The sequence below is a fragment of the Lepidochelys kempii genome, chromosome 2, assembly GCF_965140285.1.
Source record: "Lepidochelys kempii isolate rLepKem1 chromosome 2, rLepKem1.hap1, whole genome shotgun sequence".
NCBI classification, from domain to species: domain Eukaryota; kingdom Metazoa; phylum Chordata; order Testudines; family Cheloniidae; genus Lepidochelys; species Lepidochelys kempii.
Genome location: NC_136381.1, coordinates 271,061,764 through 271,177,554, shown reverse-complemented (window position 1 = coordinate 271,177,554; position 115,791 = coordinate 271,061,764). Strand labels below are relative to the sequence as shown.

General features: G+C 52.6%; 3 protein-coding genes across 10 annotated transcripts; all 3 read left to right on the top strand.

Annotated features, from left to right (window-relative positions):
* The first annotated feature begins 668 nt into the window (after positions 1–668).
* Positions 669–8,183, top strand: LOC140905783 (uncharacterized). The gene is made up of 4 exons (XM_073329255.2): positions 669–797; positions 2,992–3,118; positions 3,733–3,846; positions 4,569–8,183. The coding sequence occupies exons 1-4, from the start codon at positions 774–776 to the stop codon at positions 5,564–5,566; spliced, it is 1,263 nt and encodes a 420-aa protein (XP_073185356.1). The 5' UTR covers positions 669–773; the 3' UTR covers positions 5,567–8,183.
* A 21,019-nt stretch (positions 8,184–29,202) lies between these two features.
* Positions 29,203–53,895, top strand: LOC140905767 (uncharacterized). Of its 4 annotated transcripts, XM_073329215.2 has the most exons (8): positions 29,760–29,829; positions 33,489–33,589; positions 35,123–35,236; positions 35,605–35,718; positions 36,367–36,480; positions 38,528–38,629; positions 39,096–39,203; positions 47,247–53,895. In XM_073329215.2, the coding sequence occupies exons 3-8, from the start codon at positions 35,140–35,142 to the stop codon at positions 48,629–48,631; spliced, it is 1,920 nt and encodes a 639-aa protein (XP_073185316.2). In that variant the 5' UTR covers positions 29,760–29,829; positions 33,489–33,589; positions 35,123–35,139; the 3' UTR covers positions 48,632–53,895. The 4 variants fall into 4 exon arrangements, with proteins under 4 accessions (XP_073185315.2, XP_073185314.2, XP_073185313.2 ...); XM_073329214.2 differs by lacking the exons at positions 29,760–29,829; positions 33,489–33,589 and adding an exon at positions 29,203–29,323; XM_073329213.2 differs by lacking the exon at positions 33,489–33,589 and having other exon boundaries at positions 29,678–29,829; positions 47,250–53,895.
* Positions 53,896–63,936: 10,041 nt separating this feature from the next.
* Positions 63,937–111,213, top strand: LOC140905759 (stonustoxin subunit alpha-like). 5 transcript variants are annotated; one of them, XM_078851267.1, is made up of 6 exons: positions 63,937–64,209; positions 83,308–83,394; positions 89,049–89,414; positions 95,401–95,532; positions 106,067–108,121; positions 110,115–111,213. In XM_078851267.1, exons 4-6 carry the CDS (start codon positions 95,436–95,438, stop codon positions 110,642–110,644), a joined length of 2,682 nt encoding a protein of 893 aa, XP_078707393.1. In that variant the 5' UTR covers positions 63,937–64,209; positions 83,308–83,394; positions 89,049–89,414; positions 95,401–95,435; the 3' UTR covers positions 110,645–111,213. The 5 variants fall into 5 exon arrangements, with proteins under 5 accessions (XP_078707393.1, XP_078707391.1, XP_078707390.1 ...); XM_078851265.1 differs by having other exon boundaries at positions 63,937–64,437; positions 89,069–89,414; XM_078851264.1 differs by having other exon boundaries at positions 63,937–64,437.
* The last annotated feature ends 4,578 nt before the right edge of the window (positions 111,214–115,791 follow it).

The window sequence follows — 115,791 nt, the reverse complement described above, 5'->3', positions numbered from 1 at the left end:
GGGCTCTGGCCCCCTGAGCCCTGCAGGGCCGGTGGTGCCTGGGGGTAAGGGCGGGTCTGTCCCTGGGGAGCCCTGTGGGGCCAGGCCAGCTAAGGGAGGGGAGCCGGCTCTGTCACTGGCGAGCCCTGCAGGTCTGGGCTGGCTAAGGGAGGGGATCCTGGGGAGCCCTGTGGGGCTAGACTGGCTAAGGGAGGGGGAGCTGGGGTCTGTTCCAGGGAGCCCCGTGGGGCTGGGCTGGCTAAGGGAGGGGGAGCTGGGGTCTGTCACTGGCAAGCCCTGCGGGGCGGGGCAGGGCTGGCTAAGGGAGGGGAGCCCAGGGAGCCCTGCGGGGCTGGACCGGCTAAGGGAGGGAGGACCCTGGGGAGCCCCGTGGGGCCGGCCCGGCTGAGGGCGGGGGGGACCCGGGGTCTTTGCACCCGCAGCAGGTTCGGTGGCCGGGGTCCCGGCTTGTGCCCAAAGCCCCCGGCCAGGGCCGAGTTTGGGGACCCCGGACCGGGCCGGGGAAGAGCCGAGCCCCGCTGCAGCCGCGGGCCGGGTGGAGGGAACCGGCTCGTCGGCAGCGAGTCCCTGGCCGGGCCCGGGCTGCTCCTCCCCAGCGCTGGGCCGGGCGGTGTGAGCGGCTCCTCCCCCGTCCCCGCCCGCCTTCTTCCGGCCCCGGCCCCGGCCCCGGCCCCGGCCCCGGCCTAGCCCGGCGGAGGAAGCGCGGCGGTGCCGCGGGAGGCTCCGGCGAGCCCAGCCGAGCGGCGCGCAGAGCCCCGGGCCGCGCAGGGGGCATGGCCGCTGGGAGCGCTGCTCAGGTAGGCTCGGTTCCGCGCGGCTCGGCTCGGCTCGGTTCCGCGCGGCTCGGCTCGGTTCCGCTCGGCTCGGCTCCGTTCGGCTCGGCTCGGCTCGGGCAGCGCCGGTGGGCTCGGGGCGCCTGCTGGCGGGGGGCTCCCCTGCGGCACCTTCCCCTCCCCGCCCGGCTGCGGGGCCGGGGCCAGCGGCCGGGGACCGTTAGATCATCTAGTCCGAGCTCGGGTGCATCCCCTGGACACATCCCGGCGGGCCCGGCACAGCCAGTGCCCCCAGGGGCCGGGGCCAGGCTCCTGCCCTGTGCGTTTGGCTGCCCCCAGCGCCCGTTTCCAGTGCCGGGGGCCGGGGCCGGCGCCTGGGAGCCGCATCTCTGAGCCTCTGCCGGGTGAGCGCAGCGGGACTCCCGGAAATCGCCCCCCGCGCAGGCTCCCAGCCCTTGAAGGCTGGGCCAGGCTCTGGAGCTGCTGGAGGGGCAGGAAACGGTGCTGCAGACAGGGAGCCCCCCGGCATAGCCCCAGCCCTGGGCTACGGCCGCAGAAGGGGACGGTCCGTCAGGGCAGGAACGGGCCCAGCTCCGGCGACGGACCCGTTCTTCCATCCCCCCGGGGCGGGCTGGGGCGCGCAGGGGGTGTGGTGGCCTTTTCGCCCCCGACAGAGGTAGTCCCGTCAACCTGCCTTTTAAGGGTAGAGCCTCTGGGTGCCCAGCTGCTGGAGTCCCCTGGGGCCTCCAGGGTCGGGACATCCAGCCCTGCTCCCAGAACCCCCTGGACGTGGCGGCCACGGTCGGTTCGGATTGCGCATCGTGGAAAGCTCGGCACATGGCGCTGCACGACTCGTCACGGATAACGAAGGGATCCCACTGGCCGAGTTCGGAACGGCCCGAGTTCTCGGGGCTCTGCCTCTTCCCGGGGACCCGCGAATGTTCTTAAAACCGAGTTGTTGTGGCCGCTGCGTCTTTAGGATGCACAAAGGGGGTTTGGACGTTGTCATTCTGCTTGTTTGTGTATTGGAAGGAGGGGCTGGTCTCCCTGGGAGCCTCTGGCTGACCGGAGAGCGCCCTGAATGACTGTCCGTGTGGGGTGAGCGTAGTGTAATCAACCAGACAGACCTGCTAGACGGGGCATGAGCGGTGCCCTGCAAGTGAAGCCCGGCTAACGAAGGGGGGCAGTGACTGTTTAAAATGCGACGGAGTCTGTTTCTTTGTGGTGGCACCTGTTTAACTCCAATGCCCGAGGAAGACTGGAGAGAAAAGCTCTCTGAGCTAAAGTTTGGCTCGTCACCACCTGCCCTTCCAGGAGAGGCCACGTTTCTCAGTCCGCCCAAAGATCAAGGAAGAGGAGACTTGATATTCCTGATGTAGCTGTAAGGTAAAAAACAAGCAGACTCCCACCACAGTCCTGTTCTGTTCTGGTCTCTCTGGCCGTTATGCATCATGAGAAAGGGCGGAAGTCCAATGTTTTCGGCTTTGCAGATCACCTTTAAGTTTAGCCCAAGCGAGCCTGCTGCAAACTGGCTCCCCTGGGATCTCTCCCTCCTCTGCAGCTGCATGTTCTCATCGAGACACCAGCCGGGTGGGTCTGCGGGCTGGCTGGGTAGGTCTGAGTGCCAGCTGGGTAGATCAGGGGCTACTCTCAGCCTGGCACAGACCAGGGCTGGATGCGGTAATTGGCAGTATTATGGTGACACCCTAATGACCCTAGATCAGGGTCCCATTGTGGTGGGCTCTGGATATACCCAGAGTCAGAGACAGCCCCTGCCCTGTGGTGCTTACAGGCAAATCTAAATAACACAGATAAAGGTAGGGAGGAGGTAAGTGTTAACCTCCCATCTGGCCACTGGAGATACTAAGTGATGTATCCAGGGTCACACAGGGAGTCTGTGGCAGAACCAGGAACTGCCCCAGGTCCCCTGAGCGCCGGCCCACCACTGTGCCCACTACACCAGTCTTCCTGAGCAGTCACCCCACCCCGCATAGGACAAGCTCGGGACACCCCCAGGCTTGAAGCCACGTGGGACTGGTCAGCAGAAGATCAGAGACAAAACCTGTCTCGGGCAAGGTAAAGGAAGGTGACCCAACCGGCCATGGGGCCCTAGGCTGGGCGGTGAGTGGGGCAGCTTGGAGGATGTGACCATGAGGAAGGTGGATAAAGATGCCACTGAATCAGTAGGTCCTGAATGGGGACCCTTCTTGTGTTTCAGGCCCTGGTGTCATTTGAGGACGTGGCGGTCTATTTCTCCCCAGAGGAGTGGGGGGTGTTAGCTGAATGGCAGCAGGAGCTGTACCGGGTGGTGATGATGGAGAATTACGAGCTCATCGCCTCGCTGGGTAAGACTCAGGCCCTGTTAGAGTCTGTGAAAGGCCCTGGCCGGTGCCAAAGTGGGAATGGGATGAAATCCACCCTGAGGGAGACCCTCTAGCCCACAGGAGCCAGCTGGAGCTCGCACCTCTCGGGCAGCGAGCGAGCTCTGTGCATGGTCCAGACACGGCCCAGTCCCATGGTAGCCCTTTTCAAGGGAACATTTGAAATGCTGCAGGGCATCCAAATGTCTCTTCAGAAGAGCCTGGGAAACTGGCTGAACTGTTCTGCCTGGGAGCATGTCCCCTCCACGGGGCCCAGGGGCTGCAGGTACCTGCCCATCCCTCAGCAGCTGCCTCTCCCAGCAGGGATGAGGAATTCCAGCCTGCTCCAGGTACCGGTGGGCTGCACCTCGCAGGGGCGGTGCCCGTCCACACACTGCTGTTACGTATGGACGCAGCCCTGCGGGAGCTGGGCTCACCCCAGGCAGTAGCCCCCCATGTGTCCCTGCCCCAAGAGGTTTGCAGTCGGAATGAAGAGCCCCTGTGACAGCATCTCCCACTCACATCCGACGCGTTTGCAAATCACCTCTTTCTGCGGCGGACACAGGAAACCCAGACTGTGGGTCTCTCCCCGTGCCCAGGTTCTGCAGGCCCCAAACCGGAAATGATCTGTAAAATGGAGCGAGGGGAAGAGCCACACGCTGCAGCTCCCCAGGGGGAGAGGGACAGAGGAATCCTGGATGCCCCCAGCACAGGTGAGCGGCACCGATTCCCCTTCCCAGCAAACTGCTCAGAGACAAAAGAGCAGAAACTTGGTGCGACGTTCAGTCCCTGTCCCAGGTGGAGATGAGCAGAGGGGGACTCAGGCCCTGCGCTGGCTGATCAGTATCCCCAAGAGACGTTCATGCAGCAGTGGCCTGGGCGCGGCCCCTCTGCTAGGGCCAAGACGGGGCTGGGGGTAGAACTGCTTGTGCCAGCTCTCTGCTCCTCACGGCGGCTGTCTGCCCGCTCTGCGCTGCTAAGGGGCATCCCAGCCTCCAGCCCCCGATCTCCCTGGGCTCCTTGCTCTGCAATGAGATCCGCGGCAAGGCCGTTCCTGCAGGGAGATAGGGCACATGGTGCGGGAGCTCATCGGTCTACCATTCGTTCCTCCCGCCCTGCGGGCCAGTCCCGGTCGTGTTCCCGCCCGACGGGGAGTGTGCCGTGCCCTAGCACACGCACGCTAGCCTTGCCCAGGATCTCTGCCCGCATTGGCTGCACAGCGGGCACCGGCAGAGACACGGTGTCTCTATGGCCCGGCCCCTCCCAGCCTCACTCCACAGCGCGCCGCGGGGGCAGAGGTGTGGCTCGAGGCGCTGGGTGGGCCCGGGGCTGGTGGGAATGGGCAAAGGTGTGTGGCTCTGTGGCACCAGCAGAGCATCCGGCCTCCCCCAGCCCCTTCCCAGCGTGTAACTGCTTGGCTTGGTCTGTCCAACAGCTGGCTGGGGCAGGTGTGTCAAGGAGGAGCGGTCGGCGGAGGGCTGCAACGAGCAGTGGGCGGCGCCCACCTCGCTGGCCGGGGGAGCCGAGGGGTTTGTGCTGGAATATCCTGCCCTGTGGTGCGAGGTGAAGCCGAGGGAGCTGGCCGGAGACGCCCCCCAGCAGTCCCCGGAGTGGGAGGGAAGGGACGGCGCGTTCCTGAGCGGCCCGTTGGCCATGATCCACCCAGCGAGCGAGGGCCCCCTCATCTGCTGCGAGTGCGGGAAGAGCTTTGATGACGAGGCCTCGCTGAGCGCCCACCAGCGCCTGCACCCGGGCGCCGGGCCCCACGAGTGCCGGGCCTGCGGGAAGAGCTTCCGCCACCGCCGCAACCTGCTGACCCACAAGAAGCGGCGGGGCACGAGCCGGCACGCGTGCACCGAGTGCGGGAAGGGCTTCTGCCTCAAGGGCGACCTGCTGCGGCACCGGGCGGGGCACGCGGGCGAGGGCGGCCACGCCTGCAGCCTGTGCGGGGAGAGCTTCCGCCACCGGAGGAACCTGCTGGCCCACAGGAAGGAGCACGCCGGGGACACGCCCCACCGGTGCCCCGAGTGCGGGCAGAGCTTCGGCGACCCGGCCAGCCTGGCCCAGCACGAGGCGGCGCACCGCGAGGAGAGGCCCTTCGTGTGCGCCCGCTGCGAGCGCAGCTTCAGCTGGAAGGAGAGCCTGCTGATCCACCAGCGGAGCCACCCGCAGGAGCGCTCCCACAAGTGCGCCGACTGCGGCCGCAGCTTCAGCCGCAACGGCAACCTCCTCATGCACCAGCGGGTGCACACCGGGGAGCGGCCCTACGCCTGCCCCGAGTGCGACCGCGCCTTCTGCAACAAGGCCAACCTCATGGCCCACCGGAAGCTGCACCGGCGGTTCAAGCCGTACGCCTGCGCCCACTGCGGGAGGAGCTTCAGCTTCAAGACCAAGCTGCTCCTCCATCAGAGGGACCACGGGGACGAGCAGTAGCCCCCTGCCGCTCTGGCTGCTGGAGGCTGCAGCCGGGCCTGGCAGGCTGCCTGGCTCTGGTGTTGCTAAGGACCGGGGCTGAAACTCCCCCCGGGCAGAGGGCTGGGGCGAGGCCTAGGTGTTGCCTCAGCCTGGGGGTCCCCTGGGCCATGGAGCAAGACCCCTGCCTTTGCGGGGAAGCTCTGCTGTCTTGCAGAGGCCTGGTTAGGTCACTCTGGGGGGGTTCTGCCCTTGCTAAGGGTAGGGGGTGAAATTCACCCCAGGGCTGAGGGCTGGCGCGCATGCGGGACTCAAGCGGTGCCAAGGCCTTGCCAGCCAGCCCTCTCCCCGGGGGAATTTCACTGGTCGTCAGTATACTGCCGTGTGTCCTCATTGTAAGGCACCAGACTCGCCCTGGGCCTGGCTGCCCTGAGAGCTACATCCCCCTCCTCAAATGGCAGTTCCCCGGCCCGCCAATGGGCGTCCTGAGCCCCCCATAGTTACCTAACCCACCCATAGGCAGTGGTGGTCTTAGAGAGTCATAGCAGCGAAGGCCAGAAGAGATTGTTCTGACCATCCGGTCGGGCCTCCTGCTTCACCCAGGGCAGAGAATCTCACGCTGGGTCTCCTGCAGCCCCCTAAGAAGGACCATTGGGCAGTTTCTGAGAGAGGTCAGGGCACTAGCCGAAGCCTTGGGTTCATGTCCCTGCTCTGCTACAGATTTCTGTGTGGCCTTGTGCATGTCTCTTAGCCGCTCAGGGCCTCGCTGTCCCAGCCGTACAATGGTGATACCAGCCTGTCCTGCCCACGGGGGGTGGGGTGGGGATAAATGCAGTCATGCTTGTGAGACGCCTAGATACCACGGTGATGGTAGCCAGATAAATGGATGGATTGTCTGGTTGGCCCCCGGCATAGCCCGGGCTGTAGAAGTTCCCACGGTTGAGCGTGAGGCTCCTCTAGCTGCTGTTCCCAGTGTGACTGGTTTTTCCCATAGAGACGGTCCTGTGGGGCATTTCCCAGTGCGCTGGCTGCACTGGGCGGGACGCCCGCCCTGCTTGTTTCACCACAGCATCGAAGGGGTGCCCTGTACCTTGGTCCCTTCACATTATAACTGCGCCAGGATTTTGGAAATGCTCCGCAGCTCCAGAGCTGCGCAGGGCTGCCCCCCATCGCAGCAGAGGGGGGTGTGGGGAGGGTTCCCCGTGGGGCAGTGGGGAGAGACAGTGAAGTCTGTGCAGAGTTCAGGGCAGATATAATCCCTCCAGGCCGGGCTGCAGCGAGGTGACCCATGTTCCTAGTGCCCACCCTCCTCCAGGGAGAAACTGCACAGCATTGTGTGTGTCCTGACTGTGCGCCCCCCGAATGTGCAGAAGCAGCCATCTGCCTTCCAGACTCCCCCCCCCGGGGACGGCCCAGCGATGGGGACCAGCACTGCAAGTCAGGCGGAAATTGCTAGGGCAGTTCCCATTCTGCGGGGAGCCCATTCCTGGCAGGCTGCCATTTCTGCTGAGCAGCAGCGCAGTGAGTACCGAATCTGGGCCACCTCCATGGTGCTGGGGACACAAATTCCTCTTTCTTTCAATGGACAGAATGTCTTGGGGACCTCGTGTAAATCTGGCTGCAGACAGACCATTACCTGGGGATTTGCAGGTCCTGCCGAAAATAGAGAGTTATTCCTTGCTTGGGGCTCTCCGCAAAATGCTATCTGCAAACCCTCCCCTGGCTTGTCCATTCTGGTCTTGTCATGTCAGCCTAAGGAGATACTTCCCACAATGCACAGTCAACCTGTGGAACTCCTTGCCAAGGGATGTTGTAAACGCCAAGACTATAACGGTTCAAAAAAAGAACTAGACCAGTTCCTGGAGGATTGGTCTATCAATGGCTATTAGCCAAGATGGTCAGGGACGCAGCACCATGCTCCGAGTGTCCCTAAACCTCCATCTGTCAGCAGTTGGGAGTGGACGCCAAGGGATGGATCACTTAATAAACCGCCCTGTTCTGTTCATTCCCTCTGAAGCACCTGGCATCGGCCACTGTTGGAAGACAGGATCCTGGGCTAGATGGACCATTGGTCTGACCCGGCATGGCCGTTTTGATGTCATCCCCTGTCCCTTCTGACCCATCGATGATGCCAGCTTTGACTGCCTACTTGTCTGCTTCTCTGCTGTTCTCGCCTTGGCCTCCTACACGACTGCGACCCCCTCCCTGGACTGATCTCTGAGACCACTCCCATCCCGCCTCCCCCCCCTGCATGTCCCTCCTCCAGGCCGGGTCATGTCTCCAGGACCTTGGCCAGCTAACAGTGGTGAGGGGGCGGGGGCAGTTGGGTATAGTCGATGTGTATTTATTCAGTTCCCCACCCTTCGTATGTTTACATGGTGCCCTGAGCTGTCAGCTCCTTGGAGCTGGGCCTGCGGCTCCCTGTCCATGTAGGTGATGCCTGGCAGGCTGTGGGCCCTGCAGTAACCCAGATACTGCATTATAACAACTGCAGGGGCTCTGGCCACATGTCCTGGCCAGAGCTGAGCCTGTCGGGCTGGTGGCAAGGGGTACATCTCCACGGGCCCAGTGTTGGTACGGTGGCTATTTCCTGTTACTGGGTGAGCTCAGGGTAAGGAATAAAGATATCGTGAGTCAGGATCAGGTGTTGTACAGGTGATATCGGATTATTGGTTTCAAGATTCTTGGTTTCAAGAGCTCAAGTCAAACCATCAGTGATGAACTTTTCCTGGGAAACTCACTCAGCAGCTTCCTTCCACCTGCCCTTTATGTCAGACCTCTTATTCCCCTGGGGATGTTTAATTCATTAGGAATTGGCCCCTCTGCTTCGCAGGTTAACGGCAACCCTCTCCGGGTGCTAGAACTCCCTTCTGGAGAGCCCCCGACTCCTGCCTGAGACCTAGGGTGACTATGCTTCCCTCTGCTGAACACGGGACACCCGGTAAAATTACTCGTATTCAAGCGAGTTCAATGGCAATCGATCAGAACTATGCAGAACAAACGTTCACATTACCATCAAGTTGACTGAGCCCGTTAAAATTTACCTTCTTCTCTTTAAGGCTTTAGGGTTCACACGGGAGGGGTGCCCCCCCACACACACACAGAGGGAGAAGTGACACATACACTCCCGTACACCTCTCTCACAGGGTGCGCGGGAGATGTGTGACCAACCAACCCGACCATCCCTGCCTGGTGCTCTCTGCCCTCCATGCCTGCCTGCCTCTCCTGGTTCCTGACACTGTATCTTCCCAAGGCAAGGTGTGTGTGTGGGGGGACAACACACAGGGTCACATGCCCCTCTCCCCCCACCCCCTCCATTTCTGCCAGGGTTCACACCAGAATGTGGCCAGCAGCAGCGTTTTGGGGAGGGAAGGGATGGGAGCTGCCTACAGCTGTGGGGGGGGGTGAGGGGGGGGAAAGGGATGACCAGGCCCATGTCTTTGGAGAGCTCATCTCTTCTCCCCCCGCCTTCCTGCCCCACACAGTGTCAAAAGGCAGCTAGCACCTGCAGGCTGCTGCTGGCCACGGACATAACCCAGTGCCTCCTGTCCCCTGGCTACAGCGCGGGCAGGAAGGGGTTAAGCCCTAAGGAACCTGGCCAGGTGGCTCAGCAGGGGAGGGTGCCTAGGGGACGGGGCGGCCCCATGCTCCCTGGGGGCAGGACCTAGGCTGGAGGCCTGGGGGGTGAAGATGATGCTAAGCCCCTATCTGTTGTGGAGCCTGCAGGTTCGGTGTGTGAACAGGCTGGAAATTGCCCCCTCCCCCCGAGCTTAGCTGCAGGGCGGGGAGGCTTCCCCATGCCAGCGCTGTGCGGGGCTTTGGCACATGCAGGATTCGGCTCCTCCTGGCCAGTGCCCCGGGCTGGAGGGTCTTGGGCGATCCTGGGGTGCCGGCCCAGCCAGAGGCAGTGGGGAAAGGAAGGAGCCTGCCGGCCAGGTTGTGATGAGCTGAGCTCTCCACTGGGGCTGGGAATGGGACATGCCCTGCTGGGGCGGGGGGGGGGGGATATGGAGGAGCAGTGGGATTGAGGGTGTGTGTGAAGGGGCAAAGCAGGGAGAGGACGGTGAGGGGGGAGCACGTAAAGGGCCGATGGGTGGGCAGCAGAGGCGACGCGTAACTGGCTGCTGCCTGGCGCCTGCCCGCACTCACCACCCACCGCAGCTCACAGCCAGTGCCAGCTGGAAACGGGCCGGGGGCGGGGTCCTACTGGCCGAGAGCCGGCACGCGGCGGGGGGGAGCGGCTGGCCCCTCATGCTGCAGCTTGGCCCCGCCACCAGCCTGGCACACCCACCCCCCTTGTCGGCCACGGGACTCCCCACTCACTCCTGGTGGGTGGCAGCTGGGGAGCAGGGTCCCGGCCAGCAGCAGGACCTGCCAGTACTGATCGGGGGAGACAGAAAATACGGGACAATTTGCCTGTTTTTAAGAAAAAGTCGGGACCCCTGCAGGAGGGCTTAAATACGGGACTGTCCCTTTAAAACCGGGACGTCTGGTCACCCTGCTGACAGCTGCTGCTGGTCCAACTCCTCTCTGTGGCTCACTGAGGAGCCGGGTGGGGGGCTGACTGCATCTCGCGGCTGAGAGGCCAGCTGCCCCACCATCCCCGGGTGGCTGGATTCCCTCCGGCGTCCTGCCGCGGAGCTGGCTGCTCCCCAGCCCTGGTGCTCTTCGGCAGGACAGGCCCCCTTGGGCCAGAGGAATCTCGGGGCCGCTCAGATTCCCTGGGAAGCAGAGCCAGCGCCTGGCTGTCGGTGCCTTTCTAGCGCTGCCCTTCTGAGGAGCCAGCGGGTTACAGCGAGAGAGAAAGAGGCTTCAGGACGCCTGGCTGCTGAGCCGTGTCCCCAGGGCAACGCAGAGCCGCTCGGGGGGCGTTAGAGCGAGTTGTCTCTGCACGCCGCAGGGCTCTCGGCGGAGACTTGGTAAGAGCCAGAAAACCAGATCTCCAGCCCTGGCCAGAACGCAAGTGCTACTAGTCAGTGCAACCCCCCCCCGGCATCAACGCAACGGTGAGACGGGCCCGGATTCGCGCAGGGAATTTCAGACGCACGCCGCCCTTCGCGTCCGGCTCGGACGTCTGCCCTGTGTTGGGGCTGTGCAGGATCCTACGCTGCAGGACGGGGGAGCAGCAGGCTGAGCCCAGAGCAGATCAGCAGGGAGGGAAGGCTGCAGAGGGCCTGCCAGGCAGGGACAGGGCAGGAAGCTTGCGTCTGATTTCAGGGCCTGAAGGGGCCATTACGAATGATCGTCGGACCTGCATGGCACAGGCCCCAGAACCTCACCCAGCAATACCCGTGCATCGAGGCCAGCAGCTCGGGGTTGAGCTAGTGGTTAGAAAGCAAGTCAGGTTTTGTCTACACAGCGTTTAGCGACACGGCCAGGCAGTGTAAACGCTGTTGGTTGGCGATACTTCCACCCCCTACGAGCAGGGTTCGTGTTGGCCACAGGAGAGCGCTCCTGCTGACAACCAGCTGGTCACTGCCACTTGCCGCGGCAAAACTTTTGTCTTTCGGGGGGAGCAGGGGGAACATTTTAAAGCACCTGTTAAGGTTCAGTTGGCAGTGTAGACAAAGCCTAATAAGTCTCTACTGAAAGGCTCCAAGCGATGGGGACTCCAGCACACCCCTACCCATGCTGGGCCAATGACTAGCTGCCCTGGCTATTAAACGTTTGCATCTTATTGCCCGTTGGAATTCAGTGATTCCAGCGGAGAGACGCAGCGAGGGCGTGATACGGGCAGAGCGGCTGGCTGGGGGATGAGCTCGCTGCTGTGTTTCCGTGCTCGAAGCTGTGTTCTCTTGCCATACAGGGCTTGCCAGGCCAGCACCATCAGAGCCAACTGCCAAGTGGAAACGTTCGCAGCCCCAGGAGGGCCCCATGCTGTGGACCAGTGGTCTGATGATCCATTTCTCAACTGTCAGTTCTTCTTCCACCACTGGTGGCTAAGGAAACAGCCAGTTCTGCTGGGTGGCTGGCCAGGTGTGAATCAGTTGGCACATAACCCTCCAGAGACTAACGCTACGCTAGTGATTTCCTGTTCTCTAGAGGGGCTGGTTGTGATCAGTTCCCACTCACGGCTTACAGAGCTCAGGGAGGTCTCCGTAGTTAGACACGTTGGGAAATTATTCATCAGCTTTCAAATAGCAGCCGCCCCAGTCAGCATGAAAACCTCGGAAGGGAGGAGAGAGCTGAGCCTTGAGCTGGCATCAGTGTCCCGGGTACCACAAACCACTGGCAGCTCTTCTTGCCACGAGCAGTGGCCCAGGCTTGCTCCCGCCCGGCAGAGTCCACGTGTAACACAATTCTCCGGGGATGGTTGTCCCTGGTAAATGGTGGAGCTTTATAAAGTCACTCTGGAAGCAGACTGAAAAACACTGGGGCTTACTCTGCTGCCCCGTCTCACTGGGTAGCACCTTGCAGCCCGACTAGCCCCAAAGCGCCAGCGACGAGCAGGAATTGGGCAACACAATGGTACGTGGCCATAGCAGGATGTAAGACCTAAGGCCTTGTCATACAGGTCTGGTCTGAGGCAGGCCCCACTCACAGAGTCTGGCAAGAACAGGGCGGACATTGCAGAAACACACATTGCTAAGAAGTCACCGAGTACTTACGCAAACACATCCCAAAACAACAACAAAAGTAAAAACTGAAGAATCTTGCACTTAATGGCCATGGTAGTCATATGGCTGAAACAAAATGCCACAATGCTGGCCAGTATAGCCGGGATGTGGTCGTTGGGCAGTTCGCCAGCTGCCTGCGCCGGGCCGGGGTGGCACACAGAGGGGACACCCGCACGCAGCCCAACACCTAACCACAGGGACCTGGGGCAATGGCCTACCAAGCGCCCAGTGCAGGCGGGGCCTCATGTGCATCTGCCTGGCTCCGTCAGAGGCCATGTGGATGGGCCGCTGAGGCTGGGGGTAAAGGTCAGCCCGAAACCGGCCAGGTGCGTGGTACTTGCTCTGCCAAGAGGGAGCGGAGGGCTCTGGAGCGGGCTGCGGCGTGCGCTCGGCGGAGCCTTTGGGGCAGCACGACGCTCCCACACTCACCCCTCGCTACGTAACTTAAAGCTGCTTTGGAGCCGCTCTGGCCCCGCTGGGGAGAGCCTGCTGGCGGGCTTGGGCTCCTGTGGCCACCTTGACTTTCCCTTGCATGTGCCCAGCTGCTGTGCGGGTCCGCAGAGGCCACTTATCTTCACTGAAACCAAATTAGACTGAGAACCGAGGCACGCACTGCGCCCAGGGAGGGCGAGGACCCATGGGTGCACACTGCCAAGGGACGTGGGGGATTCTCCGGCTCGTGGCTGCCCGTCTGGGAGGTGCCTTCGCCAGCACACGTTACTGGGCTCCGTACAGGTGACCCTGGCCTGGGCTGGACAGGCGGGCGGACGGGATGAGCTCATGGTCTCTTCTGGCTTTAATCTCAACCAATGACTGGCCGCTGCTTAGGGCAAATCACACTCCTTTCGCGAGGCAGTTGTGCACCTCACACCTTTTGCAGCAGCTTCACGCCCTAGGATGGGAGGAGCTGGTTCAAAGGTTACAAACGCTGCCTTCTCCTGCTGCGGCCTCATCCCCGCTCCAACTTCCCCCCCTTGTGATTTAGACATTTTTAAGATGGTTTAAATTGTTCCTGACCACCAGCATTCCAAACCCAAATCCGGCGGGCAGCAGAGGGTGATGCGGGGCCGCTGGGCAGCGGGCAAGGAGAAGGGGCCCGCCCTGAGAGCTGGTGGTTCTCAGGGTGGCTGGAGGGTTCGTGACCATGAGCACCGGAGCAGGGCCGACATGAAGTTGGAGCCTTGGTCTGTCAAGACTTTCTTGGGGGACCCCACTCGGCTGAAAATGGTCAGGAGCGCATCGGCCACGGTGTCTGCTTCAATGGAAGCTAAGGGCACTGCCTCGGGGTAGCGGGTGGCGAAATCTACCACCACCAGAATGAAAAGGAGGACTTGTGGCACCTTAGAGACTAACCAATTTATTAGAGCATAAGCTTTCGTGAGCTACAGCTCACTTCTTCAGATGCATATCGATATGCATCTGAAGAAGTGAGCTGTAGCTCACGAAAGCTTATGCTCTAATAAATTGGTTAGTCTCTAAGGTGCCACAAGTCCTCCTTTTCTTTTTGCGAATACAGACTAACACGGCTGTTACTCTGACACCACCAGAATGTATTTCTTCCCTGACCGAGTCATCTTGCTGAGAGGCCCCACGATGTCCATAGCCACCTTCTGGAAAGTCTCCTCTATGTTGGGCAAAGGTCTCAAAGCCGCTTTCCCCTTGTCCCGGGCCTTCCCCACCCTCTGACAGGGGTCGCAGGATCGGCAATACTGCTGGACCGTGGTAAAGACCCCGGGCTAGTAAAAGTTCTGTAGCAACCTCTGCCGGGTGCGCCGGATTCCCTGGTGCCCTGCGAGGGGGATGTCATGGGCCAGGTACAGTAGCTTGCAGCGATACTTCTGGGGGACCACCAGCTGCCTCCTGATCCCACAGGACTCCACTTCCCCTGAGGGAGCCCATTCTCGGTACAGGAACCCCTTCTCCCACAGGAACCTCTCCTGGCAGCCTCTCCTCATGGTCCGTCCCACACTGAGGTCGGCCAGGTCCCTGAGCTTCCGCAAGGAGGGATCTTTCCTCAACTCGGCCTGGAACTCAGCGGCTGGGGCAGGGATGGGGACCTGTTCCCTCTCGCTGGCCAGGTCTGAGGCCTCCGCCTCTCTGAGCCGTGCCCCTCGGCGCTCCCTCCCCACCAGGGTAGGGTCCTGGACCTCCGGTGTGGTACCCTCCCCAAGGTCAGGGTGCAGTGCCCCTCGCCGGCTCTAGCTACGGGTCACAACCAGGGCGGTCTGGGGCTTGCTTGGCCAGTCCTCTAGGTCTCCCCCCATCAAAACTTCAGTGGGCAAATGGTGGTGTACCCCCACATCCTTGGGGCCCTCCTTGGCCCCCCATTTCAGGTGTACCCTTGCCACGGGCATCTTAAATGGGGTCCCGCCCACCCCTGTCAGGGTCAGGTATGTGTTGGGCATCACCCGATGTGGGGCCACCACCTCGGGCCAGGCCAGCGTCACCTCCGCGCCCGTATCCCAGTATCCACTGACCTTCCTCCCATCCACCTCCGGGGGAACAAGGCACTCTCTCCGGAGGGACAGCCCCGCGCCCACCCTGTAAACCGAGCACCCTGAGTCCAGAGCCTCCAGCCCTCTGGCGGAGCTGGCCTGGGGTACTCTTCCCTCCTGTGCAAGTGGTAAACTGGTAGCCCCCCTTTCTTGGGTCGTCTGCCCCTCATCCAGCTGGGTCCCTACCCAGTTAACCCTGGGTAGGTTGGGTCTGTTCAGTCTGTCCCTGAGCCCGGGGCACTGGGTCCGTACGTGGCCTCTCTGGCCACAGTGATAGCAGCTCAGGTCACGTTGGTCCCCTCGAGCGGGTCGGAGGGGCCCGACGCCAGGCGTTCCCCTTGGGAGGGGGTTCTCCCTATTTCCCCGCTGGGAGGCCCCATGGTGACTCTCTCTGCATCGGGGGGGGGCCTGTTCTTTTGGGACTCCTCCCGGCTACCCCGTGACCGACTGTTCACAAACTCGTCGGCCAGCTGCCCTGCGTGCTGGGGGTTCTCGAGCTGTTTGTCCACCAACCACAGCCTCAGGTCGGACGGGCACTGATCATACAGTTGCTCCAGTACGATTAGGTCCAGCAGGTCCTCTTTAGCTCGGGCCCCAGCTGTCCACTTGCGGGCATACCCCTGCATCCGGTTGACCAGTTGTAGGTAGGTGACCTCAGGCGTTTTACGCTGACTCCGGAACCTTCTCCGGTACATCTCGGGGATCAGCCCAAACTCACGGAGCAGGGCCTGTTTGAACAGTTCATAGTCCCCTGCCTCCGGCCCTGTCATTCGGCTGTACACCTCCACGGCTTTGGGGTCCAGTAAGGGGGTGAGGAACTGGAGCCTGTCTGCAGGGTCAACCCTGTGCATCTCGCAGGCATTCTCAAAGGCCGTCAGGAAGCTATCTATGTCCTCCCCCTCCTTACGCTGGGCCAGGAAGCACTTATCAAAGCTCCTTGTAGTCTTGGGTCCCCCCTCACGCACCGCAGCCGGGGCCCCACTGCTCCTCAGCCTGGCCAGCTCCAGTTCGTGCTGTCTTTGTTTCTCCTTCTCCTGACGTTCCCTCTCCTTCTCCTGACGCTCACGTTGACATTGTTTCTCCTCCTCCTGCTCATGTTGACGTTGTTTTTCATGATCCTCCAGCTCCCCCATTTTCATCTCCCTCTCCCATTCCAGCCGCATTGGCTCCAGGGATGCGGAGCTCCACCAGGAGGATCCCCTGCTGGCTGCTGGGGTCAGGGTGACCTCGGTATTCGCTGGGCTTCCCCCAACCCCTCCCCCAGGCCTAGGTAGGAAGGGTCTCGGGATGTCCTGGGCAGCAGTCTGACCCCTCCCAGCCCGGTCAGGCCCCAGGGCCCCCGCTGTGTCCGCCGGGCGGCTTCCCTCAGGGACAGGGATCGGGTCATCCAAGCGATCCCTCTCCTCCAGCTGGGCAATCAGCTGTTCCTTGGTGGACCTCCTGATGCGCAGCCCCCTCTGCCTGCACAGCTCCACCAGGTCGCTCTTAAGGTGTTTAGTGTACATCTCCCTGCTGGCCACTCGCAGGCCGGGCAGCTTTCCACGGTATCCAGGAAAAACCCCTCGTGTGCCAGTCCTTCTTGAGGTCACCACCTCTTTGCCAGGGTTGAGCTGCAGACTCCTCCGCCCCTGGGACCGCTCGTTGCAATGCCCCGGGGGATCCTGTTACTGCAAAATCCTTCTCTCTGGTCACACACTTCCAGGGGTTAACCGCCCCCTGAAACCGTCTCTCTCTGAATCTTCAGCACGCCTGGTCCCCGTCAATCCCCCTTCGTTTTACTGTTCCCCAGTCACTTACTGCAGGAAGCGCCGTTCACGGGGTGCAGTACATCCCACCGCTGCCACCAGTTGTCACGGAGTGTGGGGGAGTCCAGGCCCTGCACCCCTCTTCCTGGGATTCACTGAGACTCTCAGCCAGCCAGTAAAACAGAAGGTTTATTGGACAACAGGAACACAGCCCCCAACAGAGCTTGTGGGTACAACCAGAACCCCTCAATCACGTCCTTCTGGGGGAGCAGGGAGCTTAGACCCCAGCCCTGGGGTTCCCTGTGTTCCTCCACCCAGCCCCAAAATGAAACTAACCCCCCTGCCCCCATCAGGCTCCCTCCTGCAGCCTGTCTTCACATTCCCGGGCAGAGGTGTCACCTCCCCCTCCCCCTCCTGGCTCAGGTGACAGGTTCTCAGGTCTCCCATCCCCAGGGCACATTCCCAGGTCAACACTCCCCCCTCCCTGCTGCGTCACATCCTCACACCTGGCTCACAGGCAGCGGAGGGAGGTGATCTCGCTGAGTCCGACCGGCCCTGTCCCAGGCGCTCTGTGGGACTGTGGGCAGACGGGGCGGCCCCGCGGCCCGGAGAGGCAGAGACATACACTGTGCAGCCTGAGGGAGCGGCCTGCGATGGCTCACGTCGGCCAGCCCATCGCTCCTTAGCGCCAATTCCCAGCGTGGGGAGCCGCCCAGCCTTTGGGACCCGGGTGCCTTGGCAGAACTGAAGGTGCACGTGGGTTTGTGGAGGAAGGGGATTCGTTTGTCACGTGCTTGGAAGATGCAAAGTGCTGAATCCGCGCGAAGTGTCCTTATGAAACAGCTGCGGGCCAGCCCAGTCCGGCCATGTGTTTTTAATGGCCCCTGCTCCCTAGCATCTAGGCACCATGCGCTCAACTCAGAACCCTGAGGAAGGGCCGCGTCCTCCATCCCTGCAGCCACACAGCCCCGAGAGGGGGCACAAGACAGCTCGTCCCTGAGCAGAGAGACCGCGAAACTCCAGCTCCTTCTGCTCGCTGCCGGGCTGTCCCACCAAACACGCAGCCCAGCTCCCCAGCGTCTCGCTCGGCACCTACAAGGGCCGCTGCGAGGTCAGCCCCTGGGGTGCGGCGTGGAGAGAGGTCACCTCTCGTGGCCTGACTTGAAGGGATGCTGAGCACCCGTCGCTCCCAGGGGCTGCAACGGGTGGTGGGTGCTCTGCACGTCTGAAAGTCAGGACTGCAACATCAGCATGGTGTTGTCCACAGCAGGGCTCTCTGTCTGTCTGTCTGTCTGTGGAAACGAGGCGAAATCGACCAACAGGGGGACTGGGTCCACCTGGTCTCTGCAGACGAGCACCAACGGCATGAGGCCGACCTGGGCAAGGCTCGAGAGTCGTTACGCTTGGCACAGGGTTAACAGAGGAGCCAGGATGCAAACTCCCTCCTGGGTATTTTGCTTTTGCTCTCTCTCTCACATGCACCCCCAATCTCTCTCCCCCTCTGTCTCACACCCCCACTCTCTCCCTCTCTCTCTCTCACATGCACCCCACTCTCTCCCCCTCTCTCTCTCACACGCACCCCCACTCTCTCCCCCTCTCTCTCTCACGCACCCCCACTCTCTCCCCCTCTCTCTCACACACCCCCACTCTTTCTTTCTCTCCCTCTCTGACACGCACCCCCCCCCTCACATGCACCCCCCACTCTCTCTTTATATCTATCTCTCTCTCACATGCACCCCCACTCTCTCCCCCTCTCTCTCACACACCCCCACTCTCTCTCCCTCTCTCTCTCACATGCACCCCCCACTCTCTCTCCCCTCTCTCTCACACACCCCCACTCTCTCCCCCCCTCTCTCTCACATGCACCCCCACTCTCTCCCCCTCTCTCTCACACACGCACCCCCCACTCTCTCCCACTCTCTCTCACACACCCCACTCTCTCCCCCTCTCTCTCACATGCACCCCACTCTCTCTTTATATCTCTCTCTCTCTCACCCACACCCATTCTCTCTCTCTCCCTCGCTCTCTCACACACCCCTACTCTCTCTCTCTCACACCCCCCCACACTCTCTCTCTCTCTCTCTCAGACACACACACGTGCTCTCTCTTTCTCTCTCTCTCTCTAATGCCTGAGACAACGACTTTTTAAACTGAATTTTGCCCCAGATGTAAAGAGGAGTCTGCCAGGCTCCGGATCAATGGTTCATCCAGACACACCCAGTGGGCCAGCCTTAGGCTGACCAGATGCCCGATTTTACAGGGACCGTCCCGATATTCGGGACATTGTCTTATGTAGGTGCCTATTACCCCCCACCCTGCCCCAATCCTATCGGGCACCCGAGCCAGGCTGCATGACGCGTGTGACCTGCAGAGGCTCACGGCGTCCCATAGCATACGTGGAAGTTCGTTGCCTGTCTGGCCATGTAAGTTCAGCATGATTGGGACGTTCAGAGGGGATGCCACCAGCTGACCTAACAAATGTTTTTCGTGCTGGCAACAGAGTAGAAATCCCCGACCAGGCGTAAGTGACCCTGCGCCAATTCCAGAGGGTGGCGCGTGTGATCGGGTTGCCAGCTGGTGGGTGGCCGGAGCAGACCTTCCACCTGTCCCGCTTTGACGCTCAACCCTCCCGCCCCCATTAACGGGCAGTTGGCTCCCGCCCCCCGCCACTCCCTCTTCCCCCCGACTGAGAGCCCCCCCAACTGAGGGTTGTTGCGACCTGGTGCGGGGGCTGCAGTGCCGGATTTGGCCAAGACGTTCCTCCATCTCCGGCGGGGTGGACGGGCCAAACCTGAGTGGCGCTGCACCCCACTTTAGCCCCTTTAAATGGTGGGAGGGATGCTGTAGCGGAGAGGGGAAAACTCCCCATTAGTGATGGTTACCAGAGGTTCGTCCCACCCGGCTGGGGGGCCAGGAGCATGTTGGGAAGTGGCTCTGTTCCTTGGGGGGCCGTCGTGATTTATCTGCGGCTGACAGCACTTGCTGTAACTCTTGCCGCTGGAGCCGGCGTGTCCTGGCCCCGTCGTGTGACGTGGGGATGCACGAACGTGCCCCTGCCTGGCGTCAAGGCTGGTGCGTGTCACACTCTTGTGCCAGTGGCTGTCCCCGTCCCCTCTCACATGACGCTGCCGCTTGCTTTGCTTTCGCTCAGCCCCGCACGCACCGGGGCCGTACGGAGGCCGCTCCGGCTGGAGGGGTTTTCCATGGAACAAGGCGGGAGGCTAGCTCTCTTCCCAGGCTGCCCCCTGGCCCCCCTGCTGCCTCCGGAGCCGTCTGCTGCTCCCATCCAGCAGGACGTGGGCCTCTGGCACTTCCCCAGCTCTCCCCTGGGTGTCACGGCAGTGCCGGGCGCTCAGCCCACCGGGCTCTCAGCCTCTTCCCTACTGGGGGGCTCTCTGGCGCGAGGCCTGCTCTGGCTCCCCGGTCAGCCTCCTGGGGGTCCCGCTTTGGCCAGCTGCTGGGTGAGGCAGGGCTGGGCTCTGAGTCTCTCCCCTTTCCCTGCCAGCCCGTTTGTGTCTCTGACCCCTCCATGCCTCCTCTCACAGGAACAAAGGACTGAAAGGGCCCCTGCCTCGGGAGGCCACTGCAGCATCCCCTCCTGTTCAGGGTCCCCCATACAGCCAGCTAGGTTTCTTGCCCCCGCTACTCCCAGAGCCTTTCATGCTTTGTGTGTACATAATAAGATCTTCTACACTTTCCACTGAATGCATCCGATGAAGTGAGCTGTAGCTCACGAAAGCTCATGCTCAAATAAATTGGTTAGTCTCTAAGGTGCCACAAGTCCTCCTTTTCTTTTTGCGAATACAGACTAACACGGCTGTTACTCTGAAAGCTCCCCTGATTGATGGTTAGAAACCTTCTTCTCATTTCCAGCCTGAACTCACCCCTATTTATTCTGGTGCTAGCCTCCTCTTGGAGCGTCATCAGCTTTTCTCCAAGCCAAGCTCCCAGTCTCCTCGCGGTCTCTCTACGCCCCCAGCCCGTCTCTGCAGCTGTCCCAGTTTGGATTCCTCTTTTCTGAACACGGGTGACCAGAAAAGCATGCAGCACTGTCAAGGTTCCTTCCCCACACTGAACTCTAGGGTACAGATGTGGGGACCTGCATGAGAGACCCCCTATGCTTATTCTTACCAGCTTAGGTTAAAACTTCCCCAAGGTACAGACTTTGCCTTTTCCTTGAACCCTATGCTACCACCACCAAGCGTGTTAAACAAAGACCAGGGAAAGAGACCACTTGGAGACGTCTTCCCCCAAAATATCCCCCCAAGCCCTACACCCTCTTTCCTGGAGAAGCCTTGATAAGAATCCTCACCAATTGGTACAGGTGAACACAGACCCAAACCCTTGGATCTTAAGAACAATGAAAAAGCAAGCAGGTTCTTAAAAGAAGAATTTTAATTAAAGAAAAGGTAAAAGAATCACCCCTGTAAAATCAGGATGGTAAATACCTTACAGGGTAATCCTATTCAAAACATAGAGAATCCCTCTAGGCAAAACCTTAAGTTACAAAAAGACACAAAAACAGGACTATACATTCCCTCCAGCACAGCTTATTTTACCAGCCATTAAACAAAAGGAAATCTAATGCATTTCTAGCTAGATGACTTACTAACTTAACAGGAGCTGTAAGGCTGCATTCCTGATCTGTTCCCAGCAAAAGCATCACACAGACAGACCAACCCTTTGTTCTCCCCCCGCCACTCCAGATTTGAAAGTATCTTGTCCCCTGATTGGTCATTTTGGGTCAGGTGCCAGCGAGGTTCTCCTAGCTTCTTAAGCCTTTACAGGTGAAAGGGTTTTGCCTCTGGCCAGGAGGGATTTTATAGCCCTGTATACGGACAGGTGGTGACCCTTCCCTTTCTGTCTAGGACAAGCCCTCACCAGTGCCTTGTAGAATGGCAGTTACACTTCTCCATCTCTACGGGAACTGCCAGGCCTGATGCATCCTAGGATCGCCTTTGCCGTTTGGACAGCTACATCACACTGGTGGCTCAGAGTCATCCTGGGATGGACTGATAGACAGAGCCACAGGTTCATCGATCACGAGGCCAGAAGGATCCATTGTGATCATCTCGTCTGAATTCCTGTATAGCTCAGACCAAGGAGCTACCTCAAAGTAATTCCTAGAGCAGAGCTTTTAGGAAAACATCCAGTCTTGATTTGAAAACCGTCAGAGATGGAGAATCCACCAGGACCCTTGGTAAATTCTTCCTGTGGTTAATTACCCTCACTGATAAAAAGGTACGCCTTATTTCCAGTCTGACTGTAATCAAGTCACCCGTAGCCTTCTCTTTCTTAAGCTAAATAGACTGAGCTCCTTGAGTCTATCACGATAACCATTCTTGTGGCTCTTCTCTGAACCATCTTCAATTTATCAACATCCAGGTCTTTCTTCTCCCCTGTTGTTTGCAAGTGATGAACCCCCAGCTTGTAGCAGAAATTTTTATTAGTCCTCCTAAGTGCATGAATTTGCACTTTGTACTTTTTAAATTTCATCCCGTTTCCGGAACTCCAGTCCCCAGGGTCACCCAGTTCTTTCTGGGTGATATTCTGATCCTCCTCCGCGGTGACGATGCCTCGCAGCTCTGTGTCGTCAGCACATTTCATTAGCACGCTCCTGCTTTGTGCCAAGGTCATTAATGAAAATATTAAATAAGAGCTCCCCCAGTCAGAGAGACAGGGAAGGAGAAGATGAGAGCAGGCGATGGGAAGGGATGGAGAAGGACCATAGATGCCATGGCAGGAGCTATTGGGACTTAAAAAAACGCACATCGCTTTTCTCCTGGCAGGTTGCCTTTAAAACTGCGTTAAGCTAGAATGGGTTGCGGTGTGAACAGTGCACAGACTAGGCCAACACATCCCAGATCCACCGTGGAAGAGGATCCTCTCAGAGATCTGCAGAGCATTCGTCTGTACCTGGGACCCGATCCTGCCATCGGATCCATGCGCTGTCCACACTGAGCCCTTCAACCCTGTGGCTGAGGCAGATTTTAAGCAAGTGCTCAGCTAGGTCAGGAGGAGGGCTGGAGTTTAGCAAAAGACTCTAAAGAAGGAGAGAGAGAGGAGGGGAGACGACACGTAAAGGGGAGACTTGGCGAGTGGGTTTCAAATGTGCATTAATCTGGTGAATCACTTTTGATCACGAATAGCTCCTCTGGGGCCCTCGTTTTCCTATTTCTGCACGAGTTCTTACAGCCCCCCCCCCCGCAGCGTCTGAGCACTGGGTCTCTCTGTGAACCGCCTGGCACACCACTGGGACGACACAGGGACTGCCTAATAACTGTCCTGACGCCTCTGCTCTCCACCCATTACAGTTCACTGACTCCGGAGTCTATTTCTAGTAATGCCGCCAGACGGCATTACTCTGCACCGCCTCCCGTTCTTATATTCCTGGGCCCAGCCTCTCTCTTCTCCCCTGTGACAGTTCCCATCGCACGCTCGTCCTCCCCAAATCCCTGTCTCTCCAGCCCTCCATTCTCTGCATCATGACGGCATCACCCGCTCGCAGGTCTACGCCCCAGGACGTACGCTCGTCTTAGGGTTGACTATGGGTATTGCAGTAGCATCTGTCACCACGCAGGGCCACTGCACCCTGTATTTCCTCTCAGTGGTTCAGCAAGGGCACCCATTCTGAGACTTCCAGCCTCCTATCTGTCACCTGTCTTGGGTGGAGACTTGTGTCTCTCTCCCTCCTGCCTGCCGTATTCCAGTTCACTGAGCAGTTCCCTGCCCTCGCTGTCTTATTCCCAGCAACAGACAGTCTGCCAGGCGGGTCTCCTTGCTCTTCAGAGATTAGTCACAGTACAAGTGCCCAGGGTTAAGCAACCACACAGCCTTCTCTATGCAAACATTCATTCTTAGGTCAAAAGCATTACAGAGAAAGCATGTGACAAACAATAAAAGAACCTACACACATTCTAGTGAGCTTACCAGTGATCACACCCCTCACCCCAACAAGGGCTCTGGCAGGAGTATTCCTTCAACCCCCCTTTAGGGTCACAGGTTCATAGCAGCCCCAGCTCAGGACTAGCACCCAGATGAAAAGTTTAGTCCATCCTTTATGCTGTTCAGGGGTCTCTGATCTGGAGTTTCCAGGAGCAGGGGATCAGTGGACAATGGGTTTTTCTCAGCTTCAAGAGGACGGACTCAGAGATGGGTCATTCCCAACCCCCAGGATTTCCTAGGAAATCCACTTCCCACGTGTTGTCCCAAAAATCCTTTGACATTCCTGCCCCTTCCCAGAGATTCCACTAGTCAGTCTCCTACAGATGTTACATCCAATTCCCTAGTAACACAAACACGGTGACAGGTCAATGCCTTTGAGGCCCATCGAGTTGCACTTCGCTCAGTAATGTTGATCTGAATTCCAGGAGGTGCGCCCAGGATATCGCCACGTCTCTCATAGCTCCCGGTGAGGATGGGCCCCGCGCTAGCTGCTGTGCGAAGACATGGCAAGAGACAGCCCTAAAGCCACTCGAAGGCAAGATGAACCAGTGGGCGTAACAAGCAAACTGGGGAGAGGTGGGGAAAAGCCAGCGGTTACCCAGCCCAGCTAGGTGCAGAACTGGATTTTATAGAATTACGTAATATACCCAGGATAATGACGCGCTCAGTAACGTTGTTACCATTCCAAATCCCGGAGCAGCCTCCAGCAGCTACCGATGGTGAATGTGCTTGCAAACAAAAGCCAATCAAACCTTTATACCGCCCCGCGCAGCCCCGATTCACAGCCGTGCATGGTTTATGGCACATGGATTGCACCCGGCCTTTCTGAACATGTAGCCCTGAAAGGTTCAAGCTGCCAGACTATGCCCCCGGGCGGCAGAAGTCCCTGTCTCATCTACATCTAAACTTTCAAAACCAGTCACAGCATGAGAGCAGGGCGGTGAGATTCTGGTCTAACAGGTAGAATTGAGAATCCTGCAATAGCTTCCTTAAAGACAGCTGGCACCCTGCCCCTGAAAACCCCAGCCAGTGACAGAACCAGTTCTTTCCCATGGCTTCCACCAGCCAGGACAGAGCCGGACCCAGCATGCAGGTTTGAGCCCAGAGAGCCAGCACCTCTAGGAGCCTTTGTGCCAGTGACCAAAACACCAGCTGAGAAGACTTGGTGTTTGCACCCTGGCCCCGTCCCAGGGCAGGCTCTGTGTCTCTGCACATTATTCTACGACAGGGGTTCTCAACCCTTCTGGGCTCAGGACCCACCTGTAAATGTTTACGGCCCGTCGTGACCCAGTAAATAGTCTGGGGCTGGAGGCCCTGGGGCAAAGCCGTAACTAGGCATTTTAGTGCTTGGGCTGGGCAAGCATATTTGCGCCCCCAACCAGAGGAGACACGTGTGGGGGGTCACTTGCCCCTCAGATTTTTTGGCTGCATCTCCCCCACCTGAGACCGGCTGGGAGGCCTGCTGAGGTGAGTCCGGGGGTGGAGGTGATGTTCCCTCCCCGCGTGGGGCTGGCCTGAACCACCTGGCCTGAGCTACCTCTGCGGCTTTGCGCCCTGGGCAGCTGCCCTGCTCGCCCCGCCATGGTTACAGCCCTGCCCAAGGGCGGTTTCGGTCAGGTCCTGCCCCTACTCCGGTCACGCTGACGTCTGGGCCAGACCTGAGTGGAGCTGGGACCCAGAGGCTGCAGTGCCTGGAGAGGGAGGCGAGCCCAGCCAGGGCCATGGGTCCGGCTGTGCCACGTGGTCCTTGGAAACATTCTGGCGGTGACCCAATGTTGGGTCCAGGACTCAGGCTTGCACTAAGCAGAACCCAGTTCCTTGCAGCCTGCCCAGCACATGGGGTCAGTGTTACAGTCCCTGGCTGGAAGGGTCTTTCTGTCTGCAAATTGGATACTATTAATTTAGGCTTAAATAGAGACTGGGAGTGGCTAAGTCATTATGCAAGGTAGCCTGTTTCCTCTTGTTTTTTCCTACCCCCCCCCCCCCAGATGTTCTGGTTTAACTTGGATTTAAACCTGGAGAATGGTCAGTTTAGATGAGCTATTACCAGCAGGAGAGTGAGTTTGTGTGTGTATGGGGGTGGGGGGGATGTGAGAAAACCTTGATCTATGCAGGAAATAGCCCGACTTGATTATGTAAAGAGTTGTCACTTTGGATGGGCTAGCACCAGCAGGAGAGTGAATTTGTGTGGGGGGGTGGAGGGTGAGAAAACCTGGATTTGTGCTGGAAATGGCCCACCTGTTGATCACTTTAGATAAGCTATTACCAGCAGGACAGTGGGGTGGGAGGAGGTATTGGTTCATATTCTCTGTGTGTATATAAAGTCTGCTGCAGTTTCCACGGTAAACATCTGATGAAGTGAGCTGTAGCTCACGAAAGCTCATGCTCAAATAAATTGGTTAGTCTCTAAGGTGCCACAAGTACTCCTTTTCTTTTTGCGAATACAGACTAACACGGCTGTTCCTCTGAAACCTGTCATTATGCAAGGCACTGCATTTAGCCGTATGGAGTGGAAATCTATCAACTGCATGAAGAAACTTGTACAGATACAGACAGACATCATCTTCCTTTCCAAATGCAAACAGATGGACATCGTACCAAAAGGACTGAAGGTCAAAAATCCATTACAATCTACATACCACACAGACTATGCTGACAGCTTGTGCCTCACGCTCTCAAAGAAACTGCGGAATCACCTGATCAAGATCCTCTACAGCAAACAGGGAAAGATTAAGAATGAGCTCTCAAAAATGGATACTCTCATAAAGAACCAACCTTCCACACAAACTTCCTCGTGGCTGGATTTTACTAAAACTAGACAAGCCATTTACAACGCACACTTTGCTTCTCTACAAAAGAAAAAAGACACTAAACTTTCTAAACTACTACATGCTACAAGGGGCCACAGCAATGGTTCCCTCACCCCACCTAGCAATATTGTTAACCTATCCAACTATACTCTCAGCCCAGCAGAAGCAGCTGTTCTATCTCGGGGACTCTCCTTCTGCCCCTCCACCCCCACGAACATGATACAGTTCTGTGGTGACCTAGAATCCTATTTTCGACATCTCCGTCTCAAGGAATATTTCCAAAATACCTCTGAACAACATACTAATCCACAGAGGTCTCCCTGCCAACACTACAGAAAGAGGGATTCTAGATGGACTCCTCCTGAAGGTCGAAACAGCAGACTGGACTTCTACATAGAGTGCTTCCGCCGACGTGCACGGGCTGAAATTGTGGAAAAGCAGCATCACTTGCCCCATAACCTCAGCCATGCGGAACGCAATGCCATCCACAGCCTCAGAAACAACTCTGACATCATAATCAAAAAGGCTGACAAAGGAGGTGCTGTTGTCATCATGAATAGGTCGGAATATGAACAAGAGGCTGCTCGGCAGCTCTCCAACACGAGTTTCTACAAGCCATTACCCTATGATCCCACTGAGAGTTACCAAAAGCAACTACAGCATTTGCTCAAGAAACTTCCTGAAAAAGCACAAGATCAAATCCGCACAGACACACCCCTGGAACCCCGACCTGGGATATTCTATCTACTACCCAAGATCCATAAACCTGGAAATCCTGGGCGCCCCATCATCTCAGGCATTGGCACCCTGACAGCAGGATTGTCTGGCTATGTAGACTCCCTCCTCAGGCCCTACGCTACCAGCACTCCCAGCTACCTTCGAGACACCACTGACTTCCTGAGGAAACTTCAATCCATCGGTGATCTTCCTGATAACACCATCCTGGCCACTATGGATGTAGAAGCTCTTTACACCAATATTCCACATGAGGATGGACTACAAGCCGTCAAGAACACTATCCCCGATAATGTCACGGCTAACCTGGTGGCTGAACTTTGTGACTTTGTCCTTACCCATAACTATTTCACATTTGGGGACAATGTATACCTTCAGATCAGCGGCACTGCTATGGGTACCCGCATGGCCCCACAGTATGCCAACATTTTTATGGCTGATTTAGAACAACGCTTCCTCAGCTCTCGTCCCCTAAAGCCCCTACTCTACTTGCGCTATATTGATGACATCTTCATCATCTGGACCCATGGAAAAGAAGCCCTTGAGGAATTCCACCATGATTTCAACAATTTCCATCCCACCACCAACCTCAGCCTGGTCCAGTCCACACAAGAGATCCACTTCCTGGACACTACAGTGCTAATAAACAATGGCCACATAAACACCACCCTATACCGTAAACCTACTGACCGCTATTCCTACCTGCATGCCTCCAGCTTTCACCCTGACCACACCACACGATCCATCGTCTACAGCCAAGCTCTGCGATACAACCGCATTTGCTCCAACCCCTCAGACAGAGACAAACACCTACAAGATCTCTGTCAAGCTTTCTTACAACTACAATACCCACCTGCAGAAGTAAAGAAACAGATTGATAGAGCCAGAAGAGTTCCCAGAAGTTACCTACTACAGGACAGGCCTAACAAAGAAAATAACAGAACACCACTAGCCGTCACCTTCAGCCCCCAACTAAAACCCCTCCAACGCATTATTAAGGATCTACAACCTATCCTAAAGGATGACCCAACACTCTCACAAGTCTTGGGAGACAGGCCAGTCCTTGCCTACAGACAGCCCCGCAACCTGAAGCAAATACTCACCAACAACCACATACCACACAACAGAACCACTAACCCAGGAACTTATCCTTGCAACAAAGCCCGTTGCCAACTGTGCCCACATATCTATTCAGGGGACACCATCACAGGGCCTAATAACATCAGCCACACTATCAGAGGCTCGTTCACCTGCACATCCACCAATGTGATCTATGCCATCATGTGCCAGCAATGCCCCTCTGCCATGTACATTGGTCAAACTGGACAGTCTCTACGTAAAAGAATAAATGGACACAAATCAGATGTCAAGAATTATAACATTCATAAACCAGTCGGAGAACACTTCAATCTCTCTGGTCACGCAATCACATACATGAAGGTCGCTATCTTAAAACAAAAAAACTTCAAATCCAGACTCCAGCGAGAAACTGCTGAATTGGAATTCATTTGCAAATTGGATACTATTAATTTAGGCTTAAATAGAGACTGGGAGTGGCTAAGTCATTATGCAAGGTAGCCTGTTTCCTCTTGTTTTTTCCTACCCCCCCCCCCCCAGATGTTCTGGTTTAACTTGGATTTAAACCTGGAGAATGGTCAGTTTAGATGAGCTATTACCAGCAGGAGAGTGAGTTTGTGTGTGTATGGGGGTGGGGGGGATGTGAGAAAACCTTGATCTATGCAGGAAATAGCCCGACTTGATTATGTAAAGAGTTGTCACTTTGGATGGGCTAGCACCAGCAGGAGAGTGAATTTGTGTGGGGGGGTGGAGGGTGAGAAAACCTGGATTTGTGCTGGAAATGGCCCACCTGATGATCACTTTAGATAAGCTATTACCAGCAGGACAGTGGGGTGGGAGGAGGTATTGTTTCATGATTTCTGTGTGTATATAAAGTCTGCTGCAGTTTCCACGGTAAACATCTGATGAAGTGAGCTGTAGCTCACGAAAGCTCATGCTCAAATAAATTGGTTAGTCTCTAAGGTGCCACAAGTCCTCCTTTTCTTTCTGTCATTGGGATCCAAAAGCTAAAGATGACTGGATTGTTACCTCTTCCTTCCCTCTCCCTGGCCCTGCCCGCCTGTCTGGTTCATCCCCCTGGCCTCTGGTGCTCTAGGCTAGGGCAAGGCCTGTCTCTTTGCTCCTGTCTGTACAGCTCCTAGCACCGGGAGTCCGCAGGCATGCCTGGGGCCTCTGGGCACGGAACAGTACAAATTCGAACCACTGCTGACGCTGATTGTTCTGTGCCCGGGAAGGGGCCACTGAGTCATGTGCCCGAAAATCCAGCCAGCCCCAGGAGACGGGCGGGCCAGAGTGGGCCCTGGGCGCAGCGACCCTGCCCTGCCTTCCACCGGGCACCGCCTGTTCACACCAGGTTATTTCTGCACCAGCTAATCCGGTTTGGAGAGTCTGGGCTCAGCGGGGCGGGGGGGTGCAGAGGTCGGGGCCGGCTCGGCTGCCTCTCGGTCCCGCAGCGCAGGCCGGACACGGGAGATCCCGGGACCGGAGCGGGGTGCAGACTCCGGTGCCAAACCGGAGCCGGAGGCTCGGCGCCGCCCGCGGCTGCTGGGAGCTGTAGTTTTCCTCCCGGCCCCAGCCCGGGCGAACCCGTGTCCCCCGCGGCCGGGCTCACAGCGTCCCCGGCCCGGCGCTGCGCGGGGAACCCTGCGCCCTGGCCCCGCGCCCTGGCGAGGTGCGCGCGTCCTGCGCCCCCCTTGCGCGCCGGCCCCGCGCGTCTCTACGCGCGGACTACGGCTCCCAGGATGCAGCGGGCGCGGAGCCCTTTGTCTCTGCCCCCGGCGACGGCCGATCGGGCTGGGGAAGTTCCCGAGTCGGCGGCCATAGGGGAGCCGGGCGCAGCCGGGGCGCAGCGCGCCACGGGTGAGTGCAGCGGGCTGCCCGCTCCCTGCGCGGGGCGCGCCTCGGGGAGCCCGGCCGGGACCTGCCTGGGGGCTGCGCGCAGGGATCCGCGCTCCCGGGGGGGGCTGCCCAGGAGGCTGCGCGCAGGGATCCGCGCTCCCGGGGGGGGCTGCCCAGGAGGCTCCGCGCAGGGATCCGCGCTCCCGGGGGGGGGGGCTGCGCGCAGGGATCCGCGCTCCCGGGGGGGGCTGCTGCGCGCAGGGATCCGCGCTCCCGGGGGGGGGGCTGCTGCGCGCAGGGATCCGCTCTCCCGGGGGGGGGGCTGCTCGGGGATCCGTGGGGCGGAGTCAGCTCTCCCCCTAGCAAATGGGCCCCTCGCCTGCTCCCCCCGAGGCTTGCAAGTGCCGTGGGTTTGGCCGGGGGCGGGGGACCTGGATCCTCGCCGCCCGCGCCCCACCCCGGCCGCAGAGCCCTTCCTGGCGGGGGCACGTTTTGCTCCACTCGCCCCTGGCCCGCACGGGGCGTGCATGGGCTGGGCGGGGGCCAGGACAAGGCTCAGCCCGGGGCACAGTGGCTGGGCCGCGTGGGGGTCCCCCGGCTTCCCCCCGCCCCCAGCTGCTACCGGCGCTTCCCTTGTTCACCATCCCCGCGCCACCCGCCCGCATCCCCCGGGACCGCCCGCCAGGCGCCGGCTCCTTGGCCGGGTCCCCCAGGAAGGGATTTTTGGAGAGGGGGAAAAGGTGATTTGTGTTTAACTGTAGCTGAGAATGGGGGCAAACGGGGACGGGCCAGGAATCCTCCGCCGGTGGAAATCGGACCAACTCCATCCATGGCAGCCGGGCTCCCTGGATTGACACCAGCTGCGGATCTGGCCCTGGTCCTTCACTGGGCAGCCTGGGCCCTGATCCTGCAATTGGATCTGCTGGCGGGGATCCAGTTGCCGGATTGGGGCTTTATCCTCCCGCCCTGACCTCCCCTGTCGCCTCCAGGCACCCTAATCTGTCAGGTGGAGAGGGTAGAAGAGGAGACGGCAAGAAGGGCATGTGACAATAATAGTCTCTCTTGCACTGGAAATCCTTCCATGTCTGCTTCCCTGTCCTGCCGGGCTGTGGCCTGGCTCAGACCGGTCCAGCCCTGGCTCTGTTCCGCAGGCCAGTCATTGGTGTGAAGGAGATAAAGAAGGTTTGGGTCTAGATTTGACATAAGCCGTGAGGGATGATGATAAATGGAGGGGGGAGGCCATACTGCCAGCAGCCTCATGTGATCAAACATCATGAGTCAGGCTGCAAAGGATCATGGGACTGGCTTAAAAGCCCTGAGCATCTTTTAAACCTTGGGTTTGTTTGATTTGGTTCCTAGCCTTTATGGTGTCTTTGCTTCCCATTGTCGGGCTTTTCTCCACAATCCATGGAAGCGGGGATTCTCCCACAGTCTCTTGACTCTGGCAGCTGGGGCTTTAAACAAACACGGCAAAGATCACGAGGCTCGTGATGGACTCTCGAGAGGTGGCAGCCCTGGGGCCCTTAGGGGAGAGCACCGCAGAGAGAGGCCATGTGATGGCTGGGCAGGTGCCAAGCTGTGTGAGTGTTTACACTGGGGATTACAGCCACCTGCACCAGCCCAAACAAACACTACCCACTGCTGTTCGCACCAGTGCCGTTTGCCCGTCGTGTAGACGGTGACGTCTCCGACTTCGGCTCTCAGGGGTTGTCTCACACGGGGGTTTAAACAAGGCCGGAGACGACCGCCAAGTGTGCAAAACGTTCCCATGTCAGTGCTACCCTGTCCTCTTGCTCCCCTGCTCTGTTCGTCTGTTTCTGGCCCTACACTGGCCTCGCGTGGGGCTCCGTGGGGGCCCAGAGGTCGGCTGCTCCCAAGGGGTTGCGGTAGCGGGGTCCTAGGGAATGAGCCATCTGGTGCAGGGACCGGGTCCTTGTTTTGCAGAGCCCCCTGCACCAGACACTACGAAGTGAATAACAATGTCCTAATGGCCTGTGCTAACCGGTACTGACATGGTGCTGCAATGCCCCTTTTTCTTGAGATTTGTTTTTAAAAATGGAGGTGTTAAAATGTGGGGTGTGCCCAGGAGCAAGGCAGTGGTGGAGAGCAGCCATAGACCCTTTGGAGTCACAGAATCACAGAATTTAAAGCTGGAAGAGACAACCCGAGCGTCTGGTCTGATCTTTCGCATAGCACAGGCCAGCAGCGCCCCCCAGCACCCGCCCACTGACCCCAACGGCGAGATCAGACCAGAGCTTGGCAGCCCACAGGAGACTAGAGCACAGGAGGGTCGGAGGGACCGAGGGGCCCCAGTGCTTGTCAGGGAAAGGCTGAAGTGAGAGACACCCCAATAATCCTGGCAAGGGACCGGCACCCACAGGCTGCAGAAGACGGCAACGCGCCCCCTCCCCCCAGGTGACTGACAATCCGAGCAGGGGGGGAAATTCTTCCCCACCCCACACATGGCGATGAGTTAACCCCCGAAAATGTGGGCATGAACCAGCCAGCCCAGCACGTGAGAGCGAGAACGCTCGGGGTCCCCTTAGCGCCCTGGCCCACCCCCAACATCCCGTCTGTAGCCCTGGCCACCCCAGTGCTTCAGAGGAAGGAGATTAAAGAAAATGGAGGGGAAGGAACAACAACCAGGCAAACTCTGAATTCATAGATGCGCATCTCTCTCCATGCAAACGACACTGCAGCCGTGGCGTCCGTGGGGAGGGGGGTGAGCAGAATCCAGCCCTTACGTTGCAAGCTCCCGGGGCAGGACAGTCACTGGATCGATGTGTCTGCAAAGCTCCTAGCTCCCGCCTCTGGTGCCGTGTAAACACTCATCAGAAATAAGCAAAAGCTGGAGCTTTCCCGAGCGGTGAGCGGGGTGCAGATATGTCTGAGGACGTCACTGTCTGTTTTTCCCCAGAGGAGTGGGCAGAGTTAGCAGAATGGCAGCCGGAGCTTTACTGGACGGGAGGCAGGAGAGAGACAAGCTCGTGGTTTCGCTGGGTAGCGATAAGACTGGCTGGAATCTGTGAAATGCTCCACTTGGCTTCAGATCAGGACTAATTTTAACCTCCCAGTTAGAGTGTGTGTCCCTCACCTGCTGCATTTACCAGCTGGAGGCCTACTCCTGCCTCCCTGGTTTTGCTGGGAGAGTTGGGTGCGCCTGGAATTGAGGAGAAGGCCTGGCGAACCTGTGAGATTGGCCACCAAGAGCAACCGGCCTCCTATGAGAAAACAAACCAGCATGTGGTATAAACCAGGGTGCTCCGTTCCCCTCCAACCACAGGGCAAAATCCTGTCTTGACTTCCACCCCTGATTCCAACAAGCCTGCCAGGTGTGCGATGCTCAGCACAGAATTTGGCCCATCACCCCCTGGCTAGATTTCTCTGTCTTGTATTTTTTACTAGGCAGCTGTTCCGGTGCTCCTGTGTAATAAAAGCAGTGAAGCCAAGCCGGCACTGGGATGTGTGCACACCTTGGCTCTGTGTCTCTGGGAAGTGGCTGCCTCTTGTTTATGTTGGGTGGTAGGTTAAAGGCAGAAAGCTGCCCCCCCTCGACCCACCCCCGAGAGGCGGCTGGTGATATTCCAGGAGGACACCCCATGGAGAGACTTTACTGGGCATAGAAACGGTGCAAGGAAAATAAAAATTAAAACCCTTTTCCCACGTCATTTCTTCCCCAGGTTCAAATATGTGATATTGAAAATCTTGAGGCTGTTTTAGGGAGACCAGCCGTCTGAGGAGACGGGAGAAGAGCACACCGCTTTGGGGACCGTCTGTCTAGGTGCTGTTGTATCTGATGGCTTTCTGACATCTCCATTGCTAGCCATGAATCGAGGCTCTAGAAATCTGGCTTCATCCTGTTACTCACCACCCCTGTCCTGCTGGCCTCTCCCAATAAGAGTTATTGCCACGAGTCGGCAAGGGCGGTTATTGGGGCGCACGGATCTTACAGCTCCCGGTGCAGCCTGATGGGTGTATCGGTCTGCGAGCTCTAGGCCCTGTTCTCTTGGCTGACACCCGGGTTCTTCTCATGTTCCTTCCGCTTTGCTCACTGGCTGGCGCGAAGCAGTCAGAGCTCACCGGTGTCTGGCCCGGTGTCCGCAGCAGAGCGACGACACAGGGTGGCAGCCATTGGTTGGCCATAGTTCTGGCTTAGGCTGGCGGCGGGACCATAAGTGAAGGACAGGGACAGGCAGTACCGTGCCCTGCTGGGGGTGTCTCTGAGATTGACGGTGCACCTGGATTTATTTAACGTCTCTGTGAGGGACTGTAGGGGGAGGGTGAACGCGGCGTGGGCTACCTTCGCGGATGCTGAACTGGGAGGGGTTGGAAAACCAGCGAGAAATAACACAAAGGGGCCTTTGAGATGCAAGTGTGGGAAGGGACCAGTAGAGTGCAAGTGTTCCCGTGGGGCCGTGCGGACAAGGTCTCTGCAGGCAGATGGACAGTCAGCATCCCGTGCCCTGAGGAGCCAGTCTCCTCTGGAGGGATGACGCGGTGAGGAGTGGCTCACAAGGGCGTGTCAGGAGACAGGGAAATGCCCCAGGGAGTTGATCACTAACAAAGAGCTCGGGTGTTTCTGGTTTGTCTCCTGGCTCTCGTTCTGAATGCATGCATGGCACGGCCGGTGCCCCAGGGAGCTCGGCGGTGGGAATCGCTGGCTGTGTGCCGTGTGTTCGGGGAACTGTCTCGCTGGGTCAGGCCCGCGGGCCCTGTACTGCTGGCTCTGACTGTGGCCAGTCGTTTCAAAGGAAGGGGCAAGAACTCTGCAGGGGGCAGCGATGGGATAACCTGCCCTGGGGCAGTTCCCTCTGCCCCCATTAGCTAGAGGCTGGCTCCTGCCACGGAGAGGAGGAGGTCTGCAGCCCTCTCCAAATCCCTGCCCACGTCTGCAGCCCTGGCTGTTATAACTGGCTCTTCCTGACCTCCCTCTAAGTGGCCAGTTCCAGTGGGGGTGCTGGGATTTGAAGAGGGAGCTCGTGTGGTGCCGGGGAGGAGGGGGCAGGGGAAGGAACAGAACGGGGAGGGGGAAGGTAGTGACTAGAGAGGATTGAGCACAGCACAGGTTGTGGGTGTGGGCGGGGGAGAGACTGGAGAGCACACGGCCCTGGGTTACTGGGACCCCAATGGGTGGGGAGTTCGAATCCTCACACTGCAAATGTGCCCCTTGTCTTCACTGCCTGGCCTGAGCCTGTGGCCCGTGGAGGAAACGTGTCTCTGGTTAAAGGCAGATGCTGCCTGGGAATTGGGTTGTGGATCATGCCCTGGGTGACCCGGGGAGGCCCAGAGCGTGACTCGTCTTTCCCTTGGGCAGGCTCCGGGCGCATTGACATGGAAAGCCGGTCTCAGATGGAGCGAGGGGACAAGCTGCATGTGGGCGATCGCAGGGAAATGAGAGAGAGGGGAATGCCGGACACGTGCGGCACGGGTGAGTGGTGCTTTGAGCCCCCCAGGACTGCTCAGCAGGAAACCGGCCGGTCTTGCTTTACAGACTCCACGCTATGGAGAGTCCACCCGCCCCCGGGGAGGCTGTGCCAATGAACAGTCCATCCCCCGCCCCGCAGCGCTCACACGTTGCATCTTCTTTCCAGCTGGAATGTTTCTAACTTCAGCTTCCAGCCCCCGTGTGTTGTCCTGCCGGCTCCCACAGGACAGAGATCCTCTGCCCAGGCAGGTACTTGGAGAGCACGGTGGAGTCACCTCTGAACCTGCTCTGGGATGAGCTAAATAGGTTGAAAAGTATCTGCTAGCCTGTCGGTGCCCCGGGAACCAGACTGTGACTCTCGGTCCTTGCAGGTTCTGCTGACATCAGCCCCAAGGTGTTTATTAAAACGGAGCAGGAAGAGGAGCCGTGCGCGGGGGCGCCCCCAGAGCAGGGAGAGAGAGGAATTCGCCAGGCCCCCAGCACAGGTGAGTGCTGCTAAATTCCGCCTGGAGTTGGTCAGGCAAAGGGAGGCCAGGAAGAGCTAGGATCTCGGGGGAACCCTTATAAACTCCTACAGTCGGGCTGCCTGTGTCCTGCCAGCTGTTTCTGACCATGGAATGGCCCAAGACGGACTGAGCTGTACCAAAAGTTGATCAAAGCCGGGTGTGCTTGGAGCTGCAGGGTTGCTTCCAGCACCGTAGCCTTTGCCACAGAAGGGAAGCTGGGACTAACTGGGACTAGACGTGTTGACCAGACCTAGGGGCTCATCAAGCAGCAGCGTGGTCCCTGCGCTCATGTGCAGCCAGGACCCTTCTTCCCAGAGCAAGGCATGAGCCCCCCTTGAGGAGCACGGCCGTGGGACGTGGGCCCATCCCCAGGGAGTGGGTCTGAGCCCACAGCACAGGGATGCCTCGAGCAGCGGGTCTGGTGCGTTCTCTCTTGTCTGCCCTGGGCCAGGAAAGGATGGGCACAAAATATTTCACATGCAAGAGCCCCAAAGTCCCAGTCCAGGTTCCCCAGCCGGGGCCTGTTCAGTTCAGAGTCTCCAAGGGTTAGCTCAGCCCAGGACTGTCCCACGGACCCGGGACGTTATTCCTTCTTCCCTTCTCTCTCTGTTCCCCTCCCGGGCACAGGCTGGCCTGACGTGAAGCAGGAGATTGTGGTGAAAGTGGAGCCAGACGACGAGTCATATGTGGGGTATCCCCAGGGCCTGGGCGACCGAGACCTCCCTGGCTACCCCAGCACTGGTGAGTGATGCTAACCGCCCCAGGCCAGCTCAAGGAAGGGGGCTGGGGCGAGCCGGAAACTCAGAGGGGACCTGTGTGAACCCCTGGAGTCAGGCTCCTGGGGCAGGAGCCTTTGCTGGCCCTGGACACAGTGGATCCAGAAGCCGTGTGAGTCCCCCAGCCTTGTGAGCGTGGCTTCCCCTGCAGTGGGGGAGGGACAGACCCCTCCGCTTAGTAGCTGGGTCTGGCCGTGTGCGGGGCGTTCCCCAGGCAGACGGTGACTCGGGCGCCCCTGCAGTGTCCCAGCTAGCTCCTCCTGCTCCCCCCACGTTGTCAGCTGGGTGGAGGTATGCACAGGGGACATGCCCCCCCCCCCCCCCCCCCCCGAGCTCCCCTGCCGAGCCTCCTCAGCAGCTCCCCACGCGAGCTCCCCTCCTGTTCCTGTGGAGATGGGCTGCCGCAGGGATCGGCTCCCCTCCCGCGTGGATGGCTGTGCGTGGGTGTCTCCTTCCGGCTTCCCGGCTCCTGGCGGAGGTGTGCCCAGAGCCTCACACACAGGAGCGTGCGGGGCTGGACGCACGCCACAGCCGAGGGGCCCCATGCGTGGGGAGCAATGGATGCACAGAGCTGGGGGGGACTGGCCATGCGGGGCAGCGTGATTGGACCCAGCAAGTGTCTGTGCCCAGGGCCCTGCAGAATGTGTGGCCAGCCCCACTCAGCGTTCTGCTGCCCCACAGCCCAGGGCTCCGTATCGTCTGTGCCTCCCTCCCCGGCCGCTGTACACGTCGAATAGCTGGGAGAGGCAAGGGGACCCCCGGAGCCTTGTATGAGAGACCTCTGTGGGACCCAGAGCAGGGCCTTAACCACTCGCTGGTCCTGCCCCATGCTCCGGGGAACGAGCCAGCCCCTGGAGGGCAGCCTCCCCACAGGGGATGGTCGCAGCCCCAGTGGCCAGAAGCCAATGAAGACGACCACCAAGAGCAGCGTTTTATTGTCCTTACGCTGGAGATTGTCTGCTCCGTCCTCCAGGGCTGTCTCTGCGCCAGGGCCCACCCCGGCGAAAGGCTGATCAGGGCTGGCTGCGCCCGGCCCCCCTACACCCGCCCTGGAACAGGAGGTGCAGACACCTCCCAACCAGGCCAGGCCAGGCCCTGCCCTCCAGTGCTCACAGTCTGGATCCAGGGAGGAGCTGAGGAGACCAGCACGGGGAAGGGCTGCAGGGAGGGGATCAGGCGGTTAGGAGTTGGGCAATGTCTTCAGAGAAGGCTTAGAACCACAGGCACTTCCCCCTCTCGCAGTGTGGGTGAGCCAGCTCTGCCCGGGAGCCTAGTTAGCCCCGTCCCACTGGCCCTACCCCCCCCCCAGGGCGTGCAGGGTGGCCCCCACTGAGCCGGCTGGGCAATGGGGTCGGCCTGCCCCGGTGCTGAGGGCGGCTTTAGCTGGAGCCGGTCTGGCTCCCTGCATGGCAGCAATGGGCCAGCTGGGTGACTCTGCCTGGGGCAGCGGGCACAGTGGACTGCAGCCTGCGGCTGCCCGAATCAGTGCCGCTGGGCGTCTCTGGCCTCGCAATGGGAGGATGCCGAGGAGTCTCCTTGTGTCCCCACGGCGCGAGCGCGCTGGCCGGGCGTTGGGCCTGGGGCTGGCTCCTGCAGCGCAGCAGCAAACCGACGAGGGGGGCGTTGGGGGGCAGCAGGTCCCTGGGCGCCATGGGCACTGGCTGAATCCCTGCCAGGAAGTGACACGATGAACAGGTGGCCGCGTTTCCCCCACTGCCCTGCCCCACCCCGAGTGTAACTGGCCCCGGCAGGGTGGCCGGGGGTTAGGGGATCTGGGTTCTGTCTGGTGACAGGTCCCTTGGTGCTTCAGCTCCCTGCCGGCTAACCGGGGATAAGACCTCCCTGGCATGCCTGAGGGATGAATGCGCTGTGGGGAAGAGCTCCCTAGGAATGAACGCCGCTGACCACGGGAGAACAGCGCAGCGGGATCCGAACGCTGCCCTGGAGCTAGTCTCTCCCTCGCAGCCGTGCCGTGGGCGTAGGGAACGTGCAACGTGCTTTGCTTTCCGCAGGTATCAAAGCAGAGATCATCATCAAAACGGAGCCCGAGGACGACTCCTACGGCGAGTGTGGCCAGCATTACTGTGAAGGAGACGGTCCCGACGACCCCTTCTGTGAGTGGTGCTGGAATCCACCGGGACGGTCTCCGGGGGCAGGTGTGAGGGGAAGAGCTGGAAACTCAGGGACCCGCCTGTAGATTCCTCAAGGTGGGCCCCTGGCTGTGCCAGATCCTGGCACACACAGCTCGTGTCTGGCTTCCTGGTTCGCCTACAGGAGTCGCCAGAAGCTGGGGCACCCTACTGCCAGGGGTGCGTGTGAGGGATTGGGGGCAGACTGTAGTCAGTGGGAGGAGGACAGGACAGGGGGCCCTGTGGATATATTCACAGGCAGGGACAGGAGATCTGAGGCCTCTTGCTGTGTCTGCCACAGACTGCAGAATGACACACAGACAGACACACCGCAGCCAGCGTTCCCAGGGGCAATCAAAAGCCAATTTAAAGCTACTTTGCAAGGTCTCCCTCCCCAGCCCTGAGTGACCACAGGAAACACTGGGTGAGGCTTTTTCTTTCCTGTGAACAGGTGACGCAAACCCAGAGCTTATCGTGAAAGTGGAGCCAGACGATGAGTCAGCCATTGGGTATCCCCAGGGCCTGAGTGAAGGTGGAATTCCTGGCTACCCCAGCCCAGGTGAGCCATGCTGAGCCCCCTGGACAAGAGGGACAGGGAGAGCTGGAAACTCAGGGAGGCCCTGTATGAAATTAGTGAGCCAGGCTGGCTGTATTGTGCCGGCTCTTGCGGGGCTTTGGGGCGGAGCTCGGAGCTGGAGCGCGGAGCAGTGGAGCTGCAGGTTTTTGCCTGGAGCGGGAGCGGAGCCGGGGCACAGAAAATCTTGACTGCTCCACTGCTCCAGTTTGTTTTTTTCATTTTCACTCCAAAATGAGTGATATTTAGCAAGAAAGTCCTGAAGGTGCCAAAAAGTTTCAGATTGTAAAACAATTGATATTAACATCTCCGTTACCACTTTACGTAATATGTCACAGTTCTTCTCACGTCGGCCGAAATCAAGATTTAATGTACGGATACAAAATTACCAAGTTTTTTGGAGATAGTTATCAGACATCCGGCAACACTGCAGACTGCTCCCACCCTTGTGCCAAGGTTAGGCGAGTACGTACTCGCGTAGATTAGTGTGTGTTGATACTTCTTTTGTAAGGGTTGATCAACGAGACGCGCTGAGTGCTGCGATTACGGAAAAGTGTGACACGACGCAACATTTAAGATATCGCAAACAGGTATATTGCAAAAAAAATGTTTCTGTTTATTGATATATTTAGATATTGCAAGAGATGTTAACCACTTGAACTCATTTCTCACACGGGCTCCCATTACCGGTACATTTGTACGTGCTACCGTATCACTCTGGCGGACTTATTTTATATGTCATCTGTTCAACGGTCTTTTGGTAGCGTTTGTAATTTTAAATTTACTGAAAAAGTCGTGTGCAGCAGGCATATAAATATACAATAAACATTTTTGCATAAATTAGGAGTGAGTTTTGTGATATATCCAGAGTGATTGGAAAATGTCCAGCACAACTTCGGGGGTGAATCCTTAGGTCATTTTAAGAAAAAACATTTCTGTGAACATTTCTGTGCTAGTGTCCTAAAATTCTTCCTAAGGGAGCTATAGTCCCTTCAAGGAGGTGATGAAAAGTTAATTTCTGATTAATATCTCAAAAATGCTTTAATATAAAGTAATGAAATTATGTCTGTGTCTTAGTGTTAGTATGTGCTACCATATTACATTATCCAAAATCATTTAAACCATAGGTGTCCCGAACTGGCATTTGGTCATTTTTATTTCATATTTCAAGAAAGGCTTGTCATCGACTGCCCCTGGCTACGAGTGGTAATATTATGTTCCAGAATATGTTAATAATTTTTGGTTATTATTTATTATTACGTTGAAAATGTATGTTTCCAAAGTTGAAAAATAAGTAATAATAAAATTGTTTGTATCATTCTAAGCAGATTAACCGTTTGAGAAAACTGTTTAAAAATTTTAATTAAACAAAATAAATTGAGTACCGTTTCAATGCATGTTTTAGCATTAAATCATATTCCAGGTTCGTATCTGTTAAATAGTCGAAGATTTAATAAAATATTAAATAAAATTGGCCCAGTCCCCCCAGTTCATGATGCCTGTAGTTTAAATAATTTTATTTGAATGCTGTTGTATGATAGAATGCTGGAAATCCACTTTAACGGGAAAGCGGATTCAAATTGCAAGCACCGTCCTTTTAGTAAAGAGAGGAAATTTTTGGAAATGTTTTTCCTTCATCAGGCTGGAAACATTATACAAGATAGAACCTGTTATTTGCTCTCTCTTGTATAATCTATTCAGGCTGATGAAGCAAAAACATATTTCCAAAAATTTCCTCTCTTTACAAAAAGGACTGTGCTTTAAATTTGAATCCGCTTTCCTGTTAAAAGAAGAGGACGACTTGTGGCACCTCAGAGACTAACCAATTTATTTGAGCATAAGCTTTCGTGAGCTACAGCTCACTTCATCGGACGCTGTATTTTCCACAGTATGCATCCGATGAAGTGAACTGTAGCTCACGAAAGCTCATGCTCAAATAAATTGGTTAGTCTCTAAGGTGCCACAAGTACTCCTTTTCTTTTTGTGAATGCAGACTAACACGGCTACTACTCCGAAATCTGTTTCCCGTTAAAGTTTATTTTCAGCCTTGTAACATGTAGCCTCATTACTTCCCAGCAATGAATGTTGTAGAAGAACGATAGCACACACTAATGCTACGGCACGTACCACATTTCATGGCTATATCTGTATTAAAGTGTTTTTGAGATATTAATTAAAAACTTGGAAAATATTTCAAATATTTTTACCGCAAATTTCATAAGAAAAACTAACTTGCAATTTATAAATAAAAATTTTAATTAATTATGTATATTAAAAATACTTCATTAGAACTGCGAGAAACGTGTTAAAATATTAAAATATACTTTAATAATTTTGTGTAAAAAAGAAAATGCGATCATTTTTGTCCAGAAAATCCAAAATAAATTCAAAGTACCTTAAGTGGTTAAGATATCACAAGCAGGTACATTATAAAAAAGTGTAATGCTTTTGTTCATTGCTTTTCGAAGATCGTAACAAGAAACCTTTGGCTGCGGTAGCAGCCCAAGAAGATTTGGCCAGGGCTTCAACAAAAAAATCAAATCTGCCCCCCATGATTGATAGCCGATTTACGGAAAAGGTTCTCAACAACGTCTTTACTTTTGAATTTGAAAACCCCAAATCTGGGCTTTTGCGAAAAGCAAAGAAGAAATCAGCAACATGCAAGGTGGAAAAGGAAGTAAATGGCGAGCTCAAACCATGTAGCTTCAAGACAAGTGAGGCAAGTGCCGTGAAAAGTTTCAACCTTTGGCGGCATGTAAAACGTAACCATCCTGAAAACTATGCGGCTCTGGTTACAAAAAAGGACCAGGAAGATGAGGCAAAACAGAAAGCTGATGCGGCGAAACAACGTTCATCTGGCTCTTTGAAAACTCCTGGAGAAAAGATTTTTTCGGAGCTTCATCTGAAAAGAAACCCAAAATTGAGCAAACAAAACTTGACTCATATTTGAAGTCCTCAAAGGTTACAGTCGTCATGGATGCCAATACTTTCCATGAAGGGCTGATGGAAATGGTTTGCTTGAGTTCAACACTGCTCACTACCTTCAGGCTAAAGAACAAAGGATTCCAAAAAATTACAGATGAAATGGGTTGGCAGCTTGGCGTTTTGACGGGGCACGATGCGGTTCGTCGTTTAGTTGTCAGCACAGCTGAGTCTGGTCGCAAAGAGCTCAAGAAAGCTTTGGAGCAAAAATTGTGCTACCTGAAAATAGATGTGGCAACCCATGGAAACAGACATTTCCTTCCAATCAGTGCTCAGTACTATGAAGAAGGAAAAGATAAAGCTGTGGTAAAAACCTTGAACATAATCGACACTGAAGGGCATCACAATTCTTCGTACATGAAAAGTCAAGTAAAAGCTATTTTAGAAAAATTGGAGATCAGTGAAATGCAAGTGCTGAGCATCTGCGTTGACAATGCAGCAAACATGACGTGTGCCGTCAAAAATTTCAGCGAGGACAATGAAACCATCTCTACCTCTGAGACCAGGGATGTGGACAGAACTGAAGCTATTTTGCCTGATGAAGGCACTAAAGGAATGGATGAAATTGAACTCAACATGGATGCTGCTGCGCAATGGGTTAATGACCCTAGCCTCATACTTCCAACATGGCTTCATGAGGACGACTCAAAAGTCCAACTGATGAGGTGTGGTATTCACACTCTTCAGTTGGCAATCTGGGATGGACTGAACAAACAACATGCAAAGAAATTTCTGGCAAAAATTCGACAAGTTGTTGTCAAACTATGAACCCCAACTATTCAAAGTGTTCTGCTTGATCTACATGGGGTAACTCAATCATTGGATACTGTGACTCACTGGGGTTCAACATTTGCGATAATTGATCGGCTTCTCGTTTTTCAATCTTACTGTGAACAAGTGGCGGCTGCTGCTGGAACAAGAGAACTCAAGTTAACAAAAGCTGAATGGGACGAAGTGAAGAACCTGCGAGACCTCTTGGCAAAGCCAAACCAAACAACCGTGAACCTTCAAGCCGTCGATGTAACCTCAGGAGTTTTAATGAAGGAATGGCGAAAACTCTTGGAAGAAATTTGACTCTTGTCAAAATTCTTGGAAGAAAATGGTGGACAAATTGCAGAAGGAATTCTATCCTCCATGCAGAAACGCGAAGAGAAGCTTTTTGACAATATTCATTTCCTTGCTGGAGTTTATGTTGACCCATGGTATCAGATTCTTCTTACCTCAAGGGAAATACCGAAGGCAAAGGAAGGGCTCCTTGATATTGCTCGACGACTCGAAAAACAAAATCTGTTGCTACATTTGAACTCGGCGAAAGAGGTTGAAGAAAAAAAAAACAAAAGGGGTCCTCAACCGTCAAATTTGCGGTTTCGGAAAGTTCACATCCTTCAGAAATAGCAGGCTGTTCTCAAACGTCTGTCTCCACTCTGAACTTGTTCGAGCGTCCATCCCTGAGACGTCTTCAGCCATCACAGGGAAATGGAGATAATTCAAGCACCAATTCTTCAGAAGAAGACGCCTTCGAAAAGGAATTGGATAAACAAGAAAGACACCGGCGAGTTTCTGTGATTCATAATTGTAAGGAAGTGTTATTTGAGAGAAATGTTCGGGAAGATTGTGAGGCGATGGAGTCCATTGGTAGGCTGAAAGTGAAGTCTGTTTACACTCAAGCCAGTGTAGAGCGACTGTTTTCGGCTTTAAAGTTAATTTTAAATGATCTGCGGCAGACTGTGAAAGATGACTTGATTGCTGCAATAATTTTTTACAGAATGAATCATGAATCATTCTAGTTTATATCATTGTTGATGACATTTAAATTGTTTTAAAAGTCTGAATAAAAATGTTTTTTCAAAATGACAGTATGCACTTTTTTTATTTAGTTAAAAATTAATTTGAGTCAGAGCGCAGAGCGGTGCCGGAGCGGAGCTGGAGCAGAGCAATTCAAAAATTTGATTGCTCCAAATCCCTGGGCTCCTAGCACATGGACCCTGTGTAGCCACTGGGTGCAGTGGAGCCCAGAACTGCAAATCTCTCTGCCCTCGCGAGCGAGAGACGGTCCCTCTGCAAGGGGGCCGGAGGCTAAGCCCCAGTTAGCTGGGGACGCTAGCGTTAAGAGATTGCTTTTTAAGCGTCAGCCGACATTCTGTTCACTGCAGTGCTGTCTGGAGGCCTGAACTGCCCTGTCAAGGCAGGAGGCAGGTCTCCCGGAGCCGGGCCCTGGGACTGGTCTGTGCCTGCTGAGTGCTCTCTGACTCGCGACAAGAGAGATCTTGTGAACATTACCCGAGGGCCTCTGGCTGTGTGCACCTCTTTTGGCTGCGATGCTGACCCGGTGGGGGGAGCCGGCCTTGGCTGTGACCCACGAGAAGCCAAGAGAAATTCCTCCAGCCTCCGCTGCCTCGTGCGAGTGCGATGGCCTGGCCTCCAGCGGGGTTCCCGGGTCAGAGGGTGACAGGGCTGCCCTCCGCTGGCTCCCTGGCCTCCTTCCCAAGCTCGTAAAGCAGCGAGTCCTGCAAGCAGGATGTAAAGCCAGGGGAGACCTAGGTGCCGTTTTGTTGATAGCGGGGGGGGGGGGGGGGGAAGAGATTATTCTATTGCTTCACCAGCTCCTCGCAGCGTGAGCCAGTACGGCCCTTCCTGACTGGCAGCCTCAGGGGATCGAGAGGGTCCGTGCCGCACAAGCCAGCAAAGGTCCAAGCCTGCCCTGACCTTGCCCGGGCATCTTCGGCCTAGAAAGGAGCCTGGAAACATTAAAAATGGCAACACCTGGGTCTCCGATGTTTCTCTTTTGTCTTATTGACGCTTTGAGTCTTTCTAGCTGCCTCTGGCTTCGGTGGGGTGCTGGGTTGTGCGGCAGGGACGGGGACGGAAGTGAGGCCTCGGCGGCACTGGGGCTACGGCAGCAAAACGCGTCTCGCTCAGGAGTGTGGAAAAAACACCCCCCCCCGCCCCCCCCCCGAGCGACACAAGTCTCGCTGGCATACGTGCTAGTCTGCACCGTGCTGTGCTGGTGGGAGACGCTCTCCCGCTACCGCCCGCCACTGAGCTGCTTTCATTACGTCGACAGGCGAGCTCTCCGCCCCTCCCCGTGGGCGTCCCGCGGCCCCGCGAGCTCCCCCCTCCCTCCCCCCCCGGGTGTCCCGCGGCCCCGCGAGCTCCCCCCTCCCTCCCCCCCCGGGTGTCCCGCGGCCCCGCGAGCTCCCCCCTCCCTCCCCCCCCGGGTGTCCCGCGGCCCCGCGAGCTCCCCCCTCCCTCCCCCCCCCGGGTGTCCCGCGGCCCCGCGAGCTCTCCCCTCCCTTCCCCCCCCCCCCGGGTGTCCCGCAGCCCCGCGAGCTCCCCCCCCGGGTGTCCCGCGGCCCCGCGAGCTCTCCCCTCCCTCCCCCCCCCCGGGTGTCCCGCGGCCCCGCGAGCTCCCCCCCCCCCGGGTGTCCCGCGGCCCCGCGAGCTCTCCCCTCCCTCCCTCCCCCCCCCCGGGTGTCCCGCGGCCCCGCGAGCTCCCCCCTCCCTCCCTCCCCCCCCCCGGGTGTCCCGCGGCCCCGCGAGCTCCCCCCTCCCTCCCTCCCTCCCCCCCCCGGGTGTCCCGCGGCCCCGCGAGCTCCCCCCTCCCTCCCTCCCTCCCCCCCCCGGGTGTCCCGCGGCCCCGCGAGCTCCCCCCTCCCTCCCTCCCTCCCCCCCCCGGGTGTCCCGCGGCCCCGCGAGCTCCCCCCTCCCTCCCTCCCTCCCCCCCCCGGGTGTCCCGCGGCCCCGCGAGCTCCCCCCTCCCTCCCTCCCTCCCCCCCCCGGGTGTCCCGCGGCCCCGCGAGCTCCCCCCTCCCTCCCTCCCTCCCCCCCCCGGGTGTCCCGCGGCCCCGCGAGCTCCCCCCTCCCTCCCTCCCTCCCCCCCCCCGGGTGTCCCGCGGCCCCGCGAGCTCCCCCCTCCCTCCCTCCCTCCCCCCCCCGGGTGTCCCGCGGCCCCGCGAGCTCCCCCCTCCCTCCCTCCCTCCCCCCCCCGGGTGTCCCGCGGCCCCGCGAGCTCCCCCCTCCCTCCCTCCCTCCCCCCCCGGGTGTCCCGCGGCCCCGCGAGCTCCCCCCTCCCTCCCTCCCTCCCCCCCCCGGGTGTCCCGCGGCCCCGCGAGCTCCCCCCTCCCTCCCTCCCTCCCCCCCCCGGGTGTCCCGCGGCCCCGCGAGCTCCCCCCTCCCTCCCTCCCTCCCCCCCCCCGGGTGTCCCGCGGCCCCGCGAGCTCCCCCCTCCCTCCCTCCCTCCCTCCCCCCCCCGGGTGTCCCGCGGCCCCGCGAGCTCCCCCCTCCCTCCCTCCCTCCCCCCCCCCGGGTGTCCCGCGGCCCCGCGAGCTCCCCCCTCCCTCCCTCCCCCCCCGGGTGTCCCGCGGCCCCGCGAGCTCCCCCCTCCCTCCCTCCCCCCCCGGGTGTCCCGCGGCCCCCGCGAGCTCTCCCCTCCCTCCCCCCCCCGGGTGTCCCGCGGCCCCGCGAGCTCTCCCCCCCCCCGGGTGTCCCGCGGCCCCGCGAGCTCCCCTCCCCCCCCCCGTGGCCGTCCCGCGGCCCCGCGAGCGCGCTCACAGTTGTATCCGTGCTGCTGTACCGCAAGAAGCGTGTAGGTTCAGACACGGCCTAAGACGAATAAGAAAATTGCCCGTTGCTGCCTCTGTCCCACGGTGACGTTCTCATGGCTGTGGGAGGTGATGCCGGGCGGCGGTGACCCAGCCCAGCACGTCTCAGAAAGGTTGATTTTCCAAGGTACAAATGGGAGCGAGGTGCCCACCTGCCGCCGACAGTCAGTGCCGCTCGCTGCCACTTGTGTCTCTGGAAGTTACGGCTCTTGGGAACGCTGCCCAGCACCCATGGGACCTTCCGCCGGTGAGCAGTGCCTGGGGGCAGCTGCTTTCTCGGTCGGCGAGCTCAGAGGGTGCAAGGCATTAGAGCCTGCGTCTCTGTACAAACGGGGGTGCCACCGAGCGTCTCGGCCCTGGCACTTAGCTGTATTCTGCGTTCAACGCTGGGAATTCCCCCGTCCCCGGCACACGGAATAACATCTGGCCTCTCTCTTTTCCCCAGCAGGTGATGGGAGCAGGGGTGCCAGCGAGCAGAAGCACCCTGGGGAAGAGCCAGAGGACGTGAAACCAAACAGGGCTTTGCTGATGAGAGGCTTAGAGGCTGCTTCCCCAGGCTTGCTCAGGACAGAACCCAGCATTAATCACTGGAAAGTGAAACACGCCCAGGGAAACATCACAGCGCTCCAGAGACCCACAGTGACTGTGGAGGGGCCGCAGACAACCCCTGAGCCCAAGGGAAAGGTGCCAACGGCCCCGACAAGCAACCCCAGCCAGAAATCCCTTTCGGCCTCTGACCGCAGGGGGGCTGTGGCCGCCAGCACCGAGCCGGTGAAACGCCCGCGAGCCCACGCTGCCGAGCGGCCGTTCACGTGCACCGAGTGCGGAAAGAGCTTCCAGCACCGGGGAAACCTCATCACTCACCTGCGGGTGCACACGGGCGAGAAGCCCTTCACCTGCACCGAGTGCGGCAAGAGCTTCAGCCAGAAGGGCGACCTGATGCGGCACCAGCGCATCCACACGGGCGAGAAGCCCTTCGAATGCAACGTGTGTGGGAAGAGCTTCTGCTCCAAGCAGACCTTCATCCTGCACCAGCGCATCCACACCGGGGAGAAGCCCTTCTCCTGCACCGAGTGCGGCAAGTGCTTCAACCGCAAGGCCAACTTCATCACCCACCAGAAGATCCACCGCGGGGAGCGCCCCTTCGTCTGCGCCGAGTGCGGCAAGGGCTTCTGCGCCAAGAAGACCTTCATCCTGCACCAGAAGATCCACATCGGGGACCGGCCCTTTGGCTGCTCCGAGTGCGGCAAGAGCTTCAGCCGCAACGGGGATCTGACCCGGCACCAGCGCATCCACACCGGGGAGCGGCCCTTCGCCTGCGCCGACTGCGGCAAGTGCTTCAGCCACAACGGGGAGCTGATCAAGCACCAGCGCATCCACACCGGGGAGAAGCCCTTCACCTGCACCGAGTGCGGCAAGAGCTTCAACCGCAAGGGCACCCTTATCACCCACCAGCGCATCCACACCGGGGAGCGCCCCTTCGTCTGCGCCGAGTGCGGCAAGACCTTCAACCTGAAGACCACGCTGATGAAGCACAAGCGGATCCACACGGGGGAGCGGCCCTTCACCTGCGTGGAGTGTGGCAAGAGCTTCAAGTACAAGGGCAACCTGCGGACCCACCACCTCACCCACACGGTGGAGCGGGTCTACCCCTGCACCGAGTGTGGGAAGATCTTCAGCCACAAGAAGGAGCTGACGGTGCACCAGGCCGTCCACACGGAGGAGAGACTCTTGTCCTGCTACGGAGATGGGGAGTCGTTCAACCCCTTCCTCCAGATGCACCCGCTTCTGCTGTCTGTGCCCCAAGCCAAATGCCTCTGGAAGCCTTAACGCAGTGTACATAAGGAGGGAGTTAGAGACATGCTACGTCCCCTGAGCAGGAGCAGAGGAGGAGCAATGCTGTAATTTAGGATTTGGACATGCCGTGGTGCTGATGAAATAACAGGCTCCCTGGCACAAGGAGCTCCCAGGCTGAAGGCCTGCGCTGACGAACCAACCGTGCATCCCTAAGGAAAACACAACTGCACATTCCCTGCACAACGCAGCTCGAATTCCAATGAAAACAAGGGCCCGAGTCTTGCCCTGAAGGATGCCAACACTGTAGTACTAATCCCATTTGCTGGGTTGGACGTAACCCCCAGAGGTGCTAGAGAACGTCTGGCAGGAGGGACGGGAGATTTCTGGGAAGGGATCTGGCTTATGGAGCAGCGCTTGGAGGGCGTTGGGAATGACATGGCCCGGGTTGACCGATGTGGGGTCTTCATCTTACTACTGAAAGGAGCGGAGGGTGCTAGCAGGACTCTCCTGCCCGTTCCTGTGTGGAGCAAACACGGGAGCGTCGTGCTCATTGGGATAGTTCTGGCGAAGACCAGTGGTTTCTCAGGGCGGGGGGTGCTGTGCTGTGTGGTGTTGTTAGGTCAGGCCCCGTGGGTACTGGGGGGCGGGCGAGACTTTGCTACTGCGCTGTAGTTATGGCTTATGCCAGCAGCTCCTCAGTGGAGCTACTGGACAGACCTGACGGACAGCGCCTGTTCCAGCCGGGCCGGTGACAGTGTGGGAAATGAAAGAAAACCTCAGTCGAGTGTGGACTTGAGGACTCCAGGTGCAATGCCCTGGAGCAATAATTACTGTAGTGCTCTTTCCTCTCTGTTCTCTTACTGACTATTTACCCACCAGGAGTGTGCGCCGGGCTTCACAACTGTGTACGGCCTGATCCCTGACCTGAGAAGTGACCATCTCACTGAGACCACCTAGAGGTCTGACAGAGATTCACAGAGTCCTAGGGCTGGGAGGGACCTCAGGAGGTCGTCTAGTCCCGTCCCCTGCACTCCCAGCAGGACTAAGTATTATCTAGACCATCCCTGGCAGGTGTTTGTCCAACCTGCTCTTAAAACCCTCCAGTGACAGAGACTGGTTAGAGCTGGAAAAGACCGATTGGTCATTTTGCCCATTCCTAGCCAATGCAGGGTCGGGCTCTACTCTGTATTTTCTAGGAATATGTCCAGCCTGTTAACCCTCTCCAGCGATGGGTCGCCCCTCGCTCCCTTGTGAGGTCCGTGCACAGTCTAATAGACACTGACTACTTCTCATCTTGTGTGAAAGGGACTTGGGTTTAGTTGCTAGTTTGTAGTTAGGCAAAGGGTCATTTTAACGTTAAAATTTGTCGTTCTCCGTGTGGATAGCCTAGAATCCTAGTTGTTAGATTTGGAAAAGAACTAATAAGTCTTCTAATAAACTCTAGTACTTCTCCCTGGCACTGCACGCCTGTTCCCTCCAGTGCTTGGTCCGTCTAACTGTACGTGTCCCAAACTCTGGGGTGTCACCTCTCTGGGGGGGTGGTTCCACAGCCTGAAACGTCTCCCCCTTAGGAAGTTTTTTTCTGACATTCAGCTTTAATCCTTGATTTCGTCCAGTCATCCCCACCTTGAATTACTGTAAAATTCTCTCTCCCGTGCCCGCGCCCCCGTGTTTCCCCCGGATTGTTATTGGGTCCCGTCAGGTCACTGCTCAGTGAAGCTGGACCTACTTGTCTCTTTTGCTCATTCCTCACCAGTCAATCCCTTGTGCCCCCAGATCACATTGTGGCTGTTCTCTGAACGGGCCATCGGTATTTTTCCAGCTCTCCTGAGGAGCCCTGAACAGCATGCCGTCTCCAGTGGGGTTATCCCAAGGCAGAGAGATGGGGGCTGTCACCCCTTTGCTCCATTACACAAAGCCTCTGTGTATTGGCCTTTTCAGGTGCCAGGATGGACTGGAAGCTCCTGTCTAATCTGCTGCTGTCCACTGTCTTCCCCCAGGTCCCGATCAGTGTTTCCTGCTTCCTGGATTCTTTCCTTCCCACTGACTCTCTGCAGGGCAGATGCTGCTTCCCTAATAACATGCTCTTACTGCCTCTGCTAGGTGATTCGTGAAGAAATGGCATAAATCAGGAGCTCCCAGTAACACAGCCGTGGCACCCGCTGAGCACCTGCTCCCAGCTCCGTCCCGTGGCCTGTTGTTATTACTCTTGGCTAACACGTCTGCAGCTAGCGTTCAGTCCGTGGGATGGTCTCTGCTGACGCTGGGTCAGCCGGGACAGTACGTTTTGATGAGATGCTCTGTCAAGTGCTTTACTCACAACCAAGTGCGTCTTATCTCGCGCTTTCCCTCCACCCGCTAACTGTCCGAACAAGCAATCCGGGCACTGCCTTCTGCTGCTCCCTGCCCCAGGCACCTTCTGGGGGCGGGAACGAAGACACCCTGGCTCTCCCTGCTCCGGCCTGTGCTGTGCTTTTCCCACCGTGGCCGAGAGGGGCTCGGGGCTGGAGTGCTTGAGAAAACGGAGCGTCCGTGGGGTTGGTCTGCCAGGTTCCGGATGAAGAACTGACCGAGAACCACAGCAAGTAGGAGGGGATGGGATGTGGAGACAGAGTCCCCTGTTGGGTCCACTCTTCCCCCACCCCCAAACCCAAATCCCTCTGTTGTTAAAGGAGCCCGGGGGGCAGGCGCTATGCGAACATTTCACGATCCAGCCATTTCACATCAACTTGTGATTTACAGACACCGCGTGAAGGGCGTTGGTTTGGGCCAAGTGAGTGACTGGGGGAAAATGGCAGCCAAAGGGACTGGCCGGAGTCAGGGTGGAATGATTGGTGCGTTGGTCCAGGAGACCAAAATCCCCCATGGGGGAAAGGAGAACAAGGGGGATTTCTATAGGGCTGAAGTGGTGTCTAGGCCTGGTCTGGCTCTGTATCGGGTTGTGCTCACCACCCACGGTGCCTCCTACCGGTTGCTATGGGAATTCGCTCTGTCCAGCAGGGCACCCTCCTCTTGTAGTGTCTCACTCCCGTCACTGCTTCTCCACCGTCTCCGCTGTCTGGGACTCCCGAACTGTGGCGTCCTCTTCAGGGCACGGCCCTCCGGCTGTGCCCCAACTCCGTTGTCTCCCCGCTTCCAGGGAGCCCGCAGTCCTTTGCCCAGCTTCTCGCCGCAATGGACTAGAGCGCCTAGTCCAGCCCCTTGCTCAGGGGCAAACTGCAGTCCTTTGGCTGGCCACTTCCCTCAGCGGCCAGTGGGGCAAAAGGGGGCGCCCAGGCCTGCCCACTACTCTGGGCCCCAACCCACGGACCCTCTCGCTGGCAGCTGCTCATGGCCTCTCCTTCCCCTCTGCCGCTACCTGCTTTCCCTGGGCCACTTCTCCATAGCCCCAGCACCTACTCGGCCCCTGTGTCAAGGACGCGGTCTGGGAGCCAGCCGGGCTGGAGCTCCACTTGCTCCCCCGACCCTGCCCAGCACGGCTCTGTCGCACGCACTTCTCTCTACGGGCAGCCAGGCCCTCTCCCTCAAGCTCCAGGAGAGACTGAGCTCCTCGCTGCCCTGCAGCCCTTCTTATAGGACCCAGCCTGGCCCTGATTGGCTGCTTCTAAGCCTTCCTCTGGTTGGCTGGGTTCTGCACAGCCACTCCAAGGGCTGCTATTAACCCTTTGCCAGCCAGTGAGGGGCTGCTGCCCCGTCACAGGCTCCTCTGCACAGGGTGAATTTCACCCCTCACTAAATCATATTTTCAGGACCCTTCTTTTCTAGCGGGTGCTGAGAGCCGGGGTCCAATAGTTAAAGTCTCTGAAATAATTTGCTAGGAAGCAGCTTGTTCCCATCTCCCTTGTGAAAGGAATTTCCTCTGGTCCCAGCTCAGGGTACCCCACAAATGCCTTCAAAGTTATTCACCCAGCTAAACTGAGGACGAGTTAGCAAGGGGTGAAACTCCTCTTTGCAGATGCTGCCATCGCTAAAGGAGTTTTGGCTGCTAGAATCTCATCTGTGACTCAGAGTCTGAAGAGAGGTTGGATGATGATAAACCAGGCAGGAGCTGTGGGTCTGGACCTGCCAGATTTATAAAGGGAGTGGCTAGTTCTTTACTAATATGGTTATTTTGTTGCCTATTGACTCATTTATTTGTAACTTCCTTTTGGGCTGTTTGGACAGAATTCTTCACTGACCTCTTCTGCATGACCTTGCTAGCGATAGAAAGCAAATTAATCGGTGTGTGTGGTGTATATTCTGCAAATGTATTTGTATGTAAAATTACTCTTCTGCCATTGGTTATTGGTCTCCAATCCTGGGCTTTCTGGTGTCAAATGGGAAAATTCCCCTTGGCTCCAGTGGGGGTCAGGACAGGGCCCACTGATGGTATTTATTATTCTTATGCAAAAATCTTCCCCTCTGATGATTCTTATTGTGACAATAGGGTCACTGTGCTGAGAGGTTGTGTAGCCTAGAGCAGTGGTTCTCAAACTTATTTGATTGGGCCCACCTTCTTTGTGTCTGTGGTTCTTTGTGCCTCCCTCCCCACCGCCCCCCAAGTACATATATCGCTACCCAGCTCTGAAGCACAGAAGTAAGGGTGGCAATGTGGAAAGTGACTTTTCACAGCAGACTTAGCGTCCCAGTGCCACCCTTTCTTCTGCTGCCGCCCCCCTGGGGCTGACAGACGGAGGCCCACCACCTCCAGGTGAGGGATGGGGGTGGGGGAGAAGGAGAGCCCAAGTCCAGGCTGCTTCCTGGGGAGGGATTGGGGAGAGCCCGAGCCTGGGTGGCTCCACACTTCCCGGGCATGCACGGCCCTTCTGCACAAGCCCCAGCCACCTGGGGCTGTCAGCCCCAGCTCTTATTAAAAAAAACAAAAAAAAAGCTCACAGCTTGTGCCTCCCTTGGGCGGCCCACCCCATAGTTTGAGAACTGCTGCCTAGCCTTTGGGAACTCCTGGAATCCAGGGCTCCTGAGGTCTAATCCTGGCTCTGGACTTAAGCTCTCAGTCTCAGTTCCTCCATCTGTAAAATGGGGATAATAATACTTACCGCACCTACCTCACAGGGGTGTTGTGAGGGTAGCTAATCACCGGCTGTTTGAACAGTGCTTAGAAGAGACTGTAGAGCACGTGGCCAGAAGACTAAGTATTATTATTGCTGTGGCCTGGGGCCTGCTCTTCCCTGGGGACCGGATGTGTAAGAATTTCTCCAGAGACGCCCTTAGATTGCTGTAGAGCAAGGTCCATGTGTATTTATATTTTCATTCTTTTTCCTAATCTAGAAACTAATAAAAGGTTAGAAATGAAACAAGCCACCTCTCTGGTTTGGCGCTGTTTGTCCTGGGACCACGGTGCTGCTCGTTGCTCATGTTTCCATTGCTGGAGTGGAATCCCCCCGCCCCCCAGCGCTCGTTCTGTTGTGTTACTAGGTACAGAGGCAACATTGACAAGGCAGGAATTGTCGGCTCACTCGTTCCTCTTTGGGCAATTAGTGCTTCATTTGCATTCTTTCACCACCAAAGCAAGTCTCCTGCCTCGGCTCCTGTTAACTTCCCCTAGCACCCGGTAGCCCTTTTATAGAAGCTTTGTTCCCAGCATGCCTTTCTGGAGCTGGCAGTTCAAACTCCCCTGAGCCATAAATGCCCTTTTTCCAGCTAGTAGCCGTTGGCTCCGTCTTTCTCTCTCCCGGCTGGGAAGGAAGTACCTGTTGTGTTTGCCCTTCCTTAGGGCTGGATTTTTCACATGCTCACCACTCGTCGCTGGGGTCAGGTTTCCAAAAGCACTCGGCACCTAATCAAGGGGACAATTTTTCCGAAGTGCCCAGGACCCCGTTTCCGAGCTGTTTTGAAAATCCCGACCTCCCTGCTCTGGGATGGCTCATTCTCACATCCAGTCTTAAGATCTCTCCTGTTAATGATTTTTCAGAAACACGGGATTGCCGCTGCTGCAGTGATTCGTTGGCCGTGGTGCTAGGTTGTATGTTACTTAGGCTTGCTTTAGACCAGTGGTTCTCAAGCCGCGGGCCGCTTGTGGCCCAATCAGCACACAGCTGCGGCCCATGTGACATCCTCAGGGCCATACAGGTCGTGCGTATGTCGTGTGGCTGTGGCCCACATAACACAGAGAGAGCTGCACGTGCGGCCCACAGTGGTAATTAGGTTGAGAGCCATTGCTTTAGACCAGTGGCTCCAACCGTTCCAGACTACTGCACCCCTTCAGGAGTCTGGTTTGTCTTGTGCACCCCCAAGTTCCACCTCACTTAAAAACGACTTGCTCACAAAATCAGACATAAAAATACAAGAGTCACAGCCACACTGTTACTGAAATGTTGCTGGCTTTCTCATTTTTACCATATCATTATAAAATAAATCAACTGGAATATGAATATTGTACTTATAGGAGTGATCCCATAGCAGCTGTTTTTACAGGGTTGTCCTCCCTGCCCAAGCGTTTTGCATATCTTGTCTTTTCAAAGCAGCACAAAAGGGAAGAAGTGAGGCAGTCTCTCCGGAAGTAGTCATCATTAATTTCAACCTAGGTACTGATCTAGCGCCCCTCAGTGGGGCAGCCGGAGCCCTTGGTCACTGTGGGTAGGACCTTACTCCCCGGTCAGTCCCAGTGGGTCACTTGAAGCGTAAGGTGGTATTCAGTGTGCGGGTGGGCAGGCCTGGGACCCAGGCACAGCTGTGGGAGGTGAGGCCCTGAGGGTATTTCAGTCCTGTCTAAAGAACAGGAGGATTTGTGGCATCTTAGAGACTAACCAATTTATTTGAGCATGAGCTTTCGTGAGCTACAGCTCACTTCATCGGATGCATTCAGTGGAACATACAGTGGGGAGATTTTATGTACACAGAGAACATGAAACAATGGCTGTGACCACACAGACTGTAACGAGAGTGATCAGGTAAGGTGAGCTATTACCAGCAGGAGAGAAAAAAAACCTTTTGTAGTGATAATCAAGGTGGGCCATTTCCAGCAGTTGACAAGAACGTGTGAGGAACAGTGTGTGTGGGGGGGAATAAACATGGGGAAATAGTTTTACTTTGTGTAATGACCCATCCACTCCCAGTCTCTATTCAAGCCTAAGTTAATTGTATCCAGTTTGCAAATTAATTCCAATTCAGCAGTCTCTCCCTGGAGTCTGTTTTTGAAGTTTTTTTATTGAAGAAGAATTGCCACTTTTAGGTCTGTAATCGAGTGACCAGAGAGACCTAAAAGTGGCAATTCTTCAACAAAAAAACTTCAAAAACAGACTCCAGGGAGAGACTGCTGAATTGGAATTAATTTGCAAACTGGATACAATTAACTTAGGCTTGAATAGAGACTGGGAGTGGATGGGTCATTACACAAAGTAAAACTATTTCCCCATGTTTATTCCCCCCCACACACACTGTTCCTCACACGTTCTTGTCAACTGCTGGAAATGGCCCACCTTGATTATCACTACAAAAGGTTTTTTTTCTCTCCTGCTGGTAATAGCTCACCTCACCTGATCACTCTCGTTACAGTCTGTGTGGTCACAGCCATTGTTTCATGTTCTCTGTGTATATAAATCTCCCCACTGTATGTTCCACTGAATGCATCCGATGAAGTGAGCTGTAGCTCACGAAAGCTTATGCTCAAATCAATTGGTTAGTCTCTAAGGTGCCCCAAGTCCTCCTTTTCCTTTTTGCGGATACAGACTAACACAGCTGCTACTCGGAAACCTGTCAGTCCTGACTGTTTCTTTTCCCTTATTTCCCCTCAGCATGTGGGAAACGACCTTATTGCCTTACAGGACCCAGCAAGTTCCTCCTTACGTGCACCTTTGATAGCATCTCCTCTGACTTGTGACGTTGGTGTAGTGTGTTCCTGGTCTGGGGACGCAGGCGCCCGCAGGACCCCAGCTCTGACCCCGGTCTCTCGGCCGGCCGGGAGCCCCACGCAGCAGGGGTGGCTGGCTGGCAGGCAGCAGAGGGGGAGGAGGAAGCAGAGCATGCGTGGTGGGGGCAATAGCTTGCAGGGAGGGGATACCCCAGCGGCCTGTCCCCCAGCCAGTGTGAGCGGGGAATGAGTGCGGGTGGCTGGGGCAGTGAATACGGCCTTGCAAAGGGGCTGAGTTCGTATCCTACCCCCCCCCCCCCGCGGCAACCTGGATCGAATGTCCAAACTCCCTCCTCCCTGGAGCTTGGCTCGGCCAGGAGCTCAGCAGAGTCGCCCAGCAGGGGCCCTGGCCTGAGCCTGGCTGTGGATAGGGCTGCCCTGCAGCATGGTCCCTCTCCCTGCATAGGCTGGTTGGAGCTAACACGAGTCACCCGCCGGCACGAATCCGTGCGAATGACCCTGCATCTTTAGCCAGGGTTCTGGCCCCGAGCCTCAAGCCACCCAGCATTCTGCAGCGTGAACCAGTAGGGAAGGCAGTGGAGGGGGAATCAGGAGACCCCAGGTCTAGTCGGGGTTCTGCCACTGGCCTACTGAGTCACCCCTCCTCCCCCCACTCTGTGCCTCAGTTTCCCCTCCATCCTTTGTCTATTTAGACCCTAAGCCCTTTGGAGCAGGGGCTGTCACTGACTGTGTAGTTATGCAGCACCTAGCCCCAGGGGGCCCTGCCTTCAGCTGGGGTCTGTACCTGCTACCGTAACACAAATAAAAAAACCACCCCCCAAATTCCTGACGTTTGGCACGTTCCTCTCAGAGGCCTCCCGCCAGGCAGCGCAGCCCTGGGCTGTTGTACTCAGGTGTGTGCAGTGCTGGTCTCAGTGCATCAGAGACGGGGGTGGGGAGGGAACAGCTTTTAGTGGCGAGAGACCAGCTTTCGAGCCGCACAGCCTTCTTCAGGTGCAACGGTTCCAGGACCTGCCCGGGCCCAGCATCCTCCACCGGCGGCTGCAATTCACTGCCATCGCCTCCCTACCCCGCCGCGCTCGTGGGGGCAGGCCCAGGGTCCCCCAGCGTGCAGGGATGGCAGGATCGTGGCTCAGCAGCTCTCCAGCCCTTCCACTCTGCAAACCACTTCGATTCCTGCTGCAGCGTGTTGGGGGAGAGAGCTGGCGAGAGCTTCCTCAAAGCGTCACCGGGGGGCCTTCCTGGAGCGTTTCATTTCAAGGGACATCCCCAATGCAGCTGCATTTCAGGCCTCCAGCCCCCGGAGTGCAATGCCAGGCCAAGGGCCCAGCCATCTTTACCTGGCTGACCAGTTCCTGGGAGTTGGAAGCCGTAGGAGAGACGTTACCCCAGCCACAAACGCTAACAGGGTCTGTCTTCCACCTACCAGTCGAACTCCCTGCTCTGGCTGCCTGGGGCTCCGGGGGGCATCTCCTAGGAAGAATCCGCCAGCCCTGCACACGCCAATATACTCTCCCCCGTGATTTCCACAGTGCCATAAGCGGATCCAGCACTGGGCAGGGCAAGGCTAGGTCTGCGCCCAGAAGGGCTTGTGGAGAGAAATCACAACACGCAGAGAAGGGAGCAGTCCCTGGCGTTTGGCTAGACGGTCGCAGGCCGCCAGAAATGGTGCCGCACCATTGACGGTGCAGATGAAGTGAGACTTCCTGCTGGGCCAGCCTGATTCTGGGCCGTCGAGTTCGATAGGGGCAGGAAGTGGCTTGTGTAGAATGGGAGGATGCTGGGGCTGACAGGCCGATTGCTGCAACTGGTATTAGCTGGGGTTTGTAAAGGGATTTTGTTAATCGCAGCGGCCGACACAGTAAGTCATTTATCAGAGCAGGACCAGATCAAGGAAATCAGGATTGCTCTGAGCGCATTTCAACATCGAAACCCCTGGCCCTGGGCCAACCTGTCAGCTGACTGCTGGGACGGCCAGGCCCTGAACTGGGGCTGGGTGGCTCTTGTATGCTAACGGATTGGGAGCTTCTAGATTGAATCACGCAGATGCTGTAGATAGTCTTAAAACACGTTTCCACAGGCCACTGATGTAACCCTGCACTCACCACCACAGCCTGCAGCTTCGCCCTTTGTAGCTACCTGCCCTCGCTAGTCAAAACCAGAACCAGGAGTGACTAGCGTGGCCTGGCTGCGATACGCTGTACTCGAAAGCGTAGCCACGGAGTGGATTCTCCAAACACTGCACTGGCCAACTTAAGGTTTTGCCTAGAGGGATTTTTTATGTTTAAATCTGATTACCCTGTAAGGTATTTACCATCCTAATTTTACAGAGGTGATTCTTTTACCTTTTTTATAATTAATTTTTTTTTAAGAACCTAATTTTTTTTTATTGTTCGTAAGATCCAAGGGTTTGGGTCAGGTCAAAGACCCTCTCCAGCCACTCCCCATCATTGAGGTTCCATTTCAGCGAGTAGCTGTGGATATTCTGGGTCCTTTTCCGAAAAAGACACCCAGAGGAAAGCAGTACATACTGACTTTCATGGATTTTGCCACCCGATGGCCGGAATCAGTAGCTCTAAGCAACACCAGGGCTAAAAGTGTGTGCCAGGCACTAGCAGACATTTTTGCCAGGGTAGGTTGACCCTCCAACATCCTTACAGATGCAGGAACTAGTTTCCTGGCAGGAACTATGAAAAGCCTTTAGGAAGCTCAGGGGTAAATCACTTGGTTGCCACCCCTTACCACCATCAAACAAATGGCCTGGTGGAGAAGTTTAATAAAACTTTGGGGGCCATGATACGTAAATTCGTAAATGAGCACTCCAGTGACTGGGACCTAGTGTTGCAGCAGTTGCTCTTTGCCTACAGACCTGTACCACACCCCAGTTTAGGGTTTTCCCCATTTGAACTTGTATATGGCCGTGAGGTTAAGGGGCCACTACAGTTGGTGAAGCAGCAATGGGAGGGGTTTACACTTCTCCAGGAACTAACATTCTGGACTTTGTAACCAACCTACAAACCACCCTCCGAACCTCTTTAGCCCTTGCTAAAGAAAACCTAAAAGATGCTCAAAAAGAGCAAAAAGCCTGGTACGATAAACATGCCAGAGAGCGTTCCTTCAAAGTAGGGGACCAGGTCATGGTCTTAAAGGTGCTCCAGGCCCATAAAATGGAAGCGTCGTGGGAAGGGCCATTCACGGTCCAGGAGCGCTTGGGAGCTGTTAATTATCTCATAGCATTCCCCACTTCCAACCAAAAGCCGAAGGTTTACCATATTAATTCTCTACAGCCCTTTTATTCCAGGGAATTAAAGGTTTGTCAGTTTACAGCCCAGGGAGGAGACGACGCTGAGTGGCCTGAAGGTGTCTACTACGAAGGGAAAAGTGCTGGTGGTGTGGAGGAGGTGAACCTCTCCATGACCCTTGGGCGTATGCAGCGACAGCAGATCCAGGAGCTGTGCCCTAGCTACGCGCCGACGTTCTCAGCCACCCCAAGACTGACTGAACAGGCATACCACTCCATTGACACAGGTAATGCTCACCCAATTAAAGTCCAACCTTACCGGGTGTCTCCTCAAGCTAAAACTGCTATAGAACGGGAGATCCAGGATATGCTACAGATGGGTGTAATCCGCCCCTCCCGCAGTGCATGGGCATCTCCCGTGGTTCTAGTTCCCAAACCAGATGGGGAGATACGTTTTTGCGTGGACTACCATAAGCTAAATGCGGTAACTCGCCCAGACAACTATCCAATGCCAAGCACAGATGAACTATTGGAGAAAATGGGATGGGCCCAGTTCATCTCTACCTTGGACTTAACCAAGGGGTACTGGCAGGTACCGCTAGATGAATCTGCCAAGGAAAGGTCAGCCTTCACCACACATCTCGGGCTGTATTAATTTAATGTATTCCCTTTCGGGCTGCGGAATGCACCCGCCACCTTCCAAAGACTCGTAGATGGTCTCTAGCGGGATTAGGAGAATATGCAGTCGCCTACCTTGACGATGTGGCCATATTTTCAGATTCCTGGGCAGAACACCTAAAACATCTACAAAAAGTCTTCAAGCTCATAAGGGAGGCAGAACTAACTGTTAAGGCTAAGAAGTGTCAAATAGGCCTAAACAAAGTAACTTACCTTGGACACCAGGTGGGTCAAGGAACTATGAATCCCCTACAGGCCAAAGTGGATGCTATCCAAAAGTGGCCTGTCCCAAAGTAAAAAAAACCAGGTCCAATCCTTCTTAGGTTTGGCCGGATATTACAGGTGATTTGTACCAGAATACAGCCAAATCGCCGCCCCACTGACAGACCTAACCAAAAAGAAACAGCCAAATGCTGTTCAGTGGATTGAAGAGTGTCAGAAAGCCTTTAACCAGCTTAAAGCGACACTCGTGTCTGACCCTGTGCTAAGGGCCCCAGACTTTGACAAACCGTTCCTAGTAATCACAGATGCTTCTGAGCATGGTGAGGGAGCAGTCTTAATGCAGGAAGGACCGAATCAAAAGTTCCATCCTGTCGTGTTTCTCAGCAAGAAGCTGTCTGAGAGGGGAAGCCACTGGTCAATCAGTGAAAAGGAATGTTACGCCATTGTCTACACTCTGGAAAAGCTACGCCCATACGTTTGGGGACGGCGTTTCCACCTGCAAACCCACCATGCTGCGCTACAGTGGCTTCATACCGCCACGGGAAAATAACAAAAAACTTATTCGGTGGAGTTTAGCTCTCCAAGATTTTGATTTCGACATACAACACATCTCAGGAGCTTCTAACAAAGGGGCTGATGCACTCTCCCGTGAAAGTTTCCCAAAATCAACTGGTTACAATCGTCCTTGAGATGTGGAAAATATTGTTAGTCTTTATAAAGTTGGTAGTCTATTTAGAGGTGCATGTGTCTTATTAACTTTGTTTTCTTCTAGAGCTCCAGGAAGAAATCACAGCCAGTGTTTCACCCTATCTGTAATTTGGGGGGCTTGTCATAAATATAAAGGGAAGGGTGACCACCTTTCTGTATACAGTGCTATAAAATCCTTCCTGGTCAGAGGCAAAACCCTTTCACCTGAAAAGGGTTAAGAAGCTAAGATAACCTCTCTGGTACCTGACCAAAATGACGAATGAGGAGACAAGATACTTTCAAATATGGAGGGGGGGAACAAAGTGTTCGTCTGTCTGTCTGATGCTTTTGCCGGGAATAGATCAGGAATTCAGCCTCATAAATCCTTAAGTTAGTAAGTAAGCTAGCTAAAAATGCGTTAGATTTCCTTTTGTTTAATGGCTGCTAAAATAAGCTGTGCTGGAGGGAATGTATATTCCTGTTTTTGTGTCTTTTTGTAACTTAAGGTTTTGCCTAGAGAGATTCTCTATGTTTTAAATCTGATTACCCTGTAAGGTATTTACCATCCTGATTTTACAGAGGGGATTCTTTTACTTTTTCTTTAATTAAAATTCTTCTTTTAAGAACCTAATTAATTTTTTATTGTTCTTAAGATCCAAGGCTTTGGGTCTGTGTTCACCTGTACAAATTGGTGAGGATTCTTATCAAGCCTTCCCCAGGAAAGGGGGTGTAGAGCTTGGGGTGATATTTTGCGGGAAGGCGTCTCCAAGTGGTCTCTTTCCCCGTTCTTTGTTTAAAACGCTTGGTGGTGACAGCATACGGTTCAAGGACAAGGCAAAGTTTGTACCTTGGGAAAGTTTTTAACCTAAGCTGGTAAGAATAAGCTTAGTGGGTCTTTCATGCAGGTCCCCACATCTGTACCCTAGAGTTCAAAGTGGGGAAGGAACCTTGACAGTCTCCTTCCCCAGCAGGCCTCCGGCAGGCTGTGGGGCGAGAGCTCATCTCCCAGGAGCTCCAGCCCCAGCTTCTGAGGGCCAAGACGAGGCCCCTCAATCGCAGCCGCACCCTCATGTTTTCTATATTTGTAAAACAAGAAGTTTCTGTTTGTTGCTACTGGCTGGGCTGGGGAAAAGCAGTGTTTGCATTTACTGTTCAGGGCAGGTGCTCAGCTACCACGGGGATGGGTGAGACATACAAACTGCGCTCGATCCTGAGTGGCCCCTTGGGATGTGGACTAGATGGGGCCTGACAGGTCTCTTCCTCTCCGTTGTCCCCTTACTTCTGTGGCTCTGTGACACTTGAGGAATTGACCTCAAAGGCACCCGTAGGGTATGAAGAGGTGGATGAATGCACTTGGGAGCTGTTCATTGTTTGTGCTAAGCTGTAATTAGTGCTATTTGTTAAGAGCCGGCTGCTACAGAAAACAGAGATAACTGCACAGGCCCTGCCCCCAGGGGATTGCGTTAGACAGAAACACACTGGTGGATCCAGAAGTGGACATAACACAGTCCATGTGGGTGTTTGTTTTCATAGTGCAGAGTTAAGGTGCAATGTCTGAGCTGTTATGATGTCACACCCAGCCAGGTTGTGTGGGCAGGGTTTTCTGGTACTCTATACATTACTTTTACAGCTATGGTCTATTCTAATGTCAGTAACCAGAACCCGGGGCACTGTATTATCTATATCCCGTTGCATCCTTTGGGCCTGGATGCTAATGTCTTTACTGGATCAATGGTTACATTCTGTATGTGCCAGAAGCACCCAGGAAAGGTTCTGCTTGCAGACCAGCTATGTTCAAGTCTGAGACTTAATAGACTCTTTAGATTTCATGCTGAATATTTTCTCCCTTAAATAAAGATAAGTTGTATCTAATTCAACGCAGGGTAAAATTCCCACCTTCACAAAGGACTCATACAAGGCTTATGTGCTCCTTAAGTAACACCTGCTTCAATGATAGATTGACCTAGTCTGGGTCCCAGTGATGATTTCCCCCAAGTGAGCAGGGATTACACATGCTGGAGACGGAATGGGAGCTCGAGGGGAGAAACATCAAATGGTGAAGGGCTGTTTCTTTGTGAATTACAGTAACTTTAATCAAGAACCCACTATACGCCTACCATCACTTCCTGGGCTCCAAATGCAGCCTCATCCCTGGTCCGTGCCAGTTGAAATGATCTTGAACTGAGTCCGTTGTATTCTCTGCTGTGTCCGCAGGACTGAGGTGTAAGTGCCAGGTGCCCTTAGAAGGACAAGTGTCCTGTGGAAATCCTACTTGTGTATTTGTAAGGAAAAGTACAAGGGCAATGCAAGTACTTTCAATTTCCGAATTCACTGGAATCGTCTGTTCAGTACCTGGACATTAACCAAACTAATATAAGCTCATAGTGGAAGAGAAAGAAAAAGGGCAACAACTGAAATGTTATTCATAGGAACGGCCCTGCTGGGTCAGACCCAAGGTCCATCTGTCACGGAGTCCCTGGGTGATGCTCTGGAACTGCTCCCCATGAAGCCAGGCAGGACTCTGTGGAAGTCGCCTTCCTGTGAGCAGCCTGTCTTCAGGACACACAGCTCACACAGCTTCCACCTTCCTGGGTCTGACCTCGGAGCATTCAGCCTCCTCTGCCCCCCCATGCAAGTCGCCCCCTGAGTAACCATGAACAGAGCTGCGCTTGCCAGGTTGTCTCCTGGGTTCTCGTTTGCTGAGAACTAATCTGAGAAAACAACCCTGGTAAACCAGCTCCAAGGTGTTTTCCCGTCAATGGAATTCACTGACCAAGTAACTCCTCCTACAGCTCCTGGGTGTGACCCCAAATAGAAAGTGAAACGGAAACAGTTTAATCCGAAACCATGTGAAAGTTTGACTTTTCTGTGAAAGCCGCACAGCTCCGGTGGACGGCGTACAGGCCGCAGGGACCAGCAGCCCCTGAAGGATGAATACACGTTGGGTCTCCAAGCTGAATTAGCAGCCCCAAGGTACCGTGTTGTGTGTGAGTTTGAAACTTGGCTCCATTTGAAGGAAGGACTTGAAAGGAAGGGCACGGAAGGAGGAAGGTTACAGCCATAGGGTCAGTTGGTGATTCGGTAACAGACACCTGCACGTCCTGGGGACTTATATAATAAAAAGAGAACGCAGTAAGACTGAGCCACAGAGAGCGAGCGAGAGATGAAACCAAGGAAGCAGGATACAGGGAGATGACGCAGGTAACAGGCTGGACTCTGCTCAGTGACTCTGATTTCCTGTCACCCGGCCCCTTGTGAAGTGAATTACACCAGTGTACTTTGGGGTGTGAAGCACTTTCGTTCCTGCTGGGCAACGTTTTACATCCATTTTGCGCTGGCGTAGGTGACAAGGTGCAGGGCAATGGGGCTCAAGCCCACAGAATATGGATTGAACGTGGTAACAGGCCAGAAGTCAGTGAGGGGAAGTGAGGAGGACAGAATGCGCTTGGAGAGGGAGTGACTTTAGCAGCAGCATTTGTGATAGACAGGAGGGGAATGAAGTTAAAGCAGGGAAGCTGGAGATTTTGATACAGTAGAAGATATTGATACAGCCCCTTGGATAATACCCCCACCTCAGAGAGCCCCTAGGCCCCCTCTCCAAGACCCCAGCACAGAGGAGTAACGGGGTGTTCTGGGGTGCGCCAGGGGCTGGAGGAGACATGGCAGGGGCATTCTTACATCTCTGCAATGGCCCAGAGGAAGCACTGAGGCAGGGCACAAGTTAAGGCACCCCTGAGCATACGAGCCACCCCCCTGCACCAGCCACAGTGCCAGTGTGGGGATGAATCTGGCCACGGGCTGCAGCTGAGAGGGTGGCAAAGAGAGGGTTAATCTGTATTGATGTTATACAGGGAATAGTGACAAGACACAGCGCGAGCCTGGATGTGAAGCATTCTGATATCGTGGTGTGACATTCTGGGGATCACCCCAGAGCAGTCAGGGGGTCTGTCACCACCTGCCCTGTGACCGTGGGTCCCTTAATCCTGTGTGGCTCTGGCTCGGAGCCCTGGCACCAGCATCTAGCCCACAGGCAGAAAGGTCTCACCCTGGCTTCCAGCAGCCTCGTTATCCCTGCAGGGTGACCCCACCAGCCCTTCCAGTCCTAAGCATCCCCAAATCCGCCTACCCCGAGTTCTTCACTACCAGACCTGGGGACTTTTCCACTCTGGTTCCTCACCCCAAAGGCCTGAAGCCAGCCCCCCAGTTCTCAGTTCACTTTGGGACACACTCCACATTGTTTGCACACTAGAGACCCATCATTTGTCTCTCCTGGGTTGTACAATGCGAGGTGCTGGGGGTTAGTTTTGTCTGGCTGGGGAGGCAGCTCCTCCCTTCCTGGCTGGCCACCACCCTACTGGGAGCGGGAGATGAAGCTTTAGGAACCAGCTCCAGACTCTACATACACGATACATAAATCCCTAAGCACAGCCTGGATCCATCTCGCACAGTGATCAGTAAGTAGAGAACATCACAGGCTTTCAGAAAAGAGCTCACTCAACATGATTATACACAATAGCATTGTACACAATCCTTTGAGTCCATTGCTTGTTCTTAGGGGTTCAGACCCCCTGTTCTGCCCTTGGGGTGTCTTTTGTCCTTCTCCACCCCTTTATATAGATTTGGCCAAAGGCGGGAGTCCTTTGTCCCAGTTTGACCCCCTCCCCAGCCTCTGATGGAAAAGTACAAGGTTTAAGATGGATTCCAGTATCAGGTGACATGGTCACATGTCTCTGTAAGACTCCAGAGTAACAGCCGTGTTAGTCTGTATTCGCCAAAAGAAAAGGAGGACTTGTGGCACCTTAGAGACTAACCAATTTATTTGAGCATGAGCTTTCGTGATGAAGTGAGCTGTAGCTCACAAAAGCTCATGCTCAAATAAATTGGTTAGTCTCTAAGGTGCCACAAGCACTCCTTTTCTTTTTGTAAGACTCCAGTCTCCATTTTCCCTGGGCTGGCCCACACCTACACAGGAAGGCTTGCAGGTAAACAAAGCCATTTACAGCTTTTGGTTTCTTGCTTAAGAGTCATCAAGTTTCTGAAGTATCCTTAATGACTCTTGCTTTGCATAATTATATAAGTGATACAAGTTCATACCTCATATTTCTAACTTCAGACATAGAAATAATACGTGCATACAAATAGGATGAACACATTCAGTAGATTATAAGATTTCTAACGATACCTTATAAGGGGTATTTAGCATAAAGCATATTCCAGATATGTCATATTCATAAGTATATTTTCATAAAGCATATGGAATGCAACATCACAGTGATAACTGTGGATTCTTAAGTAATCAATATAATTAATACATAATCTATAGATCAGGCTACAAGTAAGCCCAAGCTTGAGTGTGTGTAGGGCAGCTGTGAGCTGCTCTACTTCATGAAGTGGTACTCCCTGCCCACATGAGCCTCTAGCCTGATTGACCTGGTCAGCAAAACCTGCTCAAGTTAATGAGTGAAGGGCAACAACAGAGCCAGTGGACAAAGGCCAAGTGCCCCCATGACGGTGAAGGTGGATGAGCCATGAGTGTGGATGCGCAGACCACACAGGGTGGAAGAAGAGCTACATCTTCATAAGGGTGACCCACACCCACAGGAACTTACAGTTGGTGGAAGAGTTAATGGGATGGGGGATGGTGTCCCTCCCCCCAAAATAAGCCCCCTCTACATCTTCCCAGTTGCAAAGAGGCAGAGTGAAACATGGGGCAACCAGCCATGACAGACCATAACAGCAGCAGGGGTAAAACCCCTGCTTTTACCAACTAGTGCCCATCTTTAAAAAAGGGAAGGAGGAGGATCCTGGGAACTACAGGCCAGTCAGCCTCACCTCAGTCCCTGGAAAAATCATGGAGCAGGTCCTCAGGGAATCAATTCTGAAGCACTTAGAGGAGAGGAAAGTGATCAGGAACAGTCAGCATGGATTCACCAAGGGCAAGTCATGCCTGACTAATCTAATTGCCTTCTATGACGAGATAACTGGCTCTGTGGATGAGGGGAAAGCGGTGGACATGTTGTTCCTTGACTTTAGCAAAGCTTTTGATACGGTCTCCCACAGTATTCTTGTCAGCAAGTTAAAGAAGTATGGGCTGGAGGAATGGCCTATAAGGTGGATAGAAAGCTGGCTAGATCGTAGGGCTCAATGTGTAGTGATCAATGGCTCCATGTCATGTTGGCAGCCAGTATCAAGCAGAGTACCCCAAAGGTCGGTCCTGGGGCCGGTTTTGTTCAATATCTTCATAAATGATCTGGAGGATGGTGTGGATTGCACCCTCAACAAGTTTGCAGATGACACTAAACTGGGAGGAGTGGTAGATATGCTGGAGGGTAGGAATAGGACACAGAGGGACCGAGACAAATTAGAGGATTGGGCCAAAAGAAATCTGGTGAGGTTCAATAAGGATAAGTGCAGAGTCCTGCACTTAGGACGGAAGAATCCCATGCATCGCTACAGACTAGGGACCGAATGGCTCAGCAGCAGTTCTGCAGAAAAGGACCCAGGGGTTACAGTGGACGAGAAGCTGGATATGAGTCAGCAGTGTGCCCTTGTTGCCAAGAAGGCTAACGGCATTTTGGGATGTATAAGTAGGGGTATTGCCAGCAGATCGAGGGACGTGATCGTTCCCCTCTATTCAACCCTGGTGAGGCCTCATCTGGAGTACTGTATCCAGTTTTGGGCCCCACACCCCAAGAAGGATGTGGAAAAATTGGAAAACGTCCAGCAGAGGGCAACAAAAATGATTAGTGGACTGGAACACATGAGTTATGAGGAGAGGCTGAGGGAGCTGGGATTGTTTAGTCTGCGGAAGAGAAGAATGAGGGGGGATTTGATAGCTGCTTTCAACTATCTGAAAGGGGGTTCCAAAGAGGATGGATCTAGACTGTTCTCAGTGGTAGCAGATGACAGAACGAGGAGTAATGGTCTCAAGTTGCACTGGGGGAGATCTAAGTTGGATATTAGGAAAAAGTATTTCATTAGGACGGTGGTGAAGCACAGGAATGGGTTGTGATGTTATTGACATGAACTGGGACCGTATAGATCATTGTTGCGACCAAAGTCCTGTAGTGGCACCAAATCTTGTATAAAGGGGGTCAAATGAGGTGTCTCAGACAAGGTGATGGTTGGCTGGTTCTGATTATGTGATCTGTTTGCATGTATCATTTTTGTAGTTAAAGTTATGAATATTGGCTCTGTACTGTCTGTAGTTCAAACGTGTGCTGTGCTTCTGGGTGACACCCCAGACAAGTTGGTGTCAGCTCTGCCCAGCCTGCTGGATGACCCATTAAGGACCATCAGCTACACAACTGACCCACTGAGAGAAGGCAGACACGTCTTGGGACTCAGCCAGGCAGGCAGGGACCTGCCTAGGGACAGAACTCTGAGGTGTTTCCAAACCATGGGATGGACAGCTTGTCTTTGGGACAAAGAAAGCAGAGACCACATGGCAAGAGACTATAAACAGCTGCTGCGGCTCCTCCATCTGGTCTTCAATCCTCCTTCTTACCTCTGGAGGGACTTTGCTACAAACGGAAGCTCTACACAAAGGACTGAATGACCCATCCCAGCTGGGGATGTTCTCCAGAGACTTGATTTAAACCTGCAGTTTATTCTATCTCTGCTACAAGCCTGAACCAAGAACTTTGCCATCACTGTATGTCATTGATTCCATTTCACCACTGCTAGCTCTCATCTCTATCTTTTTCCTTTTAAGAATAAACCTTTAGATGTTAGATTCTAAAGGATTGGCAACAGCGTGATTTGTGGGTAAGATCTGATTTGTATATTGACCTGGGTCTGGGGCTTGGTCCTTTGGGACTGAGAAACCCCAGTAAAAGAAAAAAGGTTATTGGTTTTCATAACCATTTGTCCCCATAACGAGGGGCACTGGTGGAGATACTGGGCAACTGGGGTGTCTAAGGGACTTGCCTGTGTGACTTGTGGTTAGCCAGGGGGGTAAAACCAAAGTCCTCTCTGTCTGGCTGGTTTGGTTTGCCTTAGAGGTGGAAAACCCCCAGCCTTGGGCCGTAACTGCCCTGCTTTAAGCAATTTGTCCTGAATTGGCACTCTCCGTTGGGTCCCACCAGAACCAGCATTGTTACATGGATTACCGAGGGAGGTGGTGGAATCTCCATCCTTAGAGGTTTTTAAAGCCCAGCTTGACAAAGCCCTGGCTGGGATGATTTAGTTGGGGATTGGTCCTGCTTTGAACAGGGGATTGTAGTAGGTGACCTCCTGAGGTCTCTTCCAACCCTAATATGCTATGATTCTATGATTCATTGGTTGAGGGTTTCTCTCCAAGAGGTGTGGATGTTACCCTTGGAACAAGAGAGTTGGAAGATCCTGGCAAGGAAAGGAAAGACCATACTGGTTTTTGGCCATGGAAAAATATTAAGAATCCCCCATTGTACATTTGTGACAAAGCCAGAGGCTGTTGCTTTTATTAAGTTATTATTACATAATTCTCATGCCAGTGCTGCTGCTCAGGGCTGAAACTAGTCTCTTCCCGTCCTTTCTGTCATTGCCTGCTGCTTCCATCAGTTCTAGGGATTTGAAATCAACTGTTCTGCCCTCCCTGCTAAGGGTTCTTCTTTTCTTGGCGGCCTTGTTTTCTCACACCAGTTGGTTTCCACTTGACAGCTTCATGTGGGAGTTTGTGGTTTGGCATCTGGAGTATATGCACCAGATATATCCAGTGCTTCTTTCTAATTCTTGCGGAAACCAGCTGCTGGTTGGTGATTTCTCAGATCTCTTCATTAGTAATGGCCTCTTTCCAGCCAATGCCCAGAATCTTTTGTAGGTGCTTATTTTAGAAGGCATCTAGTTTTCTTCTGACATATTAGTAGATCTCCTGCTCTCACAGCCATATATTAGCAGTTTGATTACGTTTGTACTAAATATTCTCAGTTTGGTCTGGTGTTGTATGTCTTTGATTTCCATACATTGTTGAGTTTGGTAAATACTGTGTATGCCTTTCCTACCCTTGATATCACTTCCTTGGTTTCATCTCACTAACCAGTTGGCCTCAATAATATTTTGGGATAGTGAGATCCATAGATTAATTGTGTGTTTTATAAAGCATTTGAATGTATTATTTTGTATTTCATTGTTCTACCATATGACAAATGTAAACTGAAGAGTCTAATTTACCTTTTCTAAACTGTTGATTTTTTTATACAGATCTAATATGTCATCTATTATTCATCTGCTTTTTAAACTATGTAATCTTAATCTTTTTATTATCTCCTCATAGGAAGTAATCTCCGTGACCTTAAACTTTTTTGTTGCCTTTTTAGGCTCCTTTCCTATCTCTACTATATCCTTTGTGAGATAAAGTCACCATAACTAACTCCAAATTTCAAGAGACAAGGTATCTCTCATATCCTGGGAGTGACTTGGGCCACAACTACACTGCATACAACAATCTAGATTTCAATGGTAGAGTGTACCATTAATTTGTACAACAGTATTACTACAATTTCCTTTACTACAACAACACTAACGGGACTCAATAGGTGTCTCTTGTGATCACTGTGCCTACAAATTTACCCTTATTGTGAGTTCAACTGTAAGAAGTGAGTGTAAATTCACAAATGTTGATGGGAAAAAGAAGGAAAGAGAGACAAACTGAAGTAGTCCAAACAAAAGATTGTGCTAAGATCATGCCAGGTAAACAAGAAGAGTGAGGGGCCAGAAATCAATGAACCAAAACTGGAGTGCTGGAAACTAGGCCTACTAGTTAAAAAATTAGTAATGAGGGGATGGGCTAGTCCACACACCGCTCCCTTTGTGGATCCTTAACTAACGAAACTTTGGGGAGAAAGATTGGCTACTGGAGTGAACTTCGCCATCATGGCTGCCATGCCCATTGTCCTTTGGAACCCTGGAACTTCTTTATCCTAAGCCTGAGAGATGTCCTAACCAGATTGGGCCAGAGGTAGGGGCTCAGATGACATCACCACCCCTCCCAGGATGAAACCACATTGGACTTAACGCCAGCAACAATAACAACGGCTCCAGCACATCTCCAAATTCTTCTCTGTTCCCCCAAAGAACAATTACCATCTTTGATACCATCTAAAAGACTTCCAAATTGGAGCAGAGGCGGTGTTCATTCTAAAACTCTCTGCAAAGGGAAAGAGAAGAAGGGATTTTGTTAAGATGACAGCCTTATTTAGTACTTTACATGTCAAATTCTTTGACTGTTTTTCCTTCTCTTTCAAGTACTATATATTTCATCAAGTCAATTCAAACAGATTTTTTTTCCTGAACCTTTCTCCTGGCCATAATTGCAACCTCAATTATGCGCATGTACCATGTGCCTAAGGGTGGGAAATCTCTTATCCAGCATTTATATTTGGAGAAAGGCAAACATTCAATAAGCACAAGGTTACTGATCAAATCTAAAGAAGCTAAACTAGCAGTAAGTTTGAATGATAACTGAGGGAGTTTTTAGAGGGTGTTGGAGAGATTGTCTCTGCTAAGGGCACATAGCAGATTATAAAGTTTGTTATCTTGAGATGACTCATTTATTTTGTTATGTTTAGTTTTACTTTCGTGTTAACCTTTCTAATGTACTTTTCAGAGTAGCAGCCGTGTTAGTCTGTATCCACAAAAAGAACAGGAGTACTTGTGGCACCTTAGAGACTAACAAATTTATGTGAGCATGAGCTTTTGTGAGCTAAAACCCACTTCATCGGATGCATGCAGTGGAAAGTACAGTAGGAAGATATATATATATACACACAGAGAACATGAAACAATGGGTTTCATGGGAAATGGCCCATCTTGATTATCACTTTTTTTTTTCTCTCCTGCTGGTAATAGCTCACCTTCGTTACAGTCTGTATGGTAACACCCATTGTTTCATGTTCTCTGTGTATATCTATATCTTCCTACTATATTTTCCACTGCATGCATCTGATGAAGTGGGTTTTAGCCCATGAAAGCTTATGCTCCAATAAATTGGTTAGTCTCTAAGGTGCCACAAGTACTCCTGCTCTTTTTTCTAATGTAGGAATCTTATCTGCTTTAGCTACTGCCTTCTTCTTGAGAAAACTTGGTAAATGATTCATTTGTCTTATATTGTACAGGTGCTCTTCCCAGGAGAGGTTTCTTGATTTACAAGAAACTTCCTCGATAAAACAGGTTGACTGTGAGATGATCCTGAACCTGATGTGTAATTAAATCAAACAACTTCTATTAAGGCTGCACTGAAAGAAGAGATTTATTTTTATCATATGCAATTAAGTGCTGTCCTGACACACACTGTCTTGCTCAGAAGTAATTAAATTGGGTTTAATTAAAATCTTTTCTTATTTCAATCCAACGCTGTGTGGGCTCTGCTATTTCAGAATAAAAGTGCCTATTTAAATACTGTCAAACTAAATGGAAATAAGTGTCCACATAGACTTGCTCTGAAATAACAAAAGGGGTACATGAAAACAGATTTAGTTATTTCAGTGCAAGTTAGTGTGTAGACAAGCCCTCTGGTAACGTTTCTCCCTCTCTAGATACTTCTAAAATTCTCTACCTGTAATGACATATCCTTGTGTCATACATAATAATACTAATAAAAATAAACCCATCTTTTTTTCTCCTTTACCTAATGGACTTGACTGCACCCAATGTCAAATATTTAGTTCTAAAAACAAAACAAACTCCCACACAAGAACCTGTGGGGAAGTACATGTACACTTTTCTAGTATCTACTAAACTGGGAGGAGTGGTAGATACGCTGGAGGGGAGGGATAGGATACAGAAGGACCTAGACCAATTGGAAGATTGGGCCAAAAGGAATCTGATGAGGTTCAATAAGGATAAGTGCAGGGTCCTGCACTTAGGATGGAAGAACCCAATGCACAGCTACAGACTAGGGACCGAATGGCTAGGCAGCAGTTCTGCGGAAAAGGACCTAGGGGTGACAGTGGACGAGAAGCTGGATATGAGTCAGCAGTGTGCCCTTGTTGCCAAGAAGGCCAATGGCATTTTGGGATGTATAAGTAGGGGCATAGCGAGCAGATCGAGGGACGTGATCGTTCCCCTCTATTCGACATTGGTGAGGCCTCATCTGGAGTACTGTGTCCAGTTTTGGGCCCCACACTACAAGAAGGATGTGGATAAATTGGAGAGAGTCCAGCGAAGGGCAACAAAAATGATTAGGGGACTGGAACACATGACTTATGAGGAGAGGCTGAGGGAACTGGGATTGTTTAGCCTGCAGAAGAGAAGAATGAGGGGGGATTTGATAGCTGCTTTCAACTACCTGAAAGGGGGTTCCAAGGAGGATGGCTCTAGACTGTTCTCAATGGTAGCAGATGACAGAATGAGGAGTAATGGTCTCAAGTTGCAGTGGGGGAGGTTTAGATTGGATATTAGGAAAAACTTTTTCACTAAGAGGGTGGTGAAACACTGGAATGAGTTACCTAGGGAGGTGGTAGAATCTCCTTCCTTAGAGGTTTTTAAGGTCAGGCTTGACAAAGCCCTGGCTGGGATGATTTAACTGGGAATTGGTCCTGCTTCGAGCAGGGGGTTGGACTAGATGACCTTCTGGGGTCCCTTCCAGCCCTGATATTCTATGATTCTATGATTCTATCTCAAATCTCCTCTCTGTGGCACACTCACCTCTGATACATGGATCTTTACACGTGCTAACAGAAAAACATTTCCTTGGGAAACATTTACTTCATTTTAACACAATGTTGCACATACGAACCCTAACCCACCCCACTTTCTCACACATTCCAACCATCAGCTTGGGCTGAGGTACATGGCAGAGAGGGATGATGGGTGTTGAGCAGTGGAACATTCACATCAGAGATTACTCCGAGAAGCCTACTTCCAGGGATGCCAATTTGGGAAGGTACTGGGGGGCTCTCCCACCCTGAGTTTCCTACTGAAGGTATGCTCACAGCCCATGACCTAGCCACAGATGGAGCTCCTAACTGCAACACAGCTTGAGTGTGATGTGTGATGAGTTCTGTGCTCCTCCCAGCTTCAGCTCCTGGGGCAGGGAGTTTATTTATAAACTGTGGCAGGGTGATTACGATAACAAAAGTTTGTCATTGAATTAATAAAGGATCATTAGATGATCCTGAAGGTATTGCCAAGCATTCCTCCAGTTAAAAGATAGGAAACAAAGGGAGGAATAAATGGTCAATTTTCAGAATGGAGAGAGGTAGTGGTGTCCCCCAGAGGTCTGTACTGGGCCCAGTCATATTCAACATATTCATAAATGATCTGGAAAATGGAGTAAATAGTGAGGTGGCAAAATTTGCAGATGATACAGAATTACTCAAGATAGTTAAGTCCAAATCTGACTACAAAGAGCTACAAAGGGATCTCACAAAATTGGGTGAGTGGGCAACAAAATGGGCAACAAGATGAAATTCAATATTGATAAATGCAAAGTAATGTACACAGCAAAATATAATCCCAACTCTACATACAAAATAATGGGGTCTAAATTAGCTGTTACCTGTCAAGAAAGAGACCTTGCAGTCATTGTGGGTAGTTCTCTGAAAACATCTGCTCAATTACCAGTAGCAGTAAAAAAAAACTGTCGGAGTTTTGGGAATCATTAGGAAAAAGAAGGATAATAAGACAGAAAATATCATAGTGCCTCTATATAAACCCTGGGACACCCACATTCTGAATACTGCATGCAGACATGGTCGCCCCATCAAATATATGTATATATATTGGATTTCAAAAAGAGATGGGCAACAGAAATTATTATGGTTATGGAACAACTTCCATTTGAGGAGAGATTAAAAAAACTAGGACTTTTCCGCTTCAAAACGAGATGACTAAATAGGATATGATGGAGGTCTATACAATCATGGATGGTGTGGAAAAAACTGAATAAGGAAGTGTTATTTACTCCTTTACAGAACACAAGAACTAGGGGTCACCCAATGAAATTAATAGGCAGCTGATTTAAAACAAACTAAAGAAAGTATTTCTTCACATGCAGCCTGTGGTCCTCTTTGCCAGGGGATGTTGTGAAGGCCAAAACTATAACAGGGTTAAAAGAAGAACTAGATAAGTTCATGGAGGGTAGGTCCATCAATGGCTATTAGCCAGGATGGGCAGGAATGCAACCCCATGCTCTGGGTATCCCTAATCTCTGTTTGTCAGAAGCTGGGAGTGGGTGCCAGGGGATGAATCACTTGAAGATTGCCTATTTTGTCCATTCCCTCTGAAGTACCTGATATTGGCTACTGTTGGAGACAGGGTACTTGGCTAGATTGACCATTGGTCTGACCCCATATGGCCAGTCAGATGTTCTTATACAAAACCCAGCTGTGTCTGTCCCCCACTGTAACCCACTAGACCCCCATGATAAATGAAGTGTGTGTGTGTGGAGGGGGGGGGGGAGCTCCCTTTGATGGACATACAGACAGCCAGTTAGCTGTAAAATCCCTCTTGGTAGCTGTTCTCTGGTTGCTTTACCTGTAGCTGGCTGGGTGTCCATCAAAGGTAGCTACCCACACACACACACACACACTTCATTTATCACAACCCCATTCCCCACTACGAGCTGAGATAGAACCCAGGAGTCCTCACGTGGTCTGTCTCTCATAGATCATAGAATCATAGAATATCAGGGTTGGAAGGGACCTCAGGAGGTCATCTAGTCCAACCCCCTGCTCAAAGCAGGACTGATCCCCAATTAAATCATCCCAGCCAGGGCTTTGTCAAGCTTGACCTTAAAAACTTCTAAGGAAGGAGATTCCACCACTTCCCTAGGTAACGCATTCCAGTGTTTCACCACCCTTCTAGTGAAAAAGTTTTTCCTAATATCCAACCTAACCCTCCCCCACTGCAACTTGAGACCATTACTCCATGTCCTCTCATCTGCTACCACTGAGAAGAGTCTAGATCCATCCTCTTTGGAACCCCCTTTCAGGTAGTTGAAAGCAGCTATCAAATCCCCCTCACTCTTCTCTTCTGCAGACTAAACAATCCCAGTTCCCTCAGCCTCTCCTCATAAGCCATGTGCCCCAGCCCCCTAATCATTTTTGTTGCCCTTCACGGGACTCTCTCCAATTTTTCCACATCCTTCTTGTAGTGTGGGGCCCAAAACTGGACACAGTACTCCAGATGAGGCCTCACCTCCACAGAGTTAGTAACAAAGTAAGAATATGCATTACAATTTTAAACCTAACCAGTGTCCCTTAAGTGACTGGCCACAAGATGTCAGAACATGTTAGAATATATTAGTAGTAGAGCTGAGTGGGTTTAATATTTTTTTAATGTTCTTTATTCTATATAGGAATTAGATAGTGCTCCTTTCAGCTAATTGCAACACTATCTGCCAAAAATCTAGTTTTCAGGTGCCTAAATAGCCCCTGGAATTATGCTTAAAGTTGCCCCTCCCCACCAAAATCTGAAATGGTGCCCCTGTCCACTTCTGCAGCAGGGAATATGGATGTTTCCCCGGCTGGGTGCTGCTCTGGGGTGGAGGAAGAAGAAGCAGATGCAACGTCCTGTGCTGATGCTCACCAGAGGGGAAAAGCAGGAGCCTCCCTGAACTGCTAGGGTCTCTGATTCCCCAGCCCCTACAGTGAGAACGGCTTTGGGTTTCTAAGGGAAGGGAAATGGGAGTGAGCTCTGCCTGTTGCAGCTCTGATTGGTTACTGTATACCAGGAGGTGGACAAGTGGAGGGTGAAGCCAATCAGAGGGCCCAAATTCACATGAGGGCAGGAGCTTCTCCCGTTAAGTGTCACACCAGTTCCAGCCCTTGCCAACAGCATTTCAAAATACAGATGTGGCCTTAGCAAAGGGAATAAAGTCTTATGATGAAGCGGGGTCACCACACCACACAACCAACCCTGAGGAGGGGAGATGAACCCATAACTGACCAGAGCTAAGGGGATACCTGAGGCCACAGCGAAAATACAGAGCTCCCTGCTGGCCCCAAAACTTCCATATGAACTAGCGCTGGAAGCGAGGACACATGCTTTTTTGGAGAGGAAGGAAGTGTGATGGTGGGCCTGAAAACAGGGGATTAAATTCCCCATCAGCCTCATCCACATTGCACTTGACTTTCCCCTGGCAACCAAAGTCCTACCCGGCTTCTGGCATGCCAAGTGAGTCCAGTGGTCAACTTCTCAAAGCTTCCATCCATGGAGGTTTGGCCTATTATAGAGCCTTGCGACTGCCATGAGTATTCACATACATGTGCAGCCTCCTTTGTGCATAACTGACTTCCTCACACTCATGATGTTGGGATGTCCTTATCCTACAGGACAGTATATTAATGGTCTCAACTTATGATCATCTATGTCAATTTGTGTCCAATGGAAGATTGTGATTATGCATCTTTGGATGTTCCTATCCTAAACTATCCAAAAGCTGGTATAAGTACATATTCCTGGAGTTGCCTATTACAATTTTATACAAAACTCCCCTAAACATAATATTCCCAATTCCCCGGTAACTCAGGGTCACTGTTGGGTAGCTCACTTCAGCTACCCAAAGCCTTATATATCTGCTCAAGCTAAATATCTTACATGATGTAGGTCTGTAGGTTACTTGTGTTGCTGCTACATAAAATACCTGAAAGCTAGGTCTATGGGCTACAGCCTGTAAAAAGAAAGAAAGAAAGAACGAAAGAAAGAAAGAAAAGGACTTGATAAAGGAACCCTTTGGCTCACCACTCTCTGGAGTAAGAGCCATGACTTGGGACAGATTTTCAGGACTCTGAGGTTTTACTTCTGAGTTATTGTCTGAAAAAGTCAGCCCCTATAAGGAGGACGATTGGATAAACAAGTGTACAGAGTCTCTGCAACAGGGCCTGGAAGAGAAACAAGAAAGGGCAGACCAGGGCAGATCACCACAGACACAAGAGGGTGGACAGGGCCAGACAACCACCTACAAGGGGGGGTTCACTAGACACAGTGTCAGTTCCATCACCAACACTCACAATCTCACCGACAATGTTACTGGTAAATCATAGAATCATAGAATATCAGAGTTCAAAGGGACCTCAGGAGGTCATCTAGTCTAACCCCCTGCCGAAAGTAGGACCAATCGCCAACTAAATCATCCCAGCCAGGGCTTTGTCAAGCCTGACCTTAAAAATATCTAAGGAAGGAGATTCCACCACCTCCCTAGGTAACGCATTCCAGTGTTTCACCACCCTCCTAGTGAAAAAGTTTTTCCTAATATCCAATCTAAACCTCACACACTGCAACTTGAGACCATTACTCCTTGTTCTGTCATCAGCTACCACTGAGAAGAGTCTAGATCCATCCTCTTTGGAACCCCCTTTCAGGTAGTTGAAAGCAGCTATCAAATCCCCCCTCATTCTTCTCTTCCGCAGACTAAACAATCCCAGTTCCCTCAGCCTCTCCTCATAACTCATGTGTTCCAGTCCCCTAATCATTTTTGTTGCCCTCCGCTGGACTCTTTCCAATTTTTCCACATCCTTCTTGTAGTGTGGGGCCCAAATCTGGACATAGTACTCCAGATGAGGCCTCACCAATGTTGAATAGAGGGGAACGATCACGTCCCTCAATCTGCTGGCTATGCCCCTACTTATACATCCCAAAAAGGCCATTGGCCTTTTTGGCAACAAGGGCACACTGTTGACTCATATCCAGCTTCTCGTCCACTGTCACCCCTAGGTCCTTTTCTGCAGAACTGCGGATAAATCAATAAACTCTTCTGGGAATATGGCTGTGAAATAGAAATCAAGTCAATCATTAAGCACCTTTTCTGCAGCTTATCTAAAAGAGAAGGATGTGAGCAACACCTGTGAGACTCCTAGTGAGGAAGTGTACAGAGGTAAACCTGAAAATAAAACTAAAGATAAAAGACACAATAATGTCTTTCAAAGCCAGTAATTCTGTACATTGCCTGCTGTTTGCAGCTGCCAGCAGGGCAATGTCTCTCCACTCCCTTCCAGGAACTCTGTGATTTGGAGTTCAAACTCCTGATTTATTGAGATACAATTATTTAGATACGCTCATGAAATTATTTACTATTCATCTAGTCCAAAGGTAAGAAATCTGCTGTGGAATGGGTCCTGTCCTTGGGCCAGTGCTCCAGCTCAGTATGAGACCAAAGGTTACCTGTTCCCTAACAACTCCTCAGCTGCCCTATATCTCTGGCTTTGGTGGAGAGAGACATGGCTGGAGGATACAGAAGGGTCCTGCTATAGGTGGGATGACGTGTGGTGTGGGGGAGACAGAGAGACCCTGGTAAGCGCGTAGGATATTGGGAGGGATATAGATCACCCAGGCATGGAGGTGGACATGGGCGGGATTCAGACAGTCCTTGGCTTGTGAGGGGATGTGGACACAGAGTCATGTTCTCCACACACAGAACTCACCTGACAGAAAACACAAAAATCAAGGAAATTAAAATTCACGACACCGAAATGGACATACCCTCGACTCTTCCACCAAAGGCGCAGACTTTACTGCTCCACCAACCACTGTGGATCCCTGAGCACACACCACAGCCGTAACTCTGTTCTCCTCGCCCCTTTCATCTGCACAAACCTTTGCCAAACTGCGCCCGGCCAACACTCTGAGTCAGGGATGTTTGCTGTAGTTGTCTGCAGTGGGTAGTTTTTTAAAGGAGATGGAAGGCTGGGATTTCTAGTGAGTCAGAACTAAGGTTATGGTTTGTAATCTGTGACATATGGTAAAGTGGAGGGAGATGTTTCTCCAGGACCTGCCAACAGCAACTCCGGGCCCTGCAGCAGAACAGTCTATGGGCTGCCATATACTCACAAGAGGCGCCCGCATGGATGCAGTCCTCCTGACATTTGGGCAGTGCCGCACCTGTGCTAGCCAGTGCCCAGCGAGCTGCTGGCTGCCGTTCTGCTCTCTTCTGATACGGCCGGGGCTTCCACATGCCCACCTGGTAGTGTTGCCAACTGTCTAATCGCACAAACTCAAAGACCCTTTCCCCGCCCCTTCCCTGAGGCTAGGCCCCTTTCTTGCCCCTTTTCCAAGCCCCCCCCCACACACTCACTCAATTCTCCCTCCCTCCATTGCTCACCCCCCCACACTCACTTTCATGAGGCTGGGGCAGGGGCTTTGGGTGCAGGAGAGGGGGCAGGGGGCAGGCTCTGGGAGGCAGGTTTGGTGCTGGCTCTGGGCTGTGGCAGGGGGTAGGTGTGCCGGAGGGGGTCAGGGGCTCAGTGCTTAACTCAGGTGGCTCCTGAAAGTGACTGGCACACCCCTCTCACAGCAGTTCCTAGGCAGCGGGGACAGGGGGTCTCCACGCACACTGCCTATAGGCACCAGCCAATGGGAGCTGCAGAGTCAGTACTCAGGGTGGGGGCAGTGCACAGAGGCCCCCCCCACCCCGGGGCTGCAGGGACATGTCCTGCCACCGGCTGCTTCCGGGAGTGGAGTACAGCAAGGGCAGGCAGGAAGCCTGCTTTAGCCTGGCTGCACTGCCGGCGGCAACAGTGGTGGCCAGGAGTCCGCAGGCCTTTTATACCACCCAGGCCCCTGGGCAATTGCCCCTGTTGCCTGCCCCATCAGCAGGCCTGTGTTTCTCTGTGGGTGTGGGAGCAGCGGTTATCAAGGAAAATGGCTTAACTTTTCATTTCTTTGCTTTTACATATTTGAGTCAGGTATGTTAAGCAGTGGCCACCTTAATTGTTTCCTGAGAATGTTGTTTGTGTATTAATTTGCTAGGTTTTAGTCAGTGGTTAATCTGGGTGGTTTGGGTTGGAGCTGTATCACAGAGCTGCACTTGCTGACAGAAGATATTTTCCGTTCGCAGCTGTACATAAAATCTTTGTCGAAAGATCAAATTTAACAGAAAACCAGTGATGCTGTGTGACGTTATCTGATTAAAATATCACCATATAGATCATTGCAGCCACCACTATTGTACAGTTGCAAGATTGTCAAGTAAGGTGTCTATAAAAAGGTTGTAATTTGCTCGTTATGATTGTGCTATTTTTATGCATGTTTCATTTTTGTATTTGAAGTTGTGAGTATTGGCTATGTACTTGTATTTCAATGCGTTTGATTCTGAGTAGTACCAGTGAAGCATTTGGCCAGCTTATTGAGAAGGGGCTATTCAAATTAAGTGGCTCATCAAGAAATATTTAACTGACAGTGAACCTTGGGACATGCTAAACCACATCCGATGAGCCTTCCTGGGAACGTTCAAAGTAGCAAGTGAATAATGGTGTCTGCCTGTAAAGAACTGAGTCAGGCAAGGACATGTGTCTTGCCCATGTGACTCCAGGCTCCATCTTGCTGCTGTAGTTTTCCACAGAACAAAGGGGTGTCCTTCCACAGGGCAGAGGATATAAAAGGCCCTGGAAATCCCTCCGTTATGTCTTCAATCCTGCTTCTGACCTCTGGAGGAACTTTGCTATAAACTGAAGCTCTGAACAAAGGACTGAATGACCCAACCAAGCTGGCATGTAATCCAGAGTACGGATTTGAGCGAGCAGTTTATTCCACCACTGCTACAAGCCTGAACCAAGAACTTTGCAATTGTTGTATATGTTTGATTTCTCTAACCAATTTTAACTCTCATCTATGTTTCTTTCTTTTTATGAATAAACCTTTAGATTTTAGATACTAAAGGATATTGGCAACAGCGTGATTTTTGGTAAGATCTAATTTGTATATTGAGCTGTGTTGTGTGGCAGGTCCTTTGGGATCAGGAAGACGCGGTCCGGCCGACATATGAGCAGCGCTGCACCTGCGCTGGTTGGTGCCCAGCGAGCTGCCGGCTGCACTGCTGGGTGTGCTCTTCTGGCACAGACATGACTTTGACATTCCCGCCCGGTAGGGTTGCCAACTTTCTAATCATGCAAACCCAAAGACCTTGCCCTGCCCCTTCCCTGAGGCCATGCCCCTGTCCCTCCTCTTCTCCGAGGCCCCACCCCCTGCTCACTCTATCCCCTCTCTATCACTCACTCTCCCCCACCCTCACTCACTTTCACTAGGCTGGGGCAGGGGGTTGGGGTGCAGGAAGTGGGTGCGGGTGCAGGATCTGGGTGGGAGTTTGGGTGCAAGGTGCTGGTTCCTGGCTGGGGCAGGGGGTTGGGTTGAAGGAGGGGATGAGGTGGGTGGCACTTACCTCGGGCGGCTCCTGAAAGTGACTGGCACACCCCACAGGCAGCGCCTCCTAGGCGGGGGAGCCAGAGGGTCTCTGCACGCCACTGCCCACAGGCACCACCCCCGCAGTTCGCATTGGCTGCAGTTCCTGGCCAATGGGAGCTGTGGAGTCAGTGCTGGGGGTGGGGGAAGCATGTGGAGACCTCTTCCCCCCTCCCCCGGGGCCGCAGGGACAGGGTCTGCCGCTTCTGGGAGCAGTGCAGAGCGAGGGAGGGCAGGAAGCCTGCCTAAGCCTGCTGTGCTGCCAGCGGCGGTGGCTGGGGGACCCCGGGCCCTTTTAAATCACGTGGGCCCCTGGGCAATTGGCCCCTTTGACCCTCCGCCCCCCGTCAGCGTGCCTGAACTTGGGACAGTGAGATCCACAGATTAATTATGAGTAGTATGCAGAAAGTATTTTTTATCATTTTAATCTGTAGCTTTGTATTACATTGAGTGTTCCTTTGTTCTACCGTAATGACTATCGGGACATTTATCTGTTAGACTGTCACACTGCAAGGTGGGAATCTGAGTCAACGGATACTGCCTGACGCACTCTCAGGCGGTCTTTAATTATGTTTTCATGCTCTTGAATTCATATTAATGCTGGTTCCCCCTCCCTTGTAATAAAATTTTTCTTTTGTTATACACAGGTGCAGCGGCTGCGAGTGGGGAAGTATTCTCTCCTAAAGGCATCCAGAGTTTTCCCAAATTAGTGGGTTAGGGGGTCGAGCAGGTTCTGTTCTGCAATGTTAAGAGTGACTCCTAAATATTGTGCTTGGCCTTGTTGCTGCTGACACCACACAGCAGAAGGTGTCAGCAGTTACATACCTGCTATCCGTATAAGCGACTGAAGGGAAACGAAAAACTCTGATAAGAGAATAGTTTGGTTTAAGGACTGGGTGAGTTGGAGCTGTGGTATGCGCCGATGATTCCCAATTGTTGAGTCAGTTCTATTGTTGATTTCTTTGTGTTTATTTGTAGGCCGAGGTTTTGGAAACTGTGTTTCGCCATTTGCACGGAGCGCACAGCTTCAGACTGGGTGTGCGCCTTCAGGAGACAGGTGTCCAGGTAAGGAAAAATTATGATGCCTTGCTTTCTCAGGTGTGCCATTGACCGGTGAGGATCCTGGAGAGAACATGGGGTGCTGCTGACAGGCCAAAAGGTGGTACCTTGTACTGATAGTGATCTGTGACCAAAGTAAATTTCAGAAACCACCTGTGGGCAGGATGTATCATAAAGTGAAAATAAACATCTTGCGGGTCGAGGGCTGAAACCAGTCTTCCTCCTCCAGCACCGCTATTATTGTTAAAGTGACCATCCTGAATCTTTGCTTCCTCGCAAACTTGTTTAGTTGTTGGTTGACACCCCCTGCTTTTCTTTTGTGTTAAAAAATAGTGGGAGTAAAAACCCTTCCCCCATGTTGTACAGAGACAGATTCCACTGCCCCCAATTGGAGGAGATGAACTACCTCTTGGCATAACAAGTGTTTGTGAGGGGGTCCCTGAAGAGGGATGGGGACGTGGAGTGGATAGAGGGTATAGACAGGAAAGCGAAGGTGTAGCTCAATTGAATTACTTCTAGGGCCCATTTATCTGTGGTAATAGCTGCCCGGTTGATGTAGAAAGGGAGCAAATGGTCTCCACAGAGCTGGATGATTAGCATATGCACTGGAATGGATGAGAGATCATCTAGACCCTCAACCAAGACTTCTGTCAAGGTTCCTTCCCCACTCTGAACTCTAGGGTACAGATGTGGGGACCTGCATGAAAGACCCCCTAAGCTTATTCTTACCAGCTTAGGTTAAAAACTTCCCCAAGGTACAAACTTTGCTTTGTCCTTGAACCGTATGTTGCCACCACCAAGCATCTTAAACAAAGACCAGGGAAATAGCCCACTTGGAGATGTCTTTGCCCCAAAATATCCCCCCAAACCCTACACCCCCTTTCCTGGGGAAGGCTTGATAAGAATCCTCACCAATTGGTACAGGTGAACACAGACCAGGAATGGATATTCCTGTCCGTGTGTCTTTTGGTAACTTAAGGTGTTGCCAAGAGGGATTCTCTATGTTTGGAATCAGATTACCCTGTAAGGTATTTACCATCCTGATTTTACAGAGGTGATTCTTTTACCTTTTCTTTAATTAACATTCTTCTTTTAAGAACCTGATTGCTTTTTCATTGTTCTTAAGATCCAAGGGTTTGGGTCTGTGTTCACCTGTACAAATTGGTGAGGATTCTTATCAAGCCTTCCCCAGGAAAGGGGGTGTAAGGCTTGGGGGGATATTTTGGGGGAAGGCGTCTCCAAGTGGGCTCTTTCCCTGGTCTTTGTTTAAGATGCTTGGTGGTGGCAGCATACGGTTCAAGGACAAAGCAAAGTTTGTACCTTGGGGAAGTTTTTAACCTAAGCTGGTAAGAATAAGCTTAGGGGGTCTTTCATGCAGGTCCCCACATCTGTCATCTGCTACCACTGAGAAGAGTCTAGATCCATCCTCTTTGGAACCTCCTTTCAGGTAGTTGAAAGCAGCTATCAAATCCCCCCTCATTCTTCTCTTCCGCAAACTAAACAATCCCAGTTCCCTCAGCCTCTCCTCATAACTCATGTGTTCCAGTCCCCTAATAATTTTTGTTGTCCTCCGCTGGACGTTTTCCAATTTTTCCACATCCTTCTTGTAGTGTGGGGGTCCAAAACTGGACACAGTACTTCAGATGAGACCTCACCAAAGATGACCCAGGAGTGATCACTGGCCTAGTAGGTTCCAGGATATCTCCTATTATGGGTTATAAACTACATAGTTACAAGGCCTCTAGGACCAATGGGTAACTAAACTCCCATTATCTTCTGATAAACTGAGGTTCCTTCTTTTGGACCTTTGATAATTATTCATTTGACCATTACTTTGTGTTACCATGGACTTGAGCCCCAGGACGCACAACACACTGCTTCAGCTGAACTTGGACTTGTCCTTAGAGCTAGGTGAGTTGGGGTGTAGCTTTGGCTGCTCCACACCAGAAGCCTCATCTCCAGCTTACTTTTTTCCAATTTTCTCTCTAAGTCCCATCTTTCATGGGTGAGGGCCAGATGTGTCTCAGTTAAGGAATGCATCTGGTCTCTCCGTTCCTGGGTGGCCTTTTTCTTTACCACTTCTACATTTAACATCAAGGCCCATGGGTTAGGATGATCAAAAATAGCTCAGCTTTGTTCTATTTGTATGAAACCTGCTTCATGCCCCTTAATATACTTGAACACAAAAAACGCTAGAGCCATATTCAAACTCACCCTGGCATGGTCTGCTGGGAACTTGGCCAGATCCATTTCTCTTCCAGGTTTTCTTCTGGGGCATTAATAAAGAAGTTAAATAATGTAGGGCCAAGAACGACCTGTGCGGGATCCCACTGTAAGAGGCCTGCTTGATGACAATTCCCCACTTACACTTTCATTGTGAAATTTATCAATTAGCCATTTTTTAATCTATTTAGTGTGTCATGTTCATTTTATATCAGTCTAGTTTTTTAATCAAGCTGGTGTACGGTACCAAGTAAAACACTTCACAGAAGTCTAAGTATATTGCATCAGTGCTATTACCTTTATCAACCAAACTTGTAATCTCAAAAAAAAAGATATCAAATTAGTTTGACAGGATCTGTTTCCCATGAACCCAGGTTGATTTGCATGAATTACATCACCCGTCTCTAGTTCTTTATTTAGTGAATCTTTATGATCTTTCCTAGGAAAGACGTCTGTTCCTTGTCTTGACAGCTAGCAACTCATTGCCTTTTAGACTTTGGCACACTATGTGATGGATTAGAGAAGGGTGATGTAATTCATGCAAATCAACCAGGGTTCCTGTGAAATAGATCCTGTCAAACTACCTGCCGGGCTGGTAACCCCTTACCTATTACCTGGTTTTATGTGCTTCATACAATTCCTTATAGTCTCCAAAAGAATTGACTTTTGGTCCCCCCTGCAGAGGAGGGGAACGGCAGTCTTTCCCTCTCCAAACTGGACCTAAAGAGGGTACCGTTACTACAATTAATACCTATAAGTCATAATTCAAATCACAAATCTCCCTTTAACGCGTGTATATCTTAACCAAGGCTAATTTCCTTCTTGTGGAATTACAAATAGCAAAACAACCCGTCAATAATAGATTACTATTGCCCCACAAGAATTAATCACAGAGTTGGTCCAGCAAGATCAAATCAGAAGGAATATAGTAAACAGGCGAGAAACAAAAAAGAGGAACAAAAGCAAAGCAAAAGAGGAATTCTCATATTCCAAAAAGCTGCAGGGTTATCACTGTATCTGGTCTCCAACTGAGAAGTCCAAATTGTTTTTATCTCCGATTTTTCTAAGGGGAGCTGAATCCATCCTGGGCTTTTGGCCACAGGAAGGGGATCTCCCCTTGCATGCCTTGGGGTCCCCGTTTGGGTGCCTGATCTACTGATTGTGTTTTAATTATATTAATTACTAAAGAATTCTCATTTAACACTCTGTGCTTTGACTGGGTCTAGTCCCACAACCAGGTCCAGAGCTGTTGGCATTACTATTGATTTCGGAACCCTGATGTGCACACTTCAGAAAAACCTTTGGACTCTGCAATAGTTTTACTGGAACAATCAATAAAAATTCAAACCCTCCCGCCCAGCAAAGGAGGCAGAGAGAGTGTTAGTCAGTATCCTCACCATCGTCATCACCACCAGTGGTTGGCACCTCCCAAGGCATGCAGGCCAGGAGACAACTTTTGTAAAGGGTTATGCTGATGCTCGCTATGCTTAGTGCATAGTCTGTAGGGGTTGCAGCCCCTTTTCCTTAGCTGTATTTCCGCACCCTACTGATGTCGGGATGCCCTTCTCCCATAGCTTATTAGGCCTTTTACCTCAAGCTTATTTATGTCAATTAGTTACTGTGACATTCTTGTGGTTGGACATCTGCTGGTGTTCCTAACCTAAAATATATAACGCTGATTTCAGCTGGCATCTTGTGGTAACCTGGCAGCAGTTTAGTCAGACTTGGCGATTACAGCATTCTGTCTTGGGCTATCTTGGGCCATTGCTACCTTATGATAACTTATGATATAGGGTCACTTACTGGTTAGTTGCTTATGCTAAGGCTTTTGGGGCCCTATGCCTTGATTAGCTTAGCTAAACTATTGTCTTCCAGCCCTTGAGGCTGGTAGGCTCATTGCATTAGTGCCTTAACTTATCCCTAGACCTTACCTAGCAAATACCTACACCTATAGGCTACAAGTCCCCCTCCCCCTCCCACCACCACCTTGATAGGATAAAGACCCCATCACATAAACTCAGATCAGTGATTGACTGTCTGGGACAAATAGTTGCGTGGGAGTATTCTAGTACCTGATACAACTTTGTTGTAACTGCAGGCCACATAATTATTCGGTTCTTTGTATTGTGTTACTGCATCTTGAGGGATTATCTGGAATTGAGTGGTGCTTTGTGTTGATTGGTTACCACCTGAGCTGCAATGGGATTGGGAGCACATATAATTTGGGAAAAAGAAAAGGAGGACTTGTGGCACCTTAGAGACTAAGCAATTTATTTGAGCATAAGCTTTCATGAGCTACAGCTCACTTCATTGGATGCATTCAGTGGAAAATACAGCATCCAATGAAGTGAGCTGTAGCTCACAAAAGCTTATGCTCAAATAAATTGGTTAGTCTCTAAGGTGCCACAAGTCCTCCTTTTCTTTTTGCATACACACTGTAACAAGAGTGATCACTTAAGATGAGCTATTACCAGCAGGAGAGTGGGGGGGAAGGAAACCTTTTGTAGTGATAATCAAGGTGGGCCATTTCCAACAGTTGACAAGAATGTGTGAGGAACAGTGTGGGGGGAGGGGGGAATAGTTTTACTTTGTGTAATGACCCATCCACTCCCAGTCTTTATTCAAGCCTAAGTTAATTGTATCCAGTTTGCAAATTAATTCCAATTCAGCAGTCTCTCGCTGGAGTCCGTTTTTGAAGTTTTTTTATTGAAGAATTGTCACTTTTAGGTCTGTAATCGAGTGACCAAAGAGATGGAAGTGTTCTCCCACTGGTTTTTGAATGTTATGATTCCTGATGTCAGATTTGTGTCCATTTAGTCTTTTGCGTAGAGACTGTCCGGTGTAACCACTGTACACGGCGGAAGGGCATCGCCGGCACACGATGCCCAGCCCAGTGCAAGGGCAGCGTTTACAGACTGGCAGCCGCCAGGTGCATACTGGCACGTCCGGCCCTGCACTGACAGCGCACTCTTTCCCCCCAGGGGTGGGCCTGTGCCACCTTCCCCACACCCCCATCCAGCACCCCTGCTCCCATGCCCAGCAGCCCTCCACCCAGAGACCCCCACAGATCCCCCCACCACAACTGCACAGGGCTCCGCACAGCACCACCCCTGCCCAGCACCCCCCGCCCACAGGCCCAGGGCACGGCACCACCCCCACTGAGAACCCTGCCCAGTGCCCCCCAGCCCTGCTATGCCCAGCACCCCTCCACCCAGAGACTGTGGCAGTCTCTGCCTGAAAGCAGCACCGTGGAACCCGCATATTCCCCACTGTCATCTAATTAGGATCTGTTTTGTGCAAAGCATGCCTTGTGAGGTATCATGCTAAACGTCTTGATATGTTGAACATTAGTATCCCGTTGGACGGTATGTGCTATCATTGTACGGGAAGTTATGAAGTTTCGCTGTGTGTGTATGTTACTGAAATGTGTTGTGCAGTTAGACACACCTACAACCAGCCTTTCAGGTGCAACAAGAAGGAAGTCAGACACGCTCATGGCTCATTAAAGGGAATCCACACCCACAAGGACTGGCACAGAATTGGTGTACAGTGAAGACTTCTCAGAGGGAGCATGTAGCCAATGGCGACTGCTTGAGCCACGTCACCAGCATAGACATATCCAGCAAGCTGGAAGAAGCTATAAAAGAGGAGAAGTGACATTGTGACTTAGCCTCACTCCCCCACAGCTCAACACCTGGAAGGACGTCTGGTGGATAAAGGCTTTGGACGGGGATCCCAGGCTAGAAAGGAGGATTCCAACCTGTGTACTGAAGATCTGTAACCTGTTTGTTCCATTTATCAAGGTGAGAAACTGCTCGATTCAAATCCTGTCTTGTTTATAGAACTCAGATTGCAAATTTGAAGGAAATCCCTAACCCTAACCCTGATTGAAGGAAATAGATTTTAAGAGCCCTTTATGTCAAAAAAAAGGGCTTCATCATGTGGACGGGTGCGGGTTTACATCAATTTAATGCTGCTAAATTCGACCTAAATTCCTAGTGTAGACCAGGGCTTAGGTAACCAATGATCTGGATGCTTATTACTTATAATCACTTACAATCTTTCTGTAGGTAATAAATCTGGTTTATACTTTACCTAAACCAGTGTGTTTTGGTTGAGTGCTTGGGAAATCTGCTCAGAGTGGCAGATTGGGTAATAAACTTACACTGCTCAGGCTTCTGCCCAGGGCAAGATGGTACAGCTCTGGGATGCAAGGCTGGGGACCTGGGGGGAATTGGCTGGAGTCTCTCTATTGTTGGTTCATGAGTGGCTGGCCAAAGCATTCATGTAACTCAGTGGGGTGTGTCCCTGCCTGTGAATGTCCTATAAGTGCAGGACCTGCCAGAGGGTTGTAGCTTGTCACAGCATCACACAGCGCGAGGGAGCCCAGACTGGTGGGACAGAGGACGTAGCGACACCCCAGTTCCAGATTGCACCCCGGGGAACCCATCACAGAGATCCCTCACAGATTCCCCACCACAACTGCCCAGCACCCTGCACACCACCCCCTGCCCAGCACCTTCCACCCACAGACCCCTGTGCCCAGTGCCCCCCACAGCTCCCCCACAGCTCCCCCACTGCCCAGCTCCCCTGCAGAGCCCCACTACCACAACTGCACAGCGCCCCACACAGAGCCCCCCGCCCAGTGACCTGACACACATCGACCTCCCCCACTACCAGCCCCCCCCACCACACCCCCTATACCCAGCACCCCAAAACACACAAAGCAGGAACGTAGCCACGGGTGGGCCACAGCCCACCCGCTTAGCATCCAGCCCCAGCCCCAGCTCTGCTCCGGCCCCAGCTTGCCCCACTCTGCCTGCCCACCTGGCGCTCCAGCTGCACAGCATGGTCGGGGGCTTTCCCAGCTCTGTCCGCCTGCCTGGCCCTCCAGCCAGGGAATGGGGTCAGGGCATGGGGGCTTGTCCCATTCTGCCTGCCCGCTGCTTCTGTTAGGGAGCTGGGTGAGGGCGTGGGAGCTTACCCCGCTCCGCCTGCCCGGCACTCCCAACAGGGACCTCGGTCAGGGTGCAGGGGCTTGCGATTCCCCCCATCCTGACCCTGCTCCCTGGCTGCAGCAATGGGCGGTGATGGAGGGGGTAGGGCAGAGCAGGTAGGGACACCCATTTTTCTGGGGCACCCCAATTGGGGGCGCCCGTTAGGAGGCTTATTCCTTCACCCACTCACTTCCCTGGTCCTTCTCGTATGAACAGAGAGCAGCAATCCCCGAAGTCCAAAGGTGCAAACAATTCGATGTTTATTAGGGTGAACTTCCAGCAAGCATGATTCCAGTTTCCTTCCTCAGTGTCCCCCTTCCCAGCTCTGGCAACACAGAGCCTTACCTGTGTCCCTGTTCCCATTTCCCGCTTTAGCCAAACATGATTCCAATTTCCCCACCCCCATTCCCTGTTCCCATTTCCGCCCCCTCACTTCCTGACTGACTGCAGACTATACAGTAAAACTTGAGTTCCGCTTAGCTATACCTTAACCAATCATTTTACTGAAATGTAACTAACCAATCCTAACATATTGTAACATGATTATGTAACCAATTAGATCCCACCACCTTAATTAGTTTACACCCAGCAAAATTAATTATACAGCAGACAGGAACAATCCCAAAACCAGACAGAGATTATACGGACAAACAATAGGGAAATGGGGACTACACTGACAGAACAACACAGAAATGCATCCGATGAAGTGAGCTGTAGCTCACGAAAGTTTATGCTCAAATAAATTGGTTAGTCTCTAAGGTGCCACAAGTCCTCCTTTTCATTTTGCGAATACAGTTATATATATAGTTGAGTTATACTAAAATCTTTAAACTGAGCAGAGGAAGTCCATAAAACAGGAAGGCAAACCAATCTTGGCTCCATTAAACCAACCAAGCTTTAAGGCCAAGTGGTAACTCATTTGGAATGCTTTCAAAACTGATTGCGAGACTCAAGATAACACATTTTCAAATTGTGACCACCATAAACTCAATGCTAATGTTTAATACACATTAGAGATGCAACTCGCTCTCAGAGCTTGGGTTAGACAAATAAATTTCAGTCAGAGCCTGAGGTTCCTCTTGAAATAGAAGGCAAACAGCATTTGATTGGTAAAATTTCACTCTGTCTCTTTGGAGTTAGTTCTGCTAGTGTGGAACAGGGGTAATCAGGATAAATCTAGAAAGAGGCGTTTCAAGACTGGAACACATACACAGGTAATCTAATGTTGAAGTGATGTGAAAATTATGAGAGGTTATTCTTGTCTCTCTCGTCACTCACAGCATGAGCAGCAGGTTGTGAACAGGAAGGTGAAATGGAGATTACCTGTCACTCGTTCACTCACACACACACACAGGCAAGAGCAGTGGCAAAGAAGGTGTGAGGGAAATGGAGGTACAGAAAGTAGGCCTTTAATGCAGTTTAAACCTGAGTTCATTTGAAAGGCAGAATGAAAGGCAGAAGTCTAGTAATGCTCTAACACCCTTCTGTCCCCTGCAGGTAAAATAACACAAGGCGCAGTTTAAAGCAGATAGCACATAAAAAGGTGAAATTATAAGCATTTGGATAACAACTAACTTTAACTAGTAGGCTTGAGGAATGGTTAAATCAGCCTTAAAGCATAAGCATACAACAGTATTGGTGCAGAAATACAGTGCTAGTTACAGAAGTGACGCACTGGAATGGGTTCCCTAGGGAGGGGGTGGAATCTCCTTCCTTAGAGGTTTGTAAGGTCAGGCTTGACAAAGCCCTGCCTGGGATGATTTAGTTGGGCGTTGGTCCTGCTTTGAGCAGGGGGTTGGACTAGATGACCTCCTGAGGGCCCTTCCAACCCGGATATTCTAGGATTCTAACAGCATTTTAGGTGCTACTGCAAAACCGATATCTCTCAGTTCTAAGAACCTGTTCTTGTTTGCTAGCATGGAAAGGATTTTAGATTTCTAAGATACTTACAGCAGTAAGTTTTCTGGTTCCTTGGCCTTATTCACAGTTTGTCTTTCAGTTATTTGGAACAGAATATTTGGCAATATTCCCATGGAAGTTAAGTTAGACTTCTTTTTGCCTCGAAAGGATTCCACCAGTACTAGAGCCTGGCATTACAGAACTCAGGAATTTGGTCCAAGTGGTTAATTACATAGGAAATCATTATAGTTCTCTCCCCATGGAACTTCTGGCCTCCCTTCAGAGCCCAGAGCTTGCCTATGGGTTTGTTGAGGGGAAAAATATCATCTGGCTAAAGTGGAGTCAACAGCAGGTTGTGCTGAAAGGGGAACTGTTGGGCTGGAGGCAGGTTACTAGCAGAGTTCCTCAAGGATCAGTACTGGGAATAAGCTATTACCAGCAGGACAGTGGGGTGGGAGGAGGTATTGTTTCATATTCTCTGTGTGTATATAAAGTCTGCTGCAGTTTCCACGGTATGCATCCGATGAAGTGAGCTGTAGCTCACGAAAGCTCATGCTCAAATAAATTGGTTAGTCTCTAAGGTGCCACAAGTACTCCTTTTCTTTTTGCGAATACAGACTAACACGGCTGTTACTCTGAATACTGGGAAAATGTTTATTTAGAACTCTCATTAATGACCCTGGCCCAAAAAGAAGGAGTTTGCTAATGAAATGTGTGGATGATACAATTTGGAATGCCTCATTGCTACAGAGGAAGATAAAAATATCATACAGGAAAAATCAGATAACCTGGAGGACAAGGCCTGAGTTCATACATTCGCTGAGATTAAACTTTAAAACAACCCTCTGTAGGGCACATATCAAGAGGAGGCTGGTGTGATGGATTCTGGGGTAAACGTGTAACAGGAAGACAGTTGGTGGGTGGCTTGCGGTTCTGTAAGTGTAGGTAAGAGACATGAAATGGAGCCGTTCCCTTTAACTCTCCTCTGGGAATGGTCTCGGAGAGGGAGATTTCCTTATGCTATATCTATTGGCAGATGTTCCTGCTCTATTCCACGGTGCAAGGCCTGCAAGCAGTGGTGAGTTGGAGCCAGTTCACACCGGTTCACTAGAACCAGTTGTTAAATTTAGAAGCCCTTTTAGAACCGGTTGTTCCGCGGGGGAGAACCAGTTCTAACAGGGCTTCTAAATTTAACCGGCCAAGAGTGGCACCTTAGGCGCCGACTCCATGGGTGCTCCAGCCCTGGAGCATCCACAGGGAAAATTTGGTGGGTGCAGAGCACCCACCGGCAGCTCCCCGCCCCCCCCCCCCAACCCCAGCTCACCTCCGCTCTGCCTCCGCCCCTGAACACGCCGCCCTGCTCTGCTTGTCCGCCCCCCCTCCCCCAGGCTACCCGGGAATCAGCCGTTCGCGTGGGAAGCCAGGGGGGTGCAAGGAGGGCCACCCACACCGCAGCAGGTAACCCGGGGTGGGGGGGGTGCAGGGGAACCGCTCCCCGCCCCAGCTCACCTCCGCCACCCTCGGCCTGAGCGGGAAGCCACCGCCTGCTTCTCAGCCCTCCCCAGCTTCCCGCCGAAGAGCTGATTCACGGGAAGCCAGGGCTGGGGTGCGAAGAAGCAGAGCGGGGCGGTGGGTTCGGGGGAGGAGGCGGAACGGAGGTGAGCTGGGGCCGGGCGTGGGGTGGGGAGCTCCTGGTGGGTGCTCTGCACCCACCAAATTCTCCCCGTGGGTGCTCCAGCCCTGGAGCACCCAGGGAGTCGGTGCCTAAGGCACCACTTTTGATGTGATCAGTGGGGGGAGCGGCCGCTCCCCCTGCTCCCCCCCAGCTATGCTCCCCCACCCCTAGGAGCCAGAGGGACCTGCTGGATGCTTCCTGGGAGCTGCCCCAGGTAAGCACCGCCGGGACTCCCCACCTCACCCCCCGGCAGGTGCCTCTGGCTCTTAGGGGCGGGGTGGGCACCCACTACGGTGGCCCACAAGACCCTCCTGCCCGGTTCTAGGGGCAGTCAGGGAACGAGGGAGGGGGATGGATGGGGCAGGGGTCCTGGGGGGCGGGGCGTCAAGGAACGTGTGGGGGGGTTGGACGGGGCAGGAGTCCCGGGAGGCGGGGGTGGGCAACAACCCCCTCGTGGGGTGAGGAGGGAACCCGTTGTTAAGATTTTGGCAGCTCATCACTGCCTGCAAGGTGTATGGTTTTATTTAGAGGGAAGCTCTGGCTTGTGTTCAGTAAGAGCTGTTGCCAGTGTTGTCTTAGCCATTGGGCAGCAGGAATTTATGGCTTCCTGGGCTGCAGCTTAGCCCCCTATCAGGACATAAATTGCATCAAATTATAATTATTTCCCATTCTTGCTAAAAGGAACAATTCTTTTGAAATGTAAAACTGAGAATTCATAATCTGAGGCGAGAAAAGGGAGAGGTAAATCTGTGAGTGACTTTCTTCCTCTCCTGTCCCCTGTGGAGACTAGAAGATCCGTCTTTCTTTCACAGCTCTGTCTTTTCCAAAAGACCGAATAACAGACAGACTCAAGGCACGGTTTTGTAGGCACAGGACTCGGTTTTCTGGCTAGGAGAAAGTTCAGAGAGAGGTTACTTCGGCCAGGTTGAAAACTCAAGGCCTTTGGTTCAGTTTTACTATTCAATTTCTAACCCAACATTTCATGTTAACGTCTTATTACAAATTGCATATTCATGAGTTGACCCCAACATCCAGAAGCAGGTGCTGAGGCCCAAATATGTTGCACCTGTGCAAGTGTTACTGAGATGATACCGGCTCACTCTCAGAAATTTCCTTTCCAGGGCAATGTTCAGAAAAAGCTCTGAAGACTGAAGCCAGTGACTCGATTCTAAATCTGCTCCCCAGAAACTTAAGTGTAACCCCAGTTCTTTCTTGCAGGTCAGACAGAGGAGAGAGCATCTGGGTGTGGAACAATGGCCGGATCAGATGACACCATTGCGATGCCGGCTCTGGGCCGCCCTTTCCAGCTGGGGATGCTGTACGACTGCCGCAGTGACTCCCTCATCCCAGGTAATTGTCACCCGGGGGGAGCCCGGGGCCCAACTTAGCGTTTCAGGAAAAAGAAGCATTTGGCACCTGTTTCTTTTAGGAACATTTGGGTTTGGGATTTGAGTTGGGGAAAAAACAAAGGGCATCCAAACCTGCCCGGGTACTGTCCTGCTGACCCTCCTTACAGCACTGGCTGCACTAGGAGAAAGGAGAAACTTTCCATCCACTCCCCTGCCACTGCGATATCTCTGCAGCCCCACCCGCATGGCAGTCGGCCTAGGAAAGGGGGACAGTGCCCCCGAGCTGGCTCATCCCCCCATTTCCACATGGGACAGGTGAGGTCCTGGTGAGAAGGGTCCTCTCTACACACAGATCTTCGGGGCATGAGGGGACCCATTAGAAGGAAACACTTCAGCTATTCACACGCATCACTGTGACCCATATGAACTGTCCCCCGCTCCCGGAAAAGGCCTGGCATCGCTGTGGACAGCTCAGTGAAAACACCCACTCTGTGTCCAGTGGCAGGCCAAGCCGTGAACAGGGTGCTCGGGTGCCCGAGGAACAGCATGGAAAATGCCACCAGACCTATTCCAATGGCATTATATAAATCAACGGGCCACGCTCCCCTGGAATGTGTGCTCCGTGCTGGCCGTCCCATCACAAAGAGGGTATCACAGAAATCGAGGCAGTTTGGACAATGATGATAAAAATGACTAGAAACCTGGGGAGAATTTCACAGGAAAAGACAAAACAAAATATTTCATATAGAGACAAGAATAAGCTGGAGGTGAAACAGGGATACAGAAGAATGAATGGGCTAGAGAAGGTAAATAGGAAAGGGCTAGAGAAGGTAAATAGGAAGTACCTATTTACTCTCTCATAGAAAGATAACAAGGGGACACTCAAAATTAAAATACAACTAGTTTAAACTCGATAAAGGAAATACATTTTAAAGCAACATAATTAGCATGAGGAACTCACCCCACCAGACATCACTGAATCATAGAAATTTAGGGCTGGAAGGGCCCTTAAGGGGACACCTAGTCCAGCTACCTGCATTGAGGCAGGAATAAGTGCACCAGGGCCATCTCTGAGAGGTATTCGTCTAACCTGTTCTTTAAAACCTACAATGATGGTATCAAGAACATAAGACCGGCCCTACTGGGTCAGACCAAAGGTCCATCAAGCCCAGTATCCTGTCCTCTGACAGTGGCCAATGGCAGGTCCCCCAAAGGGAATGAACAGACAGGTTATCATCAAGTGATCCATCCTCTGTCACCCAATCGCAACTTCTGGCAAACAGAGGCTAGGGACACCATTTTCTGCACATCCTGGCTAATAGTCACTGATGGACCTATCTTCCATGAATCTATCTAGCTCCCTTTTGAACCCCATCATAGGATTGGCCTTCACAACACCCTCTGGCAAGGAGTTCCAGAGGTTGACAATGCGCTGCGTGAAAAAATACTTTCTTGTGTTTGTTTTAAACCTGCTACCTATTAATTTCATTTGATGACCCCTTGTTCTTGTATTATGAGAAGGAGTAAATAACACTTCTTTATTTACTTTATCTATACCACTCATGATTTTTTAGACCTCTGTCATATTCCCCCTTAGTTGCCTCTTTTCCAAGCTGAAAAGTCCCAGTCTTATTAATCTCTCTCATACAGAAGCCATTCTATACCCCTAATCATTTTTGTTGCCCTTTTCTGAACCTTTTCCAATTCCAATATATCTTTTTGAGATAGGGTGACCACATCTGCACGCAGTATTCAAGGTGTGGGCGAACCATAGATTTATATAGAGGCAATAGGATATTTTGTGGCTTATTATCTATCCCTTTCTTAATTCTTCCCAGCATTCTGTTAGCTTTTTTGACTGCCGCTGCACATTAAGTGGATGTTTTCAGAGAACTATCCATGTTGTACCAATAAAATAAAAACCAGCAGGATCTTATTAAAGGGAAAAAGGCAAAATACCACATTTATTGTGAATACAGAAAGAATCATAGTAAGCAGTTAGTTATAGCTATAACATTCCATCCAATCTCATATTTATTCTCACATTCATTCATACAAACACACACCCACACCCACACCCACAGGTTCTGCAAGGTTGTTATCATAGTTACCAGCCTTAGAGTTGCTCATGCCAAGTCACTGGCCAGGTGGCCTGGACATGAGGAGGGAGCAGGGCCTTGTCAGATGCTCATCTGATGCTCCTGGAAGTTGGTTTTCAGAATCAGACCCCAAAATTCTCACTTTTTAGAGTCTATTTTTATAGGAATTTCTTCCTATGCCAGTCTATGGGAATTGCTTCATCATGCTGTTGCTGAATCAATCAGCAGATAGCACATTCCTGACGGCTCCAAGATGTTATCTTGTTCTTTGGTTCTCCCATCCTTGAGGCTGTTGGGTGGATTCCAGTCTGCCCTCCGGGGGGTCCTCTGGTTATTTCCACTTGACGCCTTCTTCAGCCGATGGACACTGGATTCTTAGGCTGGCACCTCCCTGATCATTCAGTTATTATCCACACCAAGCATCCATCCACATACATCCTCTATCTCTATTTTAATCACAATGGTTAATACAACAAAAGGGCGGGGAGTCTCTGGGTGCTGTTTCTGTTGTTAGAGTATTGCTTTGAGTCTCTCTCTCTGTGAACTGCTTTGAGAACAGACTCTGTCTTAGAATGTACTAACACAGTTAGCAGCTTGCAGGTTTCACACAGAGAGGGAGAGAAACAGCACCAAAAACCAAGAGACCTCTTAATTAGTAATACCCTGGAATTGAAACTCTGGGGAATCAAACTCATTTGTGATTTTAATACAGAACTTCTTTAATATGATCCAACATCCATACTGACTCCGAGATCTCTTTCTTGAGTGGTAACAGCTAATTTAGACCCCTTAATTTCATACATAGAGAATCATAGAATCATAGAATATCAGGGTTGGAAGGGACCCCAGAAGGTCATCTAGTCCAACCCCCTGCTCGAAGCAGGACCAATTCCCAGTTAAATCATCCCAGCCAGGGCTTTGTCAAGCCTGACCTTAAAAACCTCTAAGGAAGGAGATTCTACCACCTCCCTTGGTAACGCATTCCAGTGTTTCACCACCCTCTTAGTGAAAAAGTTTTTCCCAATATCCAATCTAAACCTCCCCCACTGCAACTTGAGACCATTACTCCTCGTTCTGTCATCTGCTACCATTGAAAACAGTCTAGAGCCATCCTCTTTGGAACCCCCTTTCAGGTAGTTGAAAGCAGCTATCAAATCCCCCCTCATTCTTCTCTTCTGCAGGCTAAACAATCCCAGCTCCCTCAGCCTCTCCTCATAAGTCATGCGTTCCAGACCCCTAATCATTTTTGATGCCCTTCGCTGGACTCTCTCCAATTTATCCACATCCTTCTTGTAGTGTGGGGCCCAAAACTGGACACAGTACTCCAGATGAGGCCTCACCAATGTCGAATAGAGGGGAACGATCACGTCCCTCGATCTGCTCGCTATGCCCCTACTTATACATCCCAAAATGCCATTGGCCTTCTTGGCAACAAGGGCACACTGCTGACTCATATCCAGCTTCTCGTCCACTGTCACCCCTAGGTCCTTTTCCGCAGAACTGCTGCCTAGCCATTCGGTCCCTAGTCTGTAGCTGTGCATTGGGTTCTTCCATCCTAAGTGCAGGACCCTGCACTTATCCTTATTGAACCTCATCAGATTTCTTTTGGCCCAATCCTCCAATTTGTCTAGGTCCCTCTGTATCCTATCCCTCCCCTCCAGCGTATCTACCACTCCTCCCAGTTTAGTATCATCCGCAAATTTGCTGAGAGTGCAATTCACACCATCCTCCAGATCATTTATGAAGATATTGAACAAAACCGGCCCCAGGACCGACCCCTGGGGCACTCCACTTGATACCGGCTGCCAACTAGACATGGACCCATTGATCACTACCCGTTGAGCCCGACAATCTAGCCAGCTTTCTGCCCACCTTATAGTGCATTCATCCAGCCCATACTTCCTTAACTTGCTGACAAGAATACTGTGGGAGACCGTGTCAAAAGCTTTGCTAAAGTCAAGAAACAATACATCCACTGCTTTCCCTTCATCCACAGAACCAGTAATCTCATCATAAAAGGCGATTAGATTAGTCAGGCATGACCTTCCCTTGGTGGATCCATGCTGGCTGTTCCTGATCACTTTCCTCTCATGCAAGTGCTTCAGGATTGATTCTTTGAGGACCAGCTCCATGATTTTTCCAGGGACTGAGGTGAGGCTGACTGGCCTGTAGTTCCCAGGATCCTCCTTCTTCCCTTTTTTAAAGATTGGCACTACATTAGCCTTTTTCCAGTCATCTGGGACTTCCCCGGTTCGCCACGAGTTTTCAAAGATAATGGCCAATGGCTCTGCAATCACAGCCGCCAATTCCTTCAGCACTCTCGGATGCAACTCGTCCGGCCCCATGGACTTGTGCACGTCCAGCTTTTCTAAATAGTCCCTAACCACCTCTATCTCCACAGAGGGCTGGCCATCTCTTCCCCATTTTGTGATGCCCAGCGCAGCAGTCTGGGAGCTGACCTTGTTCGTGAAGACAGAGGCAAAAAAAGTATTGAGTACATTAGCTTTTTCCACATCCTCTCTCACTAGGTTGCCTCCCTTATTCAGTAAGGGGCCCACACTTTCCTTGGCTTTCTTCTTGTTGCCAACATACCTGAAGAAACCCTTCTTGTTACTCTTGACATCTCTGGCTAGCTGCAGCTCCAGGTGCGATTTGGCCCTCCTGATATCATTCCTACATGCCCGAGCAATATTTTTATACTCTTCCCTGGTCATATGTCCAACCTTCCACTTCTTGTAAGCTTCTTTTTTATGTTTAAGATCCGCTAGGATTTCACCATTAAGCCAAGCTGGTCGCCTGCCATATTTACTATTCTTTCGACTCATTGGGATGGTTTGTCCCTGTAACCTCAACAGGGATTCCTTGAAATACAGCCAGCTCTCCTGGACTCCTTTCCCCTTCAAGTAAGTCCCCCAGGGGATCCTGGCCATCCGTTCCCTGAGGGAGTCGAAGTCTGCTTTCCTGAAGTCCAGGGTCCGTATCCTGCTGCTTACCTTTCTTCCCTGCGTCAGGATCCTGAACTCAACCAACTCATGGTCACTGCCTCCCAGATTCCCATCCACTTTTGCTTCCCCCACTAATTCTACCTGGTTTGTGAGCAGCAGGTCAAGAAAAGCGCCTCCCCTAGTTGGCTCCTCTAGCACTTGCGCCAGGAAATTGTCCCCTACGCTTTCCAAAAACTTCCTGGATTGTCTATGCACCGCTGTATTGCTCTCCCAGCAGATATCAGGAAAATTAAAGTCACCCATGAGAATCAGGGCATGCGATCTAGTAGCTTCCGTGAGCTGCCGGAAGAAAGCCTCATCTACCTCATCCCCCTGGTCCGGTGGTCTATAGCAGACTCCCACCACTACATCACTCTTGTTGCACACACTTCTAAACTTAATCCAGAGACACTCAGGTTTTTCTGCAGTTTCGTACCGGAGCTCTGAGCAGTCATACTGCTCCCTTACATACAGTGCTACTCCCCACCTTTTCTGCCCTGCCTGTCCTTCCTGAACAGTTGGGATTATGTTTTCCAATGTGCATTATTTTGCATTTATCAACATGAAATTTCATCTGCCATTTTGTTGCCCAGTCACCCAGTTTTGAGAGATCCTTTTGTAGCTCTTCGCAGTCTGCCTGGGACTTAACTATCTTGAGTAGTTTTGTATCATCTGCAAATTTTGCCACCACACTGTTTACCCCTTTTTTCAGATTGTTTATGAATATGTTAAATAGGACTGGGCCCAGTACAGATCCCTGGGGGACACCACTATTTACCTCTCTCCATTTGGAAAACTGACCATTTATTCCTACCCTTTGTTTCCTATCTTTTAACCAGTTACCAGTCCATGAGAGAACCTTCCCTCTTATCCCATAACTGCTTATTTTGCTTAAGAGCCTTTGGTAAGGGACCTTGTCAAAGGCTTTCTGAAAATCTAAGTACACTATATCCACTGGATCCCCCTGTCCACATGCTTGTTGACCCCCTCAGAGAATTCTAGTAGATTGGTGAGGCATGATTTCTCTTTACAAAAACCATGTTAGCTATTTCCCAACAAATTATGTTCATCTATGCGTCTGACAATTTTGTTCTTTACGATAGTTTCACCCAATTTGCCCAGTACTGAAGTGACATTTATTGGCCTGTAGTTACCAGGGTCACCTCTGGAGCCCTTTTTAAAAACTGGCATCACATTAGCTCTCCTCCAGTCATTTGGTACAGAAGCTGATTTAAATGATAGGTTACAGACTACAGTTAGTAGTCCTGCAATTTCACATTTGAGTTCCTTCAGAACTCTTGGGTGAATACCATCAGGTCCTGGAGATTTATTACTGTTTAGTTTATCAATTTGTTCCAAAACCTCCTCTAATGACACCTCAATTTGGGACAGTTCTTCAGATCTGTCACCTAAAAAGAATGGCTGAGGTTTGGGAATCTCCCTCACATCCTCAACAGTGCAGACCGATGCAAAGAATTCATTTAGTTTCTCAAGGCTGAATCCCAACTCTGTCACTCCGAGTGCGGAGTGGGGCACGCAAGGATTTTAAAAATTAATACTGGCCACTCCAGGCTTGTTTTAAACTCCCAAGGTTACAGCTTCTCTCTGACCTTGGCTTGGTAAATGCTGCCACCAACCAAATGCAAAAAACACCCAACCCCTTTCAACCTAGGAAGGAACACTTGGGAATTCCTCCCTATGGGGTGCCCTCAAGCCCTTTCACCCCAGCTGAGAAACAGTCTGGGAACAGCTGAGAAAGAAAACAAAGGAAATTAGCTGTGGCTACCAGCTAATCAAACAACATGCATAAACCTCTTAGCACACCAAAACTCCAATTCTGTTCTTAAAAAAGGAAATTTTATTAAAAATTAAAAAAAAGAAAATTCATCTGGAATTTAGGCTTCTGCTAGATTTTAAAAGAGCAATTCCAAAAATCAAGCACCCAAAATAGCTTTCTTGTGGGTTTAGCTTAAAGGTTACAAGCAAACAAAAGCATCTGGGGTTATGACAGAGGAGTCCACAAGCCAATAAGAAATAAAGTAAATAACCCTAATCGCATCTGGCTAAACACTCTGATCTGTTTACACATTGGAGTTCAGATAAGTCGTTCTAGGCATGATCCGATGATTTATAATCTGGGGTGAGCTGAATTCGCGCCGGTTCGCGCGAACTGGGTGTTAAATTTTGAACCAGTTTTAGAACCGGCTGTTAACCCACTTCCCTGCAGGGGGCGCTGAGGCTTTGCTGGGCTCCGGCCGGGAAGTGATGTGATTCCTCCTCTGGCAACCGGGGGCGCTGCGCTGCGGGAGCGACGTGGGCTGCCCCCCCGGCCCTGGGGCTCCCGCTGCTGCCTGGGGGGTCCCCGGCTGCTCTGCTCGGCCGGGGCTGCGTCCTGCTGCTCGGGCTGCTCCCCGTGAGCCCCCACCACCCTGCCCGCAGCCGGCCCCGCCGCACGCACCCCCTGCCCTGCCCGCAGCCAGCCCGTCTCCAGCCACCCCTGCACCCTCTGCCCTGCCCGCAGCCAGCCCCTGTCTCCAGTCAGTCCCTGCACCCCCCTATCCTGCCTGCAGCCAGCCCCTACCTCCAGTCAGTCCCTGCCGTACCCCCTGCCTGCAGCCAGCCCGTCTCCAGCCACCCCCACACCCCTTGCCCTGCCCGCAGCCAGCCCCTGCCACCTGCACCCCCTGCCCTGCCCACAGCCTGTGCCTGCCTGCAGCCACCCCCTGCCTGCAGCCAGCCCCTGCCCTGCTCACAGCCAGCCCGTCTCCAGCCACCCCTGCACCCCCTGCCCTTTCTGCAGCCAGCCCCGCCCTGCCTCCAGCCACCCCCACACCCCCTTCCCTGCCCGCAGCCAGCCCCTGTCCCCAGCCAGTCCCTGCCGCACCCCCTGCCCACAGCCAGCCCCTGCCGCACCCTCTGCCCTGTATCCAGCCAACCTCTGCCGCACGCACCCCCTGCCCTGCCTGCAGCCAGCCCCTGTCTCCAGCCAGCTCTGCCGTACCCTCTGCCCACAGCCAGCCCGTCTCCAGCCACCCCCACACCCCCTGCCCTGCCTGCAGCCAGCCCCTGCCGCACCCTCTGCCCTGTATCCAGCCAACCCCTGCCGCACGCACCCCCTGCCCTGCCTGCAGCCAGCCCCTGTCTCCAGCCACCCCCACACCCCCTGCCCTGCCCGCAGCCAGGCCCTGCTACCTGCACCCCCTGTCCTGCCCGCAGCCTGTCCCTGTCTCCAGCCAGCCCCACACCCCCTTGCCTCCAGCCAACCCTGCACCCTCCTGTCTCCAGCCAGCTCCGCACCATCTGCCCTGCCCACAGCCAGCCCCGCACCCCCTTGCCTCCAGACAACCCTGCACCCTCCTGTCTCCAGCCAGCTCTGCTGCCCCTGCCCTGCCCGCAGCCAGCCTGACCCCCCTGCCTCCAGCTAGCCCTGCCCCATGCCCCTGTCTGCAGCTGTCCCCGTGTCCACTGGTGCCCTGCAGTTCCCAGGGCAGTAACCCTGCACACCTGCTTCAATAAGTGGGGAAGGGAGCAGCTGGGACCCACACTTGTGCACACCCTAGGGTGACCAGACAGCAAGTGTGAAAAATCAGGACAGGGGTTGGGGGGTAATAGGAGCCTATATAAAAAAAAGACCCCAAAACCAGGACTGTCCCTATAAAATTGGGACATCTGGTCACCCTAGCACATGCCCAGGGCATGGCGGGGACCCACACCTGTGAAACGGAGGTAATTTCTAGGTCAGGCCCATCTTTTTAAAAAAAGAACTTTCGGCAGGGTTAACATACATCCCTATTTTCCCAGACAGGTCAGGCCTTTTTGTTCTTAAATCGCCATCCGGGAGGAATTTTTAAAATTTAAAAATTCCTCCCAGGAAAATACACACCTATGGTAACCCTGTTGGTACAAAAAATACATACTGAGGCACATCCCTCAGGGAACAGGTTGTTAAGATTTTGGCAGCTCATCACTGCTTATAATCATACCTGGCTTAGCTGCTTACAACATGGCTGCTCTGTCCCTCCAGCCCAGAGAACAACAGACAAAGGCAAACTTTCCCAATTTTAAAAAGTTCTAGCCTTCCCATTGGCTCTTTTGGTCAGGTGCCCACTTTTTTTTTCTTTACCTGGGGGACTTTTAACCCTTTACAGGTAAAGCAAGTAAAGAACAGCTATCAAGAGGGATTTTACAGCTAACTGATTGGCTGGGTGTCCATCAAAGGGAGCTACCCCCACTTTATTTATCACAGATGGGGATTCCACAACCTCCCTTGGAAGTCTATTCCAGTGCTTAATTATCCTTACAATTAGAAAGTTTTCCTAATAACTAACTTAAACCTCCCTTGCTGCAGATAAAGCCAATTACTTTTTGGCCTCCCTTCAGCGGACATGGAGAACAACTGATCACTGTCCTCACTGTCAACAGCCCTTAACAGATTTGAAAACCGTTATCAGCTCTGCTCTCAGTCTTCTTCTCTTAAGACTAAACATACCCACTGTTTCTAATCTATCTTCTATAGGGCAGGTTTTCTAAACCCTTTATCAGTTTTGTTGCTCTTCCCTCACCCTTCTAGTTTGTCCAGATTTTTCTTGCAGTGTGGCGCCCCAAACTGGACACAATACTCCAGCTCAGGCCTTTCCAGTGCTGAGAAGAGCAGGACAACTACCTCCCACACCACAATTATATTAGCCTTTTGCACAACTGCATCCCATGGTTGTCTCATATTCAATTTGTGATCCGCTATAATCCCCAGGTCCTTTTCCGCAGTACTACTGCCTAGCCAGTTATTCCCCATTTTGTAACGGTGCATTTGATTTTTCCTTCCTAAGTGTAGTACTTTGCACTTGTCTTTATTGAATTTTATCTTGTTGATTTCAGACCAATTATCCAATTGATCAGATCATTTCTAATAGAAGTCAGAGTAGCAGCCGTGTTAGTCTGTATCCGCAAAAAGAAAAGGAGGACTTGTGGCACCTTAGAGACTAACCAATTTATTTGAGCATGAGCTTTCGTGAGCTACAGCTCACTTCATCGGATGCATCCCTGTAGCTCATGAAAGCTTATGCTCAAATAAATTGGTTAGTCTCTAAGGTGCCACAAGTCCTCCTTTTCTAATAGAAGTGACATTTCAATCATAAATATAGCACTTGCTTCCTGGGACAGTGTACTCCTGAGGGGGGAGTGAACTCAGTCATTCTGGAGAGGGATATATGAAAAAAAACAGAAAAGATCACATCTTCCAAAGTCCTGTAAGAAGCGGGGGGCAAGGGAAGTATGTTAGTCGTGTAGTTCAGCCTTGACTTGGCACGTTTGTATGTTACCAGGTCAGTTTACTTGATGTCCTTCACTCGTTATTTTTCAATCTCAGAAATGAGACACAATTAAAGGATGGATACACTCTGTGTCCTGTGCATCTATCAGTTACGTTACCATGTGTCTGTCTCTACTATTCCAGGGATCACACTGTGGGGCCTGGAACAGCTTCGCAAGGATGTAAACACAAAACCACAACCCAAGACTGAATTTGAGATCATCGCATCCGACACCATTGAAGAGAAGGCCAATGCCCTCAATGTCACAGCCTCGCTGAAGGCCAGTTTCCTGGGGGGGCTGGTTGAAGTAAGTGGATCTGCCAAATACTTAAATGACACCAAAAAATCCAAACAACAGGCCCGAATTACTCTCCAGTACTCTGCCACAACAAACTTTGAGCAACTAACTATGAACCATTTAGGACCAGAGAATGTTTCTTATCCTGCTGTATTTGACCAAGGCACCGCCACCCATGTGGTCACGGCTGTGCTGTACGGGGCACAGGCTTTCTTCGTGTTTGATCGGGAAGTTTCTTCTTCTGAGAATGTACGTGAGATAGAGGGAAAGCTCCAGATTGCAATTAAAAAGATACCCATGTTTTCCATAGAAGGGGAAGGAGCTGTCAAAATGGATGAAAGTGAAAAATTAAATGCTGCAAAATTTAACTGCAGGTTCCATGGTGATTTTGCTCTTGAGAGAAATCCAACTAATTTCCAAGATGCCATGCAAACATATTCCACCCTCCCCAAGCTGCTGGGTGCCCAGGGGGAGAAGGCCGTACCAGTGAGAGTCTGGCTGTACCCGCTGACCAAGCTGGATTCCAGAGCTGCTCGGCTGGTGCGTGAGATCAGCTTAACACTGATTTCTGATGCTCAGACTGCTCTGGAGGAACTGGCAGAAGTAAACATGCAATGCAATGACATGGTGAAGAATCCGATCGCCACAAGCTTCCCCGAAATCAAGCTGAAAATACAGCAATTCAGAGATCTGTGTAAGCAACACAGACAGACTTTCCAGAAACAGCTAGCAGGACTCTTACCATTAATCCGTGGAGGTGGAAAAGAGGAAGGGGGCCTGGTGGATATTTTGTCATGTAAAAACCAGTCACCGTTCAATACCCAGAGCCTCAGTGAATTTCTGGATACAAAGGAGAAAGAGATGAATTATGTGAATTCCTACCTTAGGATCCTAAGCAATGTAAAAGTGGTGTCCTCTCAGAATGAACTAGATGAAATAGTACTCAACCCTGAGCTTGACTTCATTGTCTCTTTTACATTCACCTCACTGCATGAAGAGGAGCCATATTTATCAGTTTTAAAACAGTGGCTTCAGACCCAGTATATAAAGGAAACTCATGATCCTGCAGCAGCCAGTTCTGTTGCTGAGAAACCAAAATCCAAAATGTGGTTTGAGGAACAAGAAATTAATAGAAAAGCTCGAAAATCTGCAAAGTCCCTTTCACGTTTTGTCAATGTCAACAAATCTAACGGGAAGATTCGGTTCATTGTGTCCTCTGTTCCAGACAAGGACAATCCAGGCACTTCCATTTACCTGTATGAGGAGGGAGAGCTGATCAGCACCAACTTTGAGGCTCCATCAAAGCCTCTTCCTCCCCTGATTGATGGAATCAAACATGACCGTGTGCAGCTCAAGTTTAACCCAGCAGCCTATGGAAGGGCTGAGATATCCGGCTATCGGGCAGAGTACAGAATTGTAGGACAGGAGAACTGGACGGCTGTGAATGTAAATAACACGCAAGAGACATTCACAGTAACAGGGCTACGTGCAAACACCGAGTACCAGTTCCGATACGCTGCAGTGAGCAAACCAGGGCTCAGCGAGAGCAGCGATGTGAGTAATCCTGTGAAGACTCTCCCTCCTACCAGCCCGCCTGGGAAGCCCGTAACAGTTATTGTAGATTCATCTGCCATCGCCCTCACCTGGGAGAGTCCAAGTGTCATTGGAGATGGAGTCAGAATAAGGCAGTATAAGGTGGAATATAAAGTAGAGGCAGGAGATACAAGTCAGGAGGGGAAAGACAAATGGCTGGAACGAAGGACAGAAAAGAGAACCGAGTTCTATAGCATTGATGGACTGAGTCCTGAGACACCCTACAGAGTCCGGGTTTCGGCTGTGTGTGCGGATGGGGCTGTGAGTGACCCAAGCGAAGAGACTTGCATCTCAACCCTAAAGAAAGGTAACATTTAAATATATTTGCATATTTCTTCCCACCCCAAACACAGGACTCTGGAGTAGTTCATTCAGGTAAAACTATATTTATCTTTGGAAGAAAAATTGAGATGTCCCAAGTGTATAATGTAGGCGTGACTTCAGAATCAAACTATTTCTTGCAATTTAATATCTGAACTGGAGTAATGCATACAGGGCCCAACCCAACCACCGGGATCTGCTGGGGACTGTACAAATGATACTGAGCTGCCAGGTCTGGTCAAGTTAAGGTACCAACTAGCTTTCTGTGAAAAGCTTCATTCTTCTAAGTGCTCTAAAATTGTCATGGTTACATGGATTGCCTTGAAATTTGATATGCCTCAGGGGGCACTGGCTAGGGTCAGTGATCCAAATCTGAGATCATTTGACCAAGGGGTTCCTGGGATACAATCTCCTCTCCCTCCCGCCCCCCCAACTCCCTAAAAAAACCATAGTTTTTAAAGGTTGACATATTCTACCACCGTGGTTTTGCCCAGACCTGGGGATCAAGCCCTGGCTCTGATCCTGCCACAAGGGTCTCACTGACTGGAGGATAACACGCAGAGAGTGAACGGCACCCACTAGGCCTCTGGGGGGAGCAACATTCAGAACATTATTGGACAGATAGTACTGCTCATGAACTAAGGGGATCATACTGAGCACAGAGGAGCCAAGAGACTCTGGAGGTGGAGAGTTTCCACTGTAGCTGGATAGGGCTCTGTAGATAGGGCAATTTCCTGCAATATCACTGAAAGATCTTATTGTACTAACTGTATGTACTGCTGTGGGCCAGGATTGTGTATAACCTCTCTAGTTAGGAGATGTGATGGATGTAAGACGTGGCGGTTCAAAAGGCTGTATTGAAAATGTGCCAGACAAGTATGGACTTTTGGGACAATAAATATTAAGTGGATTTTCTGGGGAGTCCCTAGGGCGAGGTTAATGCAAATTACTTACCTCTGGTCAATGCAAAAACCCAGCTTTTTGAAGTTAAGCTCTGAGGGGAGGGTTTTTTCTGTTGATTACCTGTTACAGAAGGCAAAGATCAAAGGCCAGAGTTGGATAAAGATATGGCTGATCTGCCCAGCCATTGCTCTGGTTCTGGATCTAAACTTCTAACCCCGGAGAATACCCAGATGTGGGGTTTGAAGGACTAAAAGCTTCTAGAGCTGTAGATTGGATTTGGGGGGACGGGGAAATCTCAGGTCAGCTTTCGAGCTTTATTGTTTTAATATTTATTCTCTGTCATGCTTTTACCTAAAAGAAGAAACGTGGTTGCTTAGAAGGAGCTGTGTGGAAACATATAGCTGTGGGCAATGCACTGCTCGTTGTCTTCAGAGAGAAAGCAAAGCGCAGGCCCTGGCCTGTTTAGACAGTCTGGCTTGCTGGGGATATCCCAGGGTGAGGCGGGGAGCTGTGCAGCCTTAAAAGCCCATACAGGGGCCGGGGAGAGAGGGGGACACACACACACACACGCGCGCAGAGGGCCACAGTCGCCCAGATCACCTCCTATCCCAATCACAGATCTTCCAAGATGGTTCAATTTATTCCTCCACCCTTCAGTACAGCAACACCTACCACAGGGATTACAGCTGCAGTGCATGGAGATAATTCCCAGAGGCCATTGCCAGCTCCAGAGGGCAGAGTTAAGGTTGCGAAGGTGTTTACCTAAACTCGCTATCTCCTGGCATTCACAAGATTCAGTTTTGCTGAACTGACTTTCTTGAGGGGTGCAAGGTCTCACCAGGCATCTTAATGCTGCGTTAGTGAAGTATTTTTGCCATGTTATCTCTCTCTCTGTGTCGATAGTTAGCTGTATAAAGAGCAGCACCGACTGGCATACATATATGTTACACAGTATTGTTCCGAAGTGGGTGAGTGCAGGGGGGAAGATTCTGAGGCTCAGGTCTGGCCCAGCCGATCCTTTCGCTCTGTCATTGACCCATGTGTGCCGATAACGCTCTGATTCTGTCTCTCCCCAGCGAATGTGACTCTGGATCCAGACACGGCACATCCTGAGCTCGTCCTGTCTGATGATCGAAGAACCATGAGCCGGGGCCCCGAGAGCCAGATGTTGCCTTACAAACCGGAGAGATTTGATTATTTGCTGAGTGTGCTGGGCTCTGAGGGCTTCACCTCGGGGAAACATTCCTGGCAGGTGAAGGTGGAGGGAGGAGTAGCCGGAGACTGGGCTGTGGGGGTAGCTAGACAGTCTGTGCTGAGGAAGGAAGAGGTTGGCTTTACCCCCGAGAATGGGGTCTGGGTGGTGCAGAAATGGGGCAATGCCAGAGACTATCGGGCTCAAACCTCCCCTGTCACCCGCCTGTCCTTGAGTAGAGAACCCAGCAGGATCCGGGTCTCTCTGGACTATGAAGGGGGGTTGGTGGCATTTAATTATGCTGATGATCTGGCCCCGATCTTCACTTTCCCACAGGCTTCTTTCAATGGGGAGAAAATCTTCCCTTTCTTCTGGGTCTGGGGTGGAGGATTCCAGCTGAGCATCCATCCCTGAGACTCAGGGTAGCCCGGGGCCCTGTCAGTACCATACAGAGCAGGCTAGACCCATCTCACGGTCCTGCAGTGACTGCCCAGTCTGCTTGTTCTCATGCTGTATGGTTCTGTAGGATTATATCCGTGAGCAGGGTCAGAATGGGCACCAGGAGCTCCTCCCTTTGAGCCCTGTGCCGGTCTTGGCCAGAATCCCCCGTGGTGCTCACTGTCTGAAAGGGGCAAAGTAAAACCAGGGCTCTCGCCCGGCATCTCCACCCCCTCTTCCTGTCAGGGCACAAGGCTGGCAGCTCACTGCACTGTCTCCAGGTCCTCATCAGGGGGCTTCCAGCTGAGACACGGACAACTGCTCCACTCGCAGCATGGGCCCTTTGCACAGTCTGAGGGGGCAAAGGCAGAACCCTGCCCCAGGATCAGCCCCTACCATTGTGCTAAAATGATTACTCACATCTTCTCTCTGAGTTGCTCAGAGGTGTTTCTATCCTACTGTAAACATGTCATTCTCTTGCAGTAAGGAATGCAAAGTCTTTTAGCAGCAGAAATTATGAAATAAAATCCTACTTTATGCTTTCAGACCATTGTCAGATTGTGTGTTAGGTATATCTTACAATGAAATGTGTTGCTTTATGCCAGAGCTAATCAAAATTTGACATTTCAGAAAACAAACAAATTCCTTCACCAGGAGTAGCAGGCAGATCGTTCCCATGGCTATTGCCAGCACCAAGGGGCAGAGTTATGGTTGCATGGGATTTATCTGTATTTCCTGGTTTTCAGAGGTCTGAGGTTTGCTGAACCTGATGTCCTGGAAGGACACGAGAGACCACCGCATATGTTGTATTTTGTACTACATTGAATATTCGTTAAACGATAAGTGTTTTCTTTTTTCGTTGACTCCATCACGATAGTTTTCAGGGTGCCCACCCAGGTAACTGATAGAAGTTCTGATTATTGCAGATTCAATATGGATCTCATAGTTTTGGGGTTCAGAGTGTGAATCCTTGTGGGATTTATTGTAGCACTGTTCAAACTACAATGACGTTACATCTCTCTCTCCTGCTGATCCCACATCGTTGTGGAGGATCTTCAGCGGCTAGCGTTAGAAGAGCTATCGGAATAATCCACTCAGTCCATTATTCCTATAGTAGGCACCCTTTACTAGACGGGCCTCTGAACTGTCTCTCTGTAGTGTCCAGTCCTCTCCCGGAACACACACAAGTTATTAAGTTCATTGCTCTTTTAAAGAGTCAATACACGCAGCTCATTAATTTCACTGGGGTTTGACAAACACTCACTTTAATCACAGCACTGACCTGGTTTATAATAAAGGTAAAACAAGTTTAGTAAAACAAAAGTCATAGATTTAAGTGATATCAAGTGTAAGGTGTAAAGATAGGAAGGGTGATGAACAAACAGAAGTAATAATACGCTTTCTAATAGCTAAGACCTAACTTAACAAGCTACAGACATTGTTCGAGGCACTTTCCTCTCCAGTATTCCTTTCCCAGCAACGGCTGACTAGCTTTTTGTCAGGATGCTCACAGAATCCAAGGTGCTGGTTTTCCTTGTCTCCTCTGGTGAAGGATCACTTAGTTGTTTGCTCCACTTCTCTTTATAGTCCACTCTACCTTGGCAATATATTGTTCTGAAACGTAGCTCCAGATACAGGTCCTTCTCCCTGCTGGGTGTGGATGCTGTGCTGCCAGGAGTGGACTCCATACTGTCTTCTCCCGCACTGGAGATTTTTCCAGTGCAAAGGATCTTGTCATGCAACCTCTGATACAACTGAATAGCCCATTGAATTTGCCCACATCTGGGAATTTTTAGGCCTAACACATTTTCCAAGCTAAAGCTGGTTGCAACATTACTGTATCATCTTGGATGGTGCATGGCTTCTGCTGCTGCAGGCAGCCACAATCTGCCCGCTGCTCAAGAGATACCACTCCTGAACCCAGCATTCCCATAGGCTGGGGAAACCCCATTATCTGGCCCACTCCCCGTGCCCATTTTCTTCATCTGTTGCTGGGGCCAGAAACCATTCTTGGTCCTCACAGCTCCCCACTCTGGATCTGAACGGGCTCCCAGCTCCTTCTCCCCTCAGCACCTCAGCTCAGATCAGTGATATAAAAGAGAGGTGAACCCACAGTGCAGGACTCCTCTGTCTATTACCTCTCTGGTGCTTTGACACAAGGAGCTTCGGGACGCCTCCTCCGCCAGCCCCGTGGCAAGGGGACAGCAGCTACCTCTGCGGGGGGCAATCTGCTCTACGGAGGGACACCGCCAAATAAAAATTGCATCTGCTCACTCCAGCTCTGCTGACTATACGACACGTTCTGTGGTGTGAACAGGGGAACAGCATCACCCAGGCAGAGCTTCTGCCAGACACTCGTACAGCATCGCCCTCTGCAGAAAGGAGCAAAGATCGTTTTCCCTGACCCCTGATCAAGAAACCAAAAGTCCTGGCTCCAGACCTGAGCCAGAAACCCACCCCAAACAAAGCACACGTTTTCTCCGCTCTTTCCACATCAGAGACCTGCAAACAGCTTGCCTTTCGCAGGACATAGAGTCCTGGGACTGCAGCCAGGAGTTTTCAAGCAAGTAAGATGGATAGATGAGATGAGGCCAGGCTGTCATCCATAAGCAGCACCCCATCTCCTCCTTTGCACATACAATGCTCAGTGCAGAGACACGCCCCTGGGGTTTCAGGTTTGTGACGTATCCCACAGCATGGCAGCAACTTTGTCTGACACCTCACAAAGCTAGAGAAATAGAAACCAAAAGGGTCTCAACCAATCATGCCGGAACCCGGGGGGCCATGTTGCCCCCCAAACTGCAAGCCTTGGGCAGGTGCGAAGTGGCACCGGTAGGGCCTGCACTCCACAGCGGAGGTGCTGCTCTGCTCCTGCCCAAGGCTTGCAGTTTGGGGGGGGCAACATTCTCCCCTATCCCCCAAATTACACCCTTTCTAAAAAGTGGGGGGCATGACCCCCAGCCTCCCCGGCTGGCACTGGTGGGCCCCCCACCCCCACCACTTCTACAAAGGTTCCAGAATCCTTGGTTTTAGGAGGCTTATTCCTTCACCCTCTCACTTCCCTGGTCCTTCTCGCATGAATGGAGAGCAGCAATCCCTGAAGTCCAAAGGTGCAAACAATCCAATGTTTATTGGGGTGAATTTCCAGCAAGCATGAGTCCAGTTTCCTTCCTTAGTGTCCCCGTTCCCAGCTCTGACCCCACAGAGCCTTACCTGTGTCCCTGTTCCCATTTCCCGCTTTAGCCAAACATGATTCCCATTCCCCCCCCCCCCCCCCCACTTCCTGATTGACTGCGGACTATATAGTAAAACTTGAGTTCTGCTTTGCTATACCTTAACCAATCATTTCCCTGAAATTTAACTAACCAATTGTAACATGATTATTTAACCAATTAGATCCCACACCTTAATTAGTTTACACCCAGCAAAATTAATTACACAGCAGACAGAAACAATCCCAGAAATAGACAGAGATTATACAGACAAACAATAGCAAAGTGGGAACTATAATGACAAAACAATACAGAAGTGACGATTTCCCATCCCAGCTATTGATAGGTGAGTTCTTGCCAGACAGGAGGCTACCAAACTAAGTTTCCTTTTACATCTTCTAGGCACTTCCCTTTCTCTGGAGGCGATAGGCACTATCAGGACAGGATTGTATCCTAAGAGCCCAATAGCACCTGATTTCAATGGGACTAGTTTGGGATGTGAGGAGGGGACCGGTCGCTTCCCAGCTTATGGCTGCCTCTGCTGCTTAGCCAGAGGCCTTAGCCTAAGCACAGGGCCTCCGACTGTCACAGAGAGAGAAGGCCCTTGCACCGGCCGACAGTGATTTTGATTCTTTCTTTTATACCTCTAGAACTAGCCAAGTGATAAGAAGACACCTAAATGCTTACAGTACAGGCCTTTGCAGACAGGCCTGAATATCTAGATCCTAATACTTGGTCTCAACTCAAGCCTTTGCTCGGCATCGGTTACTAGCGGCTGTCAAACAGTCCGTAGCTAATAGTGGGGGGGGGGATTACTAGAGGTACGTTCAGATTTTGACAAACAGCCAATATTGAGGACGCTGAAGCCAGAGAAGGGAATTTGCACTGACCACTGGATCAGCTTTCTCCTGCCCCACAAAGACTCTCCAGCAATGCAGCCTGTAATGGGGGTCTGGCCCTTTAAGGCTAGAGGACGGAGTTACTCATTCCATGTGTCCAGGGAAAAGCGGAAGGAGGCCTGGAAGCAGCCCCTGGGAAAGAGGCCGCTGGTCCTGGGGAAAAGTCTGTGTCTGGGAGATCAAGGTACAGAAAAACCCAGAGCACAGTTCCTGCAAAGGCCTGGGACCACGAACCCTGTAGAGTGGGTGGGGCAAAGCTCCCCCTCTCCCAGCTGCCCCAGACAGGTGTTTGGGGTAATTGGACACAACTGGGAAGGGTCAAGGAGTGGTCAGGTGATTGGGGCGGGTGACTCAAAAGGAAGCTCCAAGTGGGGGGGCCTCTCACATTCTGGGAATACCCGACATTCCAGTAGTTCTGGGAACGGTGTGTGCCCACCCCCGCCTGGGTGACCCCGCCCCCGCTGGCATGACCTCGCACTCACCATCACACCGCATGGGGGCACCATTTTGAAGAGCTCGCTGCCCCACCCCAGCCGGTGTGACCTCGCCCGCACTGTGCAGGTAAGGTCATGGCAGCAGGGGTGGGGCGGTGTGATCTTCACAATGGCATCCCCTGTCTGGTCCCAGACAAAACCACCTCTGGCTTTGTCTCTGTACCGCACAGGGGACAAACCTCAGAAAAGCAGAACTGGCCAGTTTATAACCAGAGCAATGGCCTGCTTAGCTCCAAGCGCAGTCAGAGAGAGCTGCCGAGCCAGCTGCTGGGGGAGAGAAGTCACCCAGCACAGAGCCTCGGCAAGGAGGACTGGGCAACCCCTATACTTGAGGAGCGAGTTATGGGCCGGGGAGGCAAGAACTTAAAGCCACAGTCCCAGGGAGGGCTGAGATCCTCGACGTGAGGGGTGAGCAAAGGCTGGGGAGGCCAGGACTGAATGCAGAACACACAGCCCCAGCAAGGAGAGCTGTGAAACACCTGAGCCGGAGGGGAGAGTCTAGAAGCTGGGGGGGCCTG

Excerpts from the sequence above, each read along its gene's own strand:
- LOC140905767 (XM_073329212.2), top strand. The coding sequence starts at position 29,712 with ATGCAGCGGGCGCGGAGCCCTTTGTCTCTGCCCCCGGCGACGGCCGAT. Across the intron at positions 38,630-39,095 it reads CGGTCCCGACGACCCCTTCT|GTGACGCAAACCCAGAGCTT; the intron begins GTGAGTGGTGCT and ends TCCTGTGAACAG. Across the intron at positions 39,204-47,246 it reads TCCTGGCTACCCCAGCCCAG|CAGGTGATGGGAGCAGGGGT; the intron begins GTGAGCCATGCT and ends TCTTTTCCCCAG.
- LOC140905783 (XM_073329255.2), top strand. The coding sequence starts at position 774 with ATGGCCGCTGGGAGCGCTGCTCAG. Across the intron at positions 798-2,991 it reads CCGCTGGGAGCGCTGCTCAG|GCCCTGGTGTCATTTGAGGA; the intron begins GTAGGCTCGGTT and ends CTTGTGTTTCAG. Across the intron at positions 3,847-4,568 it reads CCTGGATGCCCCCAGCACAG|CTGGCTGGGGCAGGTGTGTC; the intron begins GTGAGCGGCACC and ends TCTGTCCAACAG.
- LOC140905759 (XM_078851267.1), top strand. The coding sequence starts at position 95,436 with ATGGCCGGATCAGATGACACCATTGCGATGCCGGCTCTGGGCCGCCCT. Across the intron at positions 95,533-106,066 it reads CAGTGACTCCCTCATCCCAG|GGATCACACTGTGGGGCCTG; the intron begins GTAATTGTCACC and ends CTACTATTCCAG. Across the intron at positions 108,122-110,114 it reads CATCTCAACCCTAAAGAAAG|CGAATGTGACTCTGGATCCA; the intron begins GTAACATTTAAA and ends GTCTCTCCCCAG.